Genomic DNA, 144,179 nt, shown 5'->3' on the forward strand with positions numbered 1-144,179 from the left:
CAGATGCACACGCGCACACTCATATACATTAATCCCTCCAATGTATTTCTTTTGGAAGAGCTAGATATAACATTATTTTTAAAAGCTTGATTTTTGGGGGTGATAATGATAAATATAAACAAGTATTCAGAGTGTTCAAATGAGAATGTGGAAAATGTATTCTCCCCTGTAAATGCAGGGCTAAAAGACCATCCACTTTCCCTGAAAACTAAATGGTCCCTCACAGTAACATTCTTTCTATATAAAAAAAGAGTTACCAGTTACAAAACCTCAAGTTACGAGTTGCAGCTCTTCCCTTTTTCTTCTTAGGCCATCTTACTTTTCCTCCTTATCATGCAGAGATCCATCATTATCTAAACTCTCAAAGGCAGATACTCCCAAATATAGCATCTAGGTACCTGATTGCCCAATTCCCAACTCTACACAGGCCACCTGTGACCCTTCAACCTGCACATCTTCAATGATTTCCCCACCTACCAATTTGATTTTTGGAGAAGGTCAGGCTTAATAAGTTAACCCCTAAGTACCCAAATGAATCTATATGCACATTTTTATTTCTAGGTAATACAAAACAGTAGTTTCCTTCACAGGGACCTAGGCATAGGAGGTAATAGGGCTCTGAAATGCTGCCAGGGTAACAGGTAGCTTGTGAAGCAGAGGAGCAGAGGAGGCAGGGATGCCAAGAAAGTGGAAAGAGTGATGGAGAGCCCCGAACATCTTGGGAAAAGAATATTATGCCTGCATCTCATGTATTCATTCAGAATAAGCAAATCTTTAGAAGGCACTAAAAAAATGGGGGCACTTCCCTCATTTTTTGTTGCAGTACAAACATTGAAGCTCATGGAAAAATGATTGTATATGTGGGAGCTGTAGATTCACATCAGATTTCTCATGTGGAAGTAAGCAGCAGACTGAACTGTTTGAAAATAAACGAAATTGACAAATATGCAATTATGTACACATTAAATTCATCTATTTTAATGAGACCTGTGCATGCAGTGTATAGATTTAGCAATAGGATTAAGGTCAATCCCCGAGCTAGAAGCTAAACATATTGTTTACAAAACATAATTAGCGGTGAATACCATTTCACAGGGAACATATCTGACTACTTTCCTGATAAAAATCAACTCTTTATAACCGGGATTAAGGTGCTGATTGCTTTTGGCAAAATGCCACAAATGACATTTGTGGTAACAGTAAAATCAGAAGTACGGATTGATTAACAGTATCAATAAATGTTTCTATCCATAAGAAACAATTACAATGCAATTTGGCATGCATTATACTAGGGCCGCCATTTACAAAAAAATACCGCAACATGCATTTGGCATGCATTATACTAGGACCGCCATTTACAAAAAAAATTGCAACATTCAGATATCAATTTCATCCTTCATGTATCCCTTAAATTCTGTTGTCCTAAGTGGCTGGCAACACAGGAGGGCTGTTTGTTACCACTGGTCTATCTAGCCCGGTATGGTTTGCACTGATTGGCAGTGGTTCTCTTCAGACAAGTCTTTTCCAGCCCCACTGGATGATGCCAAACATTGAACCTGGGATTTTCTGCATGCAAAACAGGTGCTCTACCACTGACATTTGGCTCTTCCTCTTTAAACGGCACTATAGTGTTTCAAACCTTGAACTTGTGGCACTTTCCATTTGCTTCATCCCCAGCCTATTTCCTTAGGTGCCAGAAGCCAGAGGACAGTGGAATTTGGGGATGACATTGGGATATTAGCTAGCTATGGAAATTGGTATTAAGGTAAAGGTAAAGGTACCCCTGCCCGTACGGGCCAGTCTTGACAGACTCTAGGGTTGTGCGCCCATCTCACTTAAGAGGCCGGGGGCCAGCGCTGTCCGAAGACACTTCCGGGTCACGTGGCCAGCGTGACAAAGCTGCATCTGGCGAGCCAGCGCAGCACACGAAAACGCCATTTACCTTCCCGCCAGTAAGTGGTCCCTATTTATCTACTTGCACCTGGGGGTGCTTTCGAACTGCTAGGTTGGCAGGTGCTGGGACCGAGCAACGGGAGCGCACCCCGCCGCGGGGATTCGAACCGCCGACCTTTCGATCGGCAAGCCCTAGGCGCTGAGGCTTTTACCCACAGCGCCACCCGCGTCCCCTATGGAAATTGGTATTACAATAAATCTAACACACACACAAAACCCTGCTTAAATTAAACACTTTCTTCAAAAACTTACATTGCTTCGGAGAAAGCTTGCTATTTATGTAAATATTTAAAATTGTGAAGATTCATGATTAAGAATATCATATTTTTCATCCTTGCTTAGGCATTAAAATTTAAAGATATATTTAACTGTGAATTAAATAACTTCTAATCAAAAAATATAATATGTGTTATTTAATAAATCTGCAGGCATAGTTGGAACTTCAAGTTTACAATCGTTTGTCTGTGGTAACTTATCACTGAATCCACAGCTGAACTCTTATACATGTTGAGTTATTGAAGAGGGTAGATATCTTTCTCTCTCTCTTTTTAAAACTTGAAATCTGAGAACCATGGTAAAAATAACCCCATTCATTTTTACTTTGTAAGAATCTGAGGCTCTGAAGCACTGGCAAGATCCCCTGTATATCATCTACTACAGATTGATGAACTTGCTTTCAGACGAAAGAAAGCCTGCTAAAGTATAAAATAAGGCAAAATAAAGGAATTGTGTGCCTCGCAGCACATGCTCTTGTTCTTGACCTACAAAGAATCTTGTCAAAAGAAAAGGAATGGATTGGGACTGCCCTCGACCACACAGTGTATTTAGGATCATGGAGACAGGAACCCAAGGGAAGCAAAAACTTTCTGTCAAAAAGAAACACTTTCACAATGGATTTCAAGTTCTTAGGTAAATAATGCAAGGTGGGTAGGTGGGAAGTACAAAGCTTCTTGTATCTGGATGGAATGAGGTCAGGCATGTTGCCATTCTATCCTTTGATTCAACTGAGAAGCAGATTTGGAGCTAATTCATACATTACCACAACAGCATGATAGCAGCTATCCTCTGGCTCCAGTAACACTTCCATGCAAGAATCACACAGGCATAAATACTCAGGCAGCGGCAGGATATGTAAATGGTCCCACCATGTGGTTTCTCTGTCCATATGGTACACTTGAACACACACAGTCTCCTTGCAATATATATGTGCATATCAATTTTGTATAGTGTCTGTGCAAATTGTCCTTTTTGCGAGTGTTATATCATCTGAGGCCCTTTTCCTGTAAGGCTTCTAAAAGTTTGCTGAAGCTGGAGACAGACAATTTTTTTAAGGAGTGAGTTGAAGGTGTTATAAAGCACCTAACATTGCCTATACTCATTTTATTATTTATATATTTTATTACACCCCCCATTCTGATTTTCTATAGAACCTATATGCAAGTCAGCTAAAAAATTTAATATAAACATAGCTACTAATAAAACAAACACTGAATAATTTAAATAGCAATATTTAGGGTGCAATCCCATGAACATAGGGTACTATAAGTTATTCTACATTGGTAGTCAACCTTGCAGAGGCCACTATTTTCAGCCCCAGGATCCTCCATCGTTGTCGCTCCTCTGCTGCTAGCTTTGGGTTTGCTGACCAACACTGAAACTGGCATACTTATTTTCTGTCCAGCTGCTCTGACTCATGCAAGACAGGCAGGGCTCTGAATTTGGTGGTTCTTTTGTTTTCTCCACCCGCTTTTTCTCCATTCTTCTATTAAATTGACCTCACATTAGAACCATGCTGGAATAATTTGGTATTCACTGTCCACAAAAAGGCAGGCAGTGATGAAGGCCAGGTGTACCTCTCTGGAGTTGGTGTTCCAAATCTCAGCCATAACTGAGAAAGCACACCTCCCCATGCCAACTTGCTGGCAAGCGAACATGGAGGAGGGTCTTTGGGATGAAATGGACTCTTCTGTCAGGTTTGTAGAGGAAAAGGCTATATCCTAGTCCCAGGCTGCTTAGGGCTCTGAAAGTCAAAACCAGCACCTTGAACTGAGCCCAGAAACTAATTGGCAACCAGGGAAGTTAGTGAAGACCAGGGAAGTTAGTGAAGGATCAAAATAAATGGAACACCTTACTTTCCTGGCCTTGCCAAAACCTTAGCAGCCACATTCTGGGTCTGTTATTATCTCTGATTAAACAGGCATTGGAGGTTTGTAGCACTATAAAACTCTGAAAAGCCTGACCTGAAAGGCAACAAAAAGAAAAGGAGAAACAACAAGAACCACCACCACTTATCCTCTGTTTCCCATTTGGATCAATATATTACCTTTTGTGTTTTTGGTTCTTCATTAGAACTAATATGAATAAGCAGTTAAATGACACTAAGCTAAAACTGTTCTATTAACAAAAAGACTAGTATACTTAGAGCCATTAGAAATGGCTACATTTTATAGTCACAGACTCAGAGGGTCCTGGGACACAAATAATGAAAAATAGAGTGAGCCAAGCGTTGTTCTGCAGCATCTTCTTGCAACGGTATAAGGAATTTTGTTTGCACAACTGTGATCACATTCTGCTTCACTGGCACTCTAAAAATATTACTGGGCAAAGAAGTAAGTAACAACTTTGATTGCCAGTGGAGTGGCCTTGGGCACACCAGTGATGGGTTTAATAGTGTAGTATTAACTGTGATTGATGTGTGAGCAAACACTCAGATCAGTGATACAGGTGGTATTTGGTTGTATGTGTAAGGCAAGGAAAGTTACTACAGACCGAAGTTTATAGTCTTGGGAATGAGTGGTGTTTCACACCAAGCACAGAAAAATAAGCATGATGTCCATATTCTGGTAACACACTTAAAACCAACATCTCTTCAAAGTAATACTACGCACAAAAAAACAACAACAAAAAACAACAACAACCCAACAGAGAAACAACCATCCATTAACTTTTTCCTTTGTAAATAGTTGTGTAAAGCAAAGACAAAGTTCGAAGTCCAAGACATATTGGTTCCTAAGGCAGAAAATTCAAATAGTTCCTGCGTTCTCCCAAGTTGCAAAACTGTAATAGGAAATTTCGGCTGCAATGCTATGTATACTTATCTGGGATTAAGCACCACTGAAGAGGTTGAGTTTACGATTAAACATACATGGTAAATAATAATTTGAAAGTATTCAATAGTACCCTAAAATCCACCACCTGAGGTGAGCTGCCTTATCTTGGTAGTGTGAACCCTGGTACAGAAGTGCACCTGTACAAGTAGAATCCCACACAAAACCAGATGCCTAAGGGAGGGGAAACTTTCAGACTTTTGTGGTTTCCCTCACAGGTTAATTAGTTCCCTCTGTGAGACTGATATGCAAGATATGATGATAGCCATTCCTGTCATTTGTCCCCAGTTTGTAATCAACATGGAGGTTTCATTTGCAGCTATTATAGCTAATAGTCCTTGCTATATTTTTCCTCATTGGATTTGTCTGTATTATTTATCTGTTGCACTTTTAAACCTGCCTTCATCAAATTACATCCATTTCTTTGAACACTGGGTCCTCAGTTGTTGTTCAACTAAAACTCCCATCATACCTGATCACTGGATAAGCTGGCTGGAAATGATGGGAGATATGGCACCCCAAGTTGAAGAACAGATAAATAGATCATAGTCTAGCCATCTTAGGATCCAAGCACACTTTCCCCATTCAACTCCTATGACTGATAATTCTAAAATGGCAATGGGGCAGAAACCACATGCCCCCAGTGTTGTCCTGCCTCCTGATCTCCAGCTGAAGCAATGCAAAAGCAGTGCATGAGAGAAGACCGAGACATCCACTGCGGAATGTAACGAAGTAAGCTGCCTACACTATGCTTTGCCATAATCCAAACATCCAGCAGGCTCTGTATGGCAAGCGTGAGCGGAAGGTAGCTCTGGATCTACTGGGCATCACGCATTAGACGGGCAAGTAGATTTCTGACTCCTACTTGTTTAACAATAGCATCAACAAAATTAACCCCTTGCTGCCCTAAATAATACTACTGAAATGAAGAAAGCTTTGGGGAAGGGAGGCACAGATTGCTGTGTGTGGAAGGGCTGTAAAACCCATCTGGTGCTACTGGAAACAATTATTCAATTCTATATGTATGCCTTTTGCGCAAGGCTCTGGTTGGCAAATACTGGAGCTTTAGTAAAAAAAATCTAGAGTAGATCCCACAAGCCTGAAGTCTGCCCACTCCCGTTTTGTTGCCTGACAGAAATTCGCCAGTGTCCCTCACCATCACTCAATGCACCATCTATTTTAACCCCAGCTTCAGGGATTCAGGGCTGTGGGCTGCCCAGTCTGAAGTTGAGGTGGGTGGGCTGGGAGGGATCCAAGCAGAATACGAAGGCCATGCTTGTTTGCTTTCAAATCACTGCAAGCGGAGGCTAGGAAACCTTCTCCCCATTATTGGGCAAGCACCTTCCTCTCGGGCAAAATGGCTCTATCCCCAAGGGAGGCTGAGCGCACCTTCCCTTCTTCTCGGAACCAGCGGGAAACTGAAGGGGCGGGGCAGCAGGAAACTTGCGCGCGCAGCATGGTCGGCGGCGTGGGAGGGGCTAGGCCAACGGCCCGAAGTGCACGTGCCTCTTCCCGCCAACGTAGCGCCACCAGCCAATGCCCGCGCGAGAAAACAACCAATAGCGAGAGGGAGCAGCCGCTGCTGTAAACATGCTTCTCCCTTTCCTCCTTCACACACGCACACATAAATAAACGCACGCGCCGACGTTATCCCGCGGCCGAGCGCGCCACCACAAAACTTGCCACGGCTCCCTCCACAAGGGCAAAACCAAGAAAGCATCCAGAAAGTTGGGCAACGTGGCGCGCTTCCTCTCCCCCCCCCCGCGCCTCCTCCCAACTCCCCTCACGCGCGCGCCTGGGTGCGTGTTTTAGTTTTTCCAATTCTCCTCACGGAAAGCTGCTCTCTTTTGTTTTCCTCACAGTTGTACTTTTTTCCCCTTCTTCCTTAACTACTTGAAGAAAGGCAGTGGTGGTGGGAGGAAGCACAACTTTGGAAGGGGTGCCCCCACCCCCTTTTTTATTTTTTTGCCTCGACTTGGAACAGGGAAGAGAATCAATCAATAAAGGCGGAGCGGCGAGCACGGGAATAAAAGTGGTGGCAGGAGAAGGTGAGTGCGCCTCTTTTCTTTCCCTCCCCCTCCTTCCTCAGTTTCTACCATTTGCTTCCCTAGAGGGGGTCTTCCCTGGTGTATGTGGGGGACATCCCTCTCCTCCCCCCGCCCCAAACACCGCCGCTCCTTATCTAACGCCGCTTTCCTCTTAAACAGCCCCCACAAGCGAGTGTCTCCTCCTCCTCCTCCTCCGGAGGCAAACATGCCCAGGAGCCCCCAGCTCAGCTGCTGACGAGGAGGCCCGACGGCGCCTTGTCTGGCGCGGGGCGGGTGGGGGGAAGGTCCGTTCCGCGTCCGCGGAGCTACCGAAACCCATTTTGCCCTTCGCGTCACGGGACGAGGTCCAGGAGCAGAGAGGGCGAGCGGGCGTGTGTTTGTGTGCACGGCAGAAACACGCGACATTTTGCCGAGAGGGGGACGAGGGCGACGGTGGTTGGACTCGGCAGGGACTTGGTGCCCCCCGCCTCAAATCTCTTGCCTCCCTCCAGGTGACCTCGCCTCGTTATTTGCCCCGTAACGGGGGGCGAGAGGAAATCGAGGGGCGTCCAGGGAAAAACAACCGCAAAACTTTTTGCCTCGTTCTCTCTCCTGAATCCCCACTTCGCCGGGGCGATTCTGTCTCGGGTTTCCTTCCTCGGCTTCTTATGCCATTATAACAAACGTGACATACCGGTAAGAGAAATCAGGCGGCCGCTTTTGATCTCGCTGCGCTGCTCGTCGCCGTCGCTTTCCGGGTTTCTGTTTCAAAGGCTCGCCTTCGCTCCGGGTCCCCCTGGGCGAGCTGCTCGACCCGAGCCAGGGCGGTGTGGTGTTTCAGCTCCGGGGAGAGAGAGAGGGGCACGGTCTGGGTGCGGGGTAGGGTAGGGTTCTCCCCCCCCCTTCTTGACCGCAAAAAAGTCTCTTGAAAGTTTCGATGCGAGGGCTGGTGTTGTGCAACTTGCCAGCAAATGGAAATTGCACGCATGGAGGTCGTAGAATTAAGAAAGTCGCTCTGCGAACGGTGGGAATTGATGCCAACTTTTTGGGAACGACCGTAAACTCTTTTTCTTTCCCCTGGACTTGGATTGTAAAGCTTGGATCTGGAATATATATTACTCTGCTCCGTTGAAGAGCCTGGGACTTCCCAGCCTCCGTCTTACATTCTTTTTTTAAAAGCAACATTGCAGTTGGTTTTTTGTTTTAAAGGATATAGTTGCTGTTCAGGCTGGCGCAAACGTAAAATACAGATAGATTTCTAGACTAGTAGAAAGGTACAGAGCTCAAGCGGCTTTTTGTTTGTTTCGCTCTCTTTCAGAAAAACCGAGTGTGTGCATGTAGGCTTAAAAGTACACAAAGCAACAACTGCTTTGTTTATGTGGTGCTGGTGGGTGGTGGGTGGGGCGAAGGAACTTTCCTGATCTCGGGGAGTATCGTGATCTTCACTTAGGTGTAATAATCACTATAACGGGGCTTATGTTTTGCTCTGAAACCACTTCCACGTGGAGAGGTCTGGTGTGTATGTACATACTTGAAGTAATAGAATTCTCAGTGTTCGTCCCAGTGGGCTTTTGGCCATTAGTTTGACTTTCTGCCTGTCATTAGACACTCCCAAAATGTGCTATAAAAGAGCTGAAGGGTAGCTTTTGGCTTTATGGTTGCATGGTATGTTGTTTTAACGTAACGTTCTTTTTCTCTTACCTTGAGGCCGTTGAATCATTGGTGGGGAAATGTGAATTGGTAAAATGTGTGTACATGCAAACTACTTTGTCTGCTTTTTAAAATCTGATGATTGCCTTACCTTTGCATCCATTTCATTGTCATGCATTGAAAAACCATTGGCGTATGAGGTGCTGCTTTTCCAATGAAGATTCAGGGATTGACAATGGGGTTTTGTCTACCTGTGAGAAAATTACTGGTATTGAAATCTTACATAATTGTCATTTGATATTTTACCCTGTGGTCAAAGTTTTAAAAACAAAATGTATGTTGCTTTTATTCCACAATCGCCGTGAATAGAAGTTTGCAGAGAATATCCCATTACCATTAGTAGTTCACATATCTTTAATATGGAATTAAATTTACTTTGAAAGATAGTGTTTTGATCAAAATACATTTTTGATACATTTACTTGTTAATATGGTTAATTAGAGTAAGAAAGTACATCATAAGTTGATTCAAATTTGATGTGTCCTATATATTCCCTTCTCTCTGATCAGATTTTTAAAGAAAGAAATTGTGGGGTTCTAAGCCAACTTTTCTTAGGTTTACGAGCACTGCTTTACTTTCCCTCAATAAAGCTGTAGTAAAGGCACATAGGTTTTGTATATCAGCGCCATACTTCATTCTCGCATTACACCGAGAATACAAACTTTCTCACTTATTTTGACATAGTTTTATTCAGTGCTTTATTATCTATCTTTGAAAGAACAAGCTCATATATAAAATAATCTTTAGCACTTCTATTCTGTTTATATTGCAATGGAACTTTAAGTCTTGCCACAAAATGAAAGCCACATATTTACAGATGTGTTATGGGTGCAATTAGTAATGTAATACTTTTTCCCTATTGCTTTGAAGTATACTAGCATATATTCAGTGTATGCTTATTTCATCTGGCACAATGTTTTTGGAACCCTTTGTTCCTGTGCAATAGAAACCTGTTTTGACAGTAATTGACAGAGAGCTCATGGACAGAATTCTAGGTCATGCTGCCATACTATTCTTGAGTTTCTCAGTAGTATAGCTCACAATGATTTATTACATAAATTCATTAGAGATGCATATTTAAATCTGCATTCCTAAGCACATAATCTTGGTCGTTCTCCTGATATCAGTGAAACTTACTTTCAAATAAACGTTTTTTCGGATTGGGGATCACAACATCTTTTTAGGCCATTGATGCAAATTTGAGATGCAAACATGCATAGCTACAATATTTTGTTGTAGTTGCAGTTAAATGGTCACATATCAAATGTGCCATCTTGTTGCTTCTGATGGGTTGATACCATGTTACCCTGTAAATTATCATTTGTCATGTCCTCAAATATTATCATATTCTTGAAAGAGGACAACAGAATATGTAATATGTTAATGATGTATCTTATATTGACTTCTGTAGGGCTTCTTATATTCAGGTAATGATTTTTGCCTCCTGAAAAGGAAAGTTGGTATGGGGTTTGGGTTGATTGCTCAATCACTTATATCTGAGTATTATTTTTTTGTAAAGGTTTTTATTTTAACTTTTGAAAATGAAGACTTATGAACCCTTTCTTAAAAAGCAGGTTTTCTTTTTTATATGGTGAGTTTATTTGGCATAGTTTTATATAGCAGCTGCTGATCATATTTCATAGAGCTGTTAAAGCACTTAAAACCTAAAATTAGGTACTGTCTGGTAGTAAATATTTCAAATCGTTGCTTGAAGAAATAAATGGAGAAGTGGTTCTCTAAAATCCATTGCTGAACAAAAAGCAAGTAGGATTTTAATATTAAAAATAACAATATTATTATTATAAATAACTGGGACAATTTACTTCCATATAATATGTTTTTAGTGCTCCTTTGTAAGTGACTCACTATTGAGAAATCTTAGAATGATTTCTCTGTGGTTGTTGAAAACATGGGATATTGACACTTCATTCAGTTGCAACAGCGAGCACCAATTGCACCCCTACTTCTTTTTCCGTAAAACCTTGTTGTAGAACAGAAGATTGCACATTTATCTGCTTTGTGTGATCAAAGTTTAACATGTTCCCCCAAAGTATTCACTTTTCTCACATTTCAAACTAGTGATGAACTTGGAATTTTACAAAATAGCTTCAGATAGCTAGATACTGATTTTGTTTAATTATTTAACCTTCAGTTAATAGAAATGAACTAAAGATAAACAATGTTGTGAGTAATACTCTATGTTAAAACACAATGTAGTTTCAAGCATTTTAAAAATATATAAATCCTCGATACATCGGATTTGATAACAACATCAAGCCCAGTGTAGTGTCTTACACCAATGCCACAGGCTTGAATGTGCTTTGTAGCTTCAGCCCTGCTCTCATTGCTGTCTTGGACATAATTAATAGAAAGATGCAATATTCTGTGTATGCAATTAATAGAAAGATGCAGTTTTCCGTGTATAAGACTAGGTTTTTTCCCTTAAAAATAATGTCAAAAATTAGAGCATGTCTTATACTTTGGGCCATTTCCCCCATTTTCTTAAATCTTAGTCTCCAAAAATAGTCTTATACATGGGGGGCATCTTATAGATGGAAAAATACGGTAAGTATCTTAAAAAAATAAATAAATGTTAGTTACAATTGGAAAGCAAATTGTTAATAGTGCTTTGTTAAAAATTTATAGCACAAATAGATTGATACTTTGTGACTATTTTACAGTTCAATCAATGATTTGAATGTAAACAAAGCAGTTTTACTAAGAACACATCATTTTTGTCTTTTTAAAAAAGAGTATTTTATAAATGATAGCTCAACTCTAACCTTTCCCTGTCAATGAAAAGTGCTAATTGAATATGCAAGTTTTGACATAATAGTTTAGATTGATGCTTGAAACTTTCAGCCTTTCTGTCCTTTTTAATTGTTCTTCAGATTACATACCAGTATTCTGCATGGAACTATTAGGCTGCAATTCTATACCAGCTGTATACAGTTCTATGCCTGAGATTCTCATTTAAATCAAGGGGACTTATTTCTGAGTAGAGAATTGTGTTGTTAATGTCTTATAAAATAAAAATTGTTATTAAAGATGAACTTTATATTTTAACAAATTAATTTTTTAAGAGATCAAAAAGGTATTAATATTTTGTAGTGAATAAAGATTACAGTGTATGAACACAATCCAATAGAAGGTGTTCAAGTTAAAATTTGGGAATTGTATCCCAATCCTCTCGTCACTTGCTTAGGAGTAAACCCTATTGAGTTCAGGAGGACATTTCTTAGTAGGCATGCTTAGGATTCACTTTCAATCATAACTGGGGTAGACTCACTAAAATCGACTAAGAATGAGCTAGTTGGATACAAGCCTTGTTTAGCAGAGACTGTGTTTTGGCAAACCATTTGTGTCCAAATCTGTTCTGAAGACAGTTTGAAGTGCTTTACATACTAACTACTTTGCCGTTTAAGAAATACAGCCATCATTCCATTGATGGTTTTATGTGTCATGAAAGAAGAATAGGCCATATTTATCATGACAGGAATGACCAAAAGTGAGTCTTATTCTTGTGCCCTGCTTTCTTTTCCTTTGCTGCAACCACATGGAGAAAACAATGTGTCCGCTTCCATTTTAGAGTAACCACAGATTAGCTTTATGTCCAAATCCTAAAGTGTGATTAATCTTAATTACGGTTTGTTGAACCAAGCAAGCTTCATTGCCAATGGTTTTAAATTGGCTTGTTTCAAACAAACCATAGTTAAGATTAGCCACACATTGGGTTTAGTCATAATGCCAAACTGCAGTTAATGAAATGGAAGTGAAAACATCTGAATGTCTCATGACCATGCCAGAGGAGGAGAAGAGTGGGGCCACACCTTGTCACAATAAACCATGGTCCATTGTGATCTACAAATTCAGCCAGTTACTTTGATTTATAGCATTATATAAGTAAATATATTTATAAAAATACATTTGCAACACTTTCTATATAGGGCTGTAATATAAAGTATTGAAGGTTATTTTTAATTGTTGCTTTAAAAGTTTAGACCTCTTACTGTGCAAATTATCCATGTTTTGTCTAAGTACTATTTGATTTTTTTCTCACTTTTAATCCAGGTTGTTAGATTGGTGCTCTTTGTATATAAATGTTTTTTGCATAATCTGACAACATAATTACAGCAGGGTTGGGTATTTTTGGAAACTCATCCAGTTGCTTTGTGAGTGCTCTGCTAAGTTAGTTGTGACTGATATATTTTTTTTCTTACTGTTTTACAACTCATCAGAAAAAGTAGGAAAATTGATTTGGTTTTCCTACTAGGTAACAATCTCTGAATTGCTGCACATATACTAAAGATGTTTCTGACCTGTATCTCTCTCTCTCCCTCCCTCTCTCTCTCTCTCTCTCTCTCTCCCTCTCTCTCTTTTAGTGGATAGTAACTAGCATATTGCATTAACTCCATATGAAGCTATAATAGGACATTTCATTACAATGAAAGATCTATATTTCATATTTTTAGTCAAGTTTAGAATAGTGGACTAGACTTTTTGATACCTATGGTTGTTCATAATTAACTTGAATAATGTGTTGCATCAGTTGGAACCTCTATTGTTATGTTTAAATTTATGTTCCCAGTAGTGTAAAGTGTTATGCCCTTAATGTTTAAGTGAAAACAACAACAAAAAAGCAAATATATTAATAAATCTATTGGTTATGTTACAAAGCACAGCACACAAAGTTCTACTCACCCGTGGGAGCGTTCCTCATGCACACTACATTTTAAAATTAAGGAGACTTTCAAAAGTAGTTTCTGATGAAGGTGTAGTGAAGTAAAAAACTCCCATTGCATGTCCCTGAATCTTTGAATGTTTCTATAAAGTAGTTCTTCGAATCTTTGCCATAATTAAATCCAGAAACACCTACCTCAATAAGTAATGACATTGTTAATCCAGGTCCTAGTGAGGGAAGGCAGAAGCGTTGATATTGGTGTAGGCAGCCAACTGAATATAACCTGGATTGGTTAATTAGATGTGTGTAATTTGGAAAAATAGTAAATAGGCATACTTCTTTTAAATATAGTATTTGTATATGTCACTTAGTATAAAGTATACTTAGCATATCAAACTGCCACGGCACCAGAAAACTACTTTTCCACACCAGCCGTCTGCGGTGGGTGAATTGGCTCTGTGTGCACCAGAGTTCCTCTGCCTTTAAAGCATTCTGTACTCAAAACAATAGGAGAGGAAACTCTGTATGTGAATAGTGAGTGACTGTACATACACATCTTCTCTAATAATGATGTTGGCATGCATAGCATCTTAATGAATATGTATATGTACATAATGCTATCTATGTGACTTCTTCTCACACAATGAGACTTCACTTTCCTCCCCTTCCTGCAGTCCTAGGTGTACCCTTAAAATCTACTCTGGGGTGTTGGGAGAGAGGAAAGTAAAGTCCTGTTGCACAAGTGGAAACCACTCTCTGTGTTGGATTATGCCATTGGATTTAGTAGTATGTAAAGAATAATGTTTATATTGAACATCATTGCCCAGCACCATATTTCTTTGAAGTTTTATGATAAACTGTTGTTTGTTGTTTTTTAAAGAATAATGCTATAGGTGCTCAGGAATGTGATAAATTATTTTACAAACCAGCTTTGTAGGTTATGATGAGTCAACAGACACTATTTTTCAGCAACTTAAACTATTTTTGCCCACAGGTATACATAGTGAGGATCATTGTACGTATTATGGGCCATATAAACTACCTCTAACCAAATTTCCGTTTCACTTTCAATGTCCTATGCAGTTCTGTTAAAGGGTCTCTAGCATGTCACGGGAACGCGGGTGGTGCTGTGGTCTAAACCACAGGGCCTAGGGCCTGCCGATCAGTAGGTCGGCGGTTCGAATCCCCGCAATGGGGTGAGCTCCCGTTGCTCGGTCCCTGCTCCTGCCAACCTAGCAGTTCGAAAGCACATCAAAGTGCAAGTAGATAAATAGGTACCGCTCTGGCAGGAAGGTAAACAGCATTTCCGTGCGCTGCTCTAGTTCGCCAGAAGCGGCTTAGTCATGCTAGCCACATGACCCAGAAGCTGTATGCCGGCTCCCTTGGCCAGTAAAGCGAGATGAGATGATTGGATCTAATGGTCAGGGGTCCCTTTACCTTTAGCATGTCACAAGAGCCTTTTCTTGGAAGCTCTGGGTGCCGCAATGAGGAGGGGGCAAAGAATTCCCTTTACACAAATGACTTTGTGCTCATCCTCCATTAGTTACAACTCAGTACCTTCTGGTGGACACCCAAAATAATTGAAGTGCACACCTTAAAATGTAGCATGCAAATATGTCAGGATATTCTTACCATCGAAGAAGACTTGACAGAGAGCTGGGATTAGGTGTTATGCAATTTATTGTCAAGGATACATTTGGAGGCAAATTTGGGTTTGCTGCTTTGTAAAATAGCTGCCCCCTGTAATGCCTGGTTTAATAGCTAAAATATGTCCTTGAAGTACAAGAAAAATATTTCTCCTACAATCTTTAAGTCTGAAAAGCTATTGTCTGTACATAGCCTCTGACTGACTACCGCCTAAAATTCTAGTAGGCTACCTGCCAAGTCAGGTTGAAGCAGTGGCTGTATGCTAAATGTACTCAGATGCAAGACTGAGAAACAGTCTTACTCATCTTGCTTTACTTTTTTTCCCCAAGGCTGCACTTCCGTTTTACAGGTAAAATTGAGCTGGGGCTTAGAACAAAATTCAATTTAAAACTGCTGGGAGTGGTGTCTGCATACTGTTTCCTAGTTTCATAAGGCAAAATACTAATTCTCCAAATGGAATGACTGTAAAATATCCAATTATTAGAATGGCAGATATTAGAACAGCAGGTTATTGAAGAATCCATTGAACTGATTTATTGTAATCACCTCATTTTTATGTACTGTAAAATAATGTTTTGTATTTACCCCCCAGTGAGCTATTTTGTTCCAGTCTTATCATGTTTTATGATTTATGTTTGTACAAAGAAATGATGATAATAGTCTTGTGCTTTGTTACTGAAAAATAAAAAGGGAAACACAAAAAGCAGGTTATTTGTGTTTATTATGAATACAAGTTTACATGTTTATCTCAAAAATTACAAATCCAAAACATGTAAAATAACTTTTATGGTCAGTGGTTTAGACCACAGTGCCACTCGCATCCTTTATGGTACTAACACCCAGTGCAGAAATACATATTGTGAGTTGGAAAGTTTACAAATAATCTTCTTGTATAAGCTTGGTATATATCTTTGATGGTTGTCTTCTTTATTGTTAAGGTTTTTTTATTGGAAGTATTTGTTCTACGATGGTCTGCAGGATAGACTGTATTGGTTCGGTAGTTTAGAGGCAAAATAGTGTTTGCATTTGGACATGATGCAAAATAATGTCTTAGTGTCAGCTATCAGGCATGCTTGCTCCTCCCTTTGTCTCCGGCATGGCTCTGTTGGGGGGATCAGTAGTTGTGCATTAGATTAATTGCAGATTTGTCATTATATTCAAAGACTAAATATATAAATATTTAATTTTTGTAACTGACATTTCATGGCCACATCCCAGGTGATAATTGAATATAGATGAATAAAAAACAAGAATGTGAGTGTGATACGTAGAAGTGGCAGTAGTGATTAAACAATACTGTCCATAGGTATTTCTAAGTCATTTTTTTTAGGAATGACAACTTGTAGCACAGCTTTCTACATCGTTCTACAATTGCAAATACAAGTTGAAAGACAGAAAAGGAATAAATTAGCTGAAATACTCTAAATCTGGTTGTAAAATCTTCCCAGTAGTATACCTGCCTATTGTTAGTTACACAACTATTTTCAGTTGTAGAAGGAATATAAGGTATGCAGATTTGCGTGTTGTTAAATGTAAATAAAACACATAATAGATTTTATGCTCTATTGTAGCAATTTATGAACACAATGCTAATGTGAGAATGATGAGGGGGGCTGATGTGGAAGAGGTACTGTGGACAGGAGTTCTGCATACAGACCAGGATGAAAGAAGAACACAGTGAGGCACCAAGTTGTTATGTTTTGTTTTGCTGGGCATATTATTCAGTGATAGTATTGAAGCAGAACACTCTTCATTTTGTGAATGATATTGAAAGCTCATTGCTGGTTTTTTCAGGGAAGGGGGCCACAATTCACCTAATGAGTCTGTCAGCAAAAGCACTTCACAAGGACTTCTGCTTGTGGGAGTGTAACTCCCCTTCCCCACAATTAACATCTGTAGAAAATGGCATAAAGTTAGTTTGGATGGAATATACACTGTTTGCTTCCACAAATTTCTGCCTATTTGGCAGGCAAATACAGCAGCATACTGTTAGGGATACAGACACTGTATAAGGAATAACAACTACTTATTTGTGGATATTTATTTTGTAGTATTTTTACTTGAATGGTCAAACTGTTTTTGTTTGTTTTTTGAGCTTAACTGTTTTAAACAATTGTTATTTTACTAATTAACAACAAATGAACTTCTAAAACAAAAACAAAATTCATACTGTTTATATTTAGTGTGTGCATGTCTACGTTTCTTCATGATTTGTTGTTCGGATGAAGTGAATCATTTTGGTGTGTACAGCTAGATTGAAAAGTAATGTTGCATTTTGCAATTTACAAATTGGCTTGTACAGTATTTTGTAACTGGGAGATAATGAAACATGTTTTCAAAATGACAATTGTTTGTATGGAATCTGGCATGTGTCTTTGTTAGCTGCTTTTCTGACCAGAATACCCTGTGTTTAGTTGATTTGGAAGGGATTGGAGTGTAAAGGGATTGTAAACTTGACATACTATACCTAAGTGGGGTCTACAATCTTTATTCTTATCAGTGCTTGGGGCTTCCCACATATTTGTTTAATTTCCATTTGTTTTTATGGTTATTGTTATTGTACATAATATCTCTTTAAAATACTGTGGAATGGATAGTCATTTCCTTAGTGTTTTCAGATTCTTTATCAGAAATGAAAATGTCGCACCCACATTAACGAACAGACTAATCCCCAGAATTTTCACAATGTTTTACTTGAATCTGGAGTATTGCAGATCAATTAGTGGATTGCCATAAGGAAGGCTATAAGACTTTTGATAACAGAAAAAAATAGGGCATGACTTTGAGATCATTTAAAACTTAAATCTTTAATCTTAATTACTTAATTAATGATCTTGCTTATTTTTAGTGGATGGGGTTCTGCTCTTTTATCTGTATTATTGATGTATTAAGTTGCTTTATTCTTGTTTTTTAAGTTAGTAAGTTGCTTTGAATTCTTTCTTTCTTTTAAAAAAGTGACTTAATAGATAATAATAATAAATGCTAACCCATAGAATAGGGACGCGGGTGGCGCTGTGGGTTAAATCACAGAGCCTAGGACTTGCCAATCAGAAGGTTGGCAGTTTGAATCCCCGCGATGGGGTGAGCTCCCATTGCTCGGTCCCAGCTCCTGCCCACCCAATAGTTTCGAAAGCACGTCAAAGTGCAAGTAGAGAAATAGGTACCGTTCCGGTGGGAAGGTAAACAGCATTTCCGTGTGCTGCTCTGGTTCGCCAGAAGCGGCTTAGACATGCTGGGCACATGACCCGGAAGCTGTACGCTGGCTCCCTTGGCCAATAAAGCGAGATGAGCGCCGCAACCCCAGAGTCGGTCACGACTGGACCTAATGGTCAGGGGTCTTTACTTTACTTACTAACCCATAGAATAGGCAACGATCTGTATGGTAAAAAATGTCTGAAATGTCAGATTATTGTATTAGAAAGGGGTGCCCCATCTCAGACTTCCCAGTCTTTAACCCAATGCTTTGCCCCATTAAAGTCACTTCTAGTGGTTTGCTTGACTGAGGTTCCATACACTACTATATAGATTTTTTTCACTTTCATAGGGTCTCCAAAACACACTTAGGGATACTGCCTGAAAGAGCCTTAAATGAAGAAAATCAAACCTCTGGCATAGGGCTAGGCGATATATCAATTATATTGTCCAAAACTGGTTTGAAGTTTATATTGTGATACTGGTTTCATAATTTTTGACCTGGCAATATGTTGCAAATCATGATTGTGTGTGTGTGTACGCGCTATGCAAAAATCTGATGAAGGGAAAACTCTGAAGCCAGCCAGTGCCTCTACATAGCTCCATCCTTATTCAGACACCTTGAAATATTGATATATTGTGAATGTTTAGCTGGTGGTATATCGCAATGTTGAAAACCAGATGTTGTCCACCCCTGTTTTGGTAACATCTCCAGAGTGTCTTCAGTGATCTCATGGGAAATGGAGTGCCTGGAGTGTGGGGTGGTGATGATGGGGGACCCTTCCCCAAACCTTTCCCTTCTGCAAGTGTGTAGGTCAGAGAAGTGACAAAAAGTGTTAAATAGTGGCTAAGAAGTTTTTTTGCTTTGTTTGTTGGACTTTTTACCTTCAGGGAAACCTTGAGGATGGGATCCAGTGTAGCACTAAGTGGAAATCAGCACAAGGATTTCTGCTTACATAACAGATCACCCTCCCCATTTTCTCCCCCAGTGCACAATGTAAGTGTTCTAGGGGTTTCCCCAATACCCAGGAGCAGATTTTGAGAGAGTGCTGGGTGCTTGTAGTGGGAGGAGACAGTGGAAAGTCCAGTTGCACTAGTGGAAATCCTTGTATTCATAATACGTGTTCATTGAATACCATCCTGTATGTCATGATGTGCTCAGCTAGTATGAGCCAGCTGCTCTATGTTCTCTAAGAGGACAGGTACTGGATGAAGTCCTTGAAGGCAGTTGATTTGTGGGTAGGTTTTTTGATGGAGGACCTATTGGGTTGGAGAGATGGTGAATCATTCTAATCTCTTTGGGTATGGTTCCATGTTAGGAAATTCACAGGTAGGGAAAGATGGAAAGAGGCAGAACCATGTTTTTGTGTTTTCAGGTTTGAATCCCTGCTGCTAATTTTCAACTGTTGATATTAGTGTCAATGCTCTCTGTGGGAAATTGGGATACCCATAGTAAATTCCTTCTACGGGCGCAGTCCGTATTCAATGTCTTGATAGACTTCTTGGCAACTTATGCTGGGTTTTTTGTGCACAAATTGGGCACAACTTTTCAATAATCTGCTCAAGAAATTATAGCATAGTTCAGTCATCCCTTATCTTGGAGCTCTTTCTGAATAACGTTTGATGTGTCCATACATATCTCCTTCTGGCTTCTGCCTCAGAGTGCTGTGTTCCCAGCTTGTGCTGCTGTACTTCTCAGTTGGACCATTGCCATTTTCCATATTGTTGATGATTTGTCAGTTTTGGTCCTATTTTCCCCTTCTACATTTCTCAAAAGAGGAATACACAAAAGCTCATGGTAGTGGCTATGGTGGCATACTGAATCTTGTGGGAACATAAAGGGCTACCAGCTTTATTGCACTGTTGGTGAATGAAGAGCAGCACACTAGGGTGAAAAAGTTTCCACTGTAGTCTGTCCTCCACCTCCACCATCCTGCTCCTGACTGGAGTGGTGGGGCCTTTGTGCCTAAACTGAATGATTAAGCTTGTGCTGGATTCATGAATGCATGAATCTAGGGTGAGCGCCACTCTCTGTTGGCCTGTTGGATGGTCCCTTTTGTCCTGGTCCCAGCACAAGCAGGAACTGGTCTTTCCTGAAATGTGAGAGCTGGGAAAAATGAAGATGGCATTATTTGTACAGAAGGAATATCATTAAACTCACTGATCATTGCCTTTCTCTATTATTTTTACTTTCTTAGCTTTTGAATTTGACTGTGTAGTTTGATATGTTGATAGCTGGTATTCAAATGGATGAAATATGTTCCACAGCAAGCTTTAAGGAAAATATTATTAAATGCATTTGTTGATCAGGAAGTTAGAAGCCCTCTTCATCAAGTGTTTAAAAAAGAAAATCTTGGGACATAAAACACTTCATCAACCTTAAATCCACATCTGCAGAAACAGATGCCTCTCTTCACACTAACTTGTCTGCAAGTTTAAAATGTTTTACAATCATTTTAAAAGTAGTTAAAAACACTCACTGCATAATCGGGATACAGCAGTTCCCGCCCTCTGTTTTTAATCTGATTCTATCAATGGAGTAAAGCATGAAGGTTGATTTGGCAACTAGGTTATGGCCTCATAAACTCAATGAGCTTACTATTATCCCTTAATTTTATATATTATGTAAAGGGAGAATTCTACCCTTATTAGATTAATTGAGTTCTGTAATATTTTACAAATTAGAGAAACTATGCTAAAAAAAAAAGAAGGCAATCTGCATGAGTGCTGTTATTTAATTCTGCATTTGTAATAGCATTCAATAATTAGTTTTATTCTGATTTGTAAAAAAAATATTTATTTATTTATTAACCAACTCCTTCCCTGAGGCCATCAAAGTGCTGCAAACTTGGGTTCTGCATGATATCAGTATTATAGAGAAAGATTTTAAACATTTATAATTTTGATTACTGGTAACTTTAAAGTTTGAAGCAACATGAACATTGACAATGGAAATAAGCTATGCTTTTGAATTGGCGAGGCAGAACTTAGTAGGAGACAAACAGTAGAGCAATTAGAAAATTGAAAGGCAGAGGGCACTGCTTTCTCTTTTGTAAAAGTTTTATAGAAATGTGGAGGCTGCAGATGATATCAGTTTCTACCTTTTGCTTCTCCGTGACCTGATATAATTGCTAGCTACAGCTTGCCTGACCATTGGGGCCTGAGCTGAATTTTCTTCACTTTGTTGTTTACAAAAATAATTCTTCTCTGATCGAGCTGAACAACAACAACAAAAGGTTTGCACAAATGACTGTAAACCAGAATTGGGAACCTTGGTTTTCACAAGGGGAGGAGGAAATAGGAAGTACTTATATGCCATGGTTTGCAATTCTGTATGAAGTGAGTCAGTCTGTGGGTTAGAGGCAAAGATGCAACGGTAAGGGAAGTTGATAGGCAATGCCAATGGGCAAAGTAGGGGGTGCTGACATTTTATTGGTTACCTTGCTTTACTAATCAAATACCAAGTCTCATTAACCATTGCAGCATTCACAGTTAAACACTTCCATGTACAATGCTTGGCTTGCTGTTCAGAACGTGTGTGGTTTTGTAAAATAGACATGACCAACTCCCAGCATATAATTTCTGAGTTACAGAGCAGGTAGGTTTAATAAGTATTATTTCCACTTTTCCACAATTTACATGCTTTGCCCACTTTTTCCTGTAGAATAGTTGAGACTGAAGAAGGGAAGAAATGTATTCAGGTTATGTAATGGATATGCAAGTCTTCAGTCAGGCATTTAGTGTCGCCAGTCCCATGCTGTGGAACACTCTTCCAGTAGTTGTTCGGCATCCTTGCTTTTGACTTTCAGACATTTCTTGGAGACTTTTTATGCTGACAGACCTATGGAGTGGCATATTTTTTTCTCTTGAGTTGCCAGTCATTTTTATGCTTATTCTGTATTGCTTTTAAAGGTTGTTACATTGATGTACACCGCCTGACATTTTGCAAGAAGGAGGTATCTAGGTGTTGTTTTTTTAAAATATATATATAAATAAGCATCTTTCACTTTCATGTAAGCAGCAGACATCACAATACAGTAACCAATAGTACTTATTATCTCTCCATTTCACTTGTTACACTATGAGTCATATGTTAAACTCCGAAAGAGTAAAATTCTCGAGTGGGGACTTAGCAACTTCCTTTCACATAAAGAATTGTTATTTGTCTAAAAGTGTTGCCATTGTGAAAAATTAACAGTTACCGTTTGGGGCAAACTGTGAATACAAAAGAGAGATTCTATCATTTAAAAAGAAGTGTGAAATTAGACTTATTAAAATTGCAGCAGTGCATATATCTTCCCCCTCTGCTTTCACAGGTTGGCTTTTTAAAGTGATTTGTTGACTATTAACATTTGGAAAATAGGAAACTGTATAACATATTTTTTAGGAAGTGAACAAATGAATGCAGGAATCTAGAATCCTCTTCATGAATCCATCTGAAAAATATTACAGTACCCACACAATATTTTCTATATGTGTTAATGTGATCCCTTTAAAAAGTCAGCGAGTTAGCACAAAATCCTAGATTATATTTCTTGGCAGGGGAGTGTAATAAAGCTGACTATCCTTGTAGTTTTGATGTCTGCCTCATATTTTTGCTGGTTCATTCCAGAATGGTATCTGCAAAAGGTTCCTGCCAAGGGCTAGCATTTACGTTAAAAAAAAATGCATTTAAGGTGGAACTCTATTTACACTCTATTACACTTGCCATGGGCTTACCACTGAGAATGGCTGGCAGGCCAGTCTCAATTACTCCCCCTCCCCATGGCATTTAGACATCTGTGTCACTTACCTACATTTTCCTACAAGCAATAAACAATAATTTAGATGTAGAACCAGGAACTGTACAGCATTATTGTGTTACAGTATGAGTAAATTGGATGATGTCTCATGTTGGTCGTACTCTTGAGTAGACCCATTGAAATAAATGTAACCTCAGTTTGGGGTGTGTGCTGAGTTTGACTTAGATATTACCCAGAATATCCAGTTCAACAGTGCAACTCAGAAACAAACTTCAATAGGACTTACTCCCATATACGTATTTCAACCTTAAAGTTATGGGGAGGGAGGGGGAGTAAAATGCGGGACTTGTTATCAGTGACGTCTAGTATTCAGCTTAACATCTAATTCTGCCCTTAGACATTTTCAAATCTTTTTAGCTGCTGTATTTAAAATGATACTTATTGTTGATGTGAAAGAATTGCTATGTGTGCATATCAGTGAATTCCCAAAGGAGCTGGTTTCTAACAAGTTGTGCATGTTATAATGAAGTGTTTTGTTTGTGAATGTAAAACCAAAATAACACTTTGCTTACTCTTTTTTTTTGAAATATTAGGACATCCAGTTACAATTAAAAGGGAAGTTACTTCTCTTTGGAGGAAAAGAAAATTGAGTTACCTCCATGGAAGACACTCAGGATTTAAATGAACAGTCAGTAAGTAAAAAATTGTTTAAATAAACTCATTAATTTTTCCTATGTGCTGTGTTCAAAAATATTTTTCATTTTGCAGTATGTTGTTAGAATTGGTATGTAGCTGCGTGTTATAAAGTAGGGTAGAACTTGAAGGTCAGTGTGTAAGAAACACTGATATATGTGTAGAAAGCTCTAATGTTTGGCTTGGGTTACTGTTCAGATACTATTGAAAAGCTGCCTGGAGTCACCCCCATTTCACAGTGGGAGGGGCTTCCTTGAGCCAATGAGGTGCAATGCATACTATGCTAGTTGTGCAGGCAGTGCATATCTTATGGTGTAGGGAAAAGAGTTGGCTGGTCCAAAAACAGAGGGAAGCACATTGCATCACACTCAGCAACCTGATGTACCTTCCCTTAGGAAATGGGACATTTTCCCCAAAGTGTGGGTGTGGGTGATGTTGGTTGATATAGTGGCCTCTGAAGTGATTTCCTGTTTCTAAATGACATGGAACCTACCAACATTGAAAAGACAAGCCTTCCTTTTTTTCCAACCTTGGGAACTGTGCCATTTGTGCCTAGATAAATTGGTGCCTGGGTAGTGACCAGGAGTGGCTGGCTTCCACTAGCACACAGGATTTGTTGAATCTGGCCCTATATCTTTAGAGGTGATCTAATGTGAATAGTGAAATATCTTGTACAGTCATACCTCAGGTTACAGATGCTTCAGGTTGTGTTTTTTCGGTTATGGATCCGCCGAAACCCGGAAGTACCGGAACGGGTTACTTCCAGGTTTCGGGGGTTGTGCATGCGCAGAAGCGCCGAAGCGCAACGTGCGCAGGTGCGCCGCTGTGGGTTGCAAACGTGCATCCCGCACGGATCATGTTCGCAACCCGAGTGTCCACTGTACTTATACTTTATATGAACTGGGTTCTTGTCTTAACTGGAAGTATGAAGCATTTTTATTCTGAAGTAAATTGCTCTGGTACTGTAAAAGGAACAGGATTCATTCATAATTACAGTTGTACCTTGGTTCTTGAACACCTTGGTACTCGTACGTTTCGGCTCCCAAACACCCAGAAGTAAGTGTTACGGTTTTCAGATGTTTTCCGGAAGCTGAATGTCCGACGCAGCTTCCGCTTCAGTGCAGGAAGCTCCTGCAGCCAATCTTAAGCTGCTTCCTGGTTTTCGAACATTTTTCAGAAGTCGAACGGACTTCCGGAATGGATTACGTTTGAGAACCAAGGTATGACTGTATTATTTTTGTATGGCTGCTCTCCAGTATGACTCTTGAATGGGTGAAAGCCTTCCATGATGTCCACTAATGTTTAACTTTGCTCTCTTGCCCTTAAATCAATTACGCTTTTTTGAAAACTTAAAGGATCTAAGGATCTTTTTCATATGGTTAGTTACTTAAAAAGTTTATATTATGTTGCATTTCCCTACAAGACACTTAATGGCATGAACACATAACCTTTGTAGCACTTCACATTTTGGAATACAGTGTTACCTCTGGATGCAAATGGGATCCGTTCCGGAGCTCCGTTCGCATCCAGAAGTGAACGCAACTCGCGTTCGCACATCTGCACGGGTCACAATTCGCCGCTTTTGCGCATGTGTGTGACATCATTTTGACTGCATGCGCGAGCGGTGAAACCCAGAAGTAACGCGCTCCGTTAATTCCGGGTCGCCTCAGCGTGCAACCCGAAAATACCGTATTTTTCGCTCTATAACACCCAACCATAACGCACGTAGTTTTTAGAGGAGGAAAACAAGAAAAAAAATATTCTAAACGAAACAGTAGATGTATGATTTTTGTGGTTCATGCTGTGGCCACAGACATGTGATCTGATGGTGAATTTGGGGTGGCCCAGTGCAAAAATCCTGAGGATCCATGTGGATCCGTGCTTTGTAACCACGTTTTAAGTGGGGAGGGAAGGAAAAGCACTCAAGGGACAAGGAGCACACATGGGGTGGGGGGGAGAAGGATGCTGCTAATAATGCAGAAGAGGGGTATAAGGGGAGAAGGCTCCTATCCTCTCCCGCTTTGCTCCTTTAAAGCAAGCAGGCTCTGCTTTTCTCCCTCCTCCCCGCTCATCCCTGGCTTAGCGAGCTGAAAAACTTTGCTGCTATGTAGCGAGCTGAGTGGGGAGGAGAGAGGGACAGAGAGCCTGCTTGCTTTAAAGGAACCAACCGGACAGGAGCCGCTTACACTCATGTAAGCAGCTCCTCTCCTCTCCCGCTTTGCTCCTTTAAAGAAGCAGGCTCTCTGTCGCTCTCTCTTCCCCACTCAGCGGCTCTTCTCCCGCTTTGCTGTTTCAAAGCAAGCCACGGAGGAGGGAAGGAAGGGGAACAATGGATCCTCTGCTCACGACTGCAGCAGATCCCCACCTCCACCCGTAGGCATTCCCTCCATAACACGCACAGACATTTCCCCTTACTTTCTAGGAGGAAAAAAGTGAGTGTTATGGTGCAGAAAATACGGTACTTATCCTGAAGCTACTTCAACCCGAGGTATGACTGTAGTAAGCAAACCATATGCCTGTGATAGAGATGTTAACTCTGTATTTTGTTTTACTTCTAAAATGTTGTTTACCATTCAGTCAACTTTTTAAAAAGAAAAATAATCTAGTGGCTAACTTCCTAGTATATTATTTCAAAAGAGGCTTTATTAGAAACTCATGTAATTTCATCCTGAAGCTTTCATATAAGGTTGCATATTTGGGTTAGTTGATTTTTAACTTAAACAATAGATTCAACTACTGTAAAATGAGAAGTTCACAGTTATATGTAGTTAAGCTTGGTTTAATTTGGTGACATGTTAAGAACAGGAGATTAAAATGATGCATGCAAATTTGCTTTACTTCCATAGCAGTAGGTGAAAGGGTATATAGCCCATGTCTTGCTTTTCTTGGCCTTGCTGCTAATCCTTATCCTCCTTTCCCAACAATACAATTTCTTTTGATATTAAAGCACTACTCGTTAAATGTTAGAAGATATCCATCTTTGTTTGGGACTGTGTTGCTCCTGGAAAAGACAAAAGTGGTATCAGATTGGTTCAATATTTTGCCATACTGGCCTTACCACTACTTCTTTCTGCAAACCAACCCTGCAGAACCATAGTAACTGCTTGCCTTGCAGCCAGATTACACATTTGCAGCCAAGATTAAAATTTGGTCTGGAAATGGATTGGCAGTTGCTGGATAGGAATCACCTCTTTCTGGGTGAGCTCATAATCTATTGGAAACTGAATTTGGGCAGTTTGTGGAGTCAGACTTTGGGGGTGGGGACGGGTAAAGAAAATGTGTTTGAAAGTGCTATTAGCAAAAGATGCATGACATTTCATGAATCTAATTTTTTTTAGTTCTATGTTTGCTTTGAGCATGTAATCACACATGGATTTGTCCATCCATCCAGTACTCCCAAAGTTTGACATGCTGTTTTGCCTTTAGATTGCTTGACTAATGTTTCATTGACATGCTGTGACCATGATAGCTTAGCAAATAATAAAGACAGAATTCTGAGAACTTGTTATTACCACAATACATCTAATATACCGGTAAATTTGCCACTTGTCTACACCTGGAAAAAAAGAAATTCTAACATGGCAACAGCTCACTCATTTTAACTGGTACCTTGACGTTTTAGGTGCTCAAGAACTAAATTATTATTTTTTTTACTGTCTGACTAGCAGCACTTCTTCAAGGATTTGGGTTCCAGCCCCTTATAGCTGCCCCAGTACACAAATTTACTTTGGAACTGTTCCTTTAACAAAACAAAACATAACTTGCAGAACATTTTGTGGAAACCCTTTAAGCCAAGTTCAGGGGGTGGGGAAGGGTTATTGTATTAAAAAAAGCCTCTTAGAGATTATGTAGTCCCCATGATAACAGGTCTCACCTTATGACCTAACACCATTTTCTGGAGCCTTGAAAAATAAAAATAAATGCTCAGTTGGGAATTTCTGCACAGTTCCCTGAGAGCAATGTATCCAAGGCAGGAAAACAGTTTTGATTTTCACATAACTTGACAGGCCTTTTAGATGAAAAGTTCTCACTTCTTGACACAAAAATTGAAACTTGCAAAAAACCAACTTCTACTTCAGATATAATAGTTAATTTAAATAGGATAACATTGCTGATTTTCTTTCTTTCTTTCTTTCTTTCTTTCTTTCTTTCTTTCTTTCTTTCTTTCTTTCAATAGCCATTTTTTTCCAGGGTGTTCTTATATATTTTTATAATACCATTAGTGTTTCCTTGGGCAATATTTCAGCCATTTTGGAGGGTAGTGAAATGCCTGGTTGAAAGAGCTAGCTTTGAATGAGCCACCGTGCTGAAGTCAAGGGAGCAGAATAGAAACAGAAGTTGGTAGTTAAATTCTGTTAAACCCCATGGAACTTGTATGACCACAAAAAGAGCATGGCCCAGAACGTTTGAAGCAGGCAGGTGAAGTGTTGATGAGCAAGGAAGATTGAGGAAGCAATGAAATATGGTGCCACATATATCATGTATAATGTGTATTTCCCCCTTACAGATGTCTTTAAACTCAGCCTGTAAGTGCAAGTAGACATTTCTTCTTGAGAATGTAATGCATATAGCAGTCAGTTGCTGGACAGTCAGATTGACTCTGGATGATATATGTAACAGATATCACTTCTGAATTCTTGAAAACCTTTACTTCTAAAAAGCTCCTTTTGCCAATCAGGAGAGAGGATGATAGTGTGTGGGCTTGGGGGAGTTAATTATCCAGCTATATTCATATTTGCAGTGAACTTTGATACTACCATGTAACTAACAAAGTTCTTCCTTTGTTGGCCCATGCCGGTATGGCCATATTTTTTAAAGTTTTACTAAAATTCTTCTCACATGTTGGGTCCTAGTCTTCGCATGTCTTCTTTATATCTAGTTCACTTCAACAAATATTACCCTAGAGAAGGGGGAGCCAATATGGTGACCTCCAGATGTTGATGAAATCCTACATTCATAATCTCTGACCATTGATGGCTGGCTGGGGCTGACAGGAGCTGGACTCTAAAAACATCTAGAGGGCACCATGTTGGCTACCCTTGCCCTAAGGCATCATGAAAAAAGGTTCTATTTCCAGATTCCCATAAGCTCTTATAATAGAAGCCATAACGCAAGACCTAGAGGTCTGTGGTTTATATACTGTTCCATCTTGTATGGCAGAATTACCTCTTTGGGAAAGGAAGTATGTACACATCCTAAAACTGGCTTGCACTCAAGTTTTAGATGTATACCTCTTTGTAACACATGTGTTCAGCCTGAAATGGTAGAATAGCTGGCTAAAGATTACCAAGAAGCAGACTAATGAATAGAACCAGGAACTGCAAAAGCTTTCCCCAGTGTAATATTTCTGAAAACAAAATGCAAAGTCACTCCTTGTAGCATTTCTTCCAATTCCCTACTTTTAGAATGCTGAGAAACTAGGCAAAGCACATGAAAGAATGCTCTCTCACAGGCACTTTTTCTGCTGCCCCTTTTTCAGGCTTCTGGGAACACAGAATTTTTAATGTCATTGGCTACAGGGAACCATCTAATCTCTGTTCAAACTCCTTTAAATAATTTAATAAGTGTGAGTGATTAAGACATTAAGAATTAAAGTAACTTCAGACCAGTCCCTGATAATGAACACATGTTGTCCATATTTCAAGGTGAAGAGAAATATGGAAGAGTAAACTTTATGTGCAGTTTACTCTAGATTTGAGTAATATTAATAAAACTCTAGAGTAAGTTTAGAAATGTTTTTAAATAAAATGTCATGTAACTGTGAACAAATTTGCATTGTCACAAAGTTTTATTGGGATGGTATCCCCCCACCTTTGGAACTTCCTCCCCTCAGAGATACTATGAGCACTTTGTTGTTGGTGGCATCCTCTTTGTTTCCTTCACTAGATAAAAACCTATCTATTCACTCAAGCCTTTGGTGGATATTTGTGTCTGGACTGATGCCATTTTACAGTTTTTCTCATTGTGATATGGGCTAGTATTTTAAATGTAACCTCTGGAATTACATTGCAATGAAGTGTGGATAAGAAATATTTAAAATAAATAAATAAATGAAGTTTATTGTTTAATAACAGGTAGCCAACTATTGTTTGACCCAACTACCATTAGCCCAGCCAGTATGGCCAATGGTCAAGGATGAGTTTTAGTTCATCTGAAGGGCACCTCATTGGCTATCCCTGGTTCCATACAAAAGCTATAATTAAATTTACTAGAAAAATGCAACCTGTGCTGCTGATAGAAGTAGTGCAGCTCATGCAACACGTTGGCGATTAATATACACAGAATAATAAGTTATACATTCTTTATCAACCTTCTGAGAAAAATACAAAACATTAAATAAAGCCACAGAGACTTGCGAACTACCCAACCTAAGATGAACTTATAATGTCTGGTTTCAATAGATTTTCAAATGCTTAATTCAGTCTTTTAGATAAGTTCATGAAGATACCAACAAAAGGTAAGTTTGGTGTTATTCACAATGCCGAGAGATGCTAGTGAAGTTGTAGATAGATGTTAATGAAGTTGTAGATGACAGGGTGCCGGCGTTTTGCACCTGTTTCGCCCTGGCAGTCCAAGTAAGTAAGAAGCCGCTATTTGCCCCCGATGGGGCCCTTTTACTGGGGCTTGCAGGTAGCACACTCCCAAGATAGTTTTCCGGGCTTCTTCAGTGGTCTAATCTCAAGGTCTTGATACATATATTGATATTCACTAATAATAATTCAAACCAAATCTTATTAGAAATAGCTTAATGCACTTCTAAATGATCGATTAAATCAAAAATACATACTCGGGTTGAATGTGCTTCAGGTTGAGTACTTTCGGGTTGCGCTCCATGGCAACCCGGAAGTAACAGAGCGCGTTACTTCTGGGTTTTGCCGCTCGCACATGTGCAGACGCTCAAAATGATGTCATGCACGGAAGCGGCAAAACGCGACCTGCGTAGACGCGCCATCGCGTCTTACGTTCCATTCAGGATGCGAATGGGGCTCCAGAACGGATCCCATTCGCATCCCGAGATACCACTGTACATAAAATCAAACTTACTACAGAAATTTATATATATACTTACATCTTATAGAAATCACTCTTTCTTGGCTTAATTTACAGAAACAGATGACTAGAGCTTTAGTCCAGTGCAAGAGAAGCTTTAGGATGAAACCATGTGTAATAAAGGGAGATCTCAGTGCTGTGGGGTGATGGGAAGGCGGCTCCTCCCCGATGGGGAAGATGGCCACCGATCTGTGAGGCAGGGTGAGGCAGCTGCTCTCACCATTTTATAGTTTTATTGTCCTTTTATTGTTTTATTTTATTGTTTTATTTTATTGTTTTACTGCCCTATTTTAACATTTCATGGTTTTACTTCCTTGTTATCTCGGATGCTTTCCTACTGAGCTAGGAGGGTGACACGGCAAAGGAGCTCAGCAAATTGGTCTCAATTACTTGCCTACCTTGGAAGTAGTCTCGCGAAGAACCCTGCTGCAACACCCGACGGAGTTAGTGAACCGAGGTGAGATTTTTACCAACTTGGCCTTTATAAGATAAATAATGGTGATGACCAGGAGTGGCTGTGGAGCACCGGGCTTTTGTCGGAGTGATCTAAGACCCCTCTCTAAAAGAGCTACCCTAAAGGGAGCACAAACAAAAAGCACTTGGCCCTTTAAGCACAGGGGTAAAGTCAAGCCGAGTGAGAATCAGCAGGAAACTGAAACCTCTCCCTCCTGCACTGAAGGGCCGGCTGTGCAGAGAGAGGATTGTGTAGAAGAATGCCACAACAAAGGGCTAATAAAGCCCAAAGTAAATCCAAACATAATTGGTACAGTCACCGAAGTACTCCCAAAACAGAGACTTAAATCCCAAGCTTCTCCTGAACCATCCCAAGTCCGAGAAGTGGAAGAACTAATGTTAAAACAAATTGCAGAGATGTCTTCGGGAAGCCCTAAAACATCAAGAGACTCCTGCTTCCAACTTGAGACAAATGAGGATGAGGATTTATCAGTTATCAAATGGCTTGTGCTTTTAACTGAGGCTATTGAAAATATAAAATCTCATCTGGCCACCTGTACAAAAATCCTCACTATAATGATGGACATTTGCAAAATTCTCTGTAGGGAACCCAGCGGGGTGACTGTAGAATTGGAAAGTAATAACAACTCCCTTCCTACCACCTGCAAAAACAGATCATCAAGGAAGGCCAAGAGATCTTGTAGAGCTACTGCCTTGAAAAGGAGGCCCATAAGGGTAAAAAAGAGCAGAAATGTTAAAAATTTTAAGGCAGTGCATTACAAAAAAATGGATTTTAAAAAGCTCTTTAATCTTCTCAAGAGTATCCCCAAAACCGAGACCAGTGGGAACACTGAGAAACTTCTAACCAGGAAATCTTCTAAGCAAGAACGTTCTATAAACCCTTGCCCTGACGCTGCGATGGATTGCTTGGAACCCTTAACACCTACCCCAACACCTAACTCCAAGCAAGACATTTTGATCCAAGATCCATGGTCTTACATTCTATCTGTAGATGAAACCAATCCCTCTAAGAAGAGAAATCTGACAAATCTAACAAATAAAAACTGGAAACTGGTGCTGTACCGAAACAAACTCGTTTTATCAAATTATCCTAAACCCCCAGGACTCCTGTCACAAGAAGAGCGTAAAGTCCATCTATTGAACCTTTTAAAGATCTATATGCCGGGTATCCTTAATAACCCTACTGATTTGGCCCAAGTGGAATATCTATACTTCAACGGATTCCTTGCCAGAGCGGTGGTCTCATTCTATGAGGGGAGACTGGCAAAACTAGTGTACAAATGTAGAGAACATCTGGAGACGAGTGGTATAAGAATCTCAAGGTACTTTAAAAATGAAGCACCTCCAATTCCACTTATCCCCCATATTGTAAATTTGCCAAAAACTCAACATGAGATTGACCAACACGTTCTAATTGATATAAACTCTGCGGAGGACATCTCCAAACATTCTACTAATCTGGTTGCCAAGGACTCTCAAAGGTTGGACTCCCTTGGGCCCAGGTATGCGGAGAATCAGGGAATCGACCTTGATAGCTTTGATAATAACTTACTCCACTCTTACAGCGTTCTCCCGCAAGAAGTTCAGAAAGAAATACTTCATAAAATTGATACCCTTTACCTCTGCCTGACAAAAGTGACGGTGGAACAGCTGAGATTACCTAAACAAAATATGCTTGATAGAGACTGTGGTTCAGATTCTGTCCCACGCTTATACCACCAAGAACTGGACCTGTGGGTTGGGAAGGCACCCACCCCTACCAGCCAACTGGTTGTTGTGGAGATGAATCCACTCTTCCATATTCTGGAGGCGGAAACCCCATCACCAGACCCACCTATCATGCACCCCATATCTGAGGCAAATATGGCTACAACATATGCCTGGGACAAAATGAGGGAACTTAACGAATCTGAATTAGGCTCTCCATGTAAAGTGCCCCATATGGGTCCACTTACTTGTAACTTTATTAATTCACTCTCTTCTAACATGTGCAAGTTGAATAAATCCATAGATACCATCGAACCGGTAACAGAACCAGCTGAACCAGACCAACAAATGAGAGACGACTCCATTTTATTTTTAGCCCCGAAGAGTGATTTGGTTGAAGACCCGACAGGTCGTATTAACAAAACTATCCAAACAATTAATGATCACTCAACTAGTGGCACGATACCTGTTGACTTAATTTCGCTCTCGCTAAGTAATACCCCCCTAATCCTACCATCTGGCTCTGAAAAGTCGACTATCTTAGGCCTAACATCTGCCTTTAGCGAGACGAGTGGCACGACTTTACAGCCAAACCACCCCAATAAATCTAAACAGTTGGGATATATAGCACGATTGCCACCTTCTCAAAGGAAAATTACTGATTTTTTTGAAGCTGAAACCCCCCCAAATTTAGAATCCCATTCCCACATGATCTGACTACCTAACGACCAACCCAGCCATTCCTCGATGTCATTTTTATGCTGGAATATTGCGGGATGGAGGGGGAAGAAATCTGATCCAGACTTCTTAAAATTTGTTAATTTATTCCAAGTAATTCTCCTACAAGAAACTTGGGAAGAAGAGGTGATTGACATAAATGGATACGATACCATTTTGCTTCCAGCTAGCCCCTCTTTTAAAGGTGGACACCCTAGGGGAGGTTTGGTAATAGCCATTTCCCTCAAACTGCAAGCAAAACTTACCCTTGTTAAATCTTCCTCTCCTTACGCGATTACAGGATTGATTTTAGGAGGGAAATTTGAATTACTGGTAACAAATGTTTATTTCCCCCCTGGGGGGCAGGTAGCGGACCTCCATTCCAAATGGGAAACACTTGAAGAACACCTAGCTTTCTGTTACACTAAGTTCCCAAACATTTCAGCAGTCATGGGAGGTGATTTTAATGCTCGTACAGCTGCAAACTGGGAAGCGCTAGGCAAGGCCAAATGGTGGGTCATATCTGATCACCAGAACTTGGATTTCTCCCCCCATATACAGAGAAAATTGAAAGATAATAGGGTTAACGAAGCGGGAACCCTCCTTTATCAGCTGATTTTACGTTTGAATTTGATAATTTTAAACGGAAATTGTCCCCCGGATATACCTGGTGAGTTTACTCATTTGAGCACACTTACAAATAGTGTTCTCGATTATTTTATCGTTTCCAGAGATTTATTCCCAATTTTTTCTTATTTTAAAATAGAAAACGTCCAAATGAGCAACCATCTCCCCTTGAGTGCCAAGCTTTCCCTAGATTGGCAGTTTATCAAGTCTAGACACCCCATATATATGGGAATAAATATTGCAGAACAAGTGAGAGGAATAAAATGGTCAGTAACTCAAGCCCAAAAATATATGGAATTCTTCCAACAAGAGATAATTCAAACTCATGTTGTTTTAGATTTAGATCTGTATGGGCATGAACAAATTATTAATTCATTCTCTCTGCTTACAGAAGATCTTATGTCCTTTTTTACAGTACCAGCCACCCAAGTAAATCGGGCCCATTTTAAGACCGGTGCCCCTTGGTTTAACTTAAAATGCAAACAAGCTAGACGACATCTCTGTGCCATTTACAATGAATATAAATCATCTGGTGCTTTAGTATTACCTAGGAATTACCAACAAGCAAAAACAGCATATAAGCAAGCCCAGAGAATGGCTAAGCAAGAGTGGCAACAAAATCGCTGGCAGGCGCTTATAGTCGCCTCTAGTTCATGTAACTCACGGCAATTTTGCCAATTGGTTAATAGAAGATCAAGGAGATGCCCCTTAACAATAATTCCTGCCCCGGTCTGGGAATCCTTTTTAAGGAAATATTTTGCGTCACCAGATTCCAATACCAACGCTCTTGATGATGTATTTGATCATCATTATTAAGGCAAGATTTAACGCCTTTCCTTCCAATGTCTTGAATAATAGATTTTCCAATGGTCGGATCTCAGCGGTGTGTGTATGTGATAATAGATCTATAGAATCTTTACAACATATACTATTCCGTTGCTCACTACATTCAGTTTCTCGGACCAGATTTTTGTCCCCTTTATTATTGGAAATCCCAGGTGACTCCCTGGAAACACAGCTAATACATTTATTGCAAGATTCTGATCCGGGTAGGTCCCTTTCTGTTGCCAGATTTCTGATAACAGTATTAGCCTATAAAAGGAAAAATGGGTTACTCTATGATTATTGATTTTGCCTAAATAATATTGATTTATATTGATAATTTGATATTTTAAGCACTATATTGTTCTTATTTAATGGAATTTAGAAACTTACGGTTTGAGATGCACTTGATTTAAACGTAATTTAATTTATTAATTTTATCTTGTTATACCTGTTTTGCTGTATGATGTATTGAATATGGGCCTATGGCCGCAATAAACTATCTATCTATCTATCAGTGCTGTGGATGTAGTTGGTTCCCTTCCTTCCTTTTTAAAAGTTAATTATTGGTTCTAGCATATTACTGAATGAAAAGTGTGTTTTGTTTTTTGTTTTGTTGTTGTTTTTTTACATAACACTTCTCATCTCCTAACTGGCCTGATTACTACTGTGACTCATTGCCCTTTCCTGCTGGAGGAACAAAATCCTTGGTAGCTGGGTGCCTGAGAATGGAAATGGTGCAGCTTACTCCTACCTCAGACATCTTGCTGCAAACTGTTAAAGTTAGATGTTCACACTCTGTTAAAAGGAGAGATGACTCTGTTCATATTTCTTAAAAGGAGTTTCTCTTATGGTAGTAAAAATGGTGTTGGCAAGCGTGAGCTCTTGCGTTGTCTCTAAGGCAGGGATGGCCAATGTGGTCCCCTTCAAATGTTCTTGGACTGCAGTTCCCATCAACCTGATGGGAGTTGTAGCCACACGGCATCTAAAGGGCACCAAGTTGGCCACCCCTGGACTTAACGGTTGCTAGTTTGTGCTGCTGGCCAGTTTTCTAATTAGAATGGCAGATCATGTTGCATCTTCAGTTCAGACAAGAGGAGGAAAGGACAACCTGTAGACTGCTCTGACCTTACATTCCCAATCTCTGGTGCATCAGCAACTGATGTGGCAGCAGTTAGTTGTGATATAGGCTACAATTTGTAACTGTCCTCATTGTCTATTTCCAGTGGGATGGACAAATCTGTCAGTTTTGGATTTGCTCAGTTTTTAAATATTTTTTCCGTCTTCAGTTCTCCACATTTCCACATCAATTTTCTTTTTTAAAAGCTCTCATGAAAATTCATCAGCATTTTAGTTTGAATTTCTCACAAGATACACAATCTTCTATGGAATTTTGCCAAATTTTTGCAAAGCAGTCTCCCTTAAAATAATGCATTTGTGTCATTTTCACTAATACATGCAGTTTATGCATACCATAGTGTAGGCCTTTTTGTGCACATTGCGTGGTTGGAAAACTGCATTGCAAAATTTGGGGAAATGTAAATTTTATGAAATGGCTGTGTTTCAATTGCATATTGTTTTGAAAATTGTGAATTAGGTAAGATACAGACTGAATCAAATTTTAAAATGTATGAAAACCCACTTTTTTTCTTTTTACTTTGCTCATAGAGCAACTGGGTATACTGAAAGCTTACTGAGGGTAACCATGAGCCAATCAGTCCTTTGCATGGGGTTGTTGTGAGAAGGACAAACCAGGAAAACTGGGAGCCCTGTTCTGAAATGTAATAAATAAAATATATTCAGGAAGTTGACAAGTGCAGAAGAACATAAGGACAATAGTAGTCCCCTGTTATATGTCATCACTATCTCACATTCAGAAAAAGAGAAGGATTTTTCATAATATATCAAGTTTTAAAATTTGTCATATATCATGTTTAAAGAAACCCTTTCTGATATTGTTCATCTCTCCAGTTTAAGTTTTATGTTCCCATCTCTAAAATGGGCGGGTGTTTTCTGGAATGTATTTTTCATGCTTTATTCCTTAATAATAAAAAGCACATCATGTGTCGCTTGACTATCTTTTTTACTTATCTGCAGTGCACATACATTTCTTCCTTTGCTGGATATAACATTTGGATGGTATTGACTGGTGGCAGGGGGCTTGTAAGTTGCTGCTTAACCAAGCTTTCTCTCAGTTGTGGCCACCTTTGTATTACTAGTTATCTGTTTGTTGACAAATTTTAATCCTTGAATGTTTTAATATTTTTAATGTAACATTTTATTGTTCATGGTTTAAGGGAAAAGATTGTAACTTATAAAATTGTTAAATGAGTACATACAATGTGAGAGAGAAAGGAGGAGTGGGTGGGCATGAGACTGAGAAAGAGAGAGAGGTTATATTAAAATCTGCCTTTATTTGAATCTGGATATTTGTGTCAGGGGCTTCCAAAATAGTTATAGATTTGAACATAGGATTGGATTATTACTCTTATTTGTGTCTGGCATGAATGTGGTGAGCTGTTAAATTAACACATCTTGGATTAAATTATGAAAACTCCCTATGCCATACCTATTGCTCTGCAGTTGGCACTGTGGGTCTGAGAGAGACAGAGAAACACAGACTGCAGTGTAACCTTAAGGTTTCCATTTCTTTCTTAGACCACCAAAGATCTATTCTCAGAATCATTCAAAGATGATTAAATCAGCTGTGCATTAATTTTAGCAGGCTGGGGATCCATATAGAATTGTGTTAGTTCTAGAGGTGTGTTTTTTTTAGTGCTGCCATGAATAATCCTTTTATGAGACTAAGGATGGGGTAAGCCATGCATTAACCCCCTCCCCCCCAGGGAGCTGACATTAGAAATCCTTAAGAATAAGAATAATACAGGTGCTTGCTGTGTTATGAAAGAACTCCTGTTGCTCTGTCCCAGCTCCTGCCAACCTAGCAGTTCAAAAGCATGCCAGTGCAAGTAGATAAATAGGTACCGCTGCGGCAGGAAGGTAAACAACATTTCCATGCACTCTGGTTTCTGTCACAGTGTTCCGTTGCGCCAGAAGCAGTTTAGTCATGCTGGCCGCTTGACCCCAAAAGCTGCCTGTGGACAAATGCTGGCTCCTTTGGCCTGAAAGCGAGATGAGCATCGCAACCCCATAGTCGCCTTTGACTGGACTTAACCGTCCAGGAGTCCTTTACCTTTTTTACCTTTACCTTACGAAAGCAAGAGTGGATAGCACTGGTGGGGCTGCATTGCTCTCCTGGCTTTCCATCACCTTGTGTTGCTGTCATTTTTTGGGAGGGAAAGTTAAAAGCAACCGAGAGCTTCCCAGTTGTGGGTGTGATGGCAGGAGGGATGGATTGACATCCACTGTGCGCATACCTGCTGAGTGCCCCACTGCCTTTCTTCTGCTCCTCTCAAAAAGCAGCAGCCACAATAACTTGGGAACCATATCCCCTGTCCACCCTCCATGAGCTTGCCTGGAGCCTACATTTAACTTTACAGGCTCTGTTTCAGGTCCCACCATCATCTGAAATCTTGATTTAATTCTGTATTTTGCTGCTGTTTTAAACTGCACTGCATTTTGTTTGGTTATGCTTGTTGATTTTTATCTTGTTTTGTTTTATACTGAATTTATATAATACTGTATTTGAAATGGGATGGGAATACAATTGAGGAGAGTAATGTACATTGTGAAGATGCAAGAAGCAATAGTGATGATGAAAACAAACTAAGGTGGATCAGCAGTAGTTATAACTGTTATCAACAGAAATGTCGATTCTTTTAATAACTCCAAGTTATTAGTAAAAATACAATATTTTTCATCACATTGTTTTGAGAATTCTAGCATCCTGTTTCCCACAGGCAAAGCAGATGCTTATGGGAAGCCCACAAGCAGAATACAAACAATAGATTTTTGTCTGCTGTTGTCTCCCAGCAACTGGTGTTGTGAGTCCTACCACCTCTGATCCTATAGGTGCCATTTAGTCATTATGGCTTATAGTCATTGATTGCCTTATCCCCATTCATTAGGGTAAACACCACAGTGAACACAACATGAAATACAAGACTCTGAAGGGGGCATTCTATAACTGGGGAACCACAACTAAAAAGGCCCTTTATCTTGTATTACCTGCTGTATCTAATTAGACAGGGCCACTTGGATAAAAGCCTCAGATTCAGTCCTGCCTAATATGAACAGCTCATCAGAACTCCCTTTATACCTTTCATCAGCTTCTGAACAGTTTCTCTTTGCCTCTGAGGATCACAATGTGTTTTAATTTTTTAATATGAAGTTTATTGTCATGATGGAAAATGTGCGCAAAACACATAATGAATGGTTGAATAATTGCTAAACCTAATGGTGTAGTTTCCTCTTAAGCTCATAGTCCCCCCCCCTCTGTGGAAGAGAGAAGCAATACAAAGATTTGTAATTCTTGTTTAAAGAAAGATGATTACATTAGTGGTTGCCTCTGTACACTGGTGCCTCGCAAGACGAAATTAATTCGTTCCGCGAGTCTTTTCGTCTTGCGCGGTTTTTCGTCTTGTGAAGCACGGTCCGTCGCAACTGCACCTCTTCAAGCGGCTTTAAGAAAAAAGGAAACAAACTCGCAAGACGCTTTCTTCTTGCGAAGCAAGCCCATAGGGAAAATCATCTTGCGAAGCAACTCAAAAAACGAAAAACTCTTTCGTCTTGCGAGTTTTTCGTCTTCCGAGGCATTCGTCTTGCGAGGTACCACTGTATAACCAAATTAATTTGCTTTTGTAACTAGTGCATAACTATTATGTTGATGGCTAACAAGTCAAACTTCACAGGTTTCCTGGTAACTTTCTAGCGGGTAGCAACTTGGGTAAGACTAGTAATTATCCTATAGAGTTACCTAGAGCTTGAATTGACAACCAATTGTATCACCAGTAAGTGATTGCTACTCAGCCTGTAACAATGTTTGCCGTCTACAAGGGAGAGCAACAATGGTGGATTCTAAGGTTACAGCTCCATCGATGGCTTGTGTTGACAGCAGTCAAACAGAAAAGCTTGAATAGTTTTTCTAGATATCTGAATCCTACTGTGAATTTAAAGCTCCCTGTCTTTATTTTACAATCCTAGTTCAGGATTGCAAAAATAGTTGGTGGATTTGTGAAACATGGTAATAGAGGAAACCAAAAGATGTGGCACTCTTTTTTAAATTATGTGAATCCTGCACTTATACCCTAAGTGCTGTGCTTACATAGTGGTGTAGATAATAATGCAGTGCTTTGAAGCAAGGTGGATTTTGTAGGTGAGACATTTGCCCCTTCTCCAGTATGATACTCTGCTTACTTCTATAATTCTTAATGTGCATAATTTCTGGACTTCTTTAAAAAAAATGTCTCTAATTGTTTAAGCATTTTAATACATTCAAGTAGGTGTTGAATCACCTGAGATATTAGTGATTCAGAAAAGTAAAATTCGCTTAGTTTTCTGTATTAGTTATGTCTACAGCATATAAAATATTTGAGTTTAGTGTTAGTGAAGCTTAAATTAATATTAAAACACATTGCATTCTGTTTTGTCTAGAAATACAGTGGTACCTTGGGTTATAAACACTTCGGGTTACAGACTCCACTAACCCAGAAGTAGTACCTCAGGTAAAGAACCTAACCACAGGATGAGAACAGAAATTGCACAGCGGCAGCGGGAGGCCCCATTAGCTAAAGTGGTACTTCAGGTTAAGAATGGTTTCAGCTTAAGAACGGACCTCCAGAACGAATTAAGTTCGTAACCAGAGGTACCACTGTAGATATGTGTGTTTTAATCAGTGCTGGAGACAAGCAACTATTCATATTTTAACTTAAAAGGGACTCCCTTCCATAGCTTCTTTATCTCAGATCTTAATAAATGGCAAACTGCTAACTAATTGAGTGTGTAACGCAGCATTGTGAGCATAGGTTAGTCCTATATCATGTATTACTGACCGTGTGAATTAAAAATGTGACACTTGGAACATTTGTGTCTGTATCTTTATTTGGATATGTGGGAGGTTCCATTACATATCCCACTGGTAAAATGTTGGAATTGGTTGAGTTCTGCATTTTTTTAATTTGGGACACCCCCCACCCCCCTGAAATCTGTGTCATCGTCAGCTTTATTTAAAAGATTGCACAAATGGTGACATCTGGGAGCCAATTCACCATTTAATTAAATTAGCCTGTAATAAAATCTGCCATAATGAGATTAAAATTAATTATTAATCAGGAGCTGACATAGGCACAAAGCAGCATAAATAATAAATGAAGGCTGTGTCTGCTGTTTCTAATTGAGGACCTACTTCACTGCAGTAATACTTTTTATGAAGCGTTATTGGCCTTTCTGCAGTGCCATAATATATCTTATTTAGACTATGATCCTATACTCAATTATTTGTTAATAAATTTCACTGTCACTATTGGTGTAGCATACTAGTTAGTGTTTATAGTAAGTTTGAAAGAGTGGTGTAAATTTACTGGAAACCTAAATATTTGGGTTTATATTGTAAAATAAAATAGTGATGTCTTGCCCACAATGGCACTTTAAACTGCTTAACTAGTTACAGAATTGTTTCCAAAGCCATTTATGAGGACATTTAAGAGGATCAATGGGAGGGACAGATGGACAATGTAGGCTTGTGTACATCACTGCAAGTTTGCAATACCATTTACCACAGCAGGAGCCATACCTGAGCCTCTTTGCAAATTTTTCACATTTTGCATTTGTCATTTGGGGAGGTGTTTCTTTAACCTCTACCCACAAAGGGACTTCCTCTCTAGGGAGTCCTTTATCTCAGATGAACCCACCACAAGAAAGAGGGAGAACTATGGAGATTCCCAGGGCTATTAAAAAAACAAGACAGAAGCAGCAAAAGTGCACTAAAGCGGGGAAACAGTAGGTCCTTAGGACCCCTGTGATTTCATTTGCCTGGTGTCCAAACATCTCACTTGTGGTTCGAGGACCCGACCCCCGCGAAGTGAAATGAAGACACAAGGACAAGTGATATAAGGTTGATGGGCTAGAAAAGGCCACAACTTTATTGATTACAGCAATGAAAAGGTATTGGCTTAGGCATTGGATCGAAACAAGTGGGTTTATTCACCAGTAGGTGGAGCCTGTTGATGCTAATCCAACTATAGGCTCACCCCTGCTGTCACCGAGGGTCGTGCCATGGCCTCCCTCCAAGCAGGCATCGGACAGAATACACGACCGCCAGATTCCTTTAACGGAATACCCCTAAAAATTGAAGGCATAGGCGATGGCCACACCTAGCACTTTGACACACAACACATTATTCCAATGCCTAGGTGTCCAAACATCTCACTTATCAATCACAATTTCACTAATTGGCTAATAACATTCACAGGCAGGGCCAGCTGAATGGGCTCATTTCCTAGAACAGAGCTTTCCAAACAGTTTTGTGACATATTAGTGTGTCGGCTGCAGTGTGTAGATGTATTGCGCGAACGCTCCCTGAGCTCTTCCCGGGGCTGGAAAGGGCTTAGTTTAATGTCCCATTTGCTAGTAAAACTGAATTACTAAGTTGTGAAACAAGACATGTCTAAAAAGTGTGCCACGAACATGAAAAGTTTGGAAAGCTCTGTCCTAGAATCTCTTAGAAGGATACCCACACACTTTGTTTAATAATTTTATTTCATTGCAGTGGGCTGGACTAGATGGCCCTTTGGGTCCCTCCCAACTCTACAATTCCATGATTCTAGGAGGGCCAGAGACTGACTTTAAAAAAAAAAGAAAGAAAGCAAGCTCAGACTATAAGGCTCCTGCCTAGGGACACTAATAAAGTTCTTTACAGTCACCCCTTATTTTAAACCTTACATGTGAAAATACCCTTGAGTTGAAAATGGCAAATGGAGGATATGGTGGGTTCTTGGGTATCTGTCAGACCAAAGGTATTTAGAGGAAAGAGTGTGGTTGAAGAGGTTCTAATCTAAAACTCAGTTAGGTTGAGCAATTCAGAGATAAGGTCTATGGTGAATAGTCTATATTATCTGTAGATTATAAATGTTCAGTATTTGCCTAGTGGTAATAATTAAAAGTTGTCAAATAAAACTCTGATTTGTTGCCTGAGAATTACCAAATAATCTTTTCTGTAAATAGTTTAAATAGCCATTTCATGAATTACGCAAAGGAAAGATTTCTAATTTTGCAGATTAAATTTAGAGTAGGCCTTCTTTCTTGCTACAAGTTTTTCTAGTTGTCTGTGATGAAATGGCTTTCTGGTGGATCACCAGTTAAATGCTTCTTATCCTTTTGGTACTTTGCCTTAGACATTAGGATGCTAGAGAACTGTTTTCCTATTACATTCTACGCCTATCCCAAATCCTAAAAGTAAGCAGGAGTGAGTATTGCTAGACTAATCAGCAAGAGCCAATGGCTGTATTTGAATCACAATAATCCAGAATTGCTGACTCACTGTGGTTAATGGGAATGAGTATTATTCTGGTTCATAGTGCCCAATCACTTCTTCCTCACTTTTCCCCTGGCACAAGTAGGAGAAGAAAATCAGAAAGCCTCAATTAAGTTTGGCTTCCTGTGACCTCTGAGTTCATAATCCTGGTTTGCTGGTCTCTAACAAGCAAGATTCACAAACCAACAATAAACTATGACTAGCAATCCTGGCCTGTTAGGGAGCAACAAACCAAGATCCTGGGTTCAAATGTCACAGAAAACCAAGCTTAATTGCAGTCTTCTGATTTTGTTTCTGTCTGTGACTGTGGAAAGGTTGGCCAGTGTGCTTGAGCAGGCCACTTATTCACAATAAACCACAAGAAGTAAGTCAACTCTCACTTATTGTAACATGTGAATACAGCCAGTAAGAGGAGTCAATTAACCATCTTCCAAATGCTCTTTGCTTTTAAATCCTTTTATAAAGGTTTTTTTTCTGTTACATTTTGCCAAAACTTACTTTCAGTCTGTGTATATACACTGAAGGTGAAAGAAGAATGTGTTATGTAACCAGTGGAATATTTCCACTTATAGGCAAATCTAGGGATTTAGTAATCTTAGTCACTCCATATTAAAGTTAGAATTTTCCAAATTCACTTTTTTCATATCTTGCCTCTCTCTGTGCCCCTGCATGGCATGTTGTAATAACCTCTTATGTGTTACACTAATACCATGGCTCATTCTTTCAAGTGTTTGGTTGCATTACATTTTTCAGTTGTATTTATCTCTGTTCTGTTCTTGTGTTCAGAAGTTGTTTTATTTCGTGTGTGTTTAGTAGAATTTAAGGGGTTTTGTCCAAACATTTCATACTTATTCCACTTACTACTCATAGTTGACTGTGCCTCTTAGTTCAGAAATTATAGTACTGCCAACAATGCATATTGAAAAGATCACTTGAAGTAATTAACATAGTAAATAAGTGCTCTGTAACTGCAGGCTGAAGCCCTTTTCCTCTAAGGATTATTTCTTTAATCTAGTAGTACCCAAAATAGTCTTTACCTAACTTTTTACTTGGCAAAAAAGCAATGTAAGAGATGGGAAGGCAATTTAATCAGATTCTCCTTTGCTGCTGCAGTTTCCTGTGCCCCAACTTTGTGACATTAGAGTGACACGACTCAACTTTGTGACTTCAGAATGACACCACGCAAACCTCTCTGTTTCTTCAGCAGAGAAGTAGTGGACAAATTTTGACCAAACAAACTTCAAATCACCCTTGACAACCATTAACTAATCCTGTTAGTTAGCAGGTCTTGTGATGATTTACCACATAGTGCTTGCATGGGGAGTTGTTTTGAGTGGCTATTACAGCTTACTAATGGTGTCCAGGGGCTGCCTTAAGCACCTGCATATCAGAGGCATGCTGTAACAGTCAAAACAATTCCTTCTATGAGTACCATGTGGTGGACCATCACTGGACCAGCCGCCAACTAGTGGTTTTGAATGGTTAAAATGTAAGACTGGTATTGTTCCAGCTTTCAGTTACAAGCGTCAACACAGCATTACAATATGCCAACAAAACTAAAAGTTGGAAGAGGTTGAGAATTAAGAGCTATAAGTCTTTTGGATTTACTTATAAAGCTTGCGATCCATCTGCACAGTCTTCACATCTCACAGGTTGGGGAGCACGACTGGAACCTGGCACAGGAGGCTTCAGGGTGAACAAGCCATTTGAGAAAATTACTTACTCTCTTTAACATAAGCAGATGCTTTCACTGTATCAAAAATTGTTCTACAAGCAGAACAGCAGCATGGGATTTCACCCATTGTGTTTGATTTTAGGCTGAAAATGTTTTAAAGAATATTAATTTAATTTACTGTGGTATGTTTAAAGCATTTGCTTAGCTGGAGACTGTACAAAATATTTTCCCCTAACAGTAAAGCAAGCAAAAAAATACGCTTCTCCTTATGACTCAAACTCAAGATTTTTTTTTTGGCATGATGTATTTACCTGAGAGATAAAAGGAATTTTCTTTTAAAAAGGAAGGTAATTGATTTGGTTGATTTCAGTTTCTCTTTTGGAACGGTGTAAAGAAAGATGAATTGTTTTTAAAGGTTTTACATTTGGCTCTTTAAATGACAGATACAGGAGTTCCAGCAGTTAGTCTACAATTCAATAGACTCTCCCATTCTTTCTACAAATATATAATAGTTCGGTCCCAAATCTTTAGTATTGTGCCAAATTAAATATAGGTCGCTTGAGCAAATCTAGCTAGGCAAACACACTTCTGAAAAACATGTTCACTTTATACTGACAGGCTCTAACTTTGTGTGGATCCTTAATTGTACTGGCATGAAGTCAAGACAATTCCCAGACCATTAGCCTAACTGCTGTTGAACTTCTAGAAAGACCACATTTCCCATCATTTGTAGGCGGATATGAACTCCACTGTTTTTACACCATGCTTTGGAATCGCCCTTTTGCAAAAAAAATTCTCCCAAGTTCAAAAGTCCAGCCTGGTTTTTATTACTAGGACTTTGAAGTAATAAGATGGTTTGTGTCTTTACAAGAGGTTTATTACTCCAGAACACTGATTTCCTCCATTTATTATTTTTAATAAATGAATTGCCCATTTGCAGAGATGTCTAAATAGGGCCTAAACTATAATAAACTAGGATGCCCAAAAGATTGAAGACATAAGCATACTATTTTGTATAGCTTTAGAGTTTTATATTTTTTTCTGATGCTATATATTTAGGAGCTGGGTGAATAAACTTGACAGGAATTTAGTGTGCCCCCCCCCCAGCCTGGGCAGGTTGCCTGTTTCATGCCTGACTGAGTCCTGCTACTGTTAAGGATATGCTGAAGTGTTTTTTTCTGACTTTAACTGCATTGTGACAAAATCCAGAGTCCAGTGGATTGTGGGACCGTCATAAGATATGCCTTGCTCACAGATCCTATTTGTGATGGGAATATAAATGATAATATTTTCTCTTTGTGGTAAAGATATGCATTGTGTGTGTACATTTGAAGCAGAAATTGGAAATAAATTTTAGTGAAACTCATATTTTTAGAAATGTACCGGTAATTTTTAATACTCCTTCAGATATGTATAAAATAATGTTAAAGCTTCAGGATCTAAAAGTTTGGTTTCACGAATGGAAGGAACTCATTTTCTGAGAATAAATCTTCAGAGTAGAAAGACCCTATCCCTTAATGGATCCAGTTTTTAAATTCTCCATATTGAACTGTTTTCTAAACTTGAGATGTTTTCAGGCATTTCCAACTTTCCCATGCTCTTAAGGTAATAAGATTTGACATACCTCTGCCTCCCCTTGGAGTATAGGAAAGTTGGAAATGTCTGTAAATGGATAATGTTAGAAGAAATGGGTTGGATCCAAAGGTTCCATTGCAAAAATGGAAGGAGCTTTTGCTCCAACCATCATGTTTTCCTATTGCCAGGGTATGAACTCTGTTCTCAGTGCAAATTCTCAATGTTCTGAACATATAACTAGGGATGTGCAATAAAAACCCAACTGCTTGTTAGTTTTCCCCCATTCTTTGAGGGATGCATGTTTGTATAATTCCTTTATTTGAAATGATACATTTAAACATAATATTTTAAAGCATTTAAACTGGCAAAATCCTCATTTTACTCCATGTCAAGGTGGAACTTTTTAAACTCCCACAGATACGCAAACTATCACACTGGTGCATATTCTCCAGGAAATGCTGGGAAAGAATGCTCACCAGTAAAAACAACATTTCATATCCAACATTTGCCATATTTAAAGTCAAATCATTGACAGGATTGCACTTGCATCCATTGATTTCAGGGAGCCTGACTTATGTTAGATATCAGCTGTAGGCACTCCCTATTAAGAGAACAGTGACTTTTCCATTGTGATAGCATGTCATGTACTGATGATATCAATTCCACCTCAAATATAGTATTCACACATGGCCCTACCTCAAATTGTCAGTATCAAAATTTCATTCTGAAGGTCTCTTGTTGTTTTCGACATGTAAGGACATATTGTATTCAGGCTGCAGTGCTTCTCCCGTTCTCTGTTTACACATATGCTTTGGGCACACATGCTTTGGTTAATTACTTTTGGCGTGTTCCTGCTTTTTCCTGTTCTTACTGGGCTGAATACAGTTTGTGATAAATGTTGCAAGTTCTTGTTCTCTATCAACACTATTGTTAAAGAGTTTTATAGTTTTAAATTGATGAAAGAATATTTATTGTGAATTAGAAGCTGCCTTGAGAGGAGAGCTTATAAATACTTTAAATAAATAAGTTCTGCTTTTAGGCTATAAGCTGCTCTAACACTCTTATTTACCTTCAATATCTTGTACAATTGCACAAATACTTTTCATAATTATCTGGGCTTGCTTAGAACCCATTGAAATAAAAAGTCATGACTAAAGTTTGGTTGATTTCAGTGGGAACTAAGTGCAATTAATGCATTTTCTTTCCCCCCCCCCCCTTTAAGCTTGTTTAAGAAACTTTATGTGCACACACATGCACACTGGGATTGTTCTCTCCCTATTTTTGTTTCCCATCTTTGGCATCTACAAGTACAGTCATACCTCAGGATAAATACGCTTCAGGTTGAACGCTTTCGGGTTGCGCTCTGCAGCGACCCAGAAGTAACGGAGTGTGTTACTTCCAGGTTTCGTTGCTTGCGCATGCGCAGACAGTAAAAATGATGGCATGCGCGGAAGCGGCGGAACGCGACCCGCGCAGATGCGCTGTCATGTCTTACATTCTGTTCAGGATGCGAACGGGGCTTCGGAACGGATCCCGTTTGCATCCTGAGGTACCACTGTACCTGAACCTTAACTTGAAGCAGACTTTAATATTTTATTTTATCACTTCCTTTGCTATTTTTTTCTTTTAAAAGGATAATATATATTATATTAGTATTTCTATTTACTTTCTTTGAAAGTGTACTTTCAAATATACCTCTATTTTCGAAACATTTGTGAGTACTATCCCCTACATTTCTATCCTTCTTGCACATTCACATAGCTTTATGTTTTAGGATATGCAAACAAAAAGTAGTTTCATTCCTCCAGCCATTCAAATTGCATTCATTTAGTTTTCATTTTTTGATTTTTCAAACTCATCCCCTTTTTGTTTTTCTTTAAGGGGAAACTCAGCCAATTTTCTGCTACTTGTAGCATAGTATCGTTTCCTATCTAGTGGTATGAAATTTGTAGGCTTCCTAGTAATCTTGACGTTAGGAAATTTAGCACATTTCAGATAGTTATGACAAAGGATCTCATTTTAAAGGCAATTAAAAAAGGCTGGCATAAGAGAACACTACACAAGTTCCTACCATTTCTTTGCTAATTTTATTTAGTTATTCCTTTTGAAATGTGGACATCTCTGCAGTTATCTAATTTCTAGTGCTTTATTTTCTTCCCTCTTTTCTTTGATGTACAGTGGCTTGGATCCAAAGAGCTGAGTGTGGAGTTCCATTTAGTGAACTGTACTTTCTGCCTCCTTTCTGTCTGTAACTCCATGTTCCCTCCAAAGCAAGTGGAATAGGGTCTACAGTTGTGGGGGAATTTGGCAGCAATCTGAAACCCTTCCCCTTGCATGAGTGGAAGTGCCATTGAATCTTAGCCAATGTTTTCATCTTATAATTTTGCTCTTTCTTTGTCTCTATGTAATGTTTTTCATTCTTCCACACAGATTACTTAATCTTTGTCTTATATCACTTGCCTGCTATATTTTCTCAGAAGTTGATCTGTAACCCTTCTTTTTCTCTCAGTGGCATCATTCACACATCATGGTATGCCATAAATCGTGGCTTACTGTGTATGAGGAAATGTGGCCACTTCACTAGTAATTTTTAGCTGTGAGCTGATAAACCACTCCTCACCCCCCACCCCCACCTTGTATATCTCTATTTCTGTTTTGCTGAACAGGAACTCTTATAGAATACTGTGACTTTAAAAATCACCTTCAGAGCCACAAACTTTCCCCCTGAAACCTGGCTTCTTCCATATATACTGTGCTTCAATTACTAAAATAAGCTGTGAATTATTTGAACATTCAGATCTGAAGGTGCTATAAAATATGAATTTGACATTTGAAGTAGTAAAAATTAGTATACTGTTACAGATCAACATTCGTTTTTAAATATATTGTTTTGGATATGATGGCAAACTCTGGTATTATAATGCTGCTATATAAATATATGGTGCAACCACATTTTGAATAATGTGTACAGTTCTGGTCGTCGTCCTCAAAAATGATATTGTAGAGTTGGAAAAGGTTCAGGAAAGAGTAACCAAAATGATCAAAGCAATAGATCAGGTTACAATATTTCTGTTTTTGTAGTTCAGAGAATAGGCTTGTAGAAGGCAACATGGTAGAAATGCATAAAATGATGCATGGTGTAAAGGAACTGGGCAGAGAAAAATAATTACTGTTTTCTCATAACACTAGAACTTGTGGACAAGTAATGAAGCTAACTGTTGGAAGATTCAGGACATACAAAATAAAGTACTTCTTCATACAGCACATAGTTAAATTTGTTCCCATAATAGGCAGTTTGACAACTAACCCTGATGGCTACTTTCACTTTCAGAGGCAGTATGCTTCTAAACACCAATTTGCTAGTAACCACAGAAGAGGAGAATGTTGTCATACTCAGGTCCTGCTTGTGTGCAGCCACTCAAAATTCAAAATGTGCCCACAAGTCCAAAAAATATTGATGACCCCTGTTGTACATGCATGAGCTTTGGACCTTATCTACACTGGGTTGCCTCAAACTAAGTCATAGAGTAGCCTCGTTGATTTCACTAAGCTTCAGAGTAGGCCCCTTGTTTATTGATTTCAGTGGGCCTACTCTGAGTATGACTCTGTTGAATATCACCATTAGCTTTCTCCTCAGTGTTGAACAAAAATGCCTCCCATTCTCTCCCATAGTTGTAGATAGCAAATTTGAAGCGAAGGTCTGTTTGTTATTTTTTTTAACCTCAGCAGTAGTTTTAAACCACTTCAGCTATCTTTGTTTTCCCATACAGAGTCTTAGAAACTAGTTTGAATGATATGAGTATTCTTTGCTAGTGATCTTGAGTTCTCAATTGCAGAACTTCTGTTTCGAGGATTCTCTGAAAAGAGCATTCACCAGCAAAATCAGTTTATTGGCATGGAGATACCATCAGAAGATGAGCAAGGGCATTTTTATTTTGAAAGACATTTAATCTCCATCTGTAAACTAATATTTTATTTTTGTTTTATATGCATTGGGTACATTGAGCTTTTTGGTGTTAATTTTTTGTATTTTTATTTTTCATAAATGTTCAGATTATAAACTATGTTAAATTTATAAAAGCATTGCAGTACCATATGAACAAACATGTTGTTTGTGTAGGTTTTATTTTATACAGATTTAGTTGCTGTTACTGCATTGCACCTTTTACTCGGTTTCCCTTTGACTGTTGTAGCAGTAAAAAACAAGGCTATAACAATATGCTTCCTTCAGAATTTAAACATACTTCGGTGGGCTTTTATTGTAATAGAGTCTGGCCTGGTTTATGCTGGTTAATGCAACAAAGTGAGTATTACTTGAGATGTTAATGCTTCGGATAATTACAGCTGAGGGGCACCTGTTTAAGGAAGTGCAAATGCTCTCTGTATTATTTGGGGTGGGAGAGAGGCAGTTGTAAATAATATTCCCAAGAATAACTATGAGAGCTTGGGAGCAGATTTTTAAAAATCGTGTGCATAATACATTTGCTATGTAACTTTTTAAAATAAAAGTTATGCATTTCTGAGTTACAGCCAGATCTTAGATACATGAGAATGTCCATCAAATTCAAAATCTAGAATGTGCTATATATATTTCTAGTGCAGAATAGACTGTGAATGGGAAGTAAACAGCATCCCAACAATTAACTCTCTAGTGATCTTAGGCAAGCTATTACTTTTTTCACCTCAACCTCTGTTCTCTGTAATATTAGAATCATAGTATCAGCCTGCCTTACAGGGTTGTTGCCAGAGTTGCTGAGATAATGTCTATAAAGGGCTATTTATATGGTAAGGATTTTTTTTCTCCTTTCACAAATACAGCTTGTACTTCATTATATATACTTTACCTTTACCTCTCCTTTAATACACTGAGGACATGGGGTAGAGCATACTCATGTGTCTTTTAAAAAGTAATGTGGAAGATGGTCCTAAATGTAAGCATTATTAATGACCCTCATGGTCCTGGCAATCCTTTCTAATAATAAAGTGTTGGAGCTGTCAAATGATGGCACAAATATCCTAATCTACTTAGATAGCTTTTTAATCCGAGTCATCAATCATGTTTTATTAGCTTTAACAGAGTCAAGCTGCTGTCATTTAAATGTTGCACTAGGACAATGTGCCGACAATGTTCTGCAGGTGTAACTTTCACTCAAATGCTAAGTCTGCACAGCAAGCTAGATTGTGCTCATGTTGGGAGAGAGTGCCATCTTCAGTTTTAACTCTCCACCGAGCTTCTGAATTTTGCATCTTTGTAAAGTGTAAAATTATACTTCCTATTCTAAAGGAAAGGGTGGGAAGCAGAATTCTCAATACGATACGTGACCATCAGTAAACTGAATTGTTATTTTTAAAACTATTAAATATTGTTTTACACAACTGTTGCAACATATGCCTTAAAATATGCTAAAGGCAGCTAGTATAATAATAGTTGGAATAATAATAACAATAACATTAGACAATACTCAGAATATTTATTTCCTACCTTAACATGCAAAGTACTATTGAAAGCACATATTTGTACTACTGCAACAAAAATATACTATGGTAAAAATGGTGATAACATGAATGAATAAAAAAGTCTTATCAGCATTGTTTGTTTTTTGTTGAGTTGATTCTGCCCATGGAGGGGAGAGAACAGATTTTCTGTGGATATTAAAGTAGTGTCCACTTTTATTTGGCAGTTCTCTTTCGTCTCTGGTATGTTACCAGAAACAACTACTGAATTCTTACATGCTAGTCCTGGGACAGATATTATTTATTCTTACCACCACTACTTCTGCTGCTTTATTTAGAAAACACATTTTTTAAAATAAAATAAAAACGCTTTAGTGTTAGTATGTTTACACTTCATCTAGAATGAATCATTGATATAGTGTAAGTGTATGTATAGACATAGCTCTGTGCATTTAAATTTTAAAGGGATTTCATACAATAAGAAGCAGATGTGTCACAGTGACAGCAGGCAAGTAGGGGCTGGGGAGCTGGGTTCATTAAAAGAGCCTTGGGATAAATGCACCACATAAGATACCCACTGAAAGACAGAAGCTGTTGATGAGGGTGACCTCTGAATGCAAGTCATCTTACTATAAACAGAAGGGTGTGGAAAGCCATTGGTCTGAGCCAAGCTTGTTTACTATCCAGATCTCACTTTAGTTAACTTAAGTAAGCCCACAGAGCCTGCGGTGACTGCTTAAGGAAGAACAAAGTGTCTTTCGTTCTACCTGAATTTGAGACAATCGTGCTGTCTACAGAATTATCTGATCCTGTAACTGGCTACACATTTCCAGTGTTGGGTAGAGGAATTTTGTTGGTGCAGAACTTAATATATGCTCCCCCCTCCCAAATTCGAGTCAAAGTGTCTGGGGAATTCTTTTAAATATCTTGAGAGGGAAATGAGGTAAGCCTGTAATTTATTTCCGTATGTGACAATGATTAGCATGTTCAGAAAGCAGTTGAGACTAAATAGTGTCTGTTTATTTAATCAAATCATTAATGAGATTTTTTTCCTATTTAGGGATAATATTCCTTAGTTTACTTTGCATGTTTTTATAGGTTTTTTTTAACTGATCACATCTCATATGTGTGGAAGCTCTAGCTTCAACCATCATTCATAAATGATAGTTATTTAAATATGCGTTCATAATATATATACATTTCACAGTAAGCATCCTGCTTTTTTACTAATATATGAAATATTTAATTATGTTTCGGGAGAGACGTAAGATCATCAGACATTTGGCAGAAATACGTTTTCGTTCAAAAAAATAATAGCACTATACTGTATATTTTTACTCAGAAGTTACCCCTACAGTGTTCTGTGGGGCTTACTCCAGGATAAGTGTGTTTTGAATTTTAGCCTCTTTGTGTGTCACGGAATACCTTTTAAATACTTTTTTTGCAATGTTTCATAGACTAATGGCTGTTTGGAATAGAAAACAACACATCATTTATAGTATTTCTTTCGTTGTTAGATGTTTTAATCTGACATTCCAGAGCTAAAATGTTGAGCTTGCTTTTTGTAGCAGTTTATCTGGGTTTAAAAAGAATTCATAAAATTTTGATATAGTTTATAGTGATGCAAGTAATGTATTTGGCTGTAAAACAATAGTAGTTAAGCAATGCTATATCTATGTATACATAAATGTTTTTTCTACCTTGTAAGGAGAACAACAGACCATAGAGTTAAGTGCTATATTGCACTTCAGGATTCGTAATGTGAATTGGCGTTAACAACTACTGCTTCTTAAATGTCTCTTTCATTCAAGAGAACTTGGGAGAGTTCAGGAGTATTTTATTACCTTAGAAAAGGAAGTAAAGTTTTGGAGAAAAAAATAAAATGCTTGAACTGTCCACTTGTGAAAATAGATTTAGAGCTGCAGGGAGTTGTATTGTTAAGGGACACTGTTTTGCAGAAAAGTATGATAAATTATTACAGCCAATATGCTCCTCAACTTGGTTCGTAAGGTCTAGTGAACAGCAAGCAGCAGTATCCAATTACATGTTTCTTTTCTTAGATTGCTTAGTATTTTCATATTTCAGTTCAGCTGAACCATTTTTTTTTAATCAGACAGGGTTTGGCTTCTAAACTAACAGCTTTTAAAACACTAAAATTTTACCTATAAACAACTCCTACTAGTACATTTTAAAATGTTTAGATTAAACAACCCCCTTTTCAAAAATATTTTTGTTAGGCTTTATTTATAATTACACTGTGGTTTTATAAAATAGTTTAATGAATTCCATAAATTGGAACATAAAAGAGCATCCGGAAAGTCCTCTCAAATTTAATGTTGTAAAAATGATGAGTGTATGTTTAGAAAACGCAAGACAGCTGTTAAAGAAAGACAAATGTCAAACAACTTATTAAATGTATGTTGAATGATAACGGGTATTATTTGCTTACCAGTGTGTAATGTGAGATGATGAACAAATATAATGTGTGTTATATCTAGGTTAGAATTAAATAACATTGGTTAAAAACCTATTTTTAACATTTGGAGCAGTCTGACAGAGATGTCTAAAAATATTTTCTTGTGATTTAAATGTGCACCAGTACTTCTATTTGTGAAATGCTTGGTTATGGGAAACCAACAAGAAATTTGCCCTGTATATAAGTCCAATGAAGTAAATGAAGTAAATAGAAACATTGATTAGAAAAAAAAATCAGAACAAACTGCATATACTGTAGAAAGGTTCTAAGTTTTTCTCTAGCTAATTGACTTTTAAAGATTCACAAGAAAATCCTATGTATGTCCACTTGAAGGAGGAGAGGCTACACACTCAGAAGTGCCACTGATATCAATGGGAGTAACTGTCAAGTACATGTGTGTATAGGATTTCAGTCTTAAAGTACAATATAGTTGAACTAAGTGGGATTTACTTCTGAGTAGACATGCATATAATTTTTAGCAAAGCAATACTGTCAGGTTTTTTAAAAAATAAATCCTGGTATTTCATTAATATGAAGATGTAAATAAATTTATTTATGTAAATGTAGACATATTTACATTTTATCTTATAACTCTGGGCCAGCAATGATATGATTTAAAACAAAAGAAAAATAGATCCTATATGCTTATTTCTAAAAGTACGCAATAGTGAAAAGATACTTGTTAAACAAAAAGGGACTACATTAATATTAGTTGTAAGGCACTAATAGTTAGAACACAGCAGTGAAATTGACATCCTTGCTTGGATGGGTTAGAACATAGTAATTAGTTTAATAAATACGCAGATGCAAATCTTGTAAACCTATTTATAACTGATTAAAATTGTAATTTTAGAAATAGCTATCTATTAAGAGAGCCCCTAACTATTGAAGATAGGTGTGGCTAGGGATTCCCCCCCCCCCAATATGCCTGGCAGTAAATATTAAAGGAGGAAAAAAGACAATATGTGTGGATTTTTGCACAGACAACTAATACAAAGAGAAGCAGAAAACATTAATTGTAACAAATAAAGAAGCCTTAAACAACAACAACTTGTGCAGAAGTGTGACATGTAGCATTTTGTATGCTCCAGACAGTTATACATTAACAGTGAAATTCTAGGAATGCCTACTCAGATGTAAGTCCCACTGAGTAAAGTGGAACTTACTTCAAGGTATAGGTGTATAAGATTGCAGCCTATAGCTATAGTCCTATACATAACTACTGAAAGTAAGTTTAATTGAACTCAACTGGACTTACTTTAGAAACATGGCTAGGATTGTGCTATTAGTTGAGTACCCTTTTCAGATAAGCAACAATAGAAATAAAAAACTAAAATATAATTAAAAAGGGGTTGTTATATACACATTTATAATCGGTGACATTTCAGTTAATCCACTGTCTGAAGGTCTCCCCCTTCTTCCAGAGCTACCTTCCAGAGCATCATCAGTGTGATGACATCTCTTACTTCATTCAAATACCTAAACAAAACCCACATTTTCTATGAAATTTTGGCACAACTACCTAGAACAGTGGTTCATTATTAGGTCATTACTGAGGATCCCCTATTTTTCAAAAGCCAAGCCACACACCCCCTACTTTTGAAAATTTTGATAACTCTAATTACCTCTACAAAGCAATTTTTTGAACAAAATTTGGGTAGCCCCAAATAAGCAAATTATTTTAGGCATGCTAAAAAGCAGACTAGGGTTGAGTGATACCTGGCTCATCGTGATATATCAGCAGCTAAACATCAGGATATTCTGATATATCACAGTGTTTGAAACTGGACATCAAGTGTGGGGATGAGGAAAGGAGCAGTCACAGAGATTTGGGTGGGTGGGATGCATACAGATCAGATGTAGCGATTGAAGGAGTTGTAGTCATGGAGGTCAGGCGGGTAGGTTGTGTGCAGATCAGGTGGGATGAGGGAAGGAGCAGCTGCGGAGATTGAATGGGGGAGAGGAGAGGAAGCAGAGACCCCTCTGCCGCATGGTAGAGGGGATGAAGATGGGGGGGTGCATCAAGCCACAGCCAGTGGTGGCAGCCAGAGAAGATACACATCCGCTGTGGCTGCTGCTGCTTTCCTGCTGACCAAGAAAAGCTGCTCTTTCTCAGTGCCAGGGGAAGGTAGTACCATAGTGCCTTAAACTGAAAGTGATCAGCTGCCCTGTTCTCTACCAGCGTGAGGGGCAGGCAACTCACTTCAGCAGTGTGATCAGCTGAGATCATGCGATATTGGCGGTGCCTTGAAGTCGGTTACCCTGTTCTCCCTCATGTGTGGAGTGTTATATTACTGTGTATTACCGGGTCAAAATTGTTATCGCGGTGTGATTTCAAAACCAATTTTGGCCAATACAGTGGTACCTCTGGTTATAGACACTTTAGGTTACAGACGCTTCAGGTTACAGACTCCGCTAACCCAGAAATAGTACCTCACGTTAAGAACTTTGCTTCAGGATGAAAACAGAAATCACGCTGCAGTGGTACAGCAGCGGGAGGCCCCACTAGCTAAAGTGGTACCTCAGGTTAAGAACAGTTTCAGGTTAAGAACGGACCTCCAGAACAAATTAAGTACTTAACCCAAGGTACCACTGTATATAGAAAAACCACACAGCGCTAAAATAGACCATAAAATTTGATACATTACCATGCAAAAATGACCAAAAAAAATAGTTGGAGAGGGAAGACAGAGGATGGGGCCGTGGACCCCTAACTGGGAACCACTGACCTAGAGAGATGTTCGAGCAGGGTATGACCATAGAAGCCTGTAAAGGTAAGAACAAGGATCTTATGCTGAATGTGGAAGTAGGTAGAAAGCCGGTGAAGGGATTTAAGAAAGGGTTTCATATGATCAGAGTTATAAGATATGTAAATGAGTTTGGTACCAGAATGCTGGGTGGAAATGGAGGACCAGATGAGGCAATGAAGGAGTAGAGAGGTCACCCTCTGGGTTCAAGTACACTTCCACTTGTCCCACTGCTTTCTTCCAGGGAAACCCACTGTTTACCTCTGAATTGGCGCAGGGGAAAGGGAAACTGTGAATGAACTATCTGTCAGCCTAACGTGTCTCATAAGTGTTATGAGAATAAAGTGGGATATAGGTGGTGGTAGTCAGTAGAGAATTTATATAAGCTGTGTTGAGCTTGAAAGAGTGGGGGGGGGATAAACTTTTGTTATGATATTTTGTCCTTTCTGTTACGTGTTGCATCATTCCTATTCTCCTCCTCTGCCAAATGTTGGAGTATTTGATCAGTAGGCCATCTTCTGAATGTTCACATCAGTTTCCATTACTATTACTATGAATTGAAAAAGGAATATGAGTTACAGATTAGTTTATAAACTCATTGTGCTTCTTACTGAGCCACTTCCAATTGCTAAAAAACATTTATGTTGCAGGCTGCATTTATCCAGATTGTCTGAGCCCACAAAATGCTACTGGAAGCAGACTGTCAAATAAAGCATGATTTGAGATTCTAAACCACCCCTTCTCTTGCAGCCTCTGTTGCTGCAGCAGAAAGTGGTGGCAGGCTGTTTCTCTTAACCTCTTGGTCTAGTGTTCTAGCCGTAATCCTGCAATAGGAAACAGGCTGAAAGATTTGTGTGGATCACCTTAGGTGTGTTTGGTAAGACAATCCCTCTACTTCCCTGAGCCAGTGTTTACCTGATCTTATGACAGGAAGGTGGCATTATGTGGCATCCTCTCAAGCTGTCTGTACACCTGTCATAATGCATGTTGCCAGCTGTTCCATCATTGCATCTTGTGCCAAGTGCACATAATGCACCTGAGAATGCACACAAACTTCTGCATGTTGCCATCTGTTCTCACCATTGGACCTTGAACACAATTCTGAGAATCAATGTAGTGTACCAATACTATTCGAAAGGTGTCTGACTTGTGAGCCGAGTAAAATATTGTTATTGAGTAGCTCAGTTCAGCTGAAACCTCATACGTGTCCCAGAACTATGTGTATGAATTGGCTTTATTCTGAGCAATGTGTGTTGTCATTGTGCTAGATAGGAAAAGCCCCTAAGGTTCATGCTAGCCCTGATCCTATGAATGCCCGCTGGCAAACACATCCTATACCCTTATTAAATCAAGTGCTCTTTTTGCATTTCCTGAAGAAAGCCAAGCTTGCCCATTTTCAAGAATGGCAAGGTCATTCTTAATAAAATAAGATTTTGCTCTTTGGCATGATATTTAGTTGATATGACTATTTTATTGTTTTACAAATAAATAGTAGAATGGCAACCCTGATGCAGTTATTGCTAGTTCATAGGACCAAGTACACAGTAATAATGGTTTTCATTGATCACTGCTAAATTGCTCTGTTTGGCAAGGTGCATATGACCATTGCAACTCCCAAGTAGTATTATCAATTCCCCAAATTAGCACTTTCAGTAAATATGCAGATCTGGTAATAAGAGGAGAAGACAGAACAGGGAGCATTGAAGCCCAAGGTTTACCATACATTCTAATAGTAGGAACCTGTGGTTTCTTGTTAAGTGGAACCCAGCCAATAGATATTGGATATGAGCCTGGAACTAGGTGAAGTTCCCGTTTTTTTGTACTGGACCACTCTTGGCAGATCACTATGCCTCGTCCTCTGTTATCCCTCCTGTAACATTGCCACATATTGCAAAAATGAAGGAATTATGTTGTGTTTTTTAAATTTTAAGTAATTAAGATTATAAAGTATTTTATACCAAATGTTCTGTATAAAACACAGCTATAATTTATTTAGCAGTTTAAAGGACATACTGATAACAGTTGATCCAGTTTCAATTAAAACGCTGTAAGCATCTAATAGGAGGTCTTACTGCATATGAGATTCAGAAGACACAAACGCTATGCAAAATGTGGAAAATCAAATTTAATAAATATTTTATGTTTGCTCATTCCATGATAAACATTGAGTTATTGCGCAGATTGAAAAGACAAAGTACATGCTAGATTATAGATACATATGGATAATACTTGCAAAATATTTGAACTGGAGCAACACACATTAAGTATACCGGATTTAGAAGATGAAAATTAATGTATGAATTATTTAGCTAACACTGCACTTTTGCCACAGAATCTGGTGTTTATTATTGTGAGCTTTAGCAGGAAACAGAAGCCGTATCAGTTGGGAAAACATTTCTTTACAAAATTGAGAACAGTTCGGCTTTCTCGTTTCTAAGCAGGGAACCTGGTTCTTTGGTTTCTTTGTTCCAAGTCAGACTACTCCCAAACTATTTTAGCTGAACGTTTTACATACTAGCGGAGTCAGGGGAAGTTAAGTTGGCAGCTGTTCGTGGGATAATAATGAAGCACACTGTTTAGTATTGCATATCCGCACTGTAAAATGTGAGAAGTATTTTATAGAGACCATGGTGAGCAGGGCTCTGTCCATTTTGTGTGATGTAAGTGCATGAACTGTAGGTGAGGAAACTTTTCTGTTTCGTTTTTTCATGGGAAAGTAACTGGCAATCATACTCTGTTGCAGGTGAAGAAAGCGTGCACAGATTCAGATGTTTCAGAACCTCAGAATTCCAGGTAAAGCAACTAAACAGTGCTTTGATAAATTCAAGTGCTTTGAAGCAGTGATGCTATTTATAAGAATAATTATGAAAGGTAAAGATAAATGTAAATATCATGGAAGATAATTTGCTTTCATAGACTGAAAATAGCTCCTTTTGTATTCTTCTGAATATATTTCACTTTAGAGGTTATATTTTGGCTGGATTAAGAGCTAAATGCTGGCATGCAGAATCATATGTATGACCAAGTAATTTTGACGTTACTGTATAAAAAAGTCTAGTTTCTCTGTTTTATTGTTGTCTATGTACTGTTACTTATTTTCAGCTTTAATGTTTCTAGTTTTTTATGTAGAGTAAAAATGCTACTGTTTGGAAAACAGTACACTGTTCGACATGTTTTACTATTTGTTTTACATATATTACTTTTATGACACTTTTGTCTCTATTTTGGACAATAAAGTAAGTAAGAATGACTGTAAACATGCCACCCAGTATTTATGTTCTGTTACATCTGTTTTGTTTGAAATTTGTAATATGAAGCAATTTAGGCCTTTTCTGAGTTGTTTCATCCATTGCTTCTGTTTTCAAATAGGTCTAAATATTACAAGTTTTTAAACAATCACATTATCTTGATAAAAATTGACTATCACTAGCAGCTAACAGAAACACAAAACATTTTCTATTAAGAATGAGTTTCAGGACCCAAATCTATCCTCTTACACCAGAGTGTTGAAAGCATTCTAAGGTTGCAGTCCTAAACACATTTACCTGGGAGTTAGGCCCATTGATCTCAATAGAATGTACTTTGAGAAGAAGTATATAGGATTATGCTATATAACTTCACCCAATCTTAAGGCCGTTTCACTTAGAGTATGTATCAGGGATGGGGAATTATATCCCATCTGGTGGGTCAAATCCTTATCTTGCCCCACCCCACAAGACAAGCTGGACAGGTACATGGAGATAGCCACTTGTAGATCACCTGATTTCACAGTGACATCAGGTTATCTATTTTCCCCTCATGGATAATCAACTGATTGTTGAGGGTTGCAAGGTGACGTACATAGAGCTAGGCAAGCCCTAACAATCAACTGATCATTGGGGTTTGCATAGCTCCACAAATGGAAATTTGCAGTCCACAGCAGTCAGCTGCAAACCACCTTTGGCTCAGCCACATCTTTACTTACTCCGCACTTGAGCAAGTAGGCATATGTGGAATGGCTAAAATGGCCTCATAGGCCAAATTGATAAACAGTGCCTAATTACATCTGTGAACCCTCGATTCCCCACCCCGACATAGAGGCAAATCCAAGTTAGCCACCATATGTATATGCAACTGGGAGGCAGTGGGAAATGGGCAAACTCTTGGAAATTTATGATGTTAGGCAGGCTATTAAAGTTTTTTATGTTTGTTTTAAATCCTGTTCTAATTTTAATGTTACTCTGTTGTTTTTAGATTTTTAAAATCTCTATATGTGACTTTAGTATAGAATTTTTATACTGTCAATTAGGTGTTTTCTTTGCCTTTTTTCTGAATCTGTTTGGGGGGACTTCTAGTTTGAAAAGCTTCAATATAATACAGTGGTACCTCGGGTTACATACGCTTCAGGTTACATACACTTCAGGTTACAGACTCCGCTAACCCAGAAATAGTACCTCGGGTTAAGAACTTTGCTTCAGGATGAGAACAGAAATTGTGCAGCGGCAGCGCAGCAGCAGCAGGAGGCCCCATTAGCTAAAGTGGTGCTTCAGGTTAAGAACAGTTTCAGGTTAAGAACGGACCTCCGGAACGAATTAAGTACTTAACCCGAGGTACCACTGTAATGACAAAAGCAACAGGGTACTATAGCAGATCCTAGCTCTCTGACTGGTGTATCTGAATGAATAATGAATGAACGTTCACATTTTTACATTTTACATTAATTGGTACAATTACATTACAATTAATGGTCTCCTCGCTATTATTCTAGCCACAGTTTATCATGAGCTACAGCTCTGTGTGCCACAGTTATGTATACTTATAAGTCTATGGGTTGACCAGAACAAGTACACAAGTTACCTGGAGCCTTTCCATCATAATGCACATTTCCTCATAGAATAAACAGTGACCTTGCAATACTGAATATTTAGGCCATTTGGGAAATGGTTTTTCAGTGTGTATATTTTTTAAAAAATTAGAGATTGCTTGATTTTTTAATTTTTCATTAGTATTTGTATGCATAAGATTGAACTTAACAAAATCGTTGACCAAACAGAAAAGTTAGAAATGCAATGTACACTATTTAGAATAATCAGTGAACTTTTAGCCTTAGTGGCACTAGAGAGCACGGTTATAGCATAGCATACAGGCATTGGGCATGATGAACATTCTTCTTAAAACAAGTCTTGTGAAAACATTGTGTGTAAAGTGAAATGTCAGCACAAAAATGGATGCTGGAGGTGCTTTCACTTGCAGAATAGCTCCTGGCCTGTTACTTGGGGCTAAAGTCTTTCATTTATTTAGCTAGCTTTATTGTGTGTTGGTTTTGGACTTGGAAGTATTAGAATAAATGCAGATGGAATATGTTTTTATAGTAGGGAAGTAATTAAGTTGGGTGTGGGAACTTCGTCAGGAGAATTCTTGGAGTGGCATGTGTGTATCAGCAAATTCTTTGTCTTACTTGGCTTTTCTTTTCTAGAAAGAAACTTTCAAGTTACATTTGTGTCTCAGTTATGTAAAGAGAATTCACTAATGCAGGAAAATATATTGGCGAAAAGAATGATTCTAGGTGTACCTAGAATGAAAAAGGAATGAAGGGAAGAGAAGCAAAGAAAGAACATGCAATAATAATTTCTGTTGTTAGGCTCTTACTGTAAAACAGTTATGCATTTTATTTTGTTTCTATAGCACTTTAACTTCAAGGTGGAAATTTACCACAGAAGTAGTAATTTTAAACAAAAGTTTGATAATTTGAGCACAAGGTTGTCATTCTGTAAAATCAATGTATGCCCTTTGGGAAGTTATAGGTAGGAAATGCACATTAAGATAGACTAGCTTGTTAGAGAATCAGCCTGTTAGTGTAGAATTCATAGAATAGAATTGTAGAGTTGAAAGGGACCCTGAGGGTCATCTAATTAATTTTTATTTTTTAAAAAAATTGAAAAATAGTGCTGCTTTGCCATTTAAAAAAAATACAAAAAATAAAGAATGATTTACTTGGAGTAAACACATTAAAATCAATGGACATGAAGTAACATAAGCCCATGGAATTCTGTGGGTCTGCTGTCAGTATGACTTAGTTAGATATTACTAATTGGGAGAAAATCAGTAGCTAATGAAAAGACAAATCATCTGTAATACACCAGCTGCAACAGGAACCATTTGTACATAGAAGCCAAAAGAAAGAAGGTTCTACTTAGCTTTGCTGCATTGGACTTACTAAATTGCGCACCACCTGAAAGGGTCTCCTACTGCTGTTTTCTGCAGATGCAATCTTCGCCGTCACTGTCACAACTTGGTGGGCTCAACATTGAGCTCTAACCTGTGTCCGGTCAGATTCAGAATGAGTTCTCCGCCACTGGCGCTCTAGCAGTCTCAGCGATTGTTTCATTGTCCTCGGATCCATAGAAAACCATGGGGCTGTCCGGGCTCCATGCAGTCGGAGAGGTTGCTTTGTTGTGTATTTCGTTGCTTTAAAGGTACAAATTAGCCAGGGTTGGTTTGCACTTGTCAGTGACCCCATGCAAGCATGTCACAGGTATGCATGGCTGCCAGTGGATTTCTGACCAAGTTGCACTCCACAGAAATTCTGGTTTTTGCATTTCAGGCTAAAATTATTTGGTTTTTCACATGAAAATGCCAGTTCACCGCAAACACTGTACAGTGGTACCTCAGGTTACATACACTTCAGGTCACATACTCTTCAGGTTACAGACTCCACTAACCCAGAAATAGTACCTCAGGTTAAGAACTTTGCTTCAGGATGAGAACAGAAATTGTGCTTTGCGGCGCAGCAGCAGCAGGAAGCCCCATTAGCTAAAGTGGTGCTTCAGGTTAAGAACAGTTTCAGGTTAAGAACGGACCTCCAGAACAAATTAAGTTCTTAAACCGAGGTACCACTGTATCCGTATAAGATAACAAGTAGCTGTGGTTGAAATGGATTACATTTGGGGAATCACAGAAAGGTGGCAAGGAACCAGTAGAATCTGCTTATATTTGTAATGTGAAATAAAAAGATATGAGTAGGACTGAAGGAAGGATGGAAATAGGGATCTGTGATACAGAACAAGGGAAGGCAGTTGCTGGAGCTGAAAGCCAAAGAAAGGAGGCAAGAAAGTAATAGGGGCTTAGACATGTAAATAGAACATGTAACAGGAGGGGGGAAACCCTTTAATTATAGTCATTTCAATCTAAAGAAAGTGATTTAAGATAATACTAACTAGAACAGATTTTACTGTTTTTTACTTTACCAATTTATTAAATCTTCATATAATTTAACATATACAGATAATTCAGATTACAGTATAAGTAGTACTCAGCATATTATTAGGTCACCATTTTCATTGTCCACATTTTGAACAGCAGTTGGAGGATACAGATGACAGCTATAGAAGTAATTCTGCAATCATGAGCATCTGGTTGCTTGGCAGATTCCTCAAGCACTTCTCCTAATGCGTTTGGATTTGCCCATGGGCCTTTTATGTGGTTGCATCGCAGATGGGCTGTTTATACAACCTGGTTATCCTGCAAGTTTCTCTTTCTCTCCTCCTCCCCACTCCCTAATAAAAAAGTCTTCACTGGGAAAGAAAATCTTCACTGATTCTTTGACTCACACATTCTTTCTCCAAAAGATAAGATTCTTTATGAGTCTCATAAGTTCTCTGTATTATGACACTACATATAAGCTATCCAGAAGGCTCCCATATATCCACTCGTGCACCCGGAATTCGTATTGCTGTTGTGAATTACATTTAACAATCTAACTGTTGATTTTCAGTGTGTTTGTGTCTGTATTGTTTCTTTGAAAGTGACCAAATATAAGGTTAATTCCCAAAGTAGGGTAAGTTTACCTACTCTTTTAAGGGTAAAATGGATTTGCCTTTCCGCAATCAGTTTTCCACCTTAGGCTTTCAAAGTTCAAATCTGGATTTGGTTATAAGTGAAAATGAGTATGGTGGTCTCAGCCTAGTCCTTAGGGGTTTCTTGTCTGCTGTTCAGAAGAGGCCCAGAACTGGAATTGCAAGGTTGTTGCAGGTCATGATTTAAGGTATATTGGTAGAGTTATGTTAGAAAAGTGTGCACAGCAGTTTAGGAATCTCTGTAGACATGTTTTTCAGCTGAATGCTTTCACGTTCAGAACACTGAAAAAGGCAGTGAGCCAAAAGTATGAATTCTGAGTTTTATTTTTACTGACAATTAAATGTTGGAGCCACTTATTCTTTTGCCTGTATGCTTTGCAGTTCATTGTTGGGTTTGTTTGCCATACAGTTGTAGATTTAACTCTTAAGACAAGTTGATAAGAAAAACAAATTATCCTGTTTAACACATTTCTGGGATTTCAAATCTAGCCCTTTTTGTCCCTTTATTAATTATTTGAGGCAGATTGTGAATAATATTTTAAGTTCTGAATATACATATTAAATTCTTTAAGATGATTAAGTACTTGAAAAATCTTTCTTTTCCTAAAAGGTATATTGCACTTTTTGAAACATAACATTGAATAAACAGCAATATTGATTTTATTGTGATTTTATATTGTGCTACTATCTTCTACTGCATTGTCCTGATAGTTTTAGTGAAGGCCTGCCTAAAATTCTTTTAAATAAGGGTAGGGAACCTCTAGGGATGCGGGTGACGCTGTTGTCTAAACCACTGAGCCTCTTGGGCTTGCCGATCAGAAAGTTGGTGGTTCAAATCCCCGCGACGGGGGGAGCTCCCGTTGCTCGGTCCCAGCTCCTGCCAACCTAGCAGTTCAAAAGCACACCGAAAAAGCAAGTAGATAAATAGGTACCGCTCCGGCAGGAAGGTAAACGGTGTTTCAGTGCACTGCTGTGGTTTCAGTGTTCCGTTGCGCCAGAAGCGGCTTAGTCATGCTGGCTACATGACCCGGAAAAACTGTCTGTGGACAAACGCCAGCTCCCTCGGCCTGTAAAGCAAGATGAGTGCCGCAACCCCAGAGTCATTTGCGACTGGACTTAACTGTCAGGGGTCCTTTACCTTTACCTTTAGGGAACCTCTGGGCCACCATTCCCATTCTGTCTGACCATTGGCACTTTGGCATCCTGGGAAGTAGGAGTTGTTAATGACGAGGGGAGCTTTGTGCACCTGGCCTGCTGCCACTTGCCAAGCTGGGCAGGAGCAGAGAGGTGCTGTGTGGACTAGTTGGCAGAAGCACCAGACTAGCTCTGTTGATGTGCCCACACAGCACTGACCTCCTCACTGCCTTGCCCCTCGCTCCTTCTCTTGGTAAGTGAGAACAACTTCACTGCTGGGAGGCCATGTGTGTGACATCACCTCTCACCAGCTGCTCTCACAGGGAAGGAGAAATGCATAATGGCAGAGTTCCCATCTCTGGGAACACAGCTTAATTCTTTCTCACTCCTTAGATGAAACACACAGATGATAGGTAGAAAAGAAGAATACAGAGCTGAAAAGCACCTGCATAGTAGTTAAAAGGGACTCATTTGAACGTCTCCTACCTTCCACGCTAGTCTAGCAACAAATAATAGTTTTAAGGAATTTAAAAGGATGGTATAATAAACTCACCATTATTCACAATATACACACTGTACTTTTTTTGTTTTTGTTTTTGTCATCTCTGGTCAAATAGGCTTTGCAAGTTTTAGACGTATGACTAAAGCCTTCATGAACTGTGAACAAAATAATGATATGAGTATACATGTATGTAATGGGCAAAAATGGCTTAGCTCCAAAAAGTGTGGAACTCACTTTGTCCAATCCATCCTATAAGGGGCATCCTCAGCTGCCTACTGCAGTGGAATGAGATGTGGCACAGGGTGCAGCAGCAGGAGGGCGAAATGAAAAGAATTTTGAGAGGTGGTTGTGTGTGGGCTTTTGTGTGGTATGTTTCATTCATGTTCTTACCACATATTGTAGAAAGCCAGAAAAATGCATTGGGCTACACATAATACACCTTAGTTGCATTATTCAGGATGACTAGAAATAGGCTGTTGATATAAAAAAAATTCCTTCCAGTAGCACCTTAGAGACCAACTAAGTTTGTTATTGGTATGAGCTTTCGTGTTGATGCACACTTCTTCAGATACAGTTGATATAGTTCTTCTGTTGATATAGTTGGTCTTGTGCTAATAGTGTAAGGAAAAAATATTTGGGGGGAGAGAGATTCAGAGAATGGAGAATCCTCTCTGATGAGGGATTGAAAGAGTCTGTCTTTGATGCAGAGGAATGTGTTTCACTAGAATAATATTGATTATAAATTCAAAAATAGTGGTTGCTCTATGAGCTTTCCTGTTGCATATGGTCATGTTTACAAATTTAGTTTCTCAATAACACATACATTAATTTGTTGCCTTGTGTGCTTATACCTTGATGTCTAATTGTAGGGAAGTTGAGCGATGTGCTTGTATTTATATAACCTGTACCCCAATTATACGCTATCCTCTGTTTCTTTAGTAAGCTGCCTTATAATTTCTCGAATCCAGGAGCAGCTGGCAGTGAGGATTGGCAGTGCACACCTGGCTTCCCAGCTGACGTTTGCCAAAGTTTTATACCATGTATTTCACATATTTAGGAGCTATATTAGTCTTCTTAGTTATACACTTAGTGGCTTGCCCACTTAATCATGAATGCTGATTAATCATCACTTAAAAGAAAGACAGGTAGAAATGCAAGTTCTTGCTGGGGAGGGCAGACAGGCAAAAAAAGAGGCAGTTCTGGTTTTGACAAGAGGAAGGAAAGTAGGTTCGATTTTTTTGGAGCTAGCTGGTAATGAAAACCCTTTTTGGGACTGAAGCAGTTTTAAGTATTTGTACTTCCTGTGAGTGTGCCTGCTTCACTCAGCTAAATTTATAAACATAATCTATTATGAAAACATAAATCTGCAGTAGTATGTCCTCACAATAAAACTGACCCTGTGATAGCTACTCCTAGAACTTCCAGTAGCTTCTATTTGAGGAGTGTGAAACAATGTATTGTATACCTCCGGAAAAAGTAGAAAATAATACAATACTTATAGAATCTTTGGATCAATAGACAGAAGAGTTGGCATAAGTATTGGGCAGGTAGGAAACAGAAGTCTTTTTCATTTAGTGTTCCTCTGCTCCAAAAAGGCCTGCATTTGGAATTGGAACCAAATTGTACCTGTCTTGGCAAACAAGTTTCCAAATGTTTGTTTGCTGTCACTGCCACAAGAGCAATCTTAAGTGTCTCCTTCCCCCACTCCAGAAATAATCCAAGTTGCTTAGAGCCCCCCAAAACACCCTGTTCTCAAATGAAGGAACAGTTCAGGGGGGATCATTCCAGCCTTCTTATGAAAAGTTTAATTGCCTGTGCAAATTGATCAGGAAGGTTGCCAAGCAAGTGTTACCTTTGGGTGATTTCCATTAGTGTGGGTGACAAAGCAGAAAAGGTCCACCTGTATCAATTTTCATGTAGGTAAATGATGGAGTTCTATATTAGAGAAGGTGCTCCTTCAGTACACCAGACACAGTACATTTAGGACTTTAAACACTTTAATTTGGGCTGAGAAATGCATTGGCAGCCAGTACAGTTGACCTAAAATAGATGTAATATGACCCCTATATCCTCTCCTAAGCTGTAGAGAACAGCACTAGCTGCAGTCTTTGGGTTATCTGCATAGGACATATTGGAGTACTAGTGCATGGGTGACAGGGACCAGATTGATCTCAGAGAGAAAAGGTTGCAGCCATGATAACTGAGGCAGCTAGGAAAAGTTGTCTGCTTCAGTGCAAAACACCAGCAGCCGGGCCATTAAAAAACCATATATATGAATCCTGAATATGCACCTTACTGTTAATTTACACACTTTACTACTAATTTTAGATACTTTATGCCAAGGCACATCCATATCCAGTGAATGTACTTTTCTTTAAACGGTATCAGCAAGTGCACCTCAGCACTCCTTGTAGATCCTCAGTGGATCATAGGGTTCCACCTTTAGCTTGCATGCCTTATTAGTTACAGAGTATGACTTAGCAGGCCTTGTGGAGTTTCAGGGGATGCTGGGTAATATGTTTTGAATTGCCCACAGTGGCCATTGCCAACAGGAGAGCATGATTTGGGTTGAGTGCTCCTGTTTTCCTCCTCGGCCTGCCAGTTCTCCACTGATTTCTCTCCAAAACAGTGTTGGGTATGAGGCTGATTTTAAGATACTGCTTGCTGTTTTTCCAGCATTTAATTATCAGGGAAAGTGTTTATTTTCAGTGTGTATGTAGTTACTATGGCCTCAAAATGGCTTCTCTGCACACTTCCATTATGTAAATAGTATAGTAATAGTATTACTTTTCTCTCTCTAATAGATCTATGGAAATGCAGGATCTAGCAAGCCCTCATAATCTTGTGGGAAGCAGTGAAACACCTGGTAGTTCTAAACTGGACAAATCTAATCTTAGCAGCACATCTGTTACAACAAATGGAACAGGCGGTGAGTGAACACCTACCTCTTTCAGTTTAAAAACAAAAAGTGCTCTGACATCTTTAGAGACAAACTGGTATATGGTGGCAATACATCACATTAATGAAGAAGTTGAAAGAAAGATATATACCATGGATGATAGCGTAAGGTAATCAGTTGTGTATTAGGTACAGTCCTCTAATATAAAATTTTATAATTAATGCCCTATTCTTTCCCATACTTGTGTTGTTTCCTACCAGCCATGTCTCTTCTGTCTCCAGTATATCTCCATTAATCTCTACCTGTCTTAATGTTAGTCATCCTTCCACCTTCCAACTATTTTTCTTGCATTGCAATTTGGCCTGCACTTTAAGCTTGCTGAGGCTATTTGTACCAGCATCTTCCTGCATCTCGTTATCCAAACACCCAGCCTGGTGTTTGCTTTTAATCTTCTTATTTTAAAAATACCGAGCCTATTCTGTTCATCCAAACAAGACGTGAGTGATCCTTTCGATCAGGTGCTGACATTCATAAGACAATTTTAGTGAGAGTCTGCAGCATTTGAGTAAATTTTAAAAGTTCATTATACTTCTAGGGTGTGGAAAGAGCGAATTTGGATCATTTTCATATTTCTAAAAGTAAATTACCTTTCAGAAAAAAGATGTGTACAAGAGGTTGAAACCAGACTTAATCATATTTAGCGTAGACCAACTGAAATCAGTGATGGGTCAAAAGCAGCATGACTAATTCTGGATTAAACCCAACATCAATATGTTTAATCAAAGTTTATTTTGCTTTTAAGGATTTTATGTTGTATGCCAAAGTCAACTAGTGAGTTTCTAAGGTGTCACAGCACTTTTTGTGGTCTCACTGACAGACTATAGCCTGACCCACATGTTATACTGCTGCTTGTTGCAGCAGCCTCAGTGTGGTGTCTTATCCACTTAGTAGTTGTAACATATCTTGCTAGTTTCCTTATGATACTTCTAACTGCCATGGGGATTTTTATGCTGTTGTAGTATGCTGTTGTAGCTTGTTCAGTAACTTGGCAGTGGTTCACAATGGCATAAATTCTGCATGGCAAGCAGAAGACTCATATAAGCAAAGGCATCACACATTACAGGAAGGGTAAGAGTAAGGCAGAGGCTTTTTTCAGTGTGTGTGTGTGTGTGTGTGTGTGTGTGTGTTTTGCTTAACAAAAATGTTCTTAAATCTGTTTAATTTTAGTTGGCTCATAAAATTGTTGTGCTAGCCTGCAAGTCCACATATTTGCTACAGTATTTTAACTCACAGATTATCAAAGCATAACTCAGCCAGATATCTGAGCGATACCTTTACATTTTGTGCATTCATTTCCATTTACCTTTATTAAAAGGAAAATTAAACCAAAGGAGAAAATATATAAAGTACTGAGCTTAGCGTCCACTTCATCCTATTTGACACAAGCGAGTCACCTGTTGTATCAGCGTTCCTGGGTGCATTTTAAATGAACCAAGTTGCTTTTTTACTAACTCATGCTTTAGATTTTTCTAGCCCAGTGTTCGACTGTAACACAATGACGCTCCAGGTTCCTCTACGGTGGAGGTCTTTCTCAATCTTTCTGCAGGCAAAGCATGTGAAGTACTACTGAGATTTGGGCTCTCCCTTGTTGGACGTATATCAATGAGTAAAAGAACCAGGGCATACAGGACTTGATCAGAACATTTTTTAAACTGGTCAGACTTGCTTGGTTTTGGAATTTAAAAACAAAATTAGTTGTAAATGATGTAATACTATATTTGCCTTATACAACAGTGAATTTCATGCCTTTGTCAGGTTGTATAGCTTAAGAAAAAAAAACACCATTTGTGAGTGTATGGCATGAGCCGTTATCAAGAGGCACTAAAATTGAAACAGCTGGTGGTTTGCTTGTGCATGTGTATGAGTGAGAGAGAGAGTGAGAGAGAAATAGAGATGGATTTTTTGAAGATTCTATGATTCAATATCAAGTGGACTAAGGGTGAGTATTCACATGGGTTTGTTTGGATGCAGACTTTGTCATGCTTAGTTGGCCAGCTAAAATAAATGGCACTTAGTTAATAGACTACTTCAAGCATGACAAAATCTGGATTCAATCAGTACATTTTTATATGTATAATGCTCCCTATCATACAAATGTGTGTCCAAATGGGATAATACACTTACACCTGTGTCCTGATAGTATTATAATGGAATCTGATGTATGTGTGAGGCTTTTTCTGATTTGGTATCCAGAGACATGTTACTGAAAACAGGAATATTTATTCTATGTGTCTTTGTGACAGAAGCACCACACAAACAAGTACTATATGTGATAATTCACCCCAGTAGTCCTCCTTAAAAATGGTCCAGAGAATTTCCTTTCCTATTTTTTTTCTTATTTTGAAAATTGTTGTTGTATGTTAAGCAGATATTCAGAAAATGAACCACTATATACCATTCCAATTCTCAGGAGACAACATGACTGTTTTAAACACTGCAGACTGGTTACTGAGTTGCAGCACTCCCTCTAGTGCAACAAGTATGAGTAATCCTGGTATATTGCATGTGTGTGACTGGCTTCTTGATTGCTGTGTTGAATCTATGATATTTTGCTTTATTCTTTTTGATTTGACATTGCACAGCTTTCTTGTCGGAACCCTTTAAATATTGAGCGAAACACAGAGATTGTAATGTTTTACAATAACAAAGTATTTCTAATGTATTCTATATCTATCTACCTATCTGTCTATCTATGCCCATAGAAAAATCAAGTCAGTGTGCCCATAGAAATATCAGATCACTTGGTTTCTTATAAACATTGATATTTACTAAATCATTGTCAATGTGCCATATATTCTTAGAAAGAATCTATAAACTCTTTTCTGGCTTATTCAAGTTTATATTTGTAGCAAAGTTCAGATATTTCTCCAGCAGAGGGAGAAATCCTGCAGCAGATATTTCTCTGGCAGCAAGGGGAATAGATTGCTTGTAGTTCCTAGTTATATTGCTAATTTTCCGCGTGCCATACAAAGAGCTGTGTTCCAACATGTTATAATCTCCCAGCATCCTCTGACCAGCTATGTTAAGGGGAAATTATATTTTTCTGCGGAATTCACATAACATTCCCAACATTCCTTGCTTACCCCTTCTATTCTCTTCTGGTTGCATCTCGGTTTCTGCGTCTTCTGAACCTCATTGTTTTGCAAACTGTAGTGGCGCACTGTGATAGGTTGAACTTTGGTGACTGGTGGGTTGGCTTATTCTGCCTTTCAGCAGGATAGAGTTGGGTAAAGACTCTCCTCCCTGAAAGAGAGGGGAGTGGTTGTGGGCGGGAGCCCGAGCACCGCCCAGCAGGGGGCGTTGCCCCCTGCCTCCAGCTCACCTGGCTGGCGCTCACGCCCCCCCGATGGCCACCCAACCAGGTGCCGTGGAGGGGGCGTGTTCAGCAGCCTTTTGCTGCAGTGCCAGCCTCTCCCTGGCCTCATTCCTCATCGTCGTCCCATCGCAAGTCACCCACCCTCCACTCCCTTTTAGTTAGGGCTTAGGTCATTGGCCTTGCTATGGACCTTAGGTTGGTCGCCCTGGTTGCCCGGGGGGCCTGGTAGGAGTTTTTCCATTTGGCATTAGGCTTTTTGGTTTTTTCGCCTACCTCGTAGCAATCATCACAACTTTTGTGGTATTGGTGGGTAGGTTAGGCATTGGAATAATGTGTTGTGTGTCGAAGTGCTAGGTGTGGCCATTGCCTATGCCTTCAATTTTTAGGGGTATTCCGTTAAAGGAATCTGGCGGTCGTGTATTCTGTCCGATGCCTGCTTGGCGGGAGGCCATGGCACGACCCTCGGTGACAGCAGGGGTGAGCCTATAGTTGGATTAGCATCAACAGGCTCCACCTACTGGTGAATAAACCCACTTGTTTCGATCCAATGCCTAAGCCAATACCTTTTCATTGCTGTAATCAATAAAGTTGTGGCCTTTTCTAGCCCATCAACCTTATATCACTTGTCCTTGTGTCTTCATTTCACTTCGCGGGGGTCGGGTCCTCGAACCACAATTATTTTTGTTGTATATACTCCCCGCTTTCAAATTTGTAGTGAGCATCTCATGTTTCTTTTTAAAAAGCAAACAGGATTTCCCTTGACAGCAAGATTATTACAACACCTCACTCCTCATTAGGTTTCTGTGCAGTTTCTCAAACTATTGATGCAGTTTTCAAAATACTCCCATTGTAGCAATATAGGAAAAGTTGTTCCCCTTGTTTTTGTTGTTTAATCTGCACAAAATGTATTCCAAATTACAAGTATTTTAAGTGTTTCAGGAATTTTTAGGGTGGATAAACCATGATGTAATTAAAGTATTTAGGCTCTTCCTCCCTTTCTCTTCCTTCCCTTTTTCTGATGTATTTCATTAAGATTCTAATTTTATTTAACTAATATTCAGCTGTCAAAATGTGGAACATAAATTTTGTAGACAGAGAAGTAGAATTGGCAGTCTACTCATATCTGACACAGACTATGATTTAGTGCAGCTTGCACAAGTTTTGAGTTCATGTGTTCTCCCTGCTTTTCTCTTTCTTTTGGTATGACTATGAGGAGGAGATTGTTTCTGTTTTCAAATAATTGGAATTTATTGTTATGTCTGAACCTGAACCTGTAGTTAATCTTAACTATGGTATAGGGAAACCGACCAAGATTATAAACCACAATTGGAATTGGTTTGTTTCCCTAAACCATAGTTAAGAGTAACAATTCGTCCAGGTTAGAATATAAAAATATGCTGCTATTAGTTAAAAATAGAAGCAGAAGCTTACAATCTCTTCTTCTTGGCTGTGATGAAGATGTAGAAGGGAGAGAGAAGCTGATGAAACCAGGGTTCATGCATGCAACACTAAAACATGGTTTAGGCACTGCATTTGAATGCATCCATGTATAGCTTTCCTAGAACCATAGAATTGTAGAGTTGAAAGGGATTCTGAGGGTCATCTAGTCCAACCCCCTGAGATGCAGGAATCTCAATTAAAGCATCCACGACAGATGTCCATCCAACATATGTTTAAAACATCCAAGGAAGGAGAGTTTCACTGTGGATCAGCTCTTCATGTCAGAAAGTTCACCCTGATGTTTAGTCTGAATCTCCTTTCATGTAACTTGAATCCATTGGTTTGAGTCCTAGCCTCCAGAGCAGGAGAAAACAAGCTTGCTCTATCTTACATGTGACAGCTCTTTAGATATTTGAAGATGTCTCTCATATCTCCTCTCACTCTCCTCTTTTCGAGGCTAACTTATCCAACTCCCTAAACCATTAGTTGCCCTCCTCTTCACATGTTCCAGCTTGTCAATATCCTTCTTAAATAGTGGTGCCCAGAAATGGACACAGTACTCTAGGTGTGGTCTGACCAAGGCAGAATAGAGCAATATTACTTCCTTTGATCTGGACACTATACTTCTGTTGATGCAGCCTAAAATAGCATTAGCTTTTTTTTGCTGTTGCATCACACAGTTGTCTCATATGAATCTTGTGTTCTGCTAAGACCCCTAGTTCCCTTTTCCATATACTACTGGCAAGCTAGGTGTACCCCATCTTATATTTGTGCAGCTGGTTCTTCCTGCCTAAGTATAGAATCTTACATTTATCCCCATTGAAATTCATTTTGTTAGTTTTGGCTAAATTCTCCAATCTGTTAAGATCATCTTGAATCCTGATTCTGTCTTCAGTGGCATTGGCTACCCCTCCCAGTTTGGTGTAATCTGCAAATTTGATAAGCATCTCCTCAGTACCTTCAGCCAAGTCTTTTATAAAGATGTTGAACAACACCAGGCCCAAAACAGACTCCTGCAGCACCCCACTTGTCACTTTTTCCCCAGGATGACAAGGAACCATGAGCATTCTTTAGGTTTGGTCAGCCAACTAGCTACAAATCCACCTAATAGTTACCACGTCCAGCCCACATTTTACCAACTTCTCTGCCAGAATATCATGGGACTTGGTCAAAAGCCTTACTGAAATCAAGATATAGTGGTACCTCGGTTTATGAACTTAAACCATTCCGGAAGTCCATTCTTAATCCAAAACCATTCTTAAACTGAGGCGTGCTTTCCCTAATGAGGCCTCCCACCACCAGTGCCCTTCCACCATTCGGATTCCGTTTTTAGACCGAGGTAAAGTTCTCAACCAAGACACTATTTCTGGTTTTGTGGAGTTTGTAAACCAAATCGTTCTTAAGCTGGACTGTTCTTAAACCAAGGTACCACTGTACACTGCATTCACAGCATTCCCTTTTTGTTACTTCTCATGCTTAACTTCTCATGCTTAAGTTCAAACAAATTTTACTGATGAATTTTTTTTGTAGATGTGAAGCAAGTGAGTTCTCAGAAGCAAACTTTAAAACAGTTTGGTTAGCATTTCAGTGCAAACCTATGTAATTCACACTTTTGCAACCAATGTGCTTACTGAAACATAGCTGGCCTTCAAAAATCTCATGACTTTGTGATGCAATCTTTCACCAAAAAATGTGTACCAAAATCTGCACATTGCATAAGAGGGAGTCAATTGCAATTGTTTTAAGTAATGAAATGAGTAGTTTAGATTTAAAAATACATACAAACGTGCATGCTTAGGATAAATATGTATGACTTCTAAAACATGCAGACTTTTAAAAAATTAAACCCCAAACACATACAGAAATCAGGTAAATGGAATTGAAGATTGGAAGAAGTACTAGCTGACCATTGTAAACTTATTTAAATAATGTATACTTGCATAAGGTTTATAAAATACACAGATCATGTGAGGACCAATCCAGTTCAAAAGGTAAAGTTCATATATTTTGAATTAATAGATTTATTTCCAGCCTTACCCATGTGAGTTGAATAACTAATGTTCCCTTATCTCACATGCTGCTATTTTGAAGTAGATTTGACTAACAACCCTGTGGTAAAGAACAGACGAAAAAGTATCCAGATGTGATTGTCTGGATTTAATAGCCCTGAGAGACAGCAACTTGCCCTATATCATCCTCTGATCTTCATTGATTGAGCATAGATTTGAGCCTAGTCTTCCATCTCCAACCCCAACCACTGCAATAGCCTGTTTATCTATGCATGGCATGCTTGTTTTGTTGAATCCGTACCCTGATCTTTGAGTTGCAAAACATAATACCTGGATTTATCTTCCCAATCCCCTTTTTATAGGAAGGAAACTTGACACTTCACAGTGTGAAGAATCTGGCAATTGTAGGAAGCAATTTATTCTCCTTTCATGGCTGCCTGCTGGCTGTGAGACAGAGCCTTGTAACTAATGTTCTATCTTTCTAATGGTCTCCGTTGCTTATTTTTTTATAAATACACTAACTTCAATCATAGCATTACTTTTCCTCTGTTTCACAGCCTGCAATAAAAACTGAAAGATATAAACCAACCACAGGCCTTTTGAGAGTTTTCAAAAATGATATGTTTTTCTTAGTGCACTTCACTTGTGCTAACATAAATCCAGCAACAGTATTGCAACTGCATGTTCCTATATAATAGAAATGGGCTGGGGGGGGGATAAGTCTTACAGGGGATATGGAGAAATAACAATTTATTCCTATTGCTTTAAATATATATATATCAGAGCAATAGGTTCCCATGATCTGGAGAGGAAGAATGCAAAGTGTTCAAATAACTAAATAAGAGAAGGTCCACAAATAAGTGTTGCATTTGGCAGGGAGTTGGGGATAGCCCTATGGGTCTTTTTTATAGGTGTATGTGCTCTCATGCTAGTGTAAAACTTTGGTAAGTCACTTAACCTCTAAAGAAAATACTTTAAAAAACTAAAACGTTTCAAAATGTCATGGCAGTGTAGGAGGCCACCACTTACCAAAGGCACAGAGATTGATGTCATCCATTTACACCTTGCCTCATTCTGCATTTGGGCAGCAATCACCATAAAATCAATCAATTGGGTTTAATTCAATGGTGTCTGTCCACTAGTGGGACGACTCTGTTGGCAGAATAGATTTCCTGTGGCTGCTGCCTGCCATGCTGCCCAAAATCTGTTCTGGAAGGTTGAGAGACCTTTCACAGCAGATTGTGGGGTGGGGTGAGGTTGGATGCAGTAAAGAACAGGGAAAGAAGTCCCATCACTCAAGCAGAAATCTTTTCACACAACATTGGATGTCATCCTCTGAGTCTTAATAACAGCACAATCTTACACATGTCTGATAATAAGGAAGCCTATTGACTTACTCCCAAGTAACAGCATATAGGATTGTAGCCTGAATAGTTAAAAATAAAGCAGATAATTTGTTTGCTTTAGAAAGCATATTTTTAAAAAATTTAATGTGTACTCTTAAAAGATCAAAACTGCTGTACAGAGAGATAATGAAACATACCATAAAACTATAAGTAATATAAAGCAATACAGCTGGAAACACATTTTTAAACTACATCAAAATGTCACAGGCATCATCCAGTAGGTTTCCATGATGATTTGATAGGCAAGCAGCAATCACAATTGAAATTCCACAGAAATATGCATGTTGAGAGAAAGCATTTGGATCTTGCACAACAAATGGATAATGATCATGTATTTATTGCACAAAAGATAGTTTGAAAAGATCCTATCTCATTATATTAGAATGATCTTTGGAAGATATGTTTAGAAAAACCATGGTTCCTGAGGGCCTACTTTCTCCTCTTGGTAAGAATAGATCTGCTGATGTGCCAGTATATTTATTCAGAGAAATTTGAAAAGACACTAAATAAAGAGCTGGGACCTGCGGGTATAGGGCAGAATATAAATTCAATAAATAATATTAAAAAAATAATAAGAATGCAATAATATTGTTTTACTTGCCCAAAATATTTATGTTTGCTTTTTATCCATGGTCCTTCATGGGTGGAATCTAGACTGGATTTATATTAAAGCATATATGGATAAATATTGGCTTTTCCTCCTTTTTCTTTTTGAAAAAGAGAGCAAGTGCATGGTTTTTTAAAGCTACAGTTGTGTTGTAGTAGATTATTCTCAGAATCATATTAAACAGTTTCCACATTTGTATATATTTTTTGATCCACTCATGCAGATTTTTGCTATAGTTTGCATGGTAACTTGTGCATAAATTTTTGAAGTAAAATCTCATGTTTGCTTATTTTTCTATGTAGTGTCTCTTCTTGCAGTCAAAACAGAACCTATGAACAGTAGTGAATCAACAGCAACAACAAGTGGAGATGGATCTCTTGACACGTTTACTGGGTCAGGTAAAGGCATAATACACTCATTGTATTGTAAAGTCAGTTTTTGTCAGTTACTCTTATCAAAATTAGGATGCACACTCAAAATTCCTTAATAACAATTAAGTTATCTTTTTACTATCCTGATAAAGTAGTTAAAAGTCATGGTTAGTGGAATAACCAATCTTTGGTTAAAACTTAGGTAGCAGAGTTCAGAGTGCTAATATTGAATGGCCCTGTGTTGGTAGCAGGAGGGCAGTGACTCCTTGAGGATCCCTTATGTACCCTAGTGAGCAAAGAGGGGAGACCATTTGCAGCAGCAGCAACATGCCCATGACAACAGAGAGCAACTGAGACATCTGAATGTCAGACAAGACAAGGAGCTATCTGGAGAGGTGGAGGGATCCAGGCCAGCCTCAAAACCAAAGACCATTTTTAACTCTGCTTCTGTGGGAGAGAGAATTCCTGGGGTTCAAAGAGCCTCCACCCGATGCAAATAATGTGGTTTCAAATAGGCCTGCTGCCCTTCTGGCTCTCAAGGCAGACTAAGGCGATAAGTTCCCATAGAGCCAGACTTTGCCTTCATCTGCTTTCCCTTCTGTCTAAATAGCTGCACTGCATGAGGCCCAGCAAATGCCACTAATGGTCCATAACTCATCAGTGTCTGTTGTTGCCATCTCTGGCAAAATGTAGTACAACAGCATCAAGAAAGAGCTCCTTTCATTCAGTTTTCTAGTAAATAAAACAGTGAGTTAGCTGCAGCTCTCACAGCAACTTCTCAGCACAAAAATGGACACCAAAAAAATGAAACACTGTCCCTGTCTCAAGAGAGAATGGTCAAAATCAGTGGTTCATCTACTAACAAATTCCTCAGAAGACCTGATGGCCCTAGCCAAGATACTGCAGGTGATGGTATCTACCATCCAAGTAACACCATGGGTTAGGTTCCAGACCAGGCCTCTACAGTGAGCACTGTTTCCAAACCAATTCCTCATCACATTCAGTAAACACATGGTTTTTTCCTTCTACATTCTCTTAGTCTTACGGAGTATGGATTCATACGTTTTTGTTGTCCTAGCTTGAATAGGGGTGTAAGTGTGGTATTACATAATTTCCAAATGCTATCTGTGTCTGTTGTGTCTGTCTGTTGTTGTTGTTGTTATTTGTACTGGGCATGGTCACTGGCTATGCTTACATTGTGAGGTAGAGGATCCATTATTAGATCTGCCAGGTAGATCTTGAGGGTGGAATGGATCCTCCCCCTGGAAGAGGAAGCAAAAGACTTGAAAGGTCCTGCCTATCTGGTCCAGTGGGAGGAGTCATTCTATTCGTGAAATGTCCTCCAGTCCTCTCTTCAAACAGAAATTCATGGTAAGGACCAATTTCCAGTTTCTATTATATTGAGATGGAAATTTTAAATTCAGCTAATGAGCTTGTTCCAAAGAATTGCATTAGGGAGCTCAGAGCCCTTCATGTGCCATTGGGATTTTATTTAATTTATTTATTTTTGCTTTGATCAACAGGGTCCCATGCTGTCATGTGAAATAGTGGGGCCATGTTCTTCAAGAATCTCAAGCCCAAAACTCCCTTAAGCACCTAGAACTAGTTGTCCAGTTCTTTGGATCCTGCCCATAGTCTATTTCACAAAATAGTGATGAACTATTCCATGTTTGTGCAATTCTGAAGGCTGTTTGCTAGTACCATTATGACATATTGAAGAAGGGTAAACTTTGAAATACAATTATGATCGATTGGACGAAAGAAATTCCAGAGCTACTTCACGTACTGCTTTAATCTTTTTCAAAAGTGAATGAACAGCAGATGGCCTAATAAAGATACTCTGTATATTTGCCTAGTATGGATTTCTGTGAAGGCATTGGTTCAAAATTTTAGAATACGTATATTTGGAACACATCTGTCTTAGTCAAGACAGATGGTTAGAGGAAAGAAACTTCAAAATGTTTGGATTCAGTCCAGGCTGGGCAGTACTCTTGAAAGATTTTTAATAGGATATGATTGTCATAATTTAAACTTGCCTAGAAATATACAGCTGCTCTTTGTATAGGCACGTAGTTAGTTGATGGCTACTGTACTAGACCACTTGATTTTTTCTGTGTAAAATTAAATAGATGTGCTACATCTATGGGGTGTGTGGAAATAAAGCAAGTCCTGGTGGCAGCCCTTCTATAAATGGAGATAATCAGATGTATTCACCGTGCAATAGTATCAACATAAGCCCAGGTTCCAAAGAAATGTGAAATCAGTTGAACCTAATGGTTTTCTTTTCTTGTTTGTTCTAAACTGACTTTACTTTGGACTACAGTCCTCTGCTTTGTCCTGCATAGCTTTTGAAAATCAGCTAAGTTTGAGAAGTAGATAATGATATATGGCCTGGGGCGCAGCTGTTTAAAAATTCCGCTGCATTAATAAACATCTCTTGTGCGAGCTTTGTATTATGACCCTATTTATCTAGCCTCCCCCCCCCCCAATTTTTTAAAATCAAATCAAAACTTCTTTCACATGAACAGTTGCCCCAAAGTTATTGCTATGCATCTAGAACTGTGCTGGCATCCCCGTTCACACAGACTTCCTTCCCATGTAAGCAAGTTTCCTCGTTCACTGTGGTGGAGATGGCAGTTCCATTCATCATTTAGCATTGCATGCATAACATGGCTTCCCATCCTCTCCTTATTGAATCCCTTGGAAGCACAGAATCTACTATGGGCATGGAGTCTCTACACTAGAATGACTGGCCCAGTTTGGTAAACAATTGCAACTCAGTCCATGGAGGGAAATAAATTAATGCCACTGGTTCTGCTGTGCCAAGTGTACAAAACCATGCTTTATGTGTAGGTGTGGTATGGTTTAAGTTCACATGGTAATGTAGTAAGACATGAAGCCAAACCTAACCCCAGACATCTCCAGAGTTTGTCACAATAGCATGGACAATAGACTTCTATTGTTCCTACAGTTTCGTATAAGGATTTATATTTTTATTAGAAAATGCTAGTTTCATGAAGTATTTGCCAATATTGCAAATTGTGTGCCTAGGCACAGGGAGCTTGTGGCTGGTTGGGGCTCAGAATAGGAAGATGAATAGAGAGACAGGACAAAATATTGGGTTCAAATAGGCCACAACTTTATTGCTTACAGGTGTAAGTAGGCTTTGGTGCAGACAATGGGTATGTATCCTCAATCAAGCAACCAACCAACTGCAGGTTGATTATTGGCTGCGTCGACCCTAGGTTAAGGGTCATCCTATGAATACAGTGAGGGAGTATTTCCATAGCTAAGTGTCATGCCTGGCCTGCATGCTCACCTTCGGGCAGCACCAAAGTCTGTTGCATAGGGTGTGAGTGTGGGGAATCCAACTCCAACTGAGCTGGCTGGAAGAGATGCATGCAGCTTGACTAAATACCCAGCAAACGGACCTGGCTGAAGTCCAGAGGCTTCTATGGTTCACTGCACAGGCCATGGTTGGTTCATTCAAATAGGCAGGCACCCAACAGCCTGCGTGACTGGGAAGAAGGGTAACATCCTCCAATAGTCGCACAAGCAGGAAGGAGGGATCCAGGCTGGTCCACAGCTGTGCTGAACGCAATTGCTGTGTGCCACCATTTGACAGCTGTCACACTTATTCATTTGTGGCCTACAAGAGGAAAAAGCCAGCTTTTTAAAAATGTCTGTGTGTAGTTGCCTCTTAATTCTGCTCACCACAATTGACTAGGCAAGTGGTTATTTTTAAGTCTCACTTGTGTTTTGAATACTGTAATATGTTACTTTAAAACTTGTATTACTTGAGAAACTTTGTTGCATCTGAAACAAACACATTGTGTTTTGAAGTCCCCATCAGTAAACATAACAAGTATACCATACCCTTGTTAGGCCACCTTGCGAGGCTGGTGGGCTGCATTTGTGGGTCACCAGTTGTGCAGGAGTGATGGAACAGAATATTGGACATCATACTCAGTGACTTTTATTCATGCTGGGTTTCTAGCTAAAAATATAGAACATGGGTGTTTAAATGTTGTCTGGTTCATAGCAACTTTGATCAGAGCAGTCATACTTTGATTCAACAGTTTTTATATTGTTTGTAAAATACCGTATTTTTCTGTGTATAAGACAATGTTTTTTTGCTATAAAAAATTGGCCTAAAGTTGGGGGTTCTCTTATACGTTGATAGAGAATTCATGGGTTTGGGCTCAGCCTCTGCCGTGGGTGGCTTGGATTTGGGTTCTGGCGTGGGCAGAAAAATATGGTACTTTGTTGGCTCCAAATATTCTCATACATTGAACATTCTGTACTCTTGGTTTTTTGCAGTAATAACAAGTAGTGGCTACAGTCCAAGATCATCACATCAGTATTCGCCTCAGCTATATTCTTCCAAGTTAGTGAGCATGCACCTTCTTACATATTACTGCATATCATTTATTTTAGGTCATTTATTTAAAGAGTATTAAAAGTAACTGTTTTGTTTTATATAAAATGCATTTTATGTAATCTGAGTGGTCATTCAGTTCAATGGATACCAAAGGAATTTTTGTAACTTCTTTAGCAACGGAAATCAAGATATAAGATTCCTCTAAACCAGTGGTGTCCAAACTTTTTTCAAAGAGGGCCAGATTTGATGAAGTGAAGGGCCATGAGGCCAACCAAAGTTGTTAACCATTTTTGAAGATTGAATATGTTGAGCTTTTTTTAGGATTTTACCCCAGGAAATAAACTGCCACAGGGGCCGGATTAAGCTGACCGGTGGGCTCGATTAAGCCCCTGAAACGGACTTTGGACATGCCTGCTTTAAACATATTTTCAATGTATCTCTGCAATGAATAACTATTGCTTGCTTCATAGTGTATAACTGTAAAGTAGGTTTCAACCTATAAGCCACAATTATTTTAGCCCAGAATAATTTTGTAACAGTCAATGTGGCTTTATGGGGCTGTATCAGTAGTGTCCCTTGCTCTGACAGAAGACTTTTTGATATGGCAGAGGCTTCTGTTAATAGAATAGGTAGGCAATTTTCTCTGATTTCCCCTCCTTCCTGCAGCTCTCGCATTCTGTAAAATCTACTTGAGAAGGTTAGCAGACTCATTGGAGCAGACCAGGATCTTAAGGAGGAGAATTGGTGAAAATTGCCTTCCTCTCTGTTCCACTGGCAGAAGCCTCTGCTGGATCAAAAAGTTGTGTCTGTGTGAAAGACACTATCGTGTGCAACCCATAGTAGCTTAAAGTAATAATGATAGTTAATTTTTTATTTGCAGTGTTGGCTTTAGTGTGGAAAAGAACAATTTAACTATGATATGGTAGTCATTACATATAAAGTCATCGCAGTTTAGCTTTATTTTAATAATCTATTACTTAAAGTGTAATGTGTTGCATTTTATGTAGGAAAAACGTATGCCAACAATGTGAGAGTAGTTTAAAAAAGAAAGCTGAAATGAAAAATAAATGAAATTAATAACATATTTAATCATGGATTTTAAAGGGTATGTTTCATTTAAATCAGCTTTTCTGTGTATTCATGTTAATTAAATTTCATTTTAATTATTAACCATTCAGTATAAAGTATGCATTTTGAAATATGTTTGTAATTCCTTTTAAGAAAAAAAAAGTGGGTGGTTTTGTGTAATGTGCATTATTTGTTAAATGCTTCAAGTATTTTCAGTGATGTTTGGATAGTCCCACTCTGTGATGACTTGAACTTGAGGACAGTCTTTTATTACATGCTCACATGTGGTAGACTGATAAGTATAGCAGTTTACTGATCTTGCTGCCACTATTCAGCTATTGCTTATGCCATACCTCTTATCTAGATATATGTTGAGATTGGGAGTGGACTTTGGGTTTATGAGCATCATTTCTGCTATCTTCTCTGTCCCCTCATTCACTGTGCATAAAATAAATGCTCAGACTAGATCCAGTGGTGTGTTTTTTAAAAAGAGACTTTTAAGAAAAAAGGGAATTCAATATTCGTGGTCACATAGAAATCCCACATTTTAATAGACATAGAATCACATGGTTCAGATTTTCACTTTTATTCATGGCTTGGGCTTCCCTGAAATGTACATAGACTTGAAGAGGAAAGTTTAAAGAATGACAGTCTTTCCGTCTTTCTCCCTCAGCTCTGTGTGCTTTTCAAGGTTCATATTGATTCTGCTGGTTCTGACTTTCTTCCAGTTTGCCTTCATGAATAATTGTGAGGAGGAGGAATGAGAATATGTGGGATTGTCTATCTGTTTGAATAAACTTGATATGTATATATTGTCACTTGTGATGATATTTCCCCCCCTGTTCTCTAGGCCCTATCCACATATTCTTTCTACTCCAGCAGCACAGACAATGTCTGCCTATGCCAGTCAGACCCAGTATTCAGGAATGCAGCAGCCAGCAGTGTATACAGCCTATTCACAGACTGGGCAACCTTACAGTTTACCCACTTACGGTATTTGACCTCAAGTTGTACTTTATTTTTATTCCAAGTATTTTTGACATCATGGAACTGCTGTGCTTTCCCCCCCATCTATAAGAATCAGATGAAAATTAATTTCTTATGCAGATTTGGGTGTAATGTTGCCAGGCATCAAGACAGAAAGTGGACTTTCACAAACGCAATCACCCTTGCAGTCCGGGTGCCTTAGTTACAGCCCAGGGTTCTCCACACCACAGCCAGGCCAGACACCATATTCATACCAAATGCCAGGTCAGTCACCTATTGTCCTTCCTTGCTCTTTAGTGTTATCTTTGAACCAATTCAGAATCTATGTATTTCTTACTTATGTGATAAGTATCTTGAGTGAAACTTCATGTCACCTGATAAACTCTTTCGTTACAGTTACGACAGCTGTCTGTTGTTTAAATGAATGATAATCTGAAATTCTGCCAAGATAATTTTGTTGATTATTTTCTAATATTTGTGAATAACAGCCTCATGTACCGTGTTAACAAAGTTACTCATAAATTATCTGATGACAACATTTAATACACTGCTGGGTTACTTTAAAACTGAAAATACCTTCTTGAGAATGATATAGACAACAATCCTAACTAAGCCAGCCGCATGTGAAATGATCCTTTGGGTGTTTGGCATTCATTTCTGAAATTGGGAGATCTCTGACAGGTCATTAAATCATTGAGCATATACATGTTCTAAGCATTTAGATTGTGTTGGATTCTACATTTGGAACAATCATGTTGGCCCTTCTGCCCATCTTGTTTGTTCCTAATTATATTGATAAAGGAAAACGGTGATACCTAGGGTGCAGGAATTCTAAAAATTCTGTTCTGCCCCTGAAATACCTAACAAAATGAAGGGATACAGAAGGACTTTCTGTTCCCTCTGTTCTTTTTAGCACATTAATAAAGTGCATGGGTTGCCAGCTGCAGCCTCTTACAATTGCAATAAAAAAAAAAATCAAGAAGGGAACCGGGAACCTGCTGCAACCAAAGCTGACAGTTATTGGGTAAATGTGTATTAATTGAATGTTTTCTTAGATTTTTATCACATGATAGACCCTTTAGTCCTATGAACTATAAATTTGATCCATTCTTAATTATGCTTAGAGTGGACCCGCTGACATCACCATGACTTCAGTGATAACTAGCTCGTTCTGTTGCTGTCTAAGTAAGAACAAGTCTGAATCAAATTCTATATTCAAGATTAGTGTCGTTATCCCTGCCCCCCCCCCGCAGCCTTCTTTTCCAAGCCATCCACCATATTTCATTAGTGTGTCATTGGAACTGGATGCCAGGCGGGAAAATGGCAGGAAACAGAAGAAAAGAAGCTGTTGAAAGAGAACAAGGACTCACCGATCTACACAGTGAAATTTGAGTGCATAGATTTCTTCATTAGTGCTTCTGTGAAGCTCTATATGGAAACCATAACATAGAATTAAAGCTTTGGCAACTAGATTTTTAAAGCAGAATATGGCATTGTTTATGGTATATAGTTATAAATAATGATCTCTTCAATGAAATATCAGAATAGCTAATATTTGCATATTTCACTTACATATTCTCTATATTTATATATGAAACCTTCAGATTTTTTACTTTTGATTTGTCTGCATTGTGCATAATGTATTACTTAGCTCTTATACAGAATTATTCTTTTAACTCTAGGTTCTAGTTTTACACCATCCTCCACTATTTATGCAAACAATTCAGTCTCAAATTCTACAAACTTCAGTAGTTCACAACAGGTATGATTATTACTATTTCTACAAACTTCAAAATATATTTTATTTGACTTAGCAATTTTAAGTATTTTGAATGGACTGGACAAGAATGTATTTCACATTGCTGTATTTTAGATGGGAATGCTTAGAAAATCTTGCTAGAATTTCAAACATTGTTTCTATCATTCTAGGATTATCCATCATATACAGCTTTTGGCCAAAACCAATATCCACAGTATTATTCAGCATCAACATATGGAACATATATGACCTCAAACAACACTACAGATGGTACCTCTTCTTCATCATCAACGTACCAGCTCCAGGAATCTCTCCCTGGGCTCACTAGTCAACCAGGTACAGATCTTCATCCAGGTGAATGGTTTTTTGTTTCATCCATTTTGAAGTGGTGTTCAGAATTTCAAATATGACATAGGTAAATTTTACTTAGAATCCGTTACTAGTAAGCCATTAAGAGTTTAGAAAAGTAAGTATAGAAATTTGAAAGTAATGATATAAAAATCCTTACTGGAAAGAAAAGGAAATAATCACAAGATCTTAGAGAAATAGCATTTGAGAGCCAAATTACACGTGATGTAACTATGCAGCATTTATTCTGGAGACTAACAATGGGAGTCTAATCCAGAATGTGTTCCTGGTCTTCATTGAAGCCTCATGCCATTTTTTTTTTGCTGAAAATAATCTTCACCTGACTGCTGTTTGTCCTGAAGTTGCTGACTTCAGGAAAGAGCACTTTCAGGGTCAAAAGGTACCCAGGAGAGAGGAAAACAGTGGAGAACCAAATCCCCAAGGAAGGATGTTCTAGATCGGGGCTCCATGGTTGCTATTTCTCCAAAATAAAAGTGGCCAAGTTAAGCATACTTTACAAATGTGTGACTAACCTCACAAACAGATTGTCTCTTGGACCTTGAGTCCTCACACTTGCAGAAACTCATTGCACTGTTACAGTTGCTGCAGTGTATGAACAGCTGCAATATCCTCTTTAGTGGGAAAATGGTGATGATACAGGAAGTAGTCTAAGAAAGGTCCTTAGACTTTTTCTCAGTAGTCACTTCCAACCTACATGAAAATTATTTTAAAGGACTGTCACCATCTCCCTTCATTTATTTATTTATAATCTCAGAAAGGTGGCGGGGAGTGGGACTTGATATTTTGGTATTGGGCTTAACTAACACTATGTTACATGATCCTAGCTGTGGGTTCTTTGTGCTGTTTCCCACCAGCAGTTAATTCCCTGAAACCTTAAACTGGATAACAGTCTAAAAACATGTGGGTGAAAAGTTATAGAAAAAGATATACAAAAACTGTGCCTTAAGGGTAGCTTTATTGGGGTTCAGAGGAACTGGGTCATTAGGACAGTTATAAAAGAAAACATTTTCCTTACTAAAACATGCCCCACCTAGGTAGACAGTAATTTCAGCACTGCGCTTCCAGAGTAGGTCACACAGAGGCCACTTGCTAATCTTCTCATCCTGCCCAGCAAGGGAAGGAATAACCAGAAATGTGAGGTGGACATGCAAGGTGAGGGAGGGGAAGCTCCATTGTACAGATGGAAGTCCTGGTGCTAGCAGAACTGCTTAGTTAGATCCAACCCTATATTTTTAATGTTTTCTTTAAAAATCACCCTCATTGTTCCCATGCTAGCTAAGAAAGACAGCAACATTACAGTGGGGAAACAGACTTCTTAATCACAAAGCTGATCAATTTTATTGTTATCAGTATAAAGCTATAAAGTGTCAGGTTTTGGCATACATAACATTTTAATCCTGTCTAGCTGCCTCACTGAAGCAGTAGAAGATGTCAGTGTTACCCCAGTTTTTCATAATGGATCCGGAAAGGAAATCAAATGCTCCTCACACTCCTCCTGGGGCTGGAAAGGGGTTAGTTTAACCTCCGGTTTGCTAGTAAAACTGAATTACTGTGTCACGAAATGATGCATGTCGAAAAAGTGTGTCACCAACATGAAAAGTCTGGAAAGGTGTGAATTAACCCATAATCTCTAAATTAGTTGAAAGCACTTTTAATATTAGAATTTAAGGTTTCAGTTGTAAAATATATAGAAGAACAAGCATTGATGAAGAAGAATCACCATGGCTTCTGAACTGGAAAGCCTTCTTTTTTCTTTGAGGATGTCAACAAATACGGTATATAGATTGGGGATGATCCAACAGCATGTATATACTTAAGCTGCAATTCCATGCATGCCGTCAGTAAGACCCACTAAATGCAGTGGAACTTTTTATCAAATAAGCATACATAGCCTTTCACCGAAAGCTCCCAAGTAGACTTAAAATCAATTATTGGGGGTTTTTTTGTTTTTGTTTTTGTTTTTTTTGCTAGAGTTTAGTTCTCCTGATTTAGACAACACTTTCAGTTTTAAAATGCTTCTTGCCTTTTGTAGGCTTTTGTCAAATATGCTCGCTCCTTCTTGGACTTGTGTCTTTCCTGCTACATTCCATTCCTGTTATATTTCCAGTTGCTCATTATTTCAACATTTTCTCGCTTGGCTACCTCCTTGATTTCTTTCTTCATCTCAAAATCACCCTCAGAGTTTTGGTGAAAGATGATGATATGTTCCCAGTACTAAATTGCATTTTGGGTTTGGCATTTCAACCCACATTGTTTCTGTAAATAAGTATATCCCTTGGAACTTTCCTAGTATGTTGGACTCTTGTCCTTTATGTATAGAACAACACATACTCAATACACCTTTCCCACTTCTTTGTATAGATTTTATATCCTTGGACTGACATGCCCACTTTTTCAGCATTGCCTTTGAACAGCACTCTACCTTAGTTTGGAAACTTCTGTATTGCTATGTAAAACCTATATATAGCAACCATCTCATGTGTCATTTCTCATAAGAAACTTTGTTTTCTTTAAATGTCTGTCCTTTTTTTCTATAGGCTCATTGCTAAGTTATGTCTGATCTCTTCTTCAACGATCTGAAACATTTACACTATCTTCCCTAAGGCAGTAACTACCCCAAATCAGATATTCCCAAGATCCTATCAGCTTTGACTCAGAAAGCATTTAAAAACTCTTCACAAATTTCTTGAAGTTCAATGACAATATTCTGCTTCCAGTTTTGGTTGCAGATTCAATGGAATCAGTCTCTTTTGTACAAGTTCTGCTTGTTTGAAAACGTTCTCCAATGCCTAAGAAAAGGAAACACTTTGTTCCAACACTGCAGTCGTATTTATGCACGGAGATTCCTCAGCGCTGCATTCCTTATGGGGCTTCCATATGGAACAGGATGTCCTGGGATGTTCAGGCATAAGTGCTTATGTAGCAAAATTAGCACCAGCCAGGCACAGGAGGGAGATACCAGCAGGCTTGACAAAGTCCTGAGGTTTGCAGCAGTACAAAAAAATCTGATGAAAAGGAGCCTGAGGGAGGAACACCCCCCCCAAAGGCTAAAACACTACTGTACATGGATGATTGCCTCTGCAATTCTTTTGCCATAAAAAAAGTTGGTGTCAGGCTTCTTAAAGCCATTTCACAAACTCCAGGCTAAGTATAATGGCAGAAGGAAGTTGGATGAAGAACCAGTGGAGGTTGGGGAAAGATGTGAACAAAGAGACACAAGATAAATGAAGCTAGATCAGATGATGCAAAGGAAGAAGAAGAGATGGCAAGAAGGTGAAAAAGCAACTGAGACAAACCAAGAGGCTATTTCAGAGAGTAGAATGCAAATTGTCAGTGGAGACCAGGCAAGAACAGAGGTAGAATGAGAGAAATGGCAGGACAGTTTATAGACTAGAGAAGATAAAATGAGAGGTAATATAGAAATGTGGAATTGTGGAGGGTACATAAAGTATGAATTAACTGGCACAACATTTTGTTGTTGCCAGGCCCACACTTGTCCTGTCTAGAGACTTGACTTCTCTACCAGAACCTCTCTTATTTCCCAGCATCCAAGAAGGTCTTGTTTCTGAGCATTTAGCAGATGTCAGGTTCATTGTTTGAAATACACCTTGAAATACGGTATTCTCTTAGGCCTGTTGTAGCTGATGTAAAGGATGGGTTTGTGTCTATTTTTCTATTTTGCCTGCACCAAAAAGGAGTCAGTCTATGACTCTCTGTGTCCTCGTTCTTGCTTTGCTCAGTCTTGTTTGAAAAACTGAAAAACAAACACAGACCCATCCTTGACATCAGCTCCAATAGGCCTAAGAAATCCCATTCACTGTAAGTACCAATGGTCTTTTTTTTTCTACATGAGCATATAGTGATAGTGTTTGAATTACTGACCATGCATGTGCACACAAATATAATATAGTGCACACTCTTCTGAGCATAATAGTTCTTTATAGGTGAAATAAACAAACACTACACGCAGCAGCTGCGATTTTGGCTACTAATGATTATCATTCTATTTTATTTCATGTCTTACATATAGAAACTTTCTATAGTAGACATATTAGAAGAAGGAACTATGTTCACTGTGTATGTGATAGAATTAGTTGTAACAAAATACATTCTGGCACATATTTTAATGACAAAACTTATATTCTTATATCAGATTCTTTGAAACTAAGAATGAACAAGCTGGTGTGAAAGTTTTCACAGTGTTCTGCATTGCACGATAGAGAACTGTACTAAAGGTTCATGGTTTGCACATTCAAAACATTGCATTCCATTTAGATGAGTGTATTTTTAAAGTGGTACAGAAGGATAGAGGCATGTGGTGTATTTTCAGAGTGGGTGTGACACTGTGGCAAGTGTTGCATGATCACTTCAACACTACAGAGAATAGGAAGTGAGTGGGCAAGCTTATATTTCAGGTGCAAGGGCTATTTGAGAAGCCCCTGTTTTGAAAAGCATAGAATATATATACTTCTGCCTTATTATTATGTTATCATGGCAAATGTAAGTTATTGTACAAATAGATGAATAGATAAACTCACATATGTCAGTATGGTAAGCCACTGTAGTGTAGTGGCTGGAATGTTGGACCTAGACGACACAGACTCAGGTTCAACTTTGTACTCCGCCATGCTTACATTTCTCCCTGGTTTTTTGTTACAGAGGACTAGGAGCCCTTGGGGTCCTTTGGATCCCATCTGCTCTGATTTTTTTATTTTTTTTTTTAACTGAATAGTGGTATGAAAGTGTCTAAATAAATAAATAGATAAGTAAATAAAGGAGATTTATATCTAAACAAACTACATCTTTAAATAGGTTTGGGCTGATAAAAGAAGCAACCAGAGAACTACATATAATGCTGAATTCATGCATGGAAGTATTTCGTTCCCTGGGGCAGTCTGACTACATATAAGGTGGATAATGCTACTTGTACATATTTACTAGTCAAAAGAAGCTATATGCATTTTACAGTCCTGGTTACTAAATCAGTCAGATTAATTAAAAACCTTTAATCAACTGTTTCACACACACACATTTCCCCTTCATTTTTGGAGGGGAAAAAGTGCGCCCTATAGGGTGAAAAATACGGTAATTAAAATTTCTATTAGTGGGCTGCAATCTTATTTAGAAATGTTTATGTTTACTTCTTAAAACCTTTATAATGGTGACACAAGTTGAAAAGTTGTATAAGTTATATCCCTACATACCATTCAAGTAGCTTAAATTATTATTTCTTTTTGGAAATGATTTATTATTACTATTATTGCAGTCATTGCCCTATTTATGGAGCAGTATAATTGCAATTCTGCATTCAGAAAATCTAAATTCTGCATTTGATAATTATTCCTTTTGGACATATTTCATGTTCACTTTGATTGTGCGTTGAAATTGTATAGTTGCGCATTTGTTTGCATTAGACGTTTGTTTTTTGCAGAATTTGAAACTTTGGAGAAGGTTTAGGCTAGGGGAAAAATAGAAAGTATGTGGAGAAAGATAGGAACTGAGCCCTATAAAGAGGTACTGTACAATCAAATCCTACTTCTGGCCTACGGAATCCATATACATATCTGTTTTCTGTTTAGCAAAAGCTGCCATCTCGTTTCGAAGTTTTTTCATCCACAGTTGCCTGAGCTAAACAAGAAAGTTGAGATTCTCAGGATTCTGCCTCATAATCATAGCCACACAGATTTTCAGAGCCTTATATTATGCCTTTAACCACAAAACTATATCTCTGGGTCATTGGAAAAGTTCACAGACTACCTCATAACCTCCTTCTGGTATGCTTTGTTTCATTTGGAAAGTCAAGTGTGTATTATTATTGCTGTTTCGACCTGGGGAAGTTTGACATAGTGCCTAGTTAAATAGTATAGTGCAAGAAGTTGTGATTGCCCTGTAGACAAACTGGGACTGTGGTATTTGTTCTGTCCATAGCTTTTTTCTTATGTGGAAAGTTCCATCTTTTCAGTACTTTAAATAACATATTGATAATATTTATGCCATGGCTGACTGCTTTTCCATAAAGTTTACCAATTATAGAAAGCTACTTCAGACATCATAGGTTTTGTAGCTATAAATATAAGTTATTGCTGTCTAGTCATCAGAAATGTCTGCCAAACTCATGTTTAACCAAGTTGCTCCTTGCGTATCAACTAGTGTGATGTTTTAGCAAAGACTGAAAAGTACAACTTTGATTGTTTTAACAGTTATCTTATTGATTGACTACTTATGTATATTAGAATTGTATATATATGCAAAGAAAGAGCAAGTCACACAATCATGCGGTTCATGTGTAACAACCAAAACTTTAGTTGCCCAATGAAACTGAGCCTCAGGGTCTCACTCTGCCCCTTCCTCACCATTTAGAGGCAGGTTCTTGAACTGCTTAGTGCAAAGGTCGGCAACCTAAGGCCCATGGGCCAGAAGTGGCCCATGAGTGTCACTTAACCAGCCCATGAGCCGCCCCTGAACTGAGCCACCTGCTTGGTGAGTCCCTGCACGCTGTGCTAAACCAGTGCAGAGAAGGGACTCTCTTCTGGAAATAGTGTCTGCGCATGTCCACAGCGCTGGAAATTGCTTCTGTGCATACCCAGACGCTGAAAATCGCTACTGTGCAGGAGCAATTTTCGGCATCTGGGCATGCGCAGACGCGATTTCTGGCATCACACTGAGCCAGTACAGCCCACGGAGGATCTCCGCAGGAGTGATCTGGCCCATGCCCGATAAGCCTTGCCGATCCCTGGTTTAGTGTATGGTGCAGTGTAGCTTATATGCTGCAGCACTGTAAAATCGCATTTTTTATACCCCACCCTTCTGGTGCAAAAATACCACTCAATTACTAAATCTCCCCTCAGCCCATCTGCTCCTTTCCTAGTTCTAATGTTGTTATGTTAGCTGATCATCAGAACTGACTGATTGTGTTGAAAGGCACAATGTGTGTGCTGCTGACTGTAAAAAGATACATTATGTTGCATAAGTGTGGGGGGGGGGCATCCCTGTATATATGGTTAGGATTGCACTGCAGCTTACTTTGGATCCAACTTGGCATTTTAAAAATTACTTTTAAAGTTATATTCGCAAAGACAGTTTTGATCATTTTTATATAGTCCTGGAATGAGAAAGAAATTGTCTTTCTGTAGTTAGATCCCTAGCACCTTCTGTGACCAAAAAGCCATCTTGTGTGTGTCTCCCCCCGCCCCTTGCCAATGTTTCCTCTAAAACTTAGGCAAAAATGATGGCAGTTTTCAATTTTGTCAGAATTTTAAAAACATAATGGGACTTCTGTTTCCACTTTTCCCCGCCCCCCTGGATGCTCCACCAATCTGCTCTGGATAGTCCCCCAAATCCTCTTGAACTGGTTTTGAGGATGCATGCAGGGTGCAGCCTGGAAGGGACAGAAGAGTAAGTTCTGATGTTCATGTGGAAGTTCCTTGTGCCAGTGGAGCTGCAACATTAAATACAGCCCTAGATCAGTAAACTATTGAGCTGTGAAGCTGACATTCAGCCCAAAGATATATCTATCGTATGTACAATTTACTTTTACAGTACATGGAACATGTCTTCTTGCTGTCTTTACACTTGCGCTGAAGTGTTGCACATCCTTTCATGCATCTGTAAAACATCTCTGCAGGATTTGGATATGGCATCACTTGTCATCAGCACAGGTTTCCATTCTCCAATTTCAAGTGTCTATCCCACGTTTTCAGGCCACAGGATAAGAGGAATCTATGTGCAAGTTTGTTTCCACACTCTGCTCTGATAATGAACTCTTTTATCAAGTAAACTAACCCTAGGCTTTCAGAAACATGCATGCATTGTTGCACTACACATTACTCAGTATGTTAAGCTCGTGAGTTGCAGCACTGAGAACCAGCATGAACCCCAAAGTTGTTTAATTTGCCCCATCCTTTGAAACATGTTGATTAAATCCTGTCTATTCCTGTTAGTTGTTTCTGCCACTGGAGGGGAAAAAAGCAATCAAAGCCAACATCTTCAGCTTTCTTTCTTTCTACCCTTTGCTATGTTTACTGTGTCACTGTGCGCAACTGGGACATTTCTGCACCTAGAAATGTTCTATTTAACTACTCACAAATAGTTGTTCTGATATTCCAACATTGTTGTGTCTGTTGGCTTCCAGGAGAACTTTCAGATTTTAAAACTGATGTAAAGGGGTGGTTGTCCTATTTTGGACACAGAAAGGAATGATACAGTAAACGGTTAATAAACCCTGTTGAATCTTTATTTCCTAGTTCTAGTAATATGGAAGAGTTTCCTCTACAGTTTCTACCATGGAAGGATTATTATTCATGCAATCTGGGATTCAGAAAGTTCTTTCATTAATACCTTGCTGTTCTTTCAGATTTATAAGCTAAAAAATGATAATTTCAGGTCACCCACAAAAGGATAGGGTTCTGGGAACTTCATCAGCTGTACAGTACACACTGGCAGAGGAAGAGGAGTGGGGGGGGAGCGCACCGCCCCCAGCAGCGCGATCCCGGTGGGGTGCCATCACAGCTGCCCCCCACCCGCGCTGGGCGCCACGCCACACCCCCAGGACATGCACCAGCCCCGCCCCCTCCTGCTCTCCGCCCCCCCCGAGCCGGAGCATGAAGCTCTGCCACTGACAGTACAGATTTCCATTTTGAGCCTTGTCTGTGTTCATAGCAGCTTGCCTTGAACCTCTTCCACACATACCTTTAAAGAAACTCACCTTGACATCTATTCATAAAGTCTCAGAAGAGAGAATTCTCTTTTGGAATGGTTATTTGGGCTTGTTCTACAAGGTACTTGGCCTTCTACAGAGGCCAACTTCAGAAGGCAGGTAGCGCAAAATGTTCTATGAGAGTGATTTTTGAAGAGCATAGAAAGAATATGTACCACCATAGAATGGAACTGTTCTTGTACATCTGAATGAATATACTGCCCTACCACCATTAGTAGACTCATTTTTAACTTATTTATACCTTTACTGTTCTTTCTAGTGAAAGTAAGGCAGTCATCACCCTACCCCCCCTAACATAAAATAATCAAAGAATTTTTTTAATAAGTGGATTAGAACTAATCTTAAAACAGCAACTACCAAAATAACATAACTAAAATCCAATTGGAAGAAGTGGGATTTAAAGGCTTTTTTTTTTTTAAGACTGGTACTCATTGGTGCCAATCACATGTCCCTAGGGAGGAGTTCCATAAGTTAGGAGCTACCACTGAGAAGGGCCTGTCTTCACTAGGAAGAACAAGTAATTTACAGGTAAAACAAAATTCCCATTTTCAGAACTTTGGGGGCACTTTAAAAATTTGGGGAGGGGAGCAGTGGTAAATATAAAAAGCATATAGGAGTCTTTTATATTATGTTAAAAATAACATTGCCTTTTCATTAATTGTTTTGTTTGCAGGAGAGTTTGACACTGTACAGAGCCCTTCAACACCAATCAAAGATCTGGATGAAAGGACATGTAGGAGTTCTGGGTCAAAATCAAGGGGCAGAGGGCGGAAAAATAACCCATCACCCCCTCCTGACAGTGACTTGGAGGTATGTGCTTGAGAAATGCAGGAACAGCAACAACAACTACATTAAGACATGGTTGTATTAAATGTAACTCTGCATTCTCTGTATTGGCTGCACTACACTTTCCTGCTCTACCTAGATGCATCAGAAAATTTCCTGATACCCTAATGAGTTATCTAATTTAGAATATTTATTTTACTTGTGTTTATTTTATTTCAAAATAAAATAGTTACATTTCAGCCTGTATCTTCTAGGACTTCCTTTTTACTGTTAAGACGGTGCTGTTTGTCCCATCCGTGCAAATTGCTACAACCAGACAGATCAGTTCAGCATAGTCTAGACTTCCCATTCTTTGTTCCAACCAGTATACAGTGGTACCTCGGGTTAAGTACTTAATTCGTCCCGGAGGTCCGTTCTTAACCTGAAACTGTTCTTAACCTGAAGCACCACTTTAGCTAATGGGCCTCCTGCTGCCGCCGCGCCGCCAGAGCACGAATTCTGTTCTCATCCTGAAGCAAAGTTCTTAACCCGAGGTAATATTTCTGGGTTAGCAGAGTCTGTAACCTGAAGCGCATGTAACCTGAAGCATATGTAACCCGAGGTACCACTGTATATTGGTGGTTTCTTACAATTATTTCTGTTCCGTGCTGTCTGCTGGGGGATTATAACTTGTCTTTGGTTTTCCTACTGTTTTATGTCCACTGATGTTTGTCAATGCCTCTGTTTCAGCGCGTATTTGTTTGGGATTTGGATGAAACTATCATTGTCTTCCATTCACTTCTTACAGGATCTTATGCACAAAAATATGGAAAGGTATGTGACTCTTAAATTCAAATTCAAAACACTAATCCTACAAGCTGCTTTTGTTGTGATACAAGTTTTGTGTATTGCAACTGTTAATCCACTTGTGAATCATGATTTTTGAACCTTGCAACAACCTCACAGAATTTGGTGGCATTTTCATATTCTTGTATTGGTGCTCCTTGTATCTTCATAGGGCATTTCTCCTGTCTGTGACTTCCGGCAGGTCCATTTTGCTTCTGCTCCCCACCCCACCCCCAGACCTGTGCACCCGGAAACTCAAGATTCCATTATTGCCAAGGCTACCTGGGTTTTTTGTGGCTCATTGGCCTGGGATAAATTCTTTCAATATTATTAAATGTTTGAGGACAGTTTCAGCACAGGGATAAAATACATATTCTAAGTATTCTGCATATGGGTAGTGTCTGGGGGAAACACTCTGCAGTCCACCTATCTCTTAAAATGAAGTCCTTCTACTTAGAGAGAGTCTGCATAGCATCAGTGTAAAGAAATATTCTCTTAAGCCGAATGCAGAGATTTTAGGGAAGACAATTTTATTAATTTTATTACTTTTCAAATTGTGCCCCAGAGTAATTTGAAAAAAAGGGTACCATATAAAGGAGCTTTATTAGTACATGTCCTTATTTAGTTGTATGGGGGGAATATTTAAAGCTTTTCTCCTGATGCCACTATATAATATTAAACCACTTAATTTTGGCATTAAGAGAGGGGCAGTATTTTGAAACGATTCAGGCTCCTTTCCTCAGCCTGGCTCCTCAAAACTATAAGTGTTGGTTCTCCTGAGATATTTTTACTTTGTCTCCTAAGAGGCATTCACTAGTAGATGGCCCAATCTAGCACAGAAGTCCACAGACAGACTGTCTGGCTCCAATTTATGCCCACTGCTAACATAACCGAAGGCATTTGTATTTTGATATAGGGAAGTGTTATAGTTGATCTAGCTTCTCTTGCAATGCTGGCAATCTCTGGCTAAGTGCCATGTTCTCAAGAACCAATGAACTAAGAAGTGTTTTGTTTGTTTTTTTAATCAACAATACATCGGGGGGGGGGGGTTTAAACGGCTTACAGGGATGGGGAGGGTAATAATGCAGAACCATGCTTCGGATTTCCAGTGCTATTCTAACCATATTTTCTCAGAAGTCCCCCTGAGCTCAATTTCTTACTAAGTACATTCAGAATTGCAGCATCAACCTCTCTTGCAGTAATTTCACTACTGAATATAATTAAAACACTTGTTTCTCGGCTTCTTCCTAACGTGCTTTCATACTTTATTTTAAACTGAGGGTCATTTCATGCACCATATTTATCATATAGCTGCAACCATGTGAAATTTGCTTCATGTGTGATTGGCACTCGCCTTGAAATAAAAGCTTCTGCAATTTTCCACTGAAGTGATCTGCTCCTACATCAGCCCCGTGTATTATTCAGCACAAAATAAACTGATTTAATAAATGTTTAAATGGCCACAAGAAAAATTCTATCTGATCCCCAAAATAAAGCATTGACTGTTATTCTTAGGATTCCCCCCCAATTCCTACCTTACTCTTTGACATCAACAATAACCACGTTTCTCCATCCCCAATCCCACTAAATATACAAGCAATACATTGTTTTGTATATATAGGCATTATTATAGCAGTTATTATAAATGTTATTGTATGCAGATCATGAAGTTCACTGGATGACCTTGGGCCAGCCACTGCCCCTCAGCACGTTGTTGCCTATTGTTACCACCTTGTGCTCCGTGGAGGAAAGTTGGGATACTAATGTAATGAATTAATAAAATAAATAACCGTTATATACAGATGCATAAAACAATGCATATAATTTCACAAAAATATTTAGAGGTCTGTGTGTGTGTGTGTGATGTAGAAATATAGTAAAGCATGGGACTTTCATATGCACCATATACATTTTGTGTGTATAATTTGGACTTTTTTTAAAAAAAAGAACCAATCCATCAATGCACAAGTGGTTTGGACATAAGCAGGCACTTGCTGTAACAGGAGTTCCAACACAGGCAAAATTTGAGTCATCAGGAACATCTCAAAATCAGTGTTTAGAACTCATTTCTTCTCCATCTTTAATAAAATTTCATTTCCTCTGCCAGCTGTTTTCCCACATGTGAAAGGAAAATACTGGACCTGCTAACTCCCATGTGGTAAGAGGCCAGTAAATCCTCAAATAGTAGGGAGTTTGAGATACTCTTCAGGATCATAAGTGATTGAGTTATCTGCATATACTCATCCCTTTTCTTGGAATTGTAGACAAGAATCCTATTTGTGAGGCATCATCTCTACCCTAGCAGCTGGAGAGGGAATGATTAACCCTTACTTTCACAGTGGCAAACCTCAAAACCTGAACTCTTACCTTGGGTCAGAACTCCTGCAGTGCTGGGTTGCCATTTGTTGAAACAGAACATGTGACTTTGTATTGACTCCTCTTTTGCGCATATAACATGTCATCATAGGGGTCCTGACCTCTGAGTGAGAGTAGGATTCTACCATGCCCCCTCCATGCCCCTAGCTCCTCTCCCCCAGCCTTATACTAGCAGTGGGCTCTCAACAGTGCAAAGCTGTTGCTATGCTAATGCATTTTTCCAGTTGTGGTGTGCTTCAATACTGCAAGGGAGGTTGGAAGCAACCCCATCCTTCCCCTAGATAGGAACACTCTGTTAGTAATTTAATTTGTTTGATAATTGTTTTTAGTCTTACAAAAGAAATTAGATATGTTTTCAAACCAGACATTGCTGTCACTACTTCAACATTGAGATCTCAAATTAATGGTTCTTTAATTTCTTTTCTTTGCAGCATTTTCACATAAAATAAAAGATTTATAGTTATAATACAATTATTGTATTTTAATTAACTAGATTGTTTGCATTTATAATTCATGTCTCATTCATGTGACATTAGCTTCCAAGGTGCTTAACATACATTAACAGCAGACTTTTTCTGTTTTGTAGATATCTATTTATATTTGCATCTAAAAGTAAATTATACCATTTCTGGCCATAATTACATGCAAATAAATCTATTTCAGTCTACAGGGCTTGTACATACATAATGCACAGAATTACCACTTTTAAGAGTTCAGTTTAATCTACTCATAACATGTTAAGAAATCCATATTCTTTCTATTTTCCTCCCCAAGGATCCACCTGTGGCAGTGACTCTTGGACTTCGAATGGAAGAAATGATTTTTAATCTTGCAGATACACATTTATTTTTCAATGACTTAGAGGTATGTATCTAAAGAATGTATATTAGCCTACCTGTATCCTAGCATCTAACCCCTTGTTTACTGCAAGTTATCAGTAGCTAGAAATCAAATCTTACAGAAGTAGGTTTGTAGCGTATATCCCCTTGTCAGGGGTTTCTTCTGTTGTTAGCCTGGCAGAAGTGTTTGATAGAGAATGATAGCTGACAGTGATATTTATTAATTGCCAAGTACCTACTACAATTAGGTACTACTGTATACAGAAATTAAAACCGCAACTTTCAGGTTTACAATCTATAATGGAGGGTTTAAATATCTCAAGATCTCAGTTAAAAACTGGATTATTCCACTGGCCCAAATATGCTTATCTAAGTGAATTTAAAAATAACCCTGCTTTTTAAAAAGAGGAAAAAAAGGTGAAGGGGACCTCTTAGTATTTAGTTTGTGTTTAAATCCTTGGTGGTTGTTTTTTCTCTTCCCTATCTCTTCTGAAAACTTCTACCAAACTACTTTTTCAAGGGAAATACCTTTCTCAATTATTCAGTGCTGTGGCTTCTGGATTTAGCAAGACTTTACACAGTTTTTAAGTGACAATGTTATACTTTATTATGGATCTCTTGTTTCAGGGACAGATTTCTTACATTTCAGTATAATTGTCTCAAAACCTCAAAACCTTGGTTTAGTGAGCCATGGTTTAGTGAGATGCGCATGAGCAGGAAGGAGCTTCAGCTAATCTCTGGATTGCATGTTCCCTTCCTCCCATATGGCCAGGATAAGAACTCTGGCAGTTTTTACCTTCACTTGGCTTGTTCAGCTAAACAGAATTTCTGTGCTGGTTTGTTTTGGAACTGATCAGAGTTTGTTTTATACCACAGTCCTTGGTCTGGGTGGCAGGACAAGCTGATATTCAGGCAAACTGGAAAAAAGCTGCTTGGATTTCTCCCATGCATACAGGAAGGCAAGGGGTGAGCAAGTGAGTCCAAGGGTCACAGCGGCTCCTTCGTGCTCACACATCTCACTAAAGTATGGTTTAGTGTGTTGTGTGAACCAGTCCATTCAGTATTCTTCCTGAACAGGAGGTGGCAAGCTCTGAAAATAAAAAGGGAAGATACTTGTCATGTGACACACTGAAGACATTTTAAAAAATAAATTAGTATCACTATGATTTTAGTTACCTGTGTTTTGAATGAATATTCTTATGACACCTATCAACACATGGGTCCTCCCACAGTGAGTGACTCTTCAGAGATGTAAATGGTCACTCCTGATTAATGAAAGTCCTACTCCATGTTAGCCCCCCTTTTTAATTCTTGTCATTTCATTAAATGTTACTTTGCTAGTAAGATAATTTGAAGATGTAGTTGATGCAGTACTTGGAAAAAGCCAGAAGTGACCTATTCAAAGAGATTACATTACAGAATATGAATCCCTTTTAGGCAAAATAAAATAATCTTTTCTTTAGTGTTAAAAGATTCTGTTGCTTGTGGCAGTTTTATGATGAGCTGTATGAAAATATTTTAAAGTAATTGCTTGCTTAGGTTATATTTAGAAGTTGTACTGATAAGTGCAAGTAAGTTTCATATATGTCTCATTGTAAATCATGAAAATAGTCAACCTACACTGCATTTTTTACTATCAGGGAAGACATTTCTCGTATGCTTGGAAGATAATCCATACCATTTACTCTTGATTCCAGCAGATAATGGTGAATGGGAGTTGTTGTTCACCCTCAAGACTGTAACTTCTCAGATCTGCTACATAATAGGATTTTTGTTTTTACTGCAGTGAGTCATTGTTTTTATTGGATAATGAAATTACTGACAATTCCAAAAGGATCATTTTTGTGGGTCATCCGTAGGTTTTGCACTCCTTAGTAAAAATGTCAAGTTCTGAACATTCCTGCAAGGAACTTGTTGCACTGAGACATGAATTAAGTTAATGTTACTGCAGTCAAAATCAGTTATTGTACATGAATTTGTAAACACACAGTAATGGAAAATATATTTTATCTTTCTTAGTTTTGAACTTGCACAGCCAGTGGTCCACTGTGACTTGAGTATAGCCAGTTCTGTAGCTGTTTTGAAAGGTATTTTACCTTAAAATTAAAATTAACAGAGAGCTTTTTTACCATTTTTATCCCATCTCTATTACAATCAAACAACAATACCCTGATGTTATGCTAGCAGCCTGTTCATTTCCACTGGGAATGGGAGGGAATTAATTTAGGCTGATGTCCTAAAAGCACTTGGATTACATACTGAATGAACTATGTACAGTGCTAACTTCAGTAGAATTCTGCAGGTCCAAGTACATTTAGGAATTTAGCCTAAATTCTAGACGGCTCATCTGGGACTTGATGCAAACTACTGCATTTATTTATTTATTTTGCAGATTTTTCTCTTGTTACCTTGCAAAAATGGTAATAATTGAGTTGAGAATAAGTCTGGGGGAAGCATGTGCATGGAGCACAAGAACTATTGTCTAACACATTCCTGTTAATGTTCAGCCATGCATAACAGGAAGTAGGTAACAAAGTAATGTATTAAAAGGTTGAGCCGCAGCACCACAGAAGGTGAAAAAATAGGCAACCCACTTTTTTCATCCTGTGATAATCCTATAGAGCAGGGGTGCCAACTTGAATAAAATATTGTGGGGGCGCAGGTAATCCCAGCCCCTGGCCCACATAATCGATCACATGATGCAGTGCACATGCACCGTTTTAATGGGAATGCCCATAAACTTTGTGGGGGCCCAGCCCCCTCAAATATTTTGTTGTGGGGGCCAAATCCTCCACAGCCCCTAGGAGTTGGCTCCTATGGTATAGAGCATTCCTTCAGAAATGAACAAACAAAAAACAAGGCAAAAGAGAGAGAAAATAATTTCCCTGGTACTTTTGATCCACATCATATATTCAAGATAGCGGTTTTCAGAACACAAGAAAAAAAGAAGCATATGAGCAGAGAAATAACTTCTTCATTGCTATTTTTAAAATTAAATTATCACACATTTATCACTGGGATTTTAACAGTGAATATTCCACTACTGTACTCTTTAGCAGCAAGACTATATATTATACAACTGTTATCTTACATAATAGTTTTTCATACTGATGTTCCATATGCCTGCAAGTCTGTCCTCCTGTCATCACTGGTGTTGGTGAGAGAGATACCCCGGAAAAACTAAGAGGTATAGAATGATAATAGGCCATGTCCAGAGATTCAGTGGATTGTATTCAGCTCAGTCATACTCAGAATAGACCCATTTAAATTAATGAACCTAAGTTATTTATGTCTTTTAATTTCCAGTAGGTATCCTCTGATGAGGACTATCATTGAACACCACCCTGCAACTTTTTGTATGGGACAGAGCTGCTCTAAAGCCTTTATCCCAAAGAACCAGATAGGGGGAAGCACTAAAAACTTTCAGTGCCTTTGTGACATTGCTAGCCAAAAAGCCATTTCCACCACTCTTCTCATGACTGCTTGTCATTAAGTGAAGAGAATGCTAGGGTGGGATATTGCAGGAGCTACCAACGTGGAAGAACTATGTGATTCCACAACAGAAACGGTCCTAACCAGCTGGTGTAGGTTTGGAGAAAAGATAGTAAGTTAAGGGATAAGGCAGAGGTTAGCTTCCTTCCTAGAACTAAGAGAAGGAGGAGTTGTGGATGTTGTAATCTTGACTACCTCACTGGAGTTCCCTAGCCCTGCAAATGATAAAGGATGCTGCAGATTGTATGGGAGTATGGGAGTGAGTGACTGAAGAGGAAGGAGCAGGAACCACCAGCAACCAGCAGAGCCTGTGTACACATGCTAATGGGAAGAGGTATTTGAGGATTGTGAGGTGCAAGATCCTTGTGGGGGAAACATCAAGACTATTGTGCTAACTTTCCTGTGAGTTTACCATTGGCAGATCACTCACCTACCCAAATTATGCCTTTTTTGCAGTGCTTGGGGAAGCCATGCAACTAAAAGAAAATACAAGGTCAGGAAGCAAATGAGATAAAAAGACGAGCACTTAAATATGAACAAAACCTTATATAACTACAGCCGTACCTTGGAAGTCGAACGGAATCCGTTCCGGAAGTTGGTCCGACTTCCAAAACATTTGGAAACCAAAATGCGGCTTCTGGCAGGAAGCTTCTGCAGCCAAGCGGAAGCCCCATCAGAAGTTCAGCTTCCAAAAATAGTTTGCAAACCAGAACAGTTACTTCCAGGTTTGTGGCATTCGGGAGCCAAAATGTTTGAGAACTAGGCTGTTCAAAAACCAAGGTCTGACTGTAGTATATACACACAACTGAATGATAGTGAAGGATGTGAGAAAGTGGGGGTTTTGCCAGATGAAGGGTCGGGAAACCCATAAAAATGCTTATTGCACAAGGATTCACCTGTTCTTAGGACAGGTTTCCGTACAGCTTCTAGTGTAATGGGCCATGTCCATGGAGAGAGAAAGAAGGGTGAGATGGAACTAGACAGCGAGAGGCAAGAGGGCCAAGGAAAAGAGAAAAGGAGAAAGATGACATAGGAAAGGTGATAGAGGAAGCAGTTGCTAAGGAAAGAGAAACAGGGCAGGACTAGTTTGGTAGGAAACTGCGACTTGGATGGAAGAAGAAAAATTTGATGATAGTTGGTTCTGGGACTTGTATTCCCATTCAATTGTGGTGAATCTTAATAGCCATTTCAACACTTTACATCAATACATAACAGCCAGACTATTCATCTGGGGAGAGAGCCTTCTAAAGAGCGCCCAACCCTGGGAAGAGCAGTAGGGCAAACCGTGGTAAATGCCTTCTATGTTGTTAGAGGCCTTCATTGATACATTCCCTTTTTATGTTTCACAAAAACTTCCAAGAGGGTACTGGACCATATTGCCAAATCAAAACTTGATATAGCAATCTACAGGATTCAATATAAGAGAAAGTCAGTTATGCAGTTCTCAGAGAGACGCTATCCCTGAAACAAACATTCCCAGAATGGAAAAAGGACGTTAATTAAGCATTTATGTACCACTTAATGGGACACGGGTGGCGCTGTGGGTTAAACCACAGAGCCTAGGACTTGCCGATCAGAAGGTCGGCGATTCGAATCCCCGCGACGGAGTGAGCTCCTGTTGCTCGGTCCCAGCTCCTGCCAACCTAGCAATTCAAAAGCATGTCAAAGTGCAAGTAGATAAATAGGTACTGCTCTGGCGGGAAGGTAAACAGTGCTTCCGTGCGCTGCTCTGGTTCGCCAGAAGCGGCTTAGTCATGCTGGCCACATGACCCGGAAGCTGTACGCCAGCTCCCTCAGCCAATAAAGCAAGATGAGCGCTGCAACCCCAGAGTTGGCCACGACTGGACCTAATGGTCAGGGGTCCCTTTACCTTTACCTTTATACCACTTAATCATTGGCATTTCAGACACCTGTCTTGGGATCAAATGGGCAGCCAGTAGAAGTTTTTAAGCACTGGAGTTACATGCTGGCCCCATCAGTAATCTAGCAGCAGCAAACTAAACAGATAAAGTTGGTGCCAAAGAGTGGCAAAGCAAGCTGGGGCTGATCCGCGTCTCCTCACTTAGTTAGAACCCATCTTCATGGTGATGTTCCCATGCCTATACCTACATTTGGTGGGCATGTTGTTTTAAGTTCCAGAAGAGCTGAATCTGTAGTAGGAAGAAAAAGAGCATCTTGGGAACACCAGCCCTCCTGATAGGAAGTGTTAATTTTTAATATAACCCATAAATATGAGACCTTTACTGCTAAACTCTACAAAATCTGCCATAACTCTGTACTACTGATCTTCCCCATAAATTTCCCCCTTTGCAGATTCAAAGCATTTTCACTGCCTCTCCCCTGCAAAACACATATTTTAATTCAAATTTTAACATTTTCTTGAAAAATATATAAACAAGAATTTCAGACACAGTTTGAGTATAACTAGGCCTAATCTGTTCTGAACTGGTCAACTTTTGAGATTGTGGAATTTTATTTATAGGAAACCTGGCTATTTCTCTCAACGGGTTAATATAAGTGACCTTCAGAATTTATAAACCTATGAAACATTAAAAAAAGAAAATGAGAAAAAACCCTGAAAATGTATCACCAGTCACTTCTACACCCCCCCCCCCCGAAGTCTCTGGTGCAATAAACCTGGTAGCCTGACCAGCCTTTAAAAAAGGGGGAGAAAGTTTTTTTCAGCTATCATTACAGTAAGCATGTTTTGAAGCAATTGCTGAAAGAGCATTAAATCTTGATGTAGTGAGAAAGGTTGTAGCCTTTTCACTATATGGAAGGGGTGAAAGCTGTTGGCTACCAGAGCAGCCTAGAATTCCAAGTACAGCAATTAATTCAGGAACACCCCAGTCTGGAAGGAATTGTTGGGGTTGATTCTGTGAAAAGAATAGTAGCCTTGCTTGTGAGACCTTAAATGTGCATATTCTGCCATCTTCTGGCAGTACAAGTACTACTCAGTATTAAGATCTTTTAATGTCTTAGAACTCTGCCACATTATGTAAATATTGCAAGCAAGGTATCAAATGTTATTTTTAAAGAAATACTTTTTCAACAGGAATGTGATCAAGTACATATAGATGACGTTTCTTCAGATGACAATGGACAAGACCTAAGGTAAGCAATGCCTTTTTTTAAAAAAAGAATTACATAAGCACATTTTAATAGGAAGTAAAAAGTATTCACTTTTGCATATTTTGGGTGTTTGCAGTACCTACAGTTTTGCAACTGATGGCTTCCATGCAGCTGCAAGTAGTGCAAACCTTTGTCTGCCAACAGGTGTAAGAGGAGGAGTTGACTGGATGAGGAAGCTGGCATTCCGTTACAGAAGAGTAAAAGAATTATATAATACTTACAAGAACAATGTAGGAGGTAAGAGTTTAATTATTTAGAAATGTCCGTAACATCTATACTCTAAAATTCTTCTGAAAGAGAATTATAATCTCCCATTCATCTTACTGTTGGGCGGGGGGGGGGGGGGTTGGAAAAAAATCTGAGCTATCTGCTGGTTTGTATTTATACAAGAAAATTGGACAATTAAGGAAAGAGAGGGAAGTTGGTCCTTCACTGGAAGTCTCCAAGCAGAAGACTGGACAACCGTCTGTTGGGGATGCTCCAGTCCTGAATTTCCTGTACTGAGCAGGCAGTTGCACTGAGATGACTTATAAGGCTCCCCCTCCAACTCTGTAATTCTATATATCATTAAGGCATTTATTACTGCAGTTTGGAACTGAACTACACATTCTGAACTATCAACTCCTGTAGCGTTTCCTGCACCATACATCGCTTTCCCCCTGCTTTCCGTCTTAGCCTTTTTCTAATGTGCTTTTTTGTCTTATTTGTACAGGGAATGAGGTATTTACATGGGATGTTTGTTGGGGGAACATCCACATCTGTTAGGACCATAGGAAGCTGCCTTGTACTAAGTCAGACTATTGGTCTATCTAGCTTAGTATTTCCTACACCGATGGGCAGCGGCACTCCAGTATTTCAGACAAGAGTCTCTCCCAGCCCTACCTTGATATTCTGGGGATTGAATTTGGGACCTTCTGTATGTGAGGGAGATACTCTACCACTGAGCTGCAGCCCTTTATTTCACATCTGCTGTCTAAAGTGGTATACACAACCTGATCCTCTACTATGTAGCCCTATATATGCCTCACTCACGCAGGAGACTGGGCTTGCCCCTTTAGCTCTGCCCTGCTGAGTCTTCTTCCTGCAACACTACACACTTTCAAACGGCAGACTAGTCTGCAGAAGGGGATTAAGTGATGGTGAAGATCTACATGTGAATAGCTGCTTTTAGGAAGGATCCTGGACTTGGCACACTGGATTTTATTGCCAATGAGGAGACTAGAAACAGGTGGAGATTAATCCCTTAATAACCTGACCATCCTGGCTTCTGATAACCCTCAACACTTGCTTTGTTGCTTGAGACCATCTGCTGAGTAGCAACATCTACCAGGGAACCACCAGGCGGAGGAAATAATGCTGAACTCTGGACTGTTTGAGAACTTCCTGCCCCATTTAAATATAAATAGCTCGCTGCCACAGGCAAGCAGACCACCCCATCTTCTTGGATCTTCGTCTGGATACATAAGTTGCGAAGGCAACACCCTTTTTAGTTTAGCGGTTGCTTGTGGTGTGTATGGGAGGAACTCCTGGATAAGAGCAGGGAACTGCACCTATGCTCAGGTGAATGCCAGATAGTGGGGACCTTCAGCTGGGTTGAGAAGCTAGCCGGAGTTGGTAGCTATCTATTCTTTATTGTATATATGATGAGCACCTCAGGGTATACATGGTTGTTAGAAAAACCGAGGAGTGCTCTGTGAAGCGGTTCAAGGTATAGTTACCAGGTGAAACTGGTGGGTTTCAGATTGTATAGATTTACTTGGGATGGTTATGAGTTGGTAGTGGTGGAGAGGTGTGTGGGATTGACTGGTCTTAAGTTAGTAGGGTGATTTTGTGTGTTTTTAAATGGATGATGAGATTTGATGTTGTGAGGGTGGAGTAGAACTTTAGGTGGTGATTTTTGTCTGGTTTGGTGTAGAGGCGTCCATAGAAAAGCCCTGATACCAGTGACTACAGTCAGAGAAAGATATGGCATACGTGGGATATTTAATTTTATTTATTTATTTATTATGATGTTACAGTTATAGACCATCCTGTATCAGTTATAGTTATATGGAGGTAGGTCCATTCCAGAGTAAAATAAAGTAACATTTTTAAAATGTGTACATTTTCTTTTGTATATCAGGACTTCTTGGCCCTGCAAAAAGAGATGCATGGCTGCAGTTAAGAGCAGAGATTGAAGCTCTCACTGACTCCTGGCTAACAAATGCACTTAAATCACTATCAATTATTAGCACAAGGTGAGTATGTGTTTAATTTTAAATGCCAGTTGCAAAATAGCTTTCTGAAGCAAGGCAAAAGTAATTTTTTAGGCAAGCTGATATTTTAGTAGAACTGTTAGGAAGGCAGCTATCTCACTTAAAAATTGTCTATATTGCGTTGCTCCAGGTTTTTATACAAGACTTCTCCCCCATCCGTATCCGAAGCTGCCGAGGATTAACCCTTAGTCCTTTTCTGTGCAGCACATATGTTCTCCCACTGAAGGTCTAACTATATGCGACACCAATTGTATCACTTGCAATTACATTAATTACAGTGACAGGGTTATTTTTATTGACACTGCTGCATGTGGAGAGCAGAGATTTAACCTTATCCTTCCCCACTTCATTCTCAATGAAAATATCAACATGAAGTTAGACTTGGCAGAGAAAACTCCTACAGATGCCAATATGCTATGCTGGGCCATCAAAAGGTTGCAGTAGTTTTCCAAATGTGCCACAAAAATGACATCAGCGTATGCTAATTCCCCCACCCCTCTGCTGATCTGCAAACTATTCTACAGAAGGGAATTAAGTGATAGTGAAGATATAGGACAAAGGGACTAATAATTTTTCATCATAGTATTATCAGAGTTGTTTCAGTATCTAAATAAGCTTTGGTTGCAAGGCTTTTGCTGATAACGGAAAGAAACAGTTTTGCAGTAATAAGGCATGTAACCAACTTGTTTTAGAGAAACTTTTTATCATTATATGGATTTATGCTGTGTCTTTTCTCATAGGAGTAACTGTGTAAATGTTTTGGTAACAACAACTCAACTTATACCAGCCCTTGCAAAAGTCCTGCTGTATAGTTTAGGAGGTGCATTTCCTATTGAAAATATTTACAGTGCAACTAAAATAGGTAAGAAAATTAGTCTTCCCAGTCTTGTTTTGTGGATGGGTCTCAATTTTCCCCTACTACTGCCAATACTTTGTCTCTTTTGGTTGGACTAAGCAATTTGTTCAATTCTGATGAGGACCAACATTAGTTGGCATACTTAGTTACAGGTAATGCACAGAATTGCATATCAGTTTCATGAACATTGTGAAAATGATCCACTTATGCTTGAAAACATTGGAGTTGTGAGCTTTGAAGTTTAAAGCTCCTTGACAGGAGGAGGGCAGCTAAATTTTGGGAGATCCCCATCCTCTTGGGATGGGTAGGCAATCTTCATTTTTGTGTCTGGAGATGGAAGGCTTTGATCTTCAGTCCCCAGACAATTTCCTGCATTTGTGTGGGTAGTCAGGCTCCAGCAGAGTCCATGCTTGAAAGCCATATCAGATTTCTTGGGAGTCCCATATCAAATGGTAGCAGCAGGTAGATATAAATAAACAAATAAATAAAGTGAAAGCTACTATGAAACAAAGACTGAGAAAAGCCCCGCAGTTGAGGACCACTTGAGTATTGCTCCAACTGGCTTAGTAAAATAATAATAATAATTTATTATTTAAATTTATTAAAAGAAAGGTGGATTCTGTACAGGTGCTTCCCCAGCACTGTACTGAACACCATAGCCTCTCACAGTCAACATCTCCTTCCACCACCCACAGCACTCCAACCAAAGTCATGGTGTTCTTTCCATAGGATAGTGACCTTCATCTGTAATGTTTCTTGCAGTAGCAAACTTTATCATTAGATAAAGCAAAGTAATTTTCCCCACCCCGCACACCTTTAGCTTTATCTGAGAAATAGCCACAAGCCCAAATTGGTGTGAAAATGTGGGTTTTAGACACTCCTAGCTTTTTACAGGACTCTCCTATCTTTTGTAGATCTTTGTGATGCCTGTTTTTGATAGCTCAAATAAGTAGTGCATTGTTTTTCAGGAAAAGAAAGCTGTTTTGAGCGTATAGTGTCCAGGTTTGGCACTAACATAACTTATGTTGTGATTGGAGATGGCCGAGATGAGGAGCATGCAGCTAACCAGGTAATATCTCTCAACTGTATCTCATTTATCTTCCAGGAAAAGAAAGTTGCTTTGAACGAATAATGCAAAGGTTTGGCAGAAAAGTAGTATATGTTGTAATTGGGGATGGTGTAGAAGAAGAACAGGCAGCAAAAAAGGTAACCTGTCTCATGAAATGTCGGTGTGATACGTAGATATTGATGCAAGCTTCTCTGTTTGCATTTCTGTTAGTGTGGCACATTGGCAAGTAATTGAAGTTGTTAGATGCCAAAAGCCCGAAACTTAAGACCTACAAATTAAACCATTTGGATTCGAGCATATTCTTTATGATGACTTGCATGATTTGGAGATAAATCAAAATGGATATTGATTATAGATCTTAAAAGAACTAAGTGGCTTCAGATATAATAAGCGTACATAAGATACAAGTAATATATAATAAAATGGGTGCTTTTGAAATTTGATGAAGGCATGCAAAAGGTTATCTGGCAGATGTGGAAAACCAATAGAAGGAATGCCAAATTCAGCTGTCACAAAGTAAAATGTATCAGAAAAGCATGAATAAAAGGTAATTAGCTTCCTTCCATAGAGGGGCAGCTTCACCCATAGAAGTTCTATAGAAGACAAAAGCACCACCAAGAACTTACTCTGCTATATGCGAAGTAATTGCAATATGAACATTTGACAACTCAATAATAAGTGCACTTTAAAAAAAACAACCTAGCTGGAGGTTTCAATATTCGTCACATTTCAGAATAATTGACAGCAATGTAGATAAGGCATAAACTTTATTAAATACATTTTGGGCTCTAACCAGAAATAGCCCACACTATCCTAAACTTGGGGAATCTAAGGAGACATATCATTCTGATATCAGATAGCATCTGTGGGTTTTGCTCTTCAGCTATAGTGGTTTTATTAACTTATACATGCTGGTTCCAAATGGTTGCTTCATATAGATGCAGTACAGGTGCTGGGATTGTCTTGTAGTTTTTTTCCAGAAAATCAGGTGATTGGTTTCTTTACTTTATGGTTGGCATGCTTTCCTCTAACTGTACCCGTTGCTTGCATGAACAGTTGTGGAAGAATAAATGAATGCAAATTGTTCACAAATAGATCTGAACATAATGAAAGTAAGGTCCTTAAAGTCCAAATTATGTATCCACAACATTTTTGCAATGTTTTATTTACCGAGATTTGATTTCACAACTCTTGCACTGGACCCATTAATCCTAGGACCGACCCTGTCATGCCTCAGCCCTCCACCAGGAGGCTGAGAAGGATATCCAACCAATGCCTAAGCCAAATCCTACCTGCCTATGGAATCAGTAAAGTTGTGGCCAATTTCAAATCCTAGAACATTGTCTTGCCCATTTTGTTCACCTTCTTGAGCTACTAGGCCTTGCTCCCTGGACAGGGGTTACTGTGGCTAGGTCTGCAATGATAATGTAAAACTAAATCTTTCACTTGTGGGGCAAAAAACATCTCCCATGTAATGTCCACAGCTGAAAAACTGGATCACTAGCTTTTCCACAGGTAACTTCTGAAGGTGTGCTTGCATACATAATAACAAGTGCATAAGCTTTACGTATGGAAAGTACAGCTTCCAGTTGTACATAAACTTTGTGCATCTCCTTGCAGGGGAGAAATACATAATTTTCCATTGGAAATTGTCACCTCTTAACTATTCATAATTGATAAGCGTTATTTCTCTTTCACTCTCAATAGAAAGAAAATTGAGTTTACCCTATGGTCCTTACTGTAAGTTCATATCTATTTGGGTCTGACTTTTTCTTCGCTGTCTTACTAAGAAAAATCAGGATAATTCTCTGGTGTTCATTTAAACTCTATGAAAGCAAATATAAATAATGGTGGTTTTGGGGGGTGATTTGTCAAATATATTGTTCATTTCTCCTCACCTTTCCCCCTCTTAACTAACACAGCACAACATGCCTTTCTGGAGAATATCTAGTCACTCGGACCTCCTGGCTCTACACCAAGCGCTGGAATTAGAGTATTTGTAACTGCTGTCACATAGTTGACAAATACTTTTTATATTTCAAAGTACACTGATATTTTTTATGTGTGATCCAGTGCCTCTGGCTTTTACACATATGTATGGTCTTAAGAAGGAAAAGCAATATTTGGAATGAAAATTCCATTGTGAAGAATTGAGATCACTGATTGGTGGAGTTACAAGTTTTAATTCTACACAAGGATGTTCTACATGGTCTTATACACACAACATTTTTGACGATTAAAGAACTATAGAAGAAGGTTGCTGGTACACACCAATGAGCCCTAGCCAGAGTGAACAGCTTTTGCAATGGACTCAGACTGGGAAAGCAATGACACGCGTTTTCTGATCGACAAGGGTGGTATTCAACAACATTCCTCACTATGGGATATATTCTCAGCACTGAGGTTTGAATCAAACTTTAGTCTACCTAACCCAAAAAATCTGAATTGGAATGTACTCAAACTGTGCATTGACAATCCTGTCTAGATCTGTAATATGTGTAAATTATTGATGAAAATAATTTACTGTGACTTTTATTAGCAGCTGACTTTGGAAGTGGATGCAATTTCTTTTGTTTTGGAGGTGTGTGGGATGGGGGTATATAATAATTATTATTGTCTCTTTTATAAGTTTGGCAAACAGAATGTGCATAATGATGTGTTGTGCCTTAAAAGACAAGATCTTGTTTGTGTGTTACAATGTAACATTGGTTTAAAATAATGTAGATAAAAGAAATAAACCTTTGTGATAATTTTTGACATGACCAAATTTCAAATTCAAATAATCAAAAGACAAGGGTGTGTATCGAAAGCACTTAAAAGTTTGTTGCAGTAAGGGGAGAGGGAAGTATAATAACTGACAGCTGGTGCTTTTATTTAGTTTCTTAATAATTCCACAGATTGCAGGAGGCAAGTAACTTAAGAGAATGTCAAGAGGCTGAAGTGATATTGGGCACTGTGGGATTAATAATTAAAATGGCTGATTACTTGAGAACCATTTCTCCATTTTCATCTTTAAAGGAAAAAAACAAGTACTTGCACTGCAAGGAGCTTGATTTGATAAAGTACATATAAGGAGCAGCAAATTATTTCCCATTTACCAAGTCTCAAATTGTTAGCCAATAGGTTACATGAAAATATGGTTGATTCCTTCAAAAAAATATACAATGTGCCCGCTCCTTCCTTGTGTGCTGTTCTGGGGGATTCTCCCAACCCACCCAAGCCAATTTGGAAAGTGTGTACAGGGGAAGAAGAGTGAGGAACTCTCTTTGAGCAAGTGGAAATCCTTGTGTGGGCTTCTGGTAGTGGGATCAGTTATCTGGCCCTTGGTAGCCACAGTACAATTCAAAAGTGACTCCCCATTGGCCATGTTGGCTGAGGCTAATAAGACTTATAGTGCAGCAACATTGGGGGGATGGGACACTATGTTCACTAGTCCAACTGTAGGTTGTTCACAGTATGTTGTAGCCAACAGTCCAGGAATTTCCACCAGCATGTTGTTTATTAAAACATTTTCTAACTAATTTTAAGCTTGGAGAAAAAGATCAGCATAGCACTCAATGGAACTCTTTCCTTTTTCCCTTCTGTGGTCAGCCCTTTACCACACATATCACGCATGCTAGCCATTACTTTCAACAGTAGATCAGTGTGTGTGTCCTATATTCTTACCATCTCCATGGCTCCAGCTTGCAAGTTACTCTGTGCATGTGTAGCCACTGTGTTTGTGTGCATGCCATTGCTCACAATGGCGGGACAGGATGTGCTTTCCATATACCTACCCAGCCATTATATGCTCTGCTTTCTAACTCTCTGCCTACCAGTTACACCTTTTGTTGACATGTAGCTTGTGGAATGGATGCTTGGGAAGGAAAGAGGTAATATTGGGGCAGCTATAGATCGGCCCCTTATTAATGCCTGCTGCACTATGGTATGCATGCATGGCAAAGGGCCAGCTGGATACAGACAGTGCTCCATGGAACTGTTTTCAGATGCCCTCTTACAGACACAACTGCATTTGTGTAGGGTGAATAATGTACTTAATTTTCTATTTTTTTATATTGAAATTTTAATTATTGGAGTAAATTTATGTCATTTTATTTCTGAAAAAGTTTATCTTTAACAACAGCACTGGTGTAGAATAATTCAGTGTGATAATTCGGTTTCTGGTTTTCTTTCTAGTAATGTTCAAGGAAAGAGAATTATATATACTTGTCCCTACACTCTTGTTCTCTACTTTGCAGTCCCAGTGTTTTAATTAATCTCAAATAACAACAAGTTCTCCAGTATCGACTTTTGGTGCAAAAGATCCTTAAAATAGTGTATGATGAGCCATATGCTACCCCACTATTCAGTGGGTACATATATACTGTTATTTGGGAGGATGAAAAAACTTCAAGTTTTGTAGTTTCAAAGATAAAAAGGCACATATGCAGTTATGTCATAAAAATAATCAGTTCAGATCATCGTGTGAAATGTAACCCATTCCTGTTTTCCCATTTGTAAGGTTCTTTAGTAAACGCACAACCTTTACAATAACTGATGTGCACAGAAATCAGTATTTTAGCTCCCTAGGGCACAGAAAAAGAGGGCAGAGGAACAGGCATTAAGTTAAGTGAATCAGATTATAATGTGAATGTAAAACCTGTACTACCTGAAATTGACATATGCAGCACAATCCCACGCATGGTTACGCAGGAGTACATCCAACTGTGTTGAGTGTGGCTTATTTCTAGGAAAGTGTGCACAGAATTGCAGGTTCAGATTCTCTGCTATGCTGTGTCCTGCATTAACAATATTCGTAACCAGCCGGACAGAGGGTCAGTGTTGCGACTTCTTAGGCTAATGTGTAAAAGTGTTTTTCACTGATGCAACAATAGCCAGGAAGGATGGGATACATAGTCAAAAATATCTGGAGGGCTCCATATGGGCTGACCCTGCCCTAATCTGTGCTGGATTTTGCCCCTGTGGACATACCAAAAAGGAATACTTACATCATCATATCAGATAATGAAGTTCCTTGCTCTGCGTTGATGCACTCAGATGCATAAATCTGAGTGAGATGTCTCTTTGGTGCAACTACTTACAGGCTATTGATTCAAGGTTTTTTGTTTTTTGTTTAAAGGAAAAGTACTTGGCGTATATACTTTTTTAAAAAGGCAGCCATGTTGGTCCATAAGGGAAAACTCCAAAATCTGCAGTTTGAATGTGCTTTTTAGGACCAACCAAAATGTCACTAAATAGGAGAATTTTGAGTTCCCTGAATTTGTCATCAAGCTAGATTCGTCTTATAAATGTAGATTTCTTGCAGAGTTTTTTTCTTCAACCATTTTTTAAAGAGATATATTCCAATGACACACAGAGAATGAAAACCAGCTTATGTTGACAAAACTATAGAATACCATTAATGCATATTTTATTCATTCAGAAATAGTGTGTAGTTGACAATATGGTGTGGTCACAACAGATACACAGTTCTGATGTGGTCTGTATTCATTGAGCCCCCCCCCCCATATTTCCATTAATAGTCTGATTCACAAAAACTCATATAAATGATGTTGATGCTGGAGGGAGAGGGGGCTAGGTTTGCAAGGCAGGCCCTTCTACACCAGCCTCTGTGTCTGGAGAGAAGTGAGGTCTGTAGGCCTCCACTGCAGTGATAGCCCAAGTTTTGGGTAACCGGCCTCCAGTGTTGTCCCAAAATGGTCATTTTGTGGTGGGGCACACAGAAATTCAAAGTTCTTCAGATTCCCTGAGGGGACTGATCCTCAGCTATACCAGCCTTGAAACTGTCACAATAAAAACTGGTGAAAAACACCCTTTTCCTATTCTCTGACCTAGCTGGCAGTAGTCAACAGGAGGAAATCTTAATAACAATTATTTTAAAAGAGAAAGAACAAACGAACACTCTTCAAAATGGAAAGGGGGGGGGAGCAGAGAGCTTCAACACTGACTCTTCCTCAGCCCTGGCAGAATACAAAGGAATCAAAATTGCCAAAATTCTGGATACAGAAGCAAACTGTGTCAAATACTGAGCTGCTGTGTGATAAAACTCTGCATGAAAAAAATGGAATGTTGCCACTGAATTTTGCCTTAGGTGAAATTTTAAGCAATTTTGAATGTCCTCATTTAGGTAAAATATCTGTAGGAATTTCGATAAAATGGGAAAGAACTGCAGTAAGATCAGTAAGATCCATTCTCAGAGGAGAATGGAGGGAGCTTCACACATCTCTAGGGAAGCTAGAATTTAAGGCATGCCAGAATATTCCAACCAAAGCATGGTTTTATGCAAATTGAAATTTGGTCATTTGGATCGTGAGTTGTATTTTATATCATTATATATATGCAATCAAAAACTTGTCCTCTTAACTCTTACCCTACCACAGAGAACACAAATATCCCATGTTTTAAAAGGTTGTGCAATTAAAATAGTGAACAGTGTGCCTTTGCAGTTGCTGTACCAATATAAATGGAAACAGCACATAAATATTAAGCACTTTGAATATTGTGCTTAAGATACAGAAATAGAGCACAATTTGAATGCATGTAAATACAAAGAAATAAGGGAAAGGTGGACTCAATTCAGTAAACCACTAAACTGAAAAGTTAAAAAAAGGCAATATATGCAGATTGTGCACAAAAATATAGAGCCCAATTTATCCCCACAGTGCTCAATAGAGCCTCCCTCCCTCCCACAGGCCCTTGGCTAAAAAATACACATAGTGTAGTATATCAGTCATTACCTGTTTTGGGAGGCCCATATGTAGCCCACAACTGATAAGAACCACACACACAAGCTACCCATGCTCTGCTGTTGTGTTGGAGGAATTGTTTTTACTGTACTGCTGGATTTAATTGGGTTTCTTTAAATCTCAAGTAGGAGCAACAACTTGAGCATGCTGTAAAGAAGTAAGCAGTATGTCTGCAGTATGTCTGTGTGTTTAAACTCCAAACTTTGAACTAAATGCTCCTGAAATAATAGATCAGAACTTAATCTAAATCTTTCCACATGTTGAGGGCGTATAAGCTATGCCCACTGCAGTTTTAGATGTGATTTTCATTTCAGATTTATTGGGGTAGGGTGGGGGTGTTTTGGAGCCATGTCTAGATGCTTGAATAAATGTGATATTTAGTGTCTTTAGAAGGGAACTTAACTGACATGAGCCAATATTGCATTTGAACTCCCAGCAATTGCAGCCTTGTGGAACTGTTGAAGCCAAGGGTCTATGTAATGTAAGTTGTGATTTATTTGGGGATAACATTATTTAAGAAAATGTAAATTAATATTGAAAGCTTGTAAAAAATGTGTATATCTTTACTATTTCTCAATAAATACACGTGGAAATGTTGTCATTTTCTGCACCATCCCCATGCTATACTATCTTTCATTTTCTGATTGAAATTGTGCTTTTCCTACAGTTGATATTTGCCCAGATCCACAGGAGAACAGATTTGGGGGGGGGCATTAAAGATTAAAATCCCAGAAAGGTGAAATCAAGAGGACTGAATCCAGCTCCTGCTCACACTCCCAAATAACTGGTTGCAGGAACTTTAATCTTTTTGGAAAGGCTTGCATTCATGGCTAGTCTCAGGTGTGGGAACATTAAATTTTATATCCTGCTTTTCCTCCAAGGTGTTCATGGCAGCACATATATAGCCTCCTCTACCATCATCATTTTATCCTCACAACTGAAGAGTGACTGGTCACCCAGTGAACTTCATGACTGAGTGAACATTTGAACCTAGTCCAATACTTCTTCCACTGTGCCATGCTGAGTTAGAAAGGAGTGCTTGCATTTTGAGCATGGTATCACCTAAGAGTGGTACCATTCCTACCACTGTCCTCGGGGTGCAGGCACTTTTAGTCCTAGTCCTCAGCAGGAAAAAATGTGCCACCTGGGACCTTGATCACCTGCTTTCCCCTTTCCTTGCCCAAATACCAGTTTCTGGTCTTCGGAGAAGGGAGGTGTGGTGGAGGTAGGTGCTTTTTGAAGTCCCTCCAAGCCATGTGGCTGTTTGTTTGAAATGCTCACAAAAGTTGAAAAGCTTTGGGGATCAGTAGTAGAATGCTCATATATTGACTTCAAATATATTTTCTTGCAGTTTTCAAAAAACTAAACAAAACCTGAAATAATGCAGCTAAGCATTGTCTGTAGTTTGATCCTAAGTAATTAGGAAGAACCCACACACAAAGCTTTTCTCTGTATTAATGCTGCTTTCAGTATTTGCTTACATCCACAAAGCATCAGCTTGATAATCGTGTGTATTTTTTGAAAATGACCCCTTGGGCTATAATGTAACGCAGGCAGTTTTGCAATGAGGCCTTTAGCCTTTTATATTTAAAATTGGTTTTTGCAAACATTCAAACTCATCTCCCTGCCCTCAATTACACTCATCTGCAAACTGCCTGACTCACTGTGGTTTTGTGGTCATCGGGTACAATCCTGAACCAAGCAGTTGTATACCTGTGAAAAGACTGACCTTTCAACTTTTAATGTTACGTTTGCTCCAATAATGAACTAACAAATCATTAGCTTGACATTAATAAGCCGTTTGCTTAGATAGCTATATCTTCTTAGTAGAACAGCTATTTTATGGGTGAAATTGCTTGTTTAAAAACTTTTGGTGCACAGATAAATTGCCATGGCATGACCAGAAAATACCTCGTTTTAGCAGATGGTAAAAGTGTACATAATTAACGTATTCAGTATTCCCACCCCCACCCCCCAAAAAGCTGGTAAATGCAACTTATTAGAATTTCCTCTTGAAAGCTGGATTTATTAGCTTCAAAATACTGAGACTTTGCCAAATACATCTCTGGGAGATTGTATCCTGTGTTGCCATCTGTATTACAATAGATTCCAACAAGACAAAATTGAAAACTCTTGGGTGGCTCTTGTCCTGTCACATTCTATTCAAACTTAAGGGTAAGGACACCTCACTCTTTTAGTCCCCTTTTCACCTCTTCATTCTTCTTTGCTTTGCTTTCTGGGTTGTTTCCCCTCTCCCCTTTTCCATTTTAAAATAAAGTGTGATGGGTGTACCATTTATTTCCCCAAAATGAGTTTAAATTCATCATATTGGTAGTACCTAATAAAGTTGCGTGTTTAACAATGTTAAAGGAAATCAGGCATTTTAATGTTTAATTTGGGGGAGGGACCATATTTATGTAGTGTTACAATAATACTGTTTACTTGGCTTCTTGCAGTCTATTCATCATTTGCAATACCTCTTCACAATATGCTTTTCAAAACTAAGCACTGGAATGCTGAGCAATAATTCAGAATAACCCATAAATAAGGCAGCCCAATTGACCCTTGGGTGTTGGCAGATATAGAAAGAGGGGTGCATGGTCTAATATTAATAAATGAGGCAGGTTTGTTGGTTCAGCCCTGCTTCTTTTATATCCATTTCAGTCAACCAAATGCTTCTTCCCAGTGCTTTTATTACTAAAACAGTAACACCACAATAATTCTATGAGAGTCTCACCCTGAGGCAGGTTCTTGGTATGTCCATATTTTTGAGTCTTAAGTAGACACAAACAAACTTCTTTTTTTAACATTTTCCTGAGAGAGAATTTGCATGAGAGGTGCTGCTACTGAAAAATAAAAATGTGAGAAAGCTACACTTGCACTGTGTTACTTGTTTTACAGTGAAATATACACAGATCCTCTTGAGCCCAAATCTCGCGCTAGCTGGATAAGAGTGCATAACCAGATTATTCTCAATTTTAAGGTATTTGTGGGGAGGGGCTTTACTTCATGCAAGTTCCACAGGGCACCCTGCAATATACCCATATCCACATCCAACACCCTCCCCCCCCCCCAATCTGCATAAGTTCCTAGTAGAGACGGCATTTCATATTTTAGGTCATTACTGATCACAACAGGAGTAGCAATAAAAAGAAAAGAATGGTTAAGCGCAATGCCTTATTAAACACGTCTCCAGAAATTACATTGGTTGCCATTTGAACTTCAGCAATGAGGTGGACAATCAAGAATTTTGGCAAATAATATACATATTTGTTTAACATGCAGAAGACAACATGTACTGAATAAACCAGAAAGGGAAGATGAGGGGAGGGTGGGCATTGTAAAAGACAAAATTTTAGATATATGCAATTACAACTTGTTGAGACAAAGAAATTCAATAAAAATGTATTATTTTTTAAAAGAATTTTGGCAAACAATTTCACAGCTGATGTGCCACCACCATGAAAGCCCTGTTCTGCATAACCACTAACTACTTTTGAGATGGGGAACAGGGAATGACAATGATGAGGGTGAACTGGGAGCCATATAGGAGGAGATTTCCAGATCTCTGCTTCTGGTGCTTCCTTTTTCTTTTATTTTCTCCCTTACGTTCACACACATACAAACACAGTTAAAAACTGGCACTCTGCCGTGTGTGTGTCCCCCCCCCCAAAAAAAGTTGTAGGTTTCATTTTTAAAACAGTGCTATATACTGTCCTTCAATTTAAACTGTGCAGAATGTGTTACAGTAACTAATAAGAGCACATGCACATAAGCAATGGAAGGTAGTGCTAAAAAATAATAATCGCAGGAGAGAAATAACACCAGAGATTATAAACTCTTTACATAAGCATAGATGCCAGATGACCCTTTTGAGGGAGAGAATTTTACAAGTGAACTCCACAAATCAAAATGCAGCATTATTGTACAGTACTGAGTCGGGGTGGGGGGGGTGCAATGCTTTCCCCAAATAGCATATTCATTCCAATGTTACTTGAAGACAGAATTGCACACTGTTGCTGTTGAAAATGCATAACTTGTGGCATAACTTCCATGATTATGTGGGAAAGCCCCTAGTTTCCTGCCTCTGTGTCCTTTCTTACATACTAGAAGGAGTGAATGTATTTGAAAGAGTTGTTCTATTTCTGTTGCTCTTACAACAGATCACTGGCTTAAATCTAATTTTAGGTATAAAGTCACAGAGAGGCACTGTCCTGTGTTCAGTGGCTATAAGCCCAGCAGGCTTATATGAGAGGGGCTTCCTCACAGTAGGACACTTAGCAAGATCAAAGGACAAAGGGGATTCCTGCTCCCTAGAGCGCAACTACATGCTTGGAAAAGTTCTAACCTCATGCCTGCTAAATAGGAAAATTGAGATGAGCAATTCTACCCATGGACCATGACTTGGGAAAAAGCCATCCAGATGGTTACAGCTTCCCCTGAGGTTTTGTGTGGTTCTAAGAGAAGAGATTGGCTTGGGACCCCAGCTGGAAAGGCTAATCACAAATCTAGAAAGAAAGCCCCCTGTGCGGTCTCTTCACCCCAGGATAGGTCCATCTGTTGACCATAATGGTCAAATAAACCCCTTCTGTGTTCATAGGCAGTATTCTGAGTTCCGGATGCTGAGAGCAAGTAACCTGAGCCAACAATACCATACTCTCACATCAATGAACCTGCCACCCAAATACTTGCTGCTAACTTCACCTACCTGTGTGCTCCAGCAGTGTTGGTTCTAAGAAGAATGGGGAGTAGATATGAAGAGTGGACTGACTAGGCCTTTTTCCCCCAGTTGAGCTAAAGATGTGCCCACCAGAAAGCTTACTAAGATGAGGTAAGAACATCACACAGTATTTCCTCTCAAGGCATGTTCAGATGGTACTAATTTCAGGAACTTAAAACACTGGTGGTAAGCAGGCAATGCCATAGGTTTAGGAAAAGCCACCTCCTCCAAAAAAGAAAAGAAAAACAGCCTTGCTTGTACACACACGAGCTAGCAATTCATAGCAGACTGCAGTTCACAACTCTGCTGCTTTTATTGACAACTATCTGGAACTCAAGGCCTGGGCAGACAGAATCCTTTATTAGCAAGCAACAGTGAGTCAGGATCAATGAAAGCAGCCTTGTGCAGGTACACTGTTAAATAACAGCACCCAGCATGGGTGTGGGCCACAATTCAAGAGCTATGTGCCCTGTTTACTGCTCTATCTTACCTCTGCCATCACCAAGCGGTGCCCACTGGGAAGGGAATTTTTCACCTGTTTGCTGCTTCCTCGGCAGCAGCTACTTACAACTGGAGGCCCCACTGAATACACCAGCAGTGGCAGACGGTCATGTCTCAGTCAAGACACCCACCAAATGAATGCTGGGTACTCTTTTCATAATGGTATGCATTCAAATATGTGACATACGGCATACATCAGTGTATGGTAAATGTTTGGCAGTGTGCACCACAGGCATCTAACCGACACTGGTACATACAAAAAAAGCAATTTGTCCTCGCAGTGCCTCCCCAAAGTCAGGTAAGAGAAGCACGGCTTTGGGAAGGAGGCAAGAGACCCTGGCAGGGTCCTAGAGCCCTTCGACCTCCTTCCTCAAGCTGGGAAAGTGCTAACTAGGCTTTGGGAAGGAGGAAGGAGGACTCTAGGACCTTGTAAGAGTCTCAGGCCTCCTTCCCCAAACCCTCGCTTACTTGGGCTTTGAGATGGCTCAGCACCCATTGTGTGTGTACCACTCGCACAGCCCTGAATCTGCCCGAGGCTAGATCTAATGGGCTTACATTACAGGAGAGTGGATTTCAGTTGAACTTTTAGGAGAAAAATCTTGATAAGGGCAGTTTGGCAACTGCACCAATGAGCAGGGAGTTGAAGTACATAGATGTTCTATAAGTATCCCTTCAGCTCTATGGCCTAACAGAATGTTCCTGAACCAGGACTATTCTTAAAGGCAGGCATAGTAAATATTTGCCAATCACTCTGCTTAGCTATCATGACATTCTAGTCGTTTATTTTCCAAGTATTGCTTTTTTTATTTTTAACCCAGGAGGTTAGCTCGCATCGTGACACTCAGGCTGATATTATAAATAAAACAAAGGGTTGTGTCCTCACCCACTGGGAATGCTCAGAACTGAGTGTCAGAAACAAAATGGATGTGTTGACATTTGCCCTGTCAGTAAAAGCCAACTGACTTAGTGGCAGAATATGCCATCTCTGGAATCCAGGGCTGGCAGGCTGGCTTTATCCTTTGCTACTTTGCAATCTAAATTGCCTGTGCTGAAAATTTTCAGTCTTTTTCAACATTTGGAAAACAGCTTAGTTTGAGTTAAAAGTTGTTGGTTTCAAATAACATAGACTCGTGGGTTAGAAAAATAAGGTGTGGAAGCATGGCCATAAGCCAAGATTTTTGTTGGGGTGGCAGGCCTTTTGTTGGGGGGGGGGAGAACCTCAGTTTACTATGTATTTTTATTTATTTATTTCCATTGGTGGGGGGGGGCAACTTCCCCTCCCTGTGTCCCATCGTCCCCCGTCGTCGTCCCCCCCACTATTCCCATGTGTGGAAGTGAGCTTTTATTTAAGCAATAATTGAAAAAGTGGAAGTTTACCTAGGACTGGTTTGGGCCTTTTTTGTTTCTGCTACTTGGTGTATTTTGTGTGTGTGTGTGTGTGTTGTTATTTTTTTGCATTTGAAAAGAAACTGTTGACAGACTGCATGGTGTGACCTGAGGGAACACAAGCCACCACTATGATACTACTTTCTGTTTTTATTAATTTGTCAGTACATGGAACCTCTGCTTACAACCATAATCCATTCCGGAGGTCCAGTCATAACTAGAAACGTACACAAGTAGAGGCACACTTTTACATAGAAAGTAATGGAAAAGTGAATTGATCCGTTCTAGATGATGAAAAATACCCCCTAAAACAGCAATTTAACACGGATTTTACTGTCTAATGAGACCATAGATCCATAAAATGCAATAATCAATGTACTGTACTATAAAATAAATAAGACAGTATTGTAGGTGAAAAAAATTAACATTTCCCCCCCCCCCTTTTGTGCACTGATGATACAGTAGCCATTGTTTGAATGGGGGAGCTTTTATCCATTTATGCAGTCACACAACCAGTAGCTGAACTGGGTGCCACACAGTCACAAAAACAAGTGCTCTGCAGCCGGCGGGGTGAGCTCCAGCAAACCGGAGGCCTCTCCCCGGCGGCGGAGGCCCCAGCACTGCCCCACAGCCGGCCAGGCAAGCCCCGGGCTGCCGGCAAGGCCTCTGTTTGTATCTAGAGGAAAGTTCAGTCAAAGCACCTACTGAAGGTCGTAATTGGAATTGTACGCAAGTAGAGCCGTACGTAAGTCAAGGTTCCACTGTAATAGTATTTATCCCTCAGCTTTCCAAAGGAATATTACCAAAGGCTGAAAAAATAGCATGCATCAAACTACAAATGAAAACTCATTGAAAAAGAGCAGCGCTAAAAACAAAGACAATTCTAATCATAGTTGCATGCATTCAAAGAAACATCCAAATAATAGGCTGAAATCCAGCTTAACATTCGGTTTTTGAACTGCTATTGTAAAAATTAATCTTCTACATCAGACATTCGGTTTTTGAATTGCTATTGTAAAAATTAATCTTCTACATCAGACATGTTCAATGCGTCCACCACAATCGACGGGTAGATCATGCGATGAATTCTGGTCAATCACCACCCGCCCTCTGCTGGAGACGTTGGGAGGGACTGTTTTGACACTGCACGTGCGCCCACCCCTGCCCTGTTGTCACATGCCCATCCACCCTGCACCCATCCCTGCCCCCTTGGGGGAAGTAGCCAACACCCACCCACCTTTCACCCATCCCTGGGTGGTAGATCACTACAGTTTTTATACTGGATTGTGGATCACAGTCAACTTCAAGTTGGACATGCCTGTTCTACATCATGAGGTAACTCACGCATAACCTAACTGATGTTTTCATGTAGAGAGAGGCTGGGTTGTTTTTATAAGCCAGGAAGGGCAAAGAGACGCAAGGAAAGCCAAGGACTTGGCCTAAACTGGAATTAGTTGGGAGTGTTCGGTTTTGCTGCTCTGCCTCTGGTCCAGATACGTTCAGTTCCCACAAGAAAAAAAACAGCTGCCACCTTCTTACAGCCAAGCTCCCATGGCCTTGACAGCTGCAGAACAGGCAGGAAGAGGAGAGGTGCAGCTTTTCCCATCACATTTCTGTGCTGGGAAACGCTTCACCTTTGGGGAGTCTGCTGTGCGTTTGTGAAAGGCACAGACCTAGTCTGCCCAGAGAAAGAGCGATGGGTCCGCCCTGCTCCCTCAGAAACTGGTCGGGTGGCAGGTCATGAAGGGCGGGATCTGGCAGAAATCTCCAGAAGCCACATCACTGTTGATAACTTGGTGTCACAAGGAAAAGGGAAGATATGCAGGTGGGATGGTAAAAATGATCCTAATGATTTATATAGCACAGTTTGAACATTCAAAGAACTCCAAATACCTTCTTTCAGGGCCATGCTGCATATAAACCGCCCCGAGACCTGCGAGTATAGGGCGGAATATAAATAAATAAAATTATGCGGATGCATATCACTTTTATTGGTCTGAACATTGTTTTGGGGAGGGGAGGGTTGATAAAAGAACACTGCCTAGGGGAAGGGCACCCCCTCCAGCAGCAAGCTTCTCATTGAGCGTGGAAAAGAGGAGACAGAGCCATCTTCAAATATCTTAAGGGCTGTCACATGGAAGATGGAGGAAGCTTGTTTTCTGCTCCGGAGAATAGGACCCAAACCAATTGCTTCAAATTACAAAAATGGAGATGCTGACTATAAGCATCAGGATGAACTTTCTGACAGAGCAGTTCAACAGTGGAACGGACTCCTTCAGAATGTGGTGGATTCTCCTTCACTGGAGGTTTTTTAAGCAGAGATTAGGTAGCCATCTGCAGTAGATTTTGCTGAAATTTTTGCATTGCAAGGAGTAAGACTAGATGACCCTCAGGATCCCTTCCAATTCTATGATTCTATAAGTGGTGTGTGATTTGTAGGAGCAACAGCTAAAGCAGGTAATGGTTTGTGTATCTTCCTCTACCCCAAGCTCAGAATACTTCAGTATTTTCAGGTCTGTCAGTATTTTCAAACTTCAGTCAGGCACACATTTCCATGTATGGCTGAGAAGAGATTTGAGTTCATTTCTGAAGCAGGGATATGAAGCATATTTTTAATCTTCCTATCATTTTTCAGTTTAATATTTTTACCAAAAAAGCAGTACTATTACTATTACTATTGTTATTATTATGTTATTATTATGTTTGACCATTATGTTTGATAGGCCACACAGTCAAAACAGAAGAAAATATACAAAGTTAGGATGAAGAATGTAATGAATTCACCCAAAGTTTCAGTCATCCCATTGCTGCTAAGGGGTTGAAATGAGGAAGAGTTGTGAAGGTGTGTTTTCATTTGAGTGATGATAAGGAGTGATAATGTCTATTGTGGAGGAGATGAGACAGATGAATCATATTACCAAAACATAGTTTAAAGGAACTGCTTTTATTTGATAAAGCTGAGCCTGGAGTCTTCTCATGGACTGCCTCAGAGCCTAATGCACAGAGGGTCATGGCCAATGTTAGTCCTACTCAGAGTAAGCCCATTGACTAACTTGGGCCTATCAATTTCAATGGGTCTTCTCGGAGTAGAAGTTTGTTGGCTACAGACCAGAATATCTGAGGTGACTTAAGTTGAAACTCAGCACAGTGTATGTGGTCTTGCAATCGGCTGAGAAAACATGGGGAAATTTGTACAACAAATGTGCTAAACTTTGGCAAGGAGACATTGGCTCTGGTAATGATCAGCAACATGGAGTAATTTGAAGTGTTTCAGAATGTCTCAGCCAGCCCAACGCATTTGCCAGGAGCCATGATTCATCCACGAATTGGACCGGACATAATACTTCCTTTATAAAGGAGGAGGAAAACATTCTCAAGCAAGATTGTGGCAATCTTTTCACATTCCAGCGAATAAATGTTTGTATACTGTAAAGATAGTAGTCAGAGAAACTCCTCTGACTCCAAATAAATATATAAATTAAGGTGTAAAAAAAGGACAGCCCTGCTGGAAGGATAGAGTCCAGCAGCATCCTGTTCTCACAGTGGCCAACCTCTGGGAAGTCCACAGGCAGCACTTGAGTGCAATAGCGCTCTATGAGCTTGTGATCGCCAGAAACCAGGGTTCAGAGGCTGTGCGAACACCATGACCAGTAGAAATCTGTGAGTTCTCCTGTAATCCTCCTTTAAAGTCATTCAGGTTGGTGGGCATCACTTCATCTTGGGGAAGTGATTTCCAGTTGCACTAGGGGCTGTGTGAAAAAGCCCCTACTTTCCTCTGTCCTGAATCTTCCAACATTCACCTACACTGGATGACCCCATTATGAGAAAAAGAAATACTTACCCTATCCACTTCCTCCACACTTCACATACTTTTTATACTCCTCTATTGTATCCCTCCCTTACCTCCCCCCTCCTCCAACAAAGTCCTCAACATCGTGCCTTTCCTCATAGTGGAATTCCTCCACTCCAGCCTCTTGATCATTTTCACTTGCCCTTTTCTAAACCTTTTCCAGCTCTAAACCATGTCATTTTTGATGTGGGGCAGTGAGAACCATACTCTGTAGTACAAGAGTGATCACAGCCTCTGGATATAAGCCACCCATAGACAAAAAGACTTATCAGCAGCTCTCTAGAGCCAAGCTTGCACTTGCTTGGACGGCTTTCAAATGTCACATTATTTTGATGGCAAATCAGTTTCAATCCCTATATGTGATGCTACAGCAACACCAGGGGTACTTCCACTCTATGTGTGCTTATTGTCTGGGGTAACGTGGGAAAGGGCTGTGGCATAAGTGAAGGGCACATACTTTGCATATAAAAATGTTGGATGGATATATATATATATATATATATATATATATATATATATATACACACACACACACACCCCAAGATCCAAGTTTAGGGCAAGTACTCTTTGGTGAGAGAATCCCAGCAGAAATTTAAAGTCACGCAATATGCCCGTTGGACCTTTAAAATGTGCCCTTCCAAGTGAGTTCCAAAATGTCTCTCTCTCTTTCCAAAGTTTCCCTCTTCCCCCAGTATAGGAAAAGACCACACGTTTGGTAAGTTACAAAATGGTTTACAGTGGTACCTCTAGTTACGAACTTAATTCGTTCTGGAGGTCCGTTCTTAACGTACTTTCGCTAATGGGGCTTCTTGCTGCCGCTGCACCACCAGCACATGATTTCCGTTCTCATCCTGGGGCAAAGTTCTCAACTCGAGGTAACTCTTCCAGGTTAGCTGAGTTTGTAACCTGAAGTGTTTGTAACCTGAGGCATTTGTAACTCGAGGTACCACTGTACTTACCAATTCTCCAAAGGTCAGATTCATGTGCTTCAGAAAAGTTGTATAGGCAGTAAAACTTAACTTAATTACAAAGTGTTGAAAGTTCCTAAATTATTGGTAGAGGAACTCAAGAGCGGCTGATGAGAGCCATGGAGCAACCAGCTCAAACCTCTTCCCATGTTGAGCTTATCAGGTAGAGTGAGGGGAGAATAAAGGCTTTGTTTCTAGTTACTCCCAAGGTGAGGAGAAGTGGATTCAGCTAAGCCTGGTAGGACAGCTTAGCCCCTTAATTCATTAATTAGACTTAAGCATGTGGATTATATGGGGCTGGTTATCCCACAAAAAGTCCAGTCCACAGCATCTCAGCAGCATTTGCCTGGGAATGAAGAAGAAGAAGAAGAAGAAGAAGAAGAAGAAGAAGAAGAAGAAGAAGAGGAGGAGTTTGGATTTGATATCCCGCCTTTCACTCCCTTTAAGGAGTCTCAAAGCGGCTAACATTCTCCTTTCCCTTCCTCCCCCACAACAAACACTCTGTGAGGTGAGTGGGGCTGAGAGACTTCAAAGAAGTGTGACTAGCCCAAGGTCACCCAGCAGCTGCATGTGGAGGAGTGGAGACGCGAACCCGGTTCCCCAGATTACGAGTCCACTGCTCTTGACCACTACACCACACGAGTCAAATAAAGTACTGTCCAGTAAAACACGAGGATGTGCTGTCAGTTAGTGTTGACAGTACTGGATAAGATGGGGTAGTTGTGGTGTGACCACATGCAAGGTACCATTCTATGTTCTTAATAGGCACATTTTCTTTATTCACTTTGAATGGAGCCTAATCTACATAATACTGTCATCAAATCATTGTCCTTCTGTGGTTTTGCTATGTTTATTCTATCTTTTTTTCAGATCACAGAAAATCTGACTTTTTTTTAAAAAAAAGTATGGAGCAATAAAGGAGTCTGCAGGATTAAAAGGCCATCCTTTTGTAAATAAATCCCTTTACCTTTTTTAAAAAAGATGTGTGCCTTTGAAATGTGCAGTGATGCATTGGGCAGGTGAGACTCATCATTTTTTATCCCAGCAATCCATTTTATCAGCATGGTTTTGTAAAAAAATATATAAAGCTTTCTAGGCCTTTGCTTTGCACTTGGATTCTGTGGTGTTGATTAGGTTCAGATATAATGATTTCCACAAGACCACCTGGCAGGAGACATTGCTAATCAGGATTTTGCATTTTACCTCCCAACCCTTTCTACATAGTGTCAGCCATTCTACCCCTCTTTCTACACAGCATCATAGTGGCCCCATCAAGTCTTTGTCTAGAAAACAACCGAGATCTGTCAAATAATAAATTCCATGAGCACAGAGTTCCTTCAAAGATTTCTATTTTACATAAAGGTCTGCCACTTCCTGCGTTTCCATCATTGCAAAAGAGACTGTAACAGCTGCACAAGAGACAGAAACCAACCAATGAAGCTTCTCCTATTGCTTCATCACAATGTTTGGGGAAATTTTGAATTCTGCCTGTTCTGTAACCATTAAAGGTGCAGGGATTGTAGAGGCGGTTTTATGGTAGCATGACCAGTACGGCTGCACTGGGCACAGCACTGCAGGAGACATCATAACAATGTTGTAGAATGGAGTGAGAGAGGTGGAGGGGGCGTTGAGTTTTAGCATTGCACAGGCTGCCACTGAAATTTGAGAGCCCCAAGTCTGCCACGGAGTGATTGAACATCTCTCTGATAAAAGGTGGTCAATACAGCAAATGGAGGATGCCTTGATTTCATTCCTGTTTGGTGTTCCAAACTGTCTCCATCATTTCATTGTGTTCCATTCTTGAATGTCCCTCTTTTAAAGGTTCTCTGGCCAGTGGCCTGATGATTAAGGTCCAGATCTGAAAAGAATCTCTCCACAAGGAAGGGGGTTGAAGAGTAATCTCAATTTCCTGCATGGCCAAACGAGACCTCTGGTGATTTATCTAGCCTGAGCCTGAGGCCATAGGTCAACCATCCACAAAGAGGATGTTTTGGTACTTGAAAACACTAAAAAATAAAACTTTGTTTCTGACTTATCACCACTATTTGCTAAATTTGTTTTAGTCATTTATTTCACAACATTGATATACTGTTGGATTGTGATAAAACCTCAAAGCGTTTACAAAGCAAATAAAAGCAATAAAATAGGATCAGGATTTTCAAAATTCAAAAATTAATAATAATTAAAACCAACAATAAGCTAAAACCAGATAACGCATAACAGCTTTTACATGTTCAGAGAAGCTTGCCTAAACAAAAATGGTTTTAGCTGGTGCCGAAAATGTGTGCTACTATCTGACATGTTTGCTTGTTGTCCTTCTAGAGCTTGATATAAAGTTGGCTGCAATTGTGGGGTCAAATTTCTTGAAAGCAAAATGACTGCTGTAAATCTTTCTGTACAGAGAGAATGTTTGTTTGTTTGTTTGTTTGTGCTACCAATATCTGAAAACCTTCCTGGCAAGAAATGATCTGTGTAGGGACATGCTGCCCTCTTCTGGTAATATCTGTGCATTCTGTTCACTGCTCTTATAAAAAAGAAGAAAAAGGGAAATATGCTGTAAACATTTCTGGAGATCCTTTGAGCTATGTTGTCAAGTTACAGGGGAAAAATAAAAAAATAAGCAAATAATAACTAACTAAAACAATAGCAGTTTAACTGATATGGCTTGCCCCAAGGAATCCTTGAAACTGTAGAAGAAGAAGGAGAAGAAGAGGAGGAGGAGGAGGAGGAGGAGGAGGCGGAGGAGTTTGGACTTGATACCCTGTCTTTCACTCCCCTTAAGGAGTCTCAAAGTGGCTAACATTCTCCTTTCCCTTCCTCCCCCACAACAAACACTCTGTGAGGTGAGTGGGGCTGAGAGACTTCAGAGAAGTGTGACTAGCCCAAGGTCACCCAGCAGCTGCATGTGGAGGAGCGGAGACGCAAACCCGGTTCCCCAGATTACAAGACTACCGCTCTTAACAACTACACCACACTGTAGTTTGGCAAGAAGCTCTGTTAAAGAACTCCACCCCAAATGATAGTTCCCTGCATTCACCGAAGAGGGGGAAATCACTGCTAAACCAATGTATGTATGTGAGGGTAAAGGTAAAGGGACCCCTGAACATTAGGTCCAGTCGTGGCCGACTCTGGGATTGCGGCGCTCATCTCACTTTATTGGCCGAGGGAGCCGGTGTACAGCTTCTTGGTCATGTGGTCAGCATGACTAAGCCGCTTCTGGCGAACCAGAGCAGTGCACAGAAATGCCGTTTACCTTCCCGCTGGAGCGGTACCTATTTATCTACTTGCACTTTGACGTGCTTTCGAACTGCTAGGTTGGCAGGAGCAGGGACCGAGCAACCCCATTGCAGGGATTCGAACCGCCGAACTTCTGATAGACAAGTCATAGGCTCTGTGGTTTAACCCACAGTGCCACCAGCATCCCTAATTTATGTATGTACTGTAAACTAAAACAGAAGCAGTTGGTGAGGATGGCTCTAACACACCTGGCCTCCCAGCAGCAGAATTGGTGCTTACTGGGAGGGGGGCGAAGCAATGGGGAGAATGATGCTGTGCAGGTGCATCAGTCCAGTCCTCTGCCAAGGCAGCCACACAGCACCAACTTCCCTGCTGCCTCTCCCTTCGCTCTCTCCCTGCAGGGAAGCAGCAGTGACTCTGCTGCTGGGAGGCCAGGGGCTTGGTGCCACTTTCTGGAATAAAGCACCCAAGACGTGGGGGACCCTTTGCAGCCCAAGGGTCACATCCCCTTCTGGGTAACCTTCCAGGGGTCACATCCCAGGGTTGGGTGGAGCCAGAGGCAAAAATGGGCACAGCAACAAATGGAGATGGAACCTTTGTACAGTAGGCTGGTTTCTATATGCCACTCGATCCTCCATGCAGGCAAGCAAGAGGCGTCATCCGAGTTCTAGGGCACATTCCAGCCACGGTGCAATTGCTTGAGGGTGCAATTCAAGGAATGCTAAGGGGCCTGGCCTAGGGAGAAGGGGTGCTGCTGGAGACAGGGTGTGGTGAGGTGAGAGTCCTGTGGGCCAGAGAGAGAAACATCTAGCATTCCCCATCCATGCCCTAAAACACCATTCGCCCAGGACAGCTGGTGCACAAAGTACAGGTAGCGCCTCTTTAGTATATTTCTCATGTGAAATTATAACCGCTGCTGTGCTTGTTGTTTCCTGCTCAGAAGCTGGTGGCAATTCTTAAAATGTACCTCCGTTACAATTTTGTTAGCAACATTTTAGCATTTTGAGGTGCTGTCTGTAAACCACACTGAGAACATGTATTAAAAGGTAGGGTGGATATATTTTAACTAGTAAGTAGACAAAAACCCGTGAAATGAGCCTATATTAAATGAGCAAATATTAATGTTTCAATAACCAAAATTCAACAAAAGAAACCACAAAGAGCAAATGGATACTATATTTTGGATATTAAGCTACCCTAGTGTACTATATATTGGGGACTAGGGGACCAGGTCTTAAATTTTTTGAGGCTTGTTTTGCTTATAATGGATAACTTCCTTTACTCTTTTTTGTTTGCTTGTTTTATAGTCCCATATAAATGTGGCTTCTTTACTTTTTTAAAAAAGTTAATTGTCAAGTGCCCTATGTCTAACACAAGAGGGCATTGTAATCTTGGAACTGTGTTTTCTATGCTGCCTTCTGGTGTACTAAAGGAATGAATTTACCACCAGCAGCAATTTTCACTTTCTACTGTGCCAACACTTCAAAGTGTATATGGCAAATAATAGGACCTTTTTAAAATTTCTGAGTGAATTGTGAATGAATGTGGGGTGCTAAATAATGCCATTAAGAAACCATCTTTGCACAACGTTTTCAGTTGTGTTATTCATCAACTAAGACAATGAAGTCAATCTAGCCCAGAACAGCTGGTTGTTTTGCAATGTGTAAAGTTAGTGAAAGTGCTACAAATTATGTTGCTTTATGTCACAGGCAGCTTGCTTAGAGTGGAGGTGTTTGGAGGTATCTGTCATGTTTCTGAGTAGGGGTGAAGAGATCTGTCAATTTTGGTTCTTAAAGTCAGTTCTCCATATTTCTGCAGCCATCTGCAATAATAATTTCAAAAATCCTCATGACAATTCAGCATATTTATGCAAATTTCTATGCATAAACACTTGTAGTTTGACTACCATACACATTTTGGCAAGCAATTTCCATAGATAGATAGATAATGTTATTTTTGTTTATTTAGAAAGATGTAGATACAGGTTTTTATGCACTCTTTTCCTTTTTATATGCATTTTTTTACCCATTGGTTAGAGAACTGCATCACAAAATTGGGTACATGTGAATTTTGAAGAATGGTTGTGTTTTGGTTCTCATAGTGTTTCAGAAAGTGCATATTTGAGTGCCTTTTGATGCCAAATGAACCAAATTTCTCATACATCCCTGTTCATTAGTGACCTTGTCTGTGCTTATTGCTTTTTTTTGGTGGTGGGGGCGGTGGGTAATTGCAAGCCAATCCAACCCAGATTTTCAACAGCACTTTGGTGAAATAAAAGGATCAGGGATCAGTACTATGAGCTATTTGCCTACCTGTGACACCTCAGAGGACGAGATGGTTGGACAGTGTTCTCGAAGCTACCAGCATGAGTTTGACCAAAGTGTGGGAGGCAGTGGAAGACAGGAGTGCCTGGCATGCTCTGGTCCATGGGGTCACGAAGAGTCGGACACGACTAAACAACTAAGCAACAACAACAACACCTCTCCAAACTGGTAGTTTTTTTAACTGGAAATTTCCTAGTATTTAGTCATGCATGAACAATGCATGGCCCATGGTTAAGTCATCTTTGTTGCCCACTCAACATCAAATTTTGCAATTATGATCGGGAGGAAGGTCACACAGCCTTCCCCCCAATGTAATTTGTGCTCCCCTATCCCACAAAACAGCTGATTACAATGGGCAACAAGGTATGTCATGAGAGTTATCCCTGTGTACCTCCCCCTGTGTAAATTGGGTTTCCCTCAACCCCATCACCACTTTCTGTGAGAGTCAAACTAAGCGTGACATGATTTATGCAACTAGAAACTTGGTGAATGTTTTTTAAAGTGAAAAATGTAATGTGAAAATTACTGATGTGGGGCCACCGATTCAGAAATGTGGGAGAGGGAGGGGCTCAACCCCTCGAGACCTGCTGTGGTGGCCCTGACCTGGTTTGGGCCCTCCACATGTGCTTAAAAACCCCCAAACCGAATTAAAGTTCCCACTGGCATGAATTGTGTGAACAATGCCATGTTTAGTCTGGCCCCGGTGGAATAGAGAGGGTTAATGATTTCATGGTGTTTATTACCTGACATGGCTTGGGTCCCAAGTATCTGACAGCCTCTTTCCCTCAAGTCCTTACTGGGTATTAAGATTGGCAGAGGAAGCCCTGTTGGTGGTTCCACCTCCTGTTGGTAGTTCCACTACTCTCAGACTTTTGAGGAGTGATAACCCAGGACAGGGTATTCTCTGTGGTGTCCCCAAAATTATGGAATTGCCCCCCTACAGGTGTGCACTTACTGCCATCATTATTCAGCTCTCATCATAGGCTGAAGATGGACCTCTTTACCCTGGCCTTTGACAGTTGAGAAGTATTTTTCATGACCTACCTAAAAACAGCAATTAGCATGAGTGTTTTGTATTGTTGGTTTTATTTTGTTTTGATTGTTTTTGATTGTACTGTTTTTGTTGCTGTAATCTATCCTGGGACTTTATGGCGAAGGTAGGAAATCTAAATAAATAACTATCGCTTCAAATCTTTGTACTAAAAAGTTGAAGCTGGCTTTGTCTTGTGAAGGTGAAGTTGATGGGTTTCAGTTTCATTCTGAGATTCTGTCTAGAATCTAGATGAATTAACTTCCATAACAAATTATTGGGCAGGAGGGTGGTGATTTTTGCTTGCTGTGTGGTACCTTATAAAGGGAAATGGCCTTCTTTTCACCACCTGAGTTGTTTTTTCCTTTCTTATCCATGGAACAAGAACTGGGTGAGGTTTGCCTTGAGGCTGCATGCATTCCACTTTTGGGTGCACTGCATCAGCTGTTCTCTCAGCATGGAGAGCAAACATTTAGAAAAATCATCTGACATAATCCTCCTTGGATTATAACTGTTTTTGACTCCAGTTGAAAAACTTGTTCATTTTTTTATTACAATGTAAAAACACCTTGCATTCAGCAAACCAGCAGATCAAGCAGAAGGTCAGGCTGGAACTTTCTCTATCATGTGCCAGTTTTCTATATACATGGAAGTTTTTCTGTGGGGAATCATGACCTTTCCTGAACCAGATCCAGTACAGGTTATGGATATTTGGAAATACAGTGATCAGTTCTGAAATATACCCTGTGCTAGCTGAATGAATGAATGAATGACTTTGGATGTTGCACTTTTGGACACAGAGAAAGAGTCTGACGATTAAGTCCTTCCCAGTGCTTGTAACTGAATTAGTTCTAAATGAGTGTACTATACAAACCAATAGCATTGCAGTGATCTGTCATCTTTTGATGGAGATGTCATTTCATCTATTTTCTTTAGCCCTGCCTATAAAAACATGGGTTGCTTAATGGAAAAGTGAATAAACTATTGGCAAATGGCAGAAGACAGAAGGGTACAGAACAAGCGCATTTGGGGGGAGGATACTCTAGAAGTGGGGCAACGGCATCAAGGGAACTAATGTAATCTAATTTGCTCCAGCTGCCAGATGAATAGCAGAGACAATGCCAGATGTACTGGAACACGAGCAGAAGAGATTATATGTTGTCCAGTGCCAGGAGGAATATTCTTGAGGAAAAGATTAAACAATTCAGTTGTGAACAGAAACTGCCTTCTTGGAGGTGTTATGGACTGCTACGATGGTCGGGTTCTAATTAAGGTTGTTGCACAAAACTTAAGTGCTTCCAAATTTGTGTTTGAAGGGTAGACTTGCAAAGTAGCCATCTTGTCTGTGAATGTTTCTTTTGAGATGACAGCAAAAGAGCTTCTGTTGGAGCAACTCAAGCGATCCAGGATTTTCTCAGGCGTGGATAAGGACTTTGATGTCTCCTTGGCTTCTCTCTCATCACCAAAATCAACTAAGGACATCCTGATGCTGAACTGGTATCATGGAGCATCCTTGTGATATGATTTCATGCCCAGTTTACTGGTGATTCACTAAGTTTTGCAGATATAGAGTTTTGGGTAATCAGAGGAAGCAAGAGAGACCACACAGAGTCAAGACAATATTCCACCATCTGTGGAATAATGAAACAGTTGGCTCTATGTTTACCTCAGAGTGTTCTCACAACCCTCACTTCTCTTCTTAATGTTTAGGTGGACAAGAGTAGCTGCATGTCCCACCAATAGTCTGTTCCCTACATCTAGAGCATGTGTTCTGAGCAATAGCAGAATGCCACCCTCATCCCCCAGATGATGGTACAACACAGCGGATTCATGCCAGCTTCTTCAGTACATCCTGGGGTCTTGCATTTGTCATCCTTCCATATGGGAACCTTGGTGCCCATTTTCCCAGAGGAATGGTTGGAAGATGGACTATATTAACCGATGACAAATTGCATGTGCATAATCTTGTGAAATGTTTTGACTACTAAAGCTGTTCCATAGCAGTTCATTACAAGACAAATAAAATATTTGAAGTTTACATTTTTATGTAAGGATCAGGAATGCTTTGGCTGATAGAAGAAAAACTATCAAGCATCTGTTTCTGATTTTTTAAACATTTTGCAGCAGTGGTTAGCCAGTTGTATATTAATAGCTGATCTTAACTGGATCAAAACAGTGTAGTTTTGTACCAAAGGTTAGCAAGTCACTTTCTACAACAATGCTTCCTATGGCTGCAACCAACAGCCATTCTTTGCACCAACATCTGGTTTCAAAATATTAAAACTGATAAACACTGCCAGATGCAGTCCACCTGGCCTTCCAGGATTGACCATCTGCATAATTTTTTGCTTTCCTTTTAAAACAATAACAGACTTAGTTAGTACTTAGTATACTTTTGAAAAATTGCCTGCCTTCCAAGTCCAGGGCAAGATGGAAGCTGAATATCTGGTTGTTGTGTCTAAAAGAGATTCCTAAATGATGGAGACTCTGAAATTCTTGACTTGGTTATCATTGACTCATGGCTGAAGCAGGGGAGAGGTTATGCTGATGTGAATGAAAAGGACAGTGAAGTTTATAATAGGCTGTAGCTGTGGCAAATGGCAGTGGTACTCCTTTAAAGGCGAACTACTTATATCTACACAGCAAACCTATATGATTTCTATACCACCATCACTGCTGTGGGTTCCCATGTTTGGAACTATAGTCCTTCACTATCATTCTAATCTAGAAGCAATATATTTCTTTAATGTATTCATCATAGGTTCATTGCAGATTTGCGAAGGTTGTGATGAATATTGGTACTTATGGCTGTCAGAAAAGGATGCATTACTGAAAGTTTGGGGAGATTGGCAAATAAGAATATAGCAGGTTTCTGATCAAAGGAAACTACTTGGGAAACTGGCTTCAGTGTTTGCATCTATATCACTAAAGCTACCTTGAAAATAGCTGCATTGCTAGAGCATGGAACTTTGTATCAACCACATATTGTGGAAAGTTTTTTTATCTGTTTGCTAAGTATTTGGACATCCCGTAAGATACTTAACCCAAATTTGCATGATGGTTCCTGAGATCAAGGAGCAGGTTTCCATGTATGTTTGGATACAATTGGATGTCATTTTGAATCAAGGTGGTGGGCTGAACCTTTCAAACTTAAACAGATTTTTACCACCAATTTCAAAGCCGCATTGATGGGGGGGGGGAGGTTCTTAGAATTCCTGAGGCTGCTAGTATACTTGGATGCTGCTTTTCCAACAGTGTTAAGCTCAAAGTAGATCACAATAACAACCAAGAATTAAAATTTCCTAGTTCACAAGAGCAAAATCCAGCTCGTGGACCACCTACACCAACCTCAGCTTGGAAGAGCCTTGGTCTACACAGAGTGCACAAGTTGCTAACACTGGGTACTGGTTTTCGTTTTGCAGCACAGGACTTGGGGTGAGGTTTTGGTTCAACCTTCCATTTCAAGGCTGATGACTCACATACACATGTAGGCAAATGAGCACATGTATCATTTTGTCTTCTTTACTATCCATTAAGAGTTCAACGAAATGCTTGAATGGAAAGTTTAATAACAAAAGACATTTATGATGTTTACTTAAATTTTCTGGACCATTACATGCAAATGACATGAGTTATGGGACACCAAGAGTAGCCAAAAATTCTTTCTGACCACTCTGCTACAGGATGAGCTGCCAGCACCCCCCCTTTTTGCAGTGAGGGGGGAGAGAAACCTTTGTGGCCAAAACGTAGTTTCTCAGTGGACTCTGGACTTAAAAATCACCATTTTGGCAAGGACATACCTATTGCAGTTTACATTACCATGGCTATTTATTTATTTCCCCTCAGCAACAATGACAGTGGTTGAGATAAACTGTTTAATTCCAAATAGAAAACACATCTGCTTTCTTTGCATTGTTTGTGGTTGCTGGAGGGGTGACAGTTTCAACCAAGTAGCATGCAGGACATTTTAAGTGAGACGCTATACGACAGTTTGCAGCTGCCGCGCTCTTCATTGTTAACCTTCGCAGCAGCTCCTGGTGGCTCTGTAGCATTTGAAGGCAGTGTTGGGGCCCACGGGCCCTTCGGAAGGATGTTTATTGAAGTAATGTAAGGTTGGAGCTTTGCAACTTCTATGCAGCTGTTCAAGTCTACATGAACAGCTCTGAATAACTGCATGGGCTGTCCAAGCCACTTCCACAGTAAAGGAATGCTCTGCGCAGTCAAGAGGGCAATGTCGGGGTCAAAGGCCAGGGGAAAGAGGTGCACCTTTAGGCTAGAGTTGAAGCTATACAACGATGCTAGGTGCAGCTCTGTGGAGAGGGAATGTCACAGTTTAGGAGCTGCCGCAGATGAAGTTCCAGTGCTGGCTGACCCGTGAGGCAAGGTGAGACGAGCACCTCAGGCAGCAGGACCCACAGAGGCAGCAGATCTGGACTCCAAGGAACGCATCGCTTGCTGCTGCCATGGTGGCAGCAATGGCTGCAGTCCATTTCTTGGCAGTCCCTTCATGCTGCCTCTACAACAGCTTCTCAGTGAATACAAGGCGCTGCTAGTCTCCCACCACTAGGAAGGAAATAGCGAGGGCTGTCCACAATACCTCAAGACCGCCTCTTTCCATATGAACCTCCCCGGACCCAGAGATCATCTTCTGAGGCCCTCCTTTGTGTGCCTCCTTGAGAGGTCAGGAGGGTGGCAACATGAGAACGGGCCTTTTCTGCTGTGGCTCCCCATCTGTGGAATGCTCTCCCCAGTGAAGTTCGCCTGGCGCCTTCATTATACACCTTTAGGCGCCAGGCAAAAACGTTCCTTTTTAACCAGGCCCTTGGTTGATCCAATTTGCATCCTATGCCCTTTTAAAATGTACTTTTTTGTGGGGAGGGGCTACTGGGTTGGTTTTTATTATGTATTTTTTGGTTTTATATCTTGGTTTTATTCTGTGAACCACCCTGAGACCCCCAGGTATAGGGCAGTATATAAATTCAATAAAAGGGGGGGGGTCTCCTGGGCTATGCAACCACTCAGTGTGATTCAGAGAAGACCTCTCCATCCCCACCCAACACCAGCCTGTTACTCCCACTTCAAATGTTTATTTGGATTCCTTCTCTTGTTCCCAATGTAGATCTTCACTCCCTCCTTGTTCCCTGGTGGGGGAATACCATTTTATAGTTTGCCTCAGGTGCCAAAATGTATTGGGTCGGCCCTGTGAAGCCCTCGCCTGGGCTGCAATTCCCTGCTCTTCTCTGCTATACACATATCAATCAGTACAGATACAGCACTAAAAATGACATTGGTTTGAGGTCTTTTTTAAAAGATATTTTCATTTTAAGATAGTTGATAGAGTCATTTTGTATTATTTTGATGCTCTTGATTAGGTTATTCTGAAGTATTTTCTGTCACAAAATATATATATTTTTAAATTCCAGTAATAAGGAAATTTAAAAGAAAACACCCAATTTTAATCCAGTATGTGTGTCATCACTGAAGAGAATATAAACTAGACCTACCAGTGATTAGCAAGTTGAAAATAGTTTTGGGTGGGGATAACTTTTGTATACACTTTCTAGTCACTGAAAATGACTTTATGCTGCCAATAAATCCACATCACAATTGAGATGAAGTACATTCAGAAGAAATGTACACTATGCAAAAAGGAGTGGGTTTCTTAGACCTCCATTCAACAGATTGGCTGAGAAATCTATTCCAATTACATCACCTCATTCCCAACTAGAGCTGGGGATGGCAAACACGTATCATCACTTGATCACGTAGCACTTGATGACTCAGTGCCTGATGACTCTCAACCAAATGTCTTAACTGGTGCCCAGTGAAAAGGGAGAAAGAAATGTCAATATGCATACAGTGGTTAATGTGAAAATTCCGTCTCTGGTGCTTCATTCATGAATGCAAGTCATCACTTTCATTTTTTATGTATTATATTTTCAAGGCAGTACATGTTTGGTTCCTAAGTGGCCACCCATCCAGGCATGGACCAGGCCCAGGTGCACTTAGCTTCAGCAAAGTGATGGTGGTTTCATGTGCCTCCAGACCTAACAAGTGTTGAATTTATCCATGCATTAACTAGTCCTTGGGTTTTCTTCCTTGAGCTCCAGAAATGCATACCTGCCTTCTTGGGTACCAAAGACATCAAATTGCATGAAAACCATTTTCTCCCTCCACAGTTGGTATACCGTTTGAAGTTATTGTTAATCTTGGTTTTTCAGTGCTCCATAGATTTATGAACTGGTTGTTCTATAGGAAAGTCTGTTTCTGGGAGAACATATTGGTGCAGTTTGCCCTCTCTATGTTATCACATCTCTGCCAGATCATTCTTTATCTGAGGGAACCTGGAGTTCATAATAAATACCATTTATTTCCCTTGAGATGCACCCAATTGTAGCAAATATTTTAGCAAGCATTCCCAGGGAGGACACTCTGAGCTAACCCCAGGGTCTCCCTCCATCCCACACAACCCTCTTCACATTGAAGAGTCCGAACTTTGTGCTACACTATTGAAGTGCTCAGTATATTTTCAGAAACAAAGTATAAACATTTCCATCCAAGTGGAGCTGTAAATGCAATTTTTAGCTTACTTGCCTTCTTATAGTCCTGGGAGAACATTTTTATTTCACAGGAAGAAGAGAGGGGTGGGACTCTTCTTGATATTTTGAATCAAGCATTTTTAGTGTTGCCAACAGACTAGGTTGCATGTGTGCCTGGTTGTATGGTGGTGTGGAGCCCACCACAGTATCTCAGGCTTGCAAATATGCCACCAGGTCATAAAACTTAGTGGCCTATGCCATTTGCGATGGAGCCTGATGCATCTCCCTTGACAAGGCATCCCGCCATAGAGAATGTCCTACTCACAGTTGCCATCAGCAGTGCCTTTGAACTGGGCTTCAGATGATGATCAGACCATACAGAGAGCTGCATATGGAAGAGTCCTCAAAGTAGCCAAGCCCCGGGCTCCAAAGGTTAACACCAGCACTTTGAATTGAGCCTGGAAACAAAAGTGACAGTAGAGGCCATGCAGAATGAGTTCAGTGAAGTAAAAGCACCTGTCATCCATCAATAAATTGGCAGCCTCTTTTTGTACTCCTTGCTGTTTCTGGGCACTTTTCAAGGACAGGTCCAGATATGGTGCATGACGGTAGTCCAATCTGTAAATGGCCACTAGGGTCAAAGTCAATCTTGTATGGAAGGGTTGTGATTGGTGATCCAGCTGAAGCTGGTAAAAGGCATCTCCAATGTATGATATCCCTTTTTGATACCGAGATATCAAAGCATTATGACACTGGCCATGTTATTTTCCATACCTTTCCCAATAACCAATATCTCTGAATTCGACTTCACACACTGACTAGATGGTATAATTTGATCTCTCTTCCACAATGCCAAGATCTCCTTCCTGGTCCATCTCTCCC

General features: G+C 39.5%; 1 protein-coding gene across 17 annotated transcripts; it reads left to right on the top strand.

The window, feature by feature from the left end:
• Nucleotides 1-6,634: 6,634 nt before the first annotated feature.
• EYA4 (EYA transcriptional coactivator and phosphatase 4) lies at nt 6,635-114,988 on the top strand. 17 transcript variants are annotated; one of them, XM_053381944.1, is made up of 20 exons: nt 6,635-7,108; nt 23,653-23,751; nt 60,251-60,300; nt 69,783-69,907; nt 72,348-72,416; nt 79,018-79,113; nt 83,407-83,473; nt 85,386-85,528; nt 85,643-85,786; nt 87,205-87,284; nt 87,452-87,635; nt 97,040-97,176; nt 97,882-97,965; nt 101,128-101,217; nt 107,740-107,798; nt 107,893-108,053; nt 109,939-110,053; nt 110,812-110,933; nt 112,033-112,133; nt 113,919-114,988. In XM_053381944.1, the coding sequence occupies exons 2-20, from the start codon at nt 23,719-23,721 to the stop codon at nt 113,997-113,999; spliced, it is 1,941 nt and encodes a 646-aa protein (XP_053237919.1). In that variant the 5' UTR covers nt 6,635-7,108; nt 23,653-23,718; the 3' UTR covers nt 114,000-114,988. The 17 variants fall into 17 exon arrangements, with proteins under 17 accessions (XP_053237919.1, XP_053237922.1, XP_053237921.1 ...); XM_053381947.1 differs by lacking the exons at nt 6,635-7,108; nt 112,033-112,133 and adding exons at nt 7,390-7,783; nt 111,896-111,996 and having other exon boundaries at nt 87,452-87,617; XM_053381946.1 differs by lacking the exon at nt 6,635-7,108 and adding an exon at nt 7,390-7,783 and having other exon boundaries at nt 87,452-87,617.
• Nucleotides 114,989-144,179: the final 29,191 nt, after the last annotated feature.

Source organism: Podarcis raffonei, chromosome 3 (assembly GCF_027172205.1).
Source record: "Podarcis raffonei isolate rPodRaf1 chromosome 3, rPodRaf1.pri, whole genome shotgun sequence".
Lineage (NCBI taxonomy): Eukaryota > Metazoa > Chordata > Lepidosauria > Squamata > Lacertidae > Podarcis > Podarcis raffonei.

Excerpts from the sequence above, each read along its gene's own strand:
- EYA4 (XM_053381944.1), top strand. The coding sequence starts at position 23,719 with ATGGAAGACACTCAGGATTTAAATGAACAGTCA. Across the intron at positions 23,752-60,250 it reads AGGATTTAAATGAACAGTCA|GTGAAGAAAGCGTGCACAGA; the intron begins GTAAGTAAAAAA and ends ACTCTGTTGCAG. Across the intron at positions 97,177-97,881 it reads CTCCTGACAGTGACTTGGAG|CGCGTATTTGTTTGGGATTT; the intron begins GTATGTGCTTGA and ends CCTCTGTTTCAG.